Below are 112,157 nucleotides of genomic sequence, written 5' to 3' on the forward strand. Positions count from 1 at the left end.
GAGGCTATATTCCTGACTCCACACCCTGGCTCTCCATCCACCACCACCTGCTGCCTTAACAGTGTGCTTCTTGGAGAAGACTGCCTTGTGTCTGGAGGCCTACAGCCTCATGCCACGGGCAAGAAGTGGGGACCTTGTCAATCCTGCTCTCGCTATGAGTTGTTCTGAGAGTTGACTGGGGAGTATTTGTTTAGTAACCCCTGACCTTCAGTATAAAGAGCCAGTTCTCCCACAGTGTTGACAACGACGTGTGTGCTTAGTTGTGATTCCCCAAACAAAGGACCCTGTGCTCTGAGCAGAACAAGCTGGAGGACCAGGGATGTCCCGCAGGAATCTGTTTTGTTTGTGCATGTCTGTTACAAGGGCTGTGTTTTTCTTTAGGAAAAAAAATAATAAACTAACATTTATATAGCGCTTTAAGGTTTACAAAACTCTCCAAATATTTTCTCATTTGACCCTCACAACAACCCTGTGAGCTAGGTACTCTTGTTATCCTCATTTTATAGATGAGGAAATTGAAGTTAATCGACTTGCCCAGGGTTACACAGCTAGAAGTGTCTGTGACTGGATCTGAACTCAGGTCTTCCTGCCTCTAGGTCTATTCACTAAGACAGCTAGCTGCCCCTTTTTTAAAAGATGGGGAAGAAGTGAGAGGGAAACAAAATAGATTTTTATTAATTTTTAAAAATCAAATAAAATCTAAATGAACTACTGATTCTTACCAGGAGACACTCTCATGTAGAGTTTAACCAGGATATCAGAAACTGATCAAAGCAAGTTAAAAATTAGTGCACCCAGAACAAGATCTATATTGTTTGGACATGGCCAAGGTGGAATTTTATTTTTCTTGACTCTACATATTTGCTAAAAGGGTTTTGTTTTTCTTTATTTCTTTTCTTTTTCTCCATAGGGTGGGTTAGGAGGGAGAGAAAGTGGATTTTTATTGTGAAAAAAATAAAATTTAATTAAAATTTAATAAAAAATTTAAAATGACCCCACTCCCTGAGTTTCATAGGCCATGAGCTTCCTTCAGTAGTCTCAAAAATCTCCCCACGATCAGGTAAGACAGAAGGCTGGAAATTCAGTGACCCTGTTTGCTCCCAGCAGGGAGGCAGAAAGGGCATTTATTTTATAAAGACAAACCTCCTAGGACAATGCCCAGAGTGCCCTTTGAGTCTCTCCCGATTATACAGGCAGGACCCCACCCAGCCTGGTCTGGCGTCCAGGTTACCAAACTTTCTCACCTTTCCCCACTCTTCTTCCACCCCTCCCATATGCTTTTCTATTACATGCCTGTAGTCAATTTGAATCTTTGCTTCAATAGCACAGGGCAACCTCAACTGCCATCTAGTGCAGCCCCCTCTTTGATGAGAAAATAAGATAAGGAAACTGAAGCCTAGGGTGGTGGGGCTAGAGGTGGAGGTGGTGCTGTGATGTGTCCAAGGTCCCACTGGTAGGAAGGTAAGATTTGAACCCAGATCCTATCATTCTGGAGCCAGCAATCATTCCACTGTTATCACAAATAGTATTTGAATCCAAACCCAAGCACAGAGTGTGCTCTTCTTACCACTGACCACTAAGGTCATGAATTCTTTTCATAAAATAAATTAATGTAAAATGATCTGCCGTCCAGTGTTACCTCTTCCTATTTCTCCAAGGAAGATCCTAAGTGGACAGGACAGCAGATAATCAAAAGAACTAGATGATTTTTAGGTCCCTTGGAGACATTACTCAATTACTAGTTCTCTGAATGTAAGATCTTTCTCCAATGACCAAAACAAGTTAAAATACTGCAGGAGAAAACAAATCATATATCAACATGGAAATCCTCTTTATAAATGAATCTAAAAGGCATAAAGAAGTTGTAGCCAAATGGAAGGATGCCTTACAATTTCTCCTTGGGGAGGCAAAATTGGCAGGACTGATCTTTCCCTGTCCTTGAACCAGTAAGAAACATTTCTTTTTTAAAAAAAAATTTTTGTTGAACTTGTATTGGTATCTTTTGTTTTCACATCAGCCATTTTGGGATATATCCTCTCCCCATCCTCCAATCAGTGAGCCGTCCCATTTAACAAAGAAAAGTAGTTAAGCAAAACCAGTACAGATACACCTAACATTTTGTGCAACATTCATACTCACAGTACCCTAATTCAAGGAAAGAAGAGAAAGGTATTTATGGCTTGTTCAATTTCACTTGATAAGACTGAGTTATTTAAAGCTACCTATTTCTTATTTCGTGTGTTTTATATATTTGTAGGGTAATCACATTTTTGTTAAAAATTGTAACATCTCAATTTGATTAAAACCCTACAAATTCTTATCTGCAATCATTTACCCACTGCTCTGCTTAGCTGCCAATCTCTTGTTTCTTTCTTCAGCAGTTGTAAGGCAGATACCCTTTCCTTAGGGAAGAGAGATCAAGCCTTATTACCTTTACCAATAACAAAAATGTTGGAGAGCCTAGTGGCAAAACTATTGCCATTGGCATCTTTTACACAGACAACATCAAAAAAGCCAGGATGTTTCTCCCTGTTTGTGATCACACCAATTTGACCCAAATTAGCCCCACTGGTCACCATACATAGGTCACCGGTATCAAACTTGATAAAATCTTGCCAGCTTCTAAATCAATCTGAACTGTACCCTTCACTTTGATGAGAGGATCTGGGTATCAGATAGTATGGGCACCATGGGTGACAAGAGGGGGAATACCTTTTGTACCCACAAAGATTTTTCTCACTGCACAATTTATATTTAGCCTCCTCAGCTGTAATACAATGAACAGCAAAACACCCTTTTGTGTCATAAATCAGATGGAAATGTTCGCTGTCTTCTCAATGACATCCATAAAGCCAGCAGGGTATGTAACATCAGTGCGGACCTTGCCATCAATCTTGATGAATCATTGCAGGCAGGTCTTCTTGACTTCATCTCCAGTCAGGGCATACTTGAGTGTGTTTCTCAGGAAGATGATGAGCAGCAGACATTCCCTCAGCTTGTGGGGGACCTGTGGATGGTCTTGGCGCAAAAACTCCTGTTAATTTATCCAGCATCCAATGCTTTGGAGCTGCTACACACTTCAGATGATTCTTGGGACCACGAGCCACGGTTACACCACACCTGAGATAAAGTGGGAAATTTACTCGGCTTTAGGGTCAGAGGCTCCGTCTACTTACAAGCTGTGTGCGTTTGGCCAAGTCACCTTACTCTTTTGGGACTCGGCGTCTTTACCAGCAGCATGACTAGCCCATCCCAAGGCAAGAGATCAGAAACATTTCATAGGACATTTGGCAACTAGGTGGTGTAACAATAAATCCGTGGACTTGGAGTCAGGGAGACCTGCATTTCAATCCTGCCTCAGACTGATACTAGCTGTCTGTTTCCACACAAGTCACTTAACCTCTGACTACCTTAGTTTTCTCATCTCTAGAGTAGAGATAATAATAGCACCTCCTGGGGAAAATGCTTAACAACCTGCTGGAGGATAGAAGGGGCAGGGCGTGATGTGCAACAGTTTGCACTTGTAGATTTAATCTGCATTATTAACATTTTCTCCATCACTTTTCCCCATCACATCCAGTTTGTAGCAAAAATTTCAAAGTATAAATATTTACACTGAAAATTTAACAATCAGCTCAGTTCAAGTTGGCTCTTTCACACAAGGTTGTGGTGAGAATCAGATGAGACAAAATGTTTAATGTGCTTTGCCACCTCAACATTCCAGTTAAATACTAGCTATTATATTGCTTCATACCATACCCACTTACTAGTGAGATTCCAAGAGCCTGGCTATTATATTCTCCCATGGCTCAAGAGATGTAGCCCTGAGTTGTTTCAAGGGCATCTTTTGTAGTCCTAGAAAGCTCCTGAGTCCCCATCAGTGTGCTTCCTGACATGATTATGGACTGGTTATCCTTAGTCAGTGCTTAGCATTCTGCCTAGCACATAAAACGTACTTAATCAATGTTTATTTACTGATTGATTTTTGAATAGTTTAGTTATCCAAACATTAAATTTTAGAAAGGGATATTTAGCGAGGTGGTAAAATTGGTACAAAACATTCCCCACAAAAGTCTGTGACACATTCTTCCACCAGGACATACAGAATAGAGGGGAAAGTGGGCTCAAGCTTAGAAGGCAGGTGCAGCAAAGGGAAAAAATCATATTCTAAGTGTTGAGAGCCCTTTTCTCCCTTTTGTGGTGCACGTAAGAAGAACCTTTAAGGCATGCTATAGCTTCTTTATTGGGATCTTCACAGATCTGTAAAGCCACAACCAGTCCATCCTTTGTAACCAATGGATACACTATTGACATTCATTGCTACGAGAGCAGGGGAAGGGAAAAACAATGCTAGGATGCTGAGGGAATATCTAAAATCCTCTGAACCCCTGAACCCTTTAAAGCTTGCAAGGTTTTCCTTTGGCCAGGGAGTGGGAAGGAAAAGGAGACCAAGGCCAAAGCTGAAGTGCTCTCCTCCCTCCAAATCACCGTTTCTTATAGGGCTTGGCTAGAATGCTCTCTCTAAATCTCTGTTTCACAATGTTCTTTTATTTTACAGGTAACTTAATAGAGCATGACTAAATTGCTTTAGTCAGTCCAAACACTGTTCTTGTTAACATCATTCCAATTCATCCAGTGGCTCACCAGAGACATCTAAATTGATCGTGCCTTTTCCACACTTAGAATTCCTTCACGTTGATTTTATTCAAGGAAACGCTGATCGAGGTATCAGGGCAATGCGTTTTACCACTTACTTTAAGTGAGGTAGCTTGACCGATTTGCTCAGTTGGAACCTACTCTTACACATTCTGCAAAACAGAACAGGCACCCTGAGCTAGGAAGATGTGAGTTCAAATAAAGCCTCAGAAATCTACTAGCTATGTGATCCTAGGCAAGCCACTAAGCCTATCTGCTTCACTTTCCTCATGTGTAGAACGGGGATCATTCTTCACCTTCCTGCCAGAGCTGTGGTGATGATAAAGTGAAGTGCTATTTGCAAAGTACTACGTACATGGTAGCTGTTACCATTGTTACTTCACACCCCTAGCACGCAGCACAACTCCTGGTACCAGTAAGGACTTAGTATGTACTTATCATCACATCCTTATTCCTGCAAACTATGGCCCTCTTCATTCACCCCAAGGTCACATTTGCTCGATAGCTGTGACATCACCTGTTCACTTACATTGAGCTTGTGGTCCACTAACTGCCCGCACCCCCAGATCTTTTTCAGACAAATTGCTCTCTAACCACCAACTCCTTCATCTTATATTTGTGAAGCTGATCTATTTGTTCCCAAGTGAAAGACTGGACATTTTGTGTCCATCTTGATAGGTCTGAGGTGACCTAACTCCCTGACCCATGTACGTACTTTCTCATTTCTACAAAATGTTTAGTCGCATGTTCTTCGTGAAAAAGGGAAAACACAGACTTTCAAAAATTATTTGATGCAGTAAATGCCATTTTCACTGTCATACAACTGTAATGAAAAACTTCAGAGATTGCAAGATTGCCACCTTCTGCAGGAGACCTTAACCATTAAAGTCTTCCCCGTTAAGGTCACATTCTAGCTACTTAGTGTATATAACTTGTATATACCTACTTATGTACTGCTTATATACAACATTGTTTCCTCAATGAGAATGTAAGTGCCTTGAAGGTAGAAATTTTTATCTTTTCTTTATCCCTGCCACTTAGCACAATGCTTGGCACATACTAAGCACTTGATAAATGAATGAGGTTGCTGCATCAGTCAGGCAAAATTCAGCCTTAAAAGCTCTCCACCAAGCATCTCTCACACAAATGTTAAAGTCATACGAGACCAACCACAAAGAAAATCTGATTTCAGTTCTTTGATTAGGGTTCTGATTATCAATATCAAGGGAGGGTGGCAACTTAGCTGAGCTGTAGAGGAAGCAACAGATATTTAGAGGAAAGGGAGGAAGAATCCTTTTCCAGGCATAAAGAATGGTCTAAGCAAAGACAAAAGGGCCGAGAGTGGAAAAGTCAAGCTTGAGGAACAACAAGTTGGCCATTTTGACTGAACAGAGTACATGAAGGACAGTAATGTGAAGTAAGTCTCAAAATGTATAATGAAGTCAGATTGTGAAGGACTTTACATGTCAAACTGAGAATGCAATTTTCCCCTTGCACAAATAGGGACCCACAAAAATTTCTGGCCATGGAGTGATGTGATCAGACCTGTGCTATAGGATAATGATCTTAGCAGTGGAATAACTGGAAAGGGGGATACACTGAAAGCAGGGAAACCAATTTATACATTTTTCTAAATAGAACTGGCTAGTGTGATAATCCAGGTAAGAATGATGCCATTCAAAGAATTGAAAATTGAGGGGATGCCCATAAGTTGGGGAATGGGTTGAACAAGTCCTGGTACATGATTGTGATGAAATACTATAGTGATGGAAGAAATTATGAGGAGGATGGTTTCAGAAAAACCTGGAAAGACTTACACGATCCAAAGCAAAGTGAAGTGATCAGAACCAGAGCACTGTAAACAATAACAACAATGTTGTGTGATGATCATCTGTGAATGACTTGGCTATTCTCAGCAATACAATGAATCAAGACAATTCTGAAGGGCTTATGATGAAAAAATGCTATTCACCCCCTGAGAAAGAACTGATCGAGTCTGAATGCAGATCAAAGCACAACATTTTTTACACTTTTTTATTTTTAATTTTGGTCTGTATTTTCTTTCACAACATAATATGGAAATGTTTTGCACATGTATAACTTATGTCAAACTGCTTATCTTCTCAGGGAGGGAGGAGGGGATGGAGAAGAGAAAACTGGGAACTAAAATTGAAAAAAAAACAAATGTAAAAATTGTTTTTACATGTAATTAGAAAAAAATATTTAAAGTAATGTTGCCATTATTCTGAGTATTGGTGAGGGGAGTCCTGTTCAGGAACAAATTGAAATCAGTGAACTCAGAGGTCTCTTTCTGCTCTGAGATACTGTCTATGCCTTGGTCTATGGTCTGTCCTGTCTTCCAATACCTACCTGTGTGACTTTGAGCAAGTCATTTTCTCTCCAAGGGCCTTTGTTTCCCTCTCTGTAAAATGAGGGGGTTGGCTTAGATCTTAGCCTGGATCCATCAACTTGTTCTTTTAACATTTTGAGAACAGGGTAGTTAGGTGGTGAAATGGATAGAGTGCTGGGCCTGGAGTCAGGAAGATCTGAGTTTAAATCTGGACTCAGACATTTACTATCTGGGTGACCCTGGGCAAGTTACCTAGCCCTGTTTGCCTCAGTTTCTTCATCTATAAAAATCAGCTGGACCATTCCAGTATTTTTGCCAAGAATACCCCAAAATGAGATCACTAAGAGTTGGGAAGGCTTCAACAACAAACTGTATTTCAATATAATTAATTTCCTTTCTAATCCTGAGTATTTTATTTTATGCATTTAGAAACATTCTTCTGAGAAGAGGTTCATAGGCTTCATGAGAGTCCCTGGGGTCCATGATACCAAAAAAAGTTCAGAACCCCTAGTCTCAATGACCTCCAAGAACTTTCCTAAGCTCTGAGTTCAATGATCTGAACTGGGGACCTGTTTGACCTTTATAAATGAGTCTTTCCTCCCACTAAAGGAATCAAAAGAAGCACAAATTAATTATCCAGAAACTTGCTAAGTGCAATTAAGTTGAAAATTCATTGACATAATTAATTAGACAGGTAAATAGCTCCCTGTCAACCTCAATAAATCCATTTTACATAAAATCAACTCAGCTCCAACAGGTAGAGAGTGCTTCAGTGGGGAAGTGAGGAGAAGATAGGGCTAGGCACCTCATTGGAATACCTTTTAAAAGCTTTAGAGAAATCTCTGAAATAAGCTCCCCATTGCTGTAGGGTTTCCTAGTTACAGGGGCTAGGGAGCTTGACGGGAGAGAAATGAATGGGGGTGGGAGGTACCCATTCATTTTCTTGTACTCTTCTTTTTTTCTAACCCCAAGTACATAGATAGCCCTAGGAAGGAGTGCATTCCAGGTGCGGTCTGTGGATTGTGGGAAGGGAGAGGCCTGTTAAGTTCACTGAATGACCAATCATCCAGTTTGCATGGAATATTGAATACATGAAAAGAAATGAGAAATGAGAATGGAAAATTGATAAGTCAGATTTGGGAGTTTCTTAAAAGCCAAGTTAAGGAGATCAGAGTTTATCCAAGAGGCAACAGAAAGATGCTGAAGATTTCTGAACAGAGGAGTCATATGGTTAGATCTGTGCCTTAGGAAAGATTATTATTATTGGCTATATAGAGGACAGTGGGTTGGAAAGCATCAGGGAAGTTGAATAAAGCTTTTAATGACTTTAGATTTTCCCCTGAAACAAAAGTACATTTTTTCAACATTAATATTCTTCCAGGGATGTTGTATGACTATAAAATATCAGTCTCTGAAGTGACAATTCAGAGATCACCCAAATGGCAGTGGTGTGGTGCTTGCAAGACAAAGTCATAGAAAAGGCATAAGATATATCTAAAAAATTTACCCCTTGAAGAGGAGAATGGTTGATCCTGTAGAGCAAGCAAGGACTAATTCATTAACAGTTTGCGAGCTTCACTGTGGTATCCAAACAATGTCAAGAGAGCAAGAGGGAGGCTCTCTCTAGCACTTTGGTTAGAATCCCTCTGGAGAATCTAGGGAAGGAAATGGATAGGACAGATGTGGATGGGAAGCTGTGGCTTGTGAGCTGTCTGACTGGAAGAAGTACCTTCATCAGTGAGATGTACAGAAGCATTAGAAAAGGGAGAAAACAGAGGTGGGGAAGCCAAGTAAGAGGCTATTACAATAGTCCAGGGAGGAAGTGAGCAGACATTGACCTAAGTCGGAGGCCAGTGGCGGTCAGTTCATAAACATTTATTAAATGCCTTATCTTATGTGGCAGGCAAGCACTGTGCTAAGTGCTGTGGATACAGAAAGAAGCAAAAGACATTGCCTACCTAGGAGCTCAAGGAGCTCACAATCCAATGGGGGAGACAACAGGCAAACAAATATGTACAAACAAGCTATAATCAGAATAAACAGGAAATGATTAATGGAATGAAGGCACTAAAATCAAGTGTGAATGGGGAGCCAGAGAAGAGAGATCAGATGGCAAAACTAGGACCAAAGGGCACAATTTAAGGGGAGGAAGAACTTCCTAAAAGAGGAGGCTGGATGACCGTCTGTCAAAAATGTGGTAGAGGGGATTACTTCCTAGGATGGGAGATTAAGGGAGGCTGCCTTCCTCCTATTAACATCATCTGATGCTGAGAGTCCATTCTAACTTGTACAACCTGGAGAAAGTTTCTAACCATGAATCCTAGTGAAATTTTCTCCAAGATTGAACTGGGAGTGGAGGCGAAATTGGCCATTACCTCATGTGAAAAATGAGGAGGTTGGACTGAACAGCTTCTGAAGTCCCTTTCTGGTCTCCATCCAAGCCTGGGGTGGGTAGGTGGGTGGGGCCGGCTCGTTTACATTCCAGCAGCCCCCACTTGGAGGAGCAGCAGCCCCAGCAGGCTGTCTCAGCGTTTGGCTGATGCCCCTGTGCTGACAGGAGAAGGGAGGGTGGACAGAGCAGCTGCGCAGGTGGGGAGGGGGCAGGCAGAGGGCACAGGCACTAACATGCACAGTCTGACCGTGAGATATCAGATGCCTCCCTCCCACCCAGCACGTACGAGAGGGCTCTGAAGAGTTGAGGCTAACACCCTACTTTGGTTACAGTGGCCCAGCTGTTCTGAGGAATTGATGAATCAGCTAAAAACCTTCCAATCTGCAACTTCCTTTTAACTAGTGGACCTCTGTGTGGGGTGGGGGAGGGGAGGGTGTTGGAAAAAGTGAGAGGAGAAAGAGGGGACCAAAAGAATGGTTTGGGGTATGTGAAATGGGAGCAAGGTCCCATATCCCCAAAAGATATGGGAAGAAATCAAGACCAACCCTGCAAGACTGGGTCAGGGTCAGGAGACCTGAGGTCCACTATCAGTAAGGATGGCTCTCATTTCTAAAGCCCTTAACATACTTTGCTCACAACTACTCAGGACCAACTCAGGATCACAGAATATCATAGATGGAAAGACCCCAGAACTAACCCAACCCAGTGCCTTTTTATGAAGAAAGGAATGAAGGTCTATATCAGTAAGCACCCCAACATACCCAGGGGAGGGGGCTGCTACCACATGTTCTGTGATCTGCTTCTCTAAAAGGAAAGGCAACTTTTGAGGGGTTAACAATCACTTTAATCAAGCACAGCTATCAGAGAAAATAAAAATAAAAATTTCAGAGAAGTCAAAAATCAACAGACAGTGCTTCCAAACTGCCTCACCATTAACATGCATACATCTTTACAAGAGAGGGAAGCACCAACATTTGGGTTTTCAAAGCCAGGGGGCTCATTAGCAGCTTCCCAGAGTCTCATCTGGCATAAGGACCTTATACCAAAAACTGAGCCCCAAAGTAAAACCTCATCTCAGAGTAGTATACACTTTTCAGAGCCAGAGGGCATGACCCTCTGACCCAGTGCCTCAATAGAAAAAAAAAAAGGTACTTGGAACTTTCCTATAAAACAACTCCCCTAATCAAGCTTTCCTCAATGGGCAGGCCCATCAATGGGTGGGAAAGATCTTCTTTAATCATATTCAAATAGAGGCATTATACTTCTTGATTATACTAAAACAGAACCAGCAAAAGATCCTACTTTGCTTGGCCTCACAAGGCCCAAGTGATGTGCCCAATGAAATATAAGTAGAAAGAAGAGTCAGCATTTGAACCCCAGCCCTGACCCTTTCCACTACAATTTAGCAGCCTCTATTCTGGCTTTGATTCTGTTGCTAATTCACTGTATGACTTTGGACAAGAATTTTCCAGTCTCTAAGGCCCAGGTTACTCCTTTATAAATTGAGAGGGTCCAACTTCATGACCTCTGAGCTGGAAAGGTCAAAGATTCAATTCCTTCTTATCTGAATGCAGAAGAAGGTGCAGGTCACTGAAGAGTTAAAATTCTCTTTGTCTGTCTTCCCTCTCTTTGCCAACTGCTCACAAAGGATTCTTTGCTAAGTCCAAGAACAACAATTTGACTCATGGCCATGCAAGCCCTGCTGAGTCAGAAATCAGAAAGGGGAGGGTGGCTCTTGGAGTCCTTGTATATCTCCCTCACCACAGGTGTTTGCAGGGGTCAGGGCCCAGGGAGAAATGGGACATCCCAGTAAACAAGTGTCTTGTCCTCTGGGGCTCTGCTGAGACTGGCACCCCACTTCCCCCAAGGATCTGGGATTTGGATAGGAAGTGTATCCCTAAAGTGGTGCTGCCAAATCCGAGTTGTTAATGCTATAAACATGGCCTCTTTGCTAATGTCCAGAGCCTCCCTTCCTTGGCTCCTCACAGCAGAAGTAATGACTTTAGACACCTCAGCCCCTCCCACCCCCTCTGAGACCAAGGGTTGGTAAAAAATGCTGAAGTTTTTACATATTTATACATGAAATGGGAAAATCTGCTTGACAGTGTGATGAAGTGGAAAGAATGCTGGAATTAGGAATGAGCAGATCCGGGTTCAATTTCCAGTTGTGCTACCAATACTCTGTGACCTTGAGCAATTCATGTGTGTTCTCAAGACCTTGGATTCTTCCCCTAAAAAAACCAGATCTGACCAGAACATCTCAAAGGCTTCTTTGAGCTCTAAATCTTGTGACAAAAATCCTTTCCTCCCTCACTAGGCAAAATAAAGCAGTTCAGGCTTTAAGGGGATATTTGCAAGTACTTTTCTGAGTTATCTTTCTCATTTTCCAAGAAACTAGGGTTGGGAAGAGACCTTGAAAGTGGGCTACTTGAATGCTTGTCATTTGACAGCAAAAGAAACAGGTCATTGAGTCCTCCTTATTTTACAGAGGACACAGACACCCAGAAACTAGCCAAGTGACTACCCAGGGCCACATACCAGTTTAATGGTAGAGCTGGGTTAGGAGACTGGATCTTATGATTCCTATCCCAGTGTGCTTTGCACAGCCTGCAATTTTCTTCCCTATTCTAGAGGTTCTTAACCTGTGCCCCATGGATAGATTTCAAGGGGTACCTGAACTTGGATGGGAAAAATATTTATTTTCATTAACCTATTAATGAAATTTAGCATTTCTCTTGATTATGAGTTCTAAAAAATTATTCTGAGGAGTCCATAAGCTTTACAAGGTTGCAAAGAGGTCCATGATGCAAAAAAAAGTTGAAAGTCACCTAATTGGAGTTTGTTTTCTCTCGAACCCCAAACTCATGGGTAGTAACCTGGAAAAAAGCAATGAGGAGCTGAGTTCAAATTCTATCTCTGAGGCTTACTAGTTTCATAGACTTCTGTAGCAGCAAGCCGTGTGGGATTTGTTTGTTTGGAGTTGTTTTCCAGGCTCAGGCTAGGTTGTGAGCACCTGAGGGTTCAGTCCCCTTTGAGCCCTGATGGCTCACAGCTGCATTGAGTCATGTGGATTTTGTGCCAATCAGAAGCCAAGTCTTCATTACATACACTGGGAGGTTAGTATTTTACTTTGGGGGTTCACTTATGAGAAGGATCTTGTGATGACCTGGTTGAGATTCTAAGTGGCTGTATGTTCAGAGCCCCAACTGCTCAGATGTAAAGGGATGTATGCAAATTATATGGCAACATTGCTCTGATTCAGGCAGTGGAGCCCTTGGTTTTGATAAAGATTAAAAAGGTTGTTTGTTGGATAGATAGAAGGCTTGGTAACTTTGGGAATGTAAAAGATAAAAAGGTGTCTGGAAGCATGTTTGATCTGATTACAGTGACTGTTGATCCCTCAGGTTGCCTTTCCTTTTATAATGCAGATTTAAGAACCTGTGATACTAGACCCCCCTGTGTATGTTGGGATGCTTGCTGATACACCTTGAAGAAATTGTTTAGCCTGTCTGAGCCTCAGTTTCCTCATTTGAAAAGGCCTCTGAGGTCTCTTCTTGCTCTTGATCCATGATAATCTTAATTTTCAATTTCCTTAGAAGGAAGGAGAAAACAATCAACCAATTTTCTTCCATATCGAAGCAAATTACCAAACTGTCCTGGAAAGGAATGTTAACAGACCCAGTCCCTCCCTGTCTCTTTTCCATTTGGTGAGGTGATTGGAGAGCACTGTTGTTAGAAACAGCAAGGGTTGCACATGTGGCCAGATCAGATGGGACCTACTCACACTGTCCTAGTTTTGAACATCAAAAATCTGGTTTTAATATGTACAAATATGTACAGAGAAGTGAGCTATGGGTGGGATGGAAGAGCAGGCAGAGGTCAGAGGTGAAAAAAGAGAAGACATAGCTGGTAAAGTGAAAAGAGAACTGGGGATGTTTATAAAACTTAAAAGTGACATATAAACTCCTTAGTTTGACACTCAAGGCTCCTCCATTTTTCTTCTCTGTGTACATGCTGTACCCCACCCCCAGGAGAATGGAAGCCCCCCACCCCCACCCCAAGCATATGAGCTGTTTTAATTTTGTCTGTAAATCAAATGGGATAATATTCGTAAAGCACTTAGCATAGTGCCTGGCACCACTTAAATACTTCTCCTCCTCCCCTTCCCCCTCCCCTCCCCCTCCCCTCCCCCTCCCCTCCCCCTCCCCTCCCCCTCCCCTCCCCCTCCCCTCCCCCTCCCCTCTCCTCTTCCCTTCGCCCTCCTCTCTTCCCTCCCCTCCCCCCTCCCCCTCTCTGCTCAGGGCACTGTTGGCCTTCCATAGTCCTCCTCATCGCCCCACAAGTAATGCTCTCCTCCCTCCCCTCCCTTCCCCCTCTCCCTCTCCTCTCCTCCCCTTCGCCCTCCCCCTCATCCTCCCGTCCCCTCTCTTCCCTCCCTCCCTCCTCCCCTCCCTTCCCCCCTCCCCCTCTCTGCTCAGGGCACTGTTGGCCTTCCATAGTACCCCCCATCGCCCCACAAGTAACGCTCTCCCTCCTCCCACTCTCCTCTCATTCCCCTCCCCCTTCCCCTCCCCTCCCCTCCCTCCTCCCCTCCCCTTCCCCCTCCCTCTCCTCTCCTCTCCCCTTCCCCTCCCCTCCCCTCCCCTTCCCCCTCCCTCTCCTCTCCTCTCCCCTTCCCCTCCCCTCCCCTCCCCTTCGCCCTCCCCCTCATCCTCCCATTCCCTCCCTTCCCCCTCCCTCCTCCCCTCCCCTCCCCTCCCCTTCGCCCTCCCCCTCATCCTCCCGTCCCCTCTCTTCCCTCCCTCCCTCTCCCCTCCCCTCCCTCCTCCCCTCCCCTTCCCCCTCCCTCTCCTCTCCTCTTCCCCTCCCCTCCCCTCCCCTTCGCCCTCCCCCTCATCCTCCCATCCCCTCCCTTCCCCCTCCCTCCTCCCCTCCCCTCCCCTCCCCTTCGCCCTCCCCCTCATCCTCCCGTCCCCTCTCTTCCCTCCCTCCCCCTCCCCTCCCCTCCCCTTCCCCCTTCCTCCCCTCTCCCCTTCCCCTCCCCTCCCCTCCCCTTCGCCCTCCCCCTCATCCTCCCGTCCCCTCTCTTCCCTCCCTCCCCCTCCCCTCCCCTCCCCCTCCCCTCCCTTCCCCCTCCCCCTCTCCTCTCCTCCCCTTCGCCCTCCCCCTCATCCTCCCGTCCCCTCTCTTCCCTCCCTCCCTCCTCCCCTCCCTTCCCCCCTCCCCCTCTCTGCTCAGGGCACTGCTGGCCTTCCGTAGTCCTCCCCATCGCCCCACAAGTGACGCTCTGCTCCGCAGCGCGCCCCGCCCAGCACGCCTCTCTGGCCGGCTGCCCTGCCTTTTCCCTTCGAAGGCCATCAAATATCCGCTCCTCCAGGCCGCCTTCCGTGACTGTCCTCCCCCAGCGCCTCCCCCTGCCGCCTCCCTCGCCCTTCTGGGGGCCTGGCCGTCTCCGGGTCTCTCTGCGGGGTCGCGCTCTTGAACCCCGGTACCGGACCATAAGCCTCGAGGTGTCAAAGGCAGCACGCGCACGGGCCGCGGCTGCGCATGCGCCCGGCCCCGAAGGGGCAGAATCCGCTGGTTCCGATCCCGGAGGCGGGGAGAAGAGCGGTTAGAGCGAAGAGGCCAAAGCGCCTCCTCCTGACTGAGCATGCGCCAGAGCCGTAGTTCCCGTTCAATACCCTCAAGCCGGAAGGGGCCGTCAGGTGCCTCGTTAGCGCAGTAGGTAGCGCGTCAGTCTCATAATCTGAAGGTCGTGAGTTCGATCCTCACACGGGGCACGATACTTTTGTCCTGGGACGCTGGCTGTCTCGATTCCGAGGACGGTAGTTTTTACGCTTCTGTCTGCTGTGCAGATCCTGCAGACGGAGGCCGAGATTCCGGCCCGGTTCGGCTATGGACATGGAGCGGACGGCGCTGGCTCGGGGAGTCCATGCTCCCTCGCCCCCGGGCCATGTCCTGAATCTCCTTCCTCCCTCCAGAAAATCCCGGTTCTGAAGCTGGAAGAGACTTACAGCCCAGGCGACAGCCACGCACGGGGTCTTACAGGGGAGGAAACTGAGGGCCTGAGCTAAGTCCCGTAAGGGGCGCCGGGGGACCGGACCGTACTGAAATGCTTGCTGAACGTAGGCAGCATGAGGAAGAAGCGGGAGGGGCCTCCTGGGAGCCAGCCAGGTGAAAGCGAGGAGGGAGAGCCGTCCGGCCAAAGGCTCGGAGGCAGGAGATTCCTCGAGTTGATGCACATATAGTAAGTCCAGAAATATGTTTTTCATGGCTTCACATGTCTAACGGGTATCGCCATATCGCCCGCCTCATGGGCCTGGAAGAAGGGGGAGGATTTGAAACTCAATAAAAAAAGAATGTTAAAAAGGAAGAAAGGGAAGAAGGGAGGGACAAGGGAGAGAGAAAGGAAGGCAGGCGGGAAGGAGGGAGAGAGGGCAAACAGGGCGTGCCACGCACGGTCAGCCACGGGGTCCCGAGCCTCCAGGAGGCTGTCCCGGGAGGGGTGCGGGAATAAAGATGTTGGCGGGAAAGTAAAGACGGGACAGGTGCACAGAGCTCCTAAATGTGTGCGTGTGTGTGCGTGTGCGACAGGTGGGGGCACACCCGCGGGGGCTGCGGGCCCGTCCGCGGACAGGGTCGGGGTCCGAGCGCCCGAGGCCGGCTCCCTCCGCCCGGCCTCTCACCCCGCACCTCACAGCGATGTTTCAGGGGAGCGCTGCGGGAATGCGGATTCCAACTTTACAGACGAGGAAACTGAGGCCCAGGCATGTTCCCGCAGCCGGAGCCCGGAGCGGGTCTGGCCTTAGGGGCGGGCGATGCGGGGAGCCCAGCCGAGGAGGTGGCACTGAAGTCGGGTTACATCCAGGATCATGTTCGCAAGGAAAGGAAGGAAGCCTGCTGCTCAGTTTTGGAACAGATCTCAGGGCGCTCCCGGCAGGAGGCCTTCTGATTCTTTAAAAAGCATTTCCACGTTAGTCATGTTGTGAAAGAAGAACTAGAACAAAAGGGAAAAATAACGGGGGGGGTGGGGGGGAGAGACAGACAGAGAGAGAGGGAGACCGACAGAGAGACAGAGACAGAGAGACAGAGAGACAGAGAGAGAGACAGACAGAGAGAGATAGAGACAGAGAGACAGCGTGCTTTCGCCTGCATTCAGACCCCCCAGCTCTCTCTGCGTGCGGACACCATTCCCCCTCCCGCCTCTCGGAATGGCCTGGATCCTGGCACCGCCGAGAAGAGCCGAGTCCACCGGTGCCTCCTCGCACGGTGTCACTGTCACAGGGCAGCGCTCTCACTCAGCATGGGTTCATGGAAGCCTTTCCAGGTTTTTCTGAAGTCAGCCTGCTCCTCATGTCTTGTGGAACAGTAGCGTTCCCTTCATCCATACTCGTTCAGCCATTCCCCACTGCTTGGTGATTTGTTTCTAACCTCACCTCCCTCTCTTCCTCCACCCTTCACCTGCTGAGCGCACCCCCTTCACCTGCTGAGCGCACCCCCATCACCTGCTGAGCGCACCCCCATCACCTGCTGAGCGCACCCCCATCACCTGCTGAGCGCACCCCCTTCACCTGCTGAGCGCACCCCCATCACCTGCTGAGCGCACCCCCATCACCTGCTGAGCACACCCCCATCACGCCTCCAGTCACCCAGGTCCCCAGCCTAGGGGTCCTCCCTCGCTCATCCTTTTCCCTCATCCCCCACAGCCAATCAGTTTCCAGGTTTTGTAGGTGGCTCCTACCACTGTGCCTCGGTTCATCTCTACACTGTTTTCTTCTCTTGGGTCCCCTACCTCTTTACCAATCACTGATTGTGCCTGGTCAAGCCTCAGCCTTGGACTGTTCCCACCACGATGCTTTTGCTTCTACACGGAAGCTGCTGAAATGAAGGTGGAGAAATTCATGCCCCTGCTCTTATGGGCTCCTCTATGATTTTTTGTTTTTTGTCTCAACTGGGCCCTCACTGCTGCTAGGCAATCCTATGTCAACTCACTGTCCCACTCTCTGCAGGGCTTCTTCCAAGATTCCCCATTCTCTCAACCAAGAGGCTGGCCTTACATTTTACAGAAAAAATTGAGGACATTGCCTGGGATCTCCCTTTTCCTTTCTTATCTCATATCACTCTGATACCTTCTGCCCTCCTCTCCTCCTTCATCCCTGTCTTGCATAAAGATGTGACTCTTTTCCTTGCTGAGACAAACCCTCTACTCTCACAAATGATCCCATTCCATTCCTTCTCCTCTAACAGATCGCCCCCCACCTCATCCCACCCCACCCCAATCATCTCCACTCTCCCATGTATCTTCAATCTCTCCCTCTCTACTGACTCATTTCCTGCTTCTTACAAACATGCCTGTCTCCATCATCCTCAAAAATCCTCACTTGTTCCACCCATCTTCACTAACTGTCATCCCATGGAAAGACTTGTATGAACCGGTACAGAGTGAAGTGAGCTGTATAAGAACAATTTATGCTCTAACATCAATATTAAAAAATGAAAAAATCTATGGACTTTTATAAATAAAAAGGGGCAATCTGCAAATTCTGTTATGTAAAAATGAAACATCATAATTTTTAAAAATCTGTGTTGTATCCCCCTCCCAACAGAATGTAAGCTTCTTAAACCAGAGACTTTTACTTTGGGTCTTTGTATCTAGCCCATGGCATAGAGCCTTGCACATAGTAGGTGCCCCATAAATATTTTTTAAAATGTCTTTGAATTATTAGTGCCTGTGCTTTTGGCAGTGAGATCTCTTAGTAAAAGTCCTGACAATTCAAATTCCTCATAACTGCACTATTATATTTTTCTGTCAGCTGGTCTGTGGTATGCTACTATGGGGGGGGCAGGAAGGGGTATGACTGGGGGTGGTAAGGCACGGAGCCAGTAGCAACAGAATAGTACAGCTGGTTCTGGTGTCAGGGGAAGTAAGATTTCAATTCTGCTTCTGAAACTTACTATTGCTGCGACCTTAAGCAAGTTGCTTAACCTCTGTAGACCTCAGTTTCTTCCTCTGTAAAATGGGAGGTCAGACCAGATGATTACTGAAATTCTTTACTCAACTGTTCTCCACCATCCTTCTCTCCTCAAGCACCTATATTTTCTCACAAGAGTGGACCTTCTCATTGAGAACCAATCCAACCATACTGGAGAGTAATTTGGAACTATGCCCAGAGGGCTATAAAACTGCACATACCCCTTTGACCCAGCAATATCGTTACTAGTTCTGTATCCCAAAGAGATCATAGAAAAGGAAAAAGTACTCACACATACAAAAACATTGATAACAGCTCTTTTTGTGGTGCCAAAGAATTGAAAAATGAGGGGATACCCACCATGTGGGGAAATGTCTGAACAAGTTGTGGTATATAATTGTAATGGAATACCATTGTGCTATAAGAAATGACAAGCAGGATGCTCTCAGAAAAACCTTGAAAGACTTTCATGAACTGATGCAAAGTGGTGTGAGCAGAACCAGGAGAATGTTGTATGCAGTAACAGCACTATTGTATTATGATCAATTGGGAAAGACTTAGCAATTCTCAGCAACATAATGATCCTAGACAATTCTGAAGGACTCATGATAAAAAATGCTATCTACCTCCAGAGAAAGAAATGATAAGAGTCTGAATGCAGATTGAAGCATTCTTTTTTATTTTTCTTGTCTTTTTTTGTTTGTGCTTTCTTTTACAACAGGACTAATATGGAAATATGTTTTGTATGACTGCACATGTATAATCTTTATCAGACTGCTTGCCTTAGAACAAAGAAGAGGAGAGGAGGGAGAGAGGAAGAGAATTTGGGACTCAAAATTTTAAAAAATGAATGTAAAAGTATTTTTACATATAATTAGAAAATGTAAAATATAATACATGGTGAAAAAAAGAGGACCTTCTTGTTATACAATGCTATTTTCCCCTGCTTCTGATCTATACTCACCTTTCTCTTTTAATATTTTGTTTTTTCCAATTATATGTAAAGATAATTTTTTAAGATTAATTTTTTAAAAATTTTGAGTTTTAATTTTTTCTCCCTCCCTCTCCACTTGTAGATTGTATATGTGTGATCATGTAAAACATATCTCCATATTAGTCATGTTGTGAAAGAAGAAAACAGACCAAAAGGAAAAAAACACAAAAAAGTGAAAAAAATAGTAGGATTCAATCTTCATTCAGACTCTGTAGTTCTTTCTCTGGATGTGGATAGCATTTTCCATCATAAGTCCTTTGGAATTGTTTTGGATCACTATCATTGGGAAGAGCTAAGTCATTCACAGTTGATCATCATACAATGTTGCTGTGTACAATGATCTACTGGTTCTGCTCATTTCATTTTGCATCATCTCATGTAAGTCTTTCTAGATTTTTCTGAAATCTGCCTGCTCATAATTTCTTATGTATTCCATTAGTATTCCCTCATATCTATATACTACAACTTGTACAGCCATTACCCAATTGATGGGCATCCTCTCAATTTCCAATTTTTTGCCACTACAAAAAGGGCTGCTATAAATATTTTACATACATGTGTATCCTTCGCTTTTTCTTTTATGTCTTTGGGATACAGACCTAGCAGTGGATACCAACCTTTCTGATTAATGCACACTCTTCCAGAGCCTCATTGACTAATCTCAGCCGATACCTAGGAAGCCAAATTCAGTGTGTTCCATTAGGATCTCTAATTCACCATGCTTGCTACCTGTAGTTAGTACCTTTGGAGATAGAAATCTGAAGCCACAGGTTTCAGTGCTGGGGCCTTGGATTTTTGCCTCCTTTGATTTTTGGGAGGCCTCTACAGTTGTTCTTCCTACATTCTAATTATTCTTTATGGCATTGAATATGGTAAATATACATACCTCAGCAATTTTCTCTGTGTCTTTCTTTTCAATTTAAAAACCTTTTAATTAGATTTGCAAGGCTCCAGGCTGATCCGTTTTTTAAAAAAAATCAACTCTTCTTAGGTGCAATCACTCCCTGGCCAGGATCCCACTGTCCCTACATTTAAGCTAGAGTATAGCAAATCCATTCTCATTCATCACTTTATTGCATTTATTAAACACTTTCTGTGGCTCAAGTTCTGAGGTGCAGTGGATAGAGCTCTGGAGTTAGAGACAGGAAGACTCAGTTAAAATCTGGCCTCAAAGTGACTTAGCCCTGTTTCCTTTAGTTTCTTCATCTGTAAAATGAGCTGGAGAAGGAAGCGGCAAACCACTCCAGTATCTTTGCCAAGAAAACCCCAAATGTAGGTCATGAAGAGTAGACACCACTGGCCAACAACTGTGCTACATGTTAGGTATTTCACCAAACTGCCTTTCTTTTCTTAAGTTCCTTCCTTTGACTGGGAATAGTGATGAAAATATCACATTTTGCCACTAAGTTTTTAGTTTCTTCATTAATTGACTTTATTAGAAGACTTCATTATCTTTAGTAAAGTTTTCTAAGACATGTTCTGGTAACATCAATTGTACCCACATGAATCATCAGAAGTTGGAGGAGTTATCAGCTTCCATATACTTTGGGAAGTTCTTCTCTGTTGTATAATCCTGTAAGGTCAATACAATAAGAAGACAGTAGCCCTCTTCACTGATGACAATAATAACAGCTAGCACTTATGTCGTTGGATTTGAACTCAGGACTTTCTGACTCTAGATTGAGCATTTATCCTCTGGGCCACCTAGGAGCCTTACTGAATAATAATATTTATACTGCCTATGCTTTCAGGGGTTGTGGTGAAAGTGGTTTATACAACAGAAAGTGCTATTCAAATGGGAACTGTTATTGTCTCATGAGGAATCGTGGGTGGATAGAGACTGGATAGAGGGTTGAACTTGAGTTTAAATTCTGCTTCAGACATTGAATAGCTGTGTGACTCGGTGCCAGTCATGTAACGTCTCTTGCCTTCTTTTCCTCAGCTATAAAACGTAGATAATAATAGCATCTGCCTCCCAAGGTTATTGCCAGGATCAAATGAGATAGTATTTGTAAAGCATTTTTGCAAATCTTAATGTGTTATATAAATGATATTTCTATTACCTTATTCCATATTTGGATGGTTCCGTTAGGAAGTGCTTCATGGGTGGGGTCAACAGTCAATAAGCATTTACTAAAGTGCTTACTATGTGCCTGGCAATGTTGCTGGGCAAGGAAGCTGGAAAAGGGTGGGATGGGAAAGAAGACAGAAAATGGAATTATTGTCAGTCATCTTTCATTTTCAAAGAGGCTCAGTGACGTCATGGGTGATGCCTTGACTCCTGTGAGAACTGGATTTTAGTGAGGCAGAGTGGCGCAAAGTCATCAGCCTTACTCTCTGTTCCAAAGTCACTGAAGTCCAGTGGCAAGATAAAGTCAGGACAACTGGAGACGACCCAGAATGCAGTGGATGACCTTGGTGTCTCTGATGTCTGACCAAACTCTAAGCACTCCATAGTGTCTGCTTCATGGTCACTGGAATGATTTGTTCCCATCCCCCCATTCTACCATGGTGAGCCTTCATATGCTTGGGGTAGGTACCCCTCTACCTCACCAATGGTTTTGAGGCCCGTTGGTTACCCCCAACATTGTTTGGCCTATCTGCTGAGACGGTTTTTACCAGGGTGTGGCTTCTGTGCATGCTACAGCTTCTTGGAGCCACAGGTGAGAGTTAGGTGAAGGTGAACACCAAAGGTGGATGAGCACCCTTGGAATAGGGCTCATTAAGCGATCACACCAGAGGTACTAGTTCTCCCTGAACACCTCACACACCCTGGAATTGGATTTAAATGAGGGAGGGCTGTGCAAAGTCACCAGCCTGACTTTTTCCTCTGGAGTCATCTGGGTCCAGTGGCCAGGATGGAAGAACCAAGGACAAAGAACCACTACAACATCCTGGAAGATGGAATATCAAGTACAAGGTAGAGCAAGTAGATCAATTTAGCTGGAATACAGAATGGGGGAGGGTATTATATAACAAGCCTGCAAAAGTGGGCTGGCTGGAGCCAGACTATGAAGGGCTTTATCGGCCAAATACAGGCCTTTGCATTTTATCCTAGAGGTCACCAATTAGGAGGATACTAAAATAACCTAGGATAGAGTGAAGGAGGGCCTGGCTGTGATGCAGAGGTAGAATCAACAAACCTTGGTGACTGGATCTGAGGGGAATGAGGATGAGAGTCAAGGATGACTTCTAGAGATTAAAAGGAATCTTTGAGTTTTGGGTAATTTGGAAGGATGGTGGAGCCCTCAACTTTTCCCTTCAATTGTCACTATGATTGACCAAAAGTCAGTTGCTATCTGTGTGACCTTGGACAAAGCACTTAATCTCTCTGAAACCTATCTCCTCATCTACCAAAATGAGAATAATACCTGCTGGCTCTGCCTCACAGGGTTGTTAGGAGACTCAAACTACACAACTGCTGATTATTATTGTTTCAAAATCTTGTCTCTGTTAAAGAAAACTTTCATAATTAAAAAAAAACCCACAGATCATTAAGGACATTTAGAAATACCCCATTACTGAGATGGGGAAAAGCCTCTAGGTTCCCTTCTAGTTCTGAAATGGGCAGGCAAAAACACCAGATGATGCTCCTGGAAGTCTGAGAAAATCATAATTACAATAAGGCAGGACATCATGCAGATGTTTAAAAAGTACATGAAACAGAGTTATAGCCACAGAAGTTTGAGATATAAAAGAAGTTGTTTCCCTGCAGTCAAGATAGATTGTCTCAGCTGAAACCGGTATTCATTTTTGTTCTCTTCACTCAAAACTGTCGGACTGAATTCTCCAACAAAAAATAAAAACAAAACAAAACAAACAAACATAACCCAAGGAAAGATGTTTGCCCTTCTCTCCACCAAATGTCAGCGAGTAATCATATCTGCCAGTTCTTTGAGCTCCCAACTGTAGTTTATCTGGGTCTGGTGACCTGAACTAATTAAGATTCAGTTCAATAAACATTTATAAAATTGTCAGGTGCTAAGAGCAGTGACACAAATAGACAGTCCCTGCCCTCAAGGAGCTTAGAATCTCACAGATGAAGACAATTCAAAAAGTTGGAATCACCAGGAGAAACCACCAGAGGGTACTCAGTGAGGGGGGTATGATGTTCAGTGGAATGGAGAACAAGCCAAGAAGAGAGTTAGTTACATGGAAACCTTTGGAAGGAGTTTAATGCTCCCAGCCCTCCCTCCAGAGGGGAGAGACAACTTAGCGTGAGTTGAGATACTGAGTATTAAAAACTGAGTTAGTCAGTGTAGTGATGAGATTTCAGGTGACCAGCTTATCCTGGAAGGCATGATGGAGACGTCCCCTGGAGTAGGAACGCTGATGGAAAGTGGTGAGAGTAACTAATTCTCTCTCTTTCTTTGTCTCCTTACATATTTAGGTATTAATTCTCTATAAGTCATTTTTGTCCATTCCAGTCCAAAGACCATTCTCCTTGGCAGAGCAAAGAGAAGCAAAATAAAAAAAAAATACTTAGAATAGCTGTCTTCAAGTATTCAAAGGGCTGTCAAGAGAAAGAGGGATTAGATTCATTCTGCTGGGCCCCAGAGGATGAAACTGGGAACAATGGTTGGAGTTTGTAGGGATTTGACCTCAGTAGAAGAAAAAAGTCCTTCCTAACAAGGAGAGCTGCCCCAAGGGTTGTTTCCTCCTCGATGGAGGGCTTCAAGCAAAGTGACTTGATGCTGATGACTTGTCAAGTGTGACTGTAGAGGAGAAAATGATTGTTCAGGTGGAGTTGGCTTAAATAGACTCCCATGATCCCTTTACAACTCAGAACCTGTGATTCTGAAACAAGACAAAGTCTACAGAAAAGCAACAAGATCCCCAAAGGATGGAAAATGAGGAATAAAAACAAAAGTTAAGGATATTAAAATAAATTAGTCCAGGGTAGATATTATTCTTAACTTTTTTTGTGTGTTGAGAAGATCTTTGGCAGTCTGGTGGTCTACAGACTCCTTCACAGATTCATTTAAGATTCGTTCATTCACAGATTCATTCATAATGAATTAGATTCATTATTGAAGGAAATCTTACATTTTTAGTTCGTTAATGAGGCTGCTTATTTTTTTCTAAGTTCACAGACCGTGCCCCTCCCACCAAATCCAATCCAGGACCACAGGTTAAGAATCCTTGTTCAAGGAGAAAGAAGGTTAATTCATGAGCAACACAACTGTAGTCAAGTACCATTTCCAAAGATAGAAGTGAAAAGAACTGAAACTGCAGTTGCAGAGAATTAATTAAAAAAAAACACACACACACTTTTATCAGCCAAGATCCACCTTCTTACCCACCTACTCTAATCTTACCTTCCCCCTCTCCTCAATTCAGAACAAGAGATAAATAAAACCCATTACAAATATATAGGTGTGTGTATATATAATATATGTTTATATATATGTCAGTCAAAACTAATTTCCACATGACCATGTTTCTTTTTTCATTTTGAGTCAAAAAATTATTTGTCTCCTTTGCATTTTCAGGAGGTAGACAGCATGGTTCACCTTTAGTTCTCTGGAATCCTCATTGGTCTTTATGCTGATAAAGATCTCAGTACAATAATATTCCATCACCTTTACATACCATAACCTGTTCATCCATTCCTCAATTTATGAGCACTACTTCAGATTCCTATCCTTTGTCATCTCAAAAAGGGCTATAAATATTTTTATGCAGCCTTAGAGTTTGTTTGCTTAGGATGAATCCCTCCCTTAATCTATCCCCCCTCTCAATTCCAACCTCTCCTTTCTTTCCTATTTTCCTTTTGAGAGAAATGAATTTCTTTCACATTACTCTGATGATGAGTTAGGGAGGTCAAATTCATTTTGAAAGTAAGATGCTCTCACTTGTGAGGTATCAACCTCCAGAGTTCGGTCTAAGAAAGACAAACGGTATTAGGCTGTTTATGGGTTTATTTCTCTCCAAGCCAATGGGCATGCATGCATGCACGCATGCACAGCTATAGTCAGACCTGGGGTCGCTTTGGGGTTAGGCTGCACAGATTATAAAGTCATGAAGTAAGGAAGTGCCCCTGACTCAGGATGTCTGTGCAAGCTTAATCTGGTCTTGTGATTGTTGATACACAGGAGGATTTGGGGTTCACTTGGACAGCATCACGTAATATTATTGATATGCCAGTCCACAAGGACTCAAATTGTCTTCTAGATTGGCTAGTTCAGGTTTCTGCCTTTTTTAGGTGATGAAGGACTCAAGCAGGTCTCACAGAAATCAGTTAATTTTTGTAAGACATCAATTAGAAACATAAACTATTGAGCGAAATGGATTTTTGTTCTTCCGTCTTTTGATCAGTTTGACTGAGAGGGAGGTTCAAGTGTCAGCCAGTCAGTTCCACCTTCTTCTTGTTTGTACCAGTATCTACTTGTGAACTCTGATAATGTGAGATCATGTTCCCTAAACTTCCTTTCCCTTCTCCCACCCTCTCTGTGTATTCCTCTTCCTTTCTCTTTCCATTCTTAAGATCAAAACGTAACAGAACTACTCGTAGACCTTGCCTAATTGGATTCTCACTATGAACCCTGATGATAGGGCGCAGAAGGGACGCATCTGTCATTTCCCCATACTTGAATGTAAGTAGTTCATTCTTACTTAGTCCTTTATCACTGTTCATTCATATTTACCTTTGTATACTTCTCTTCGCTGTGTTTGAACTTCAAAGTTTCTCCACATATTTGGTCTTTTTATCAGGAATGCTTAGATATCTTCTTTTTCATTAAAGGTCCATATCCCCTCTGTAACATTATACTTAGTTTTGCTGGGTCAATCATTCTTGGTTATAAGTCCATATCCTTTGTCTTCTAGAAAATTGTATTCCTAGTTCTCTGTTCCCTCATGGTGGTGACTGCTAAATCCTGTGTGATCCAGACCGTAGTTCCTCGGTAATTGAATTCTTTCTTTCTGGATGCTTGCAAAATTTTTTTCTTTGGAAAAAAACCGAAGGTCTGAATTTTGGTTATGATGTTCTTGGGAGTTTTCATTTGAAGATTTCTTTCAGGGGGTGCCCAGTAGGTTCTATTTCCACTTTGCTCTTTGGTTCTAAGAAATATGGATTTCTTGAAAAACAATGTCTAGGCTCTTTTTTTGGTAATGATATTCAGATAATTCAATAATTTTTTTGAAAACTTTGTTTTTTTGGTTACATTTTAAGTTCTGAACTACTTCCCTCCCCACCCTGCATTAGAGAAGGCCACCACTTCACACACATACACGCACGCACTCACACACACACACATGCACACACACGCACATATACACACACATGCACATATACACACACATGCACACACACACACATGCACACGTAAAACCATACTACGCATACCTCTATTTCAAGCAGTTCTTTCTCTGGAAGTGGATAGCATCTTTCTTTGTAAGTCCTTTGTAGTTGACTTGAGTATTATAATACTCTGAATAACTTAGTTGTTCACAGTTATTCTTTAAACAATATTGCTGCTACTGTACACAATGTTCTCTTCACTGCTCACCAATTCTTACAGCACAGTAGTATTCCATAACAATCATATACCATAAGTGAGGGGCATCCTCTCAATTTCCAGTTCTTTGGCATCACAAAGAGAGCTGCTATAGATATTTTAAAACATATATATTTTTTCCTTTTTCCCTGTTCATCTTGAGAAACAGCCCTAATAGTGTTATTACTGGGTCAAAGGATATACATAGTTTCCAGGCATAGTTCCAAATTGCTCTCCAAAATGTTTTTTTTCAATCCCCTCCATCAACTTCTCCAATCCCTCCTATCATTTTAGCCAATCTGATAGGTATGAGATATCTCAAAGTTGTCTTAATTTGCATTTCTCTAATCAATAATTATTTAGATCATTTTTGTATGACTATATCTATAGCTTTGGTTTCATTTTTAATACTGTTTATATCCTTTGACCATTTATCAATTAAGGAATAACATATTCTAATAATTTGACAACGTTCTCTACATATTTGAGATATGAGATTTTTATCATGAAGCTGTTTATAAATTTTTCTACCAATTTTCTGCTTTCTTTCTATTCTTGGCTACATTCTATTCTTGGTTTTATTTGTACAAAATTTTCAATTTAATATAATCAAAATTATCCATTTTACATCTCACAGTGTTATTACTTGTTTATTCATAAATTCTTCTCCTGTCCATAAATCTAAGTAATATGTTCCATGTTATTCTAAATTACTTATGATATCTCCCTTTATATCTAGGTCATGTATTCGTTTTGACCTTATCTTGGTAAACTGTTGTAAGGATCCTGGAAGGGTGGAGTGAAAGGCCAAGCAAAGTAGAAATCTTATGCTGTTTTTGTTTTACTAAACTTGCCTCTGAACAACGTGATTAAGGAGGTTCTTTCCCATCCACTGTGGGGCCTGGGAAGATTTGTAGGAAGGTCCATGCCTTTTGTTAATGAAGCACTGATTCTCAAGGGTGATGCCCTCTGGCTCTAAAAAGTGTATAAAGACTCTGAGGTGCAGTTTTATTTGGGGGCATACTGACTGGAAGTGTTTGGCCAGGAAAAGACTCTGGGAAGCCACTAAGGAGCCCCCCCAGTTTTGAAAATCTGGATGTTGGTGCTTCCCTCTCTGGTAACTATGGTCAGACAGTTGGACCTGTCTGTTGAACTGTGATTTATGTATTGATTATGGTCAGGCAGAGGAAGCCATGTCTGTTGATCTTTGATTTCTCTGTATTTTCTTTGAAGTTCAGGGTGCTGACTCCCCTGAACAAGGTGAATGATATATGTACTTGGTTAAAGGAATTATGCATGCGCTTGATTAAAGTATTGTTAACCCCTCAAAAGTTGCCTTTCCTTTTATGAATGCAGATCTAAGAACCTGTGCAGGACTCCCCGTGCATGCTGGAATGCTTACTGATACAACTGTGTAAGATATTGGTCTATATTCAATTTCTGCCAGACTGCTTTCCAGTTTTGCCAACAATTTTTACCAGTGAATTCATATCTCACAAGCTGAAATCTTCACATTTGTCAAACATAAAGTTACTATAATCATTGGTCCAATGTTCTTAAATTTGTTCTTGATGTGTTTTCAGGTCAGTTGCTTTTTCTATGAAATACTTTACATTTTCTTCCCTTTTTTTTAGTCTTTTGATGTTGTTTTGCTATTTTTTTGTTACCTCATGGAGTCACTGGTTTCTAATTTTCAGGGAGTTGGGCAAGGATTTGCACCTCTGTACCAAGCTGTTAATTCTCTTTCCAATTCTTTTCTTCATAGCTCTCATTTCTTTTCCAGTTTTTTCCTCAAGTGTTCTCATTCCATTTATAAAACAAACAACAACAACAAAGAACACCTCTAACTCCTTTGAAAATTCTTGTTTCATCTTTTCCAGGAAATTCAGTGGAGTTTGTATCCAAGCTGTATTCTCCTCTGAAGCTTTGCTTGTCGATGTTTTGGAGATGTTTTCTTGTTCATGTTCACCGTCCCTGCCACCATTATGGCTCCTTACGGTGAAGTTCTTTTTGGTTTATTGGTTCTTTCAGCCTCCTCTTGACCTCAGGCTTTTTGCCACATTTCTGAAGGAAGGGTCTGGAGCTGATCCCACTGCTGTCTTCTTGGGGTGTTGAGTGGTTCAGGATCTCAGGGACAGGCTGGAGACCTGCACACTTGCATGACTCCCAGAGTGGTGTGATGATGCAGGGTAAAATGTGATTGGTCCTGGCCTTATCTGACTACTGCAAGTTCCTGACTGGGTTTGAGTTTGGGTTGAGCAAAAGTAGACTGACCTCATTAGCCAGCTGAAAACCTCTATTGGTTCTAAGTGGCACGACTGTAGGCTCCTTTTTGGTCTGGGATTCCTGCCTTGGTTATTCCTTTGCAGACTGGGTTAGAAGCTGGAAATCAGGCCTTGCTTTTGGCCTGAGGTATGAGCCATACTATTGCTGTTGCTACTAGCTTTTGAACTTCCTCATTTCTTGGTACATAGTCCAGGCCTCCCTACCCCAAATTGCTTTTGTTGTGTATAGGTCCCCACAGATCTGGGATTGGGTAGTGGGTGACAAAGCTGCCTATTGGCATTACCCCAGTCTCAGTACCGTGAGGGCATCCCAGGATGGGTTTCTGCTAGTGCGCAGAAACTCTGTGGGTTTCTGTGGGTACTGGAGGGCTCCATGTACCACATGCTTTTGCTTGGACTGTGTGTGCAGACCCGTCTCCCATGTCAACCTGGGCTGGACAAAGGACTCACCCTGAATTTTTCTGAGTTTTTCCATCAGGATTTGGTCTGGTGCATTTACTACTTGTTTGGCAGTGGTAGACAGGAACTGAGGTGCATCGCTTCCTTCTACTCTGTTATCTTGGCTCTGCCCTCAAAGAATCATATTTCATGGGAAGAAAAGTCCCTTTCACCAACAGAAAGCTCATACTGAAATAGATTCCTTATCACCAGAGTTCAAGAAGATTTGAAATGTTTGATGATAGTCCTGCTTGGAGAGATCGTTTGATATTCCTTCTAGCCCTTAGATTTTATGAAGCTATGCCCAGGTGTGCAAACCTCTCTATAACTCACAGATTCTTAACAACCAAAAAAGGTTCTGTTTTTCCCTTAGGAAGATGATGATATACAGATCCACCCCAAGAAGATCCTGAAATTTGAGTTGGCTTTCTAGGGCAAAACAGAAGGAAATGCCTACTGGGGGAAAAATTTCAATTCTAAAAATTTGAGCCCTTAACCTGCAATGATCCATGAAAAGCAAAACATTCTCAACAAATAGGTTAATTAGTTTGATCATTAAGAAATTCACTCTTTTGATGCAGAAGAATAATAATGAGGGTATTCTTTTGTTTATGTTGCTAATTGGTATCTTATCAAAATTAACTGCCTTCACAAGGGAGAGCATCTGACTTTCAAAATGAATTTGACCTCACTGATTCACCATCAGACCAGGTCCTGTGAGGATGGGTAAAAAAGCAAAGTAAAAGAAACAGAAGAACTTATTAATAAAGCCAAGTTTTAGCTCATCTAAAAAGAGCCCAGGTGGGGAGGTATGCAGTGGAGTGGGAAGCAGCAAGCTCTGGAATTAGGAACCTGGGTTTCTTTCCTGGCTCTGACAAGGAGCTATTAGACACATGTGACCTTTGGCACCTTGATCAAGTCCCAAAACTTTACCGGGCTTCCAGGTATATGGCTAAGAGGTCCCTTCCAGGTCCTGATCCAAGATCTTAAAGATTATTATTACAATATAATATATATGTGTGTGTGTGTGTGTGTGTGTGTGTGTGTGTGTGTGTGTATATATATATATATAATATAATATATAAAGATTAAATTTTCTTTTGTTAGAGATTTTTAAAAAGTAAAATAATTTAAACCAAAGGCAACTTAAATGATTTCAAAATAAAAAAAGATGATTTTATTTCAAAAAGCACAAGAAACTATTTACAAATAAACTGTCAGATTACATAAAGCATACATTATTTTTCTTTGATACCCTATCTCTATATACAAAAAAGTTGATTTAGGCAGAATTTAAAATGATCTAAAATCAGTTTCTTTGATTGCAAAATAAGCAGGTATCTGATCCGTTTCAGGTAATTAGAAGATCTGTACCATGATGTTGGTGGGAAGGAGGGATGTGGTATCTCTGACAAGCCTGCTGGGCATGCTTATATCGAAGTTTCCTTATTTCTGACATTAGTTCATGTTCTTTCTTTTCCAGCTCTCCTCGTTTTCGATCCAAAGAAACTTGCAAACAAAAGTTTAAAATGAAAAATCAGGTTGATTCACACGTACAAGCAATACGGGCACCTTTACTTTCAGACTGATGTGCTGTAAAATCAGTGAGGTAAAGCAGATTTATTAAAAAGCACCTTTTCCCTGAACATTCAAGGATTTCAAGGATACTGATTTTCCATTCTACAAATTGGCAATCAGGTCTGTTGAGGAAAGGTTTTAGGTTCATCTGTAAATGTCTACATTCTGTACAGTAGGAGGATTCTTCAGCCTCCCCATTTTGTCCTCAAGTATAGAGGAGGAGGTGGTCTTTTTTCTTGCTATAGCTAACACATCCACACTGACCCTGTGCAGTGGGAATGGCATGGTGGGAAGAACTGCCAGTGGGGGAACCCTTCTCCTTTATCTTTCCCCTATCCCCAGACCCCTTCCAGGGCAGCTGGGCAGGAAAAGCAACATGGTTACCCACACCACTTGAATGAGTGGGAAGTCATCAATTACAAACCTACCAATGAATTAGAGGCCCACCAGGCCTTCTTTTCTCCCCTGCTATGATGCACTTCAGATCCCTGGGGACTGTCACCTATACCCATGGTCCCCTGGGCCTTGTAACCCACCCCCTGAGAGAGCAGCTGAACCCTTATTCTATGTATGTCTCCTCTAATTAGAATATGAACTCCTTGAAGGCATGCACTGTCTTATTTTCTTGCTATCTGTGTCCCAAGACCTCTGCAAAATATTAAATATATAGTAAATGTGTAACCATTTTTTATTCCTTCCCCTTTGGCTATAACTGTACTTAAGGCACCCCTATCTCCTCATCCTTGCTCCAGCTACCATTTTTCTTCTCTCCTTTATTGTTTAACTTCTAGAAAGAACAGTGTACATTCTATTCTCAATATACTGCAATCTGGCTTCTAGCCTCATCACAGGGTACTCTTTCTACCATTACCAGGGAGGATTTCCAAATCAAATGGCCTTTCCCTCCCCTCCCAATCATCACCCACCCAATTCATTCCTTTGTAAAAATAAGTTAGATTCCCTGAGTCTGGACCAGCTCCCTCTCTGCCATGAACACCAGCTACAAGTGTTTTGCTGCCAATGATGAGTGTATTTTTGTGAGTGTACTTCTTAAAAATTCCAAATAGTTGGGTGGGAGGGAGGACACAAATATTCAAAGAATTTGGGGGCAGCACTGCAAGTTGTAAGAATCCCAAAAATTCAGCCCCTCATAGCCTGTCTCCCTTACATAGACAGCTATATCTGAAACTTAAGAGCCTTTGGGTACCACCACAGGACAAACTCTCATTGCCTGTTTGCTGCTTCTGAGTGGACTCAATGGATGTGTGACTGCTTATGGGGGGAAGACAGTGTGACATAGTGGAGACAATTTTGGATTTGGAATCAGGAGACATGGAATTAAATCCTAGGTCTGCCACCAAGTGCCAGTGCAAGTGCCTATTTTGGGCAGGGCATCCTTCTCCTCCAATTACTCACAGCACTATGCCTGGGTCCCTCCTATGCATTTATCACATTTCCTGTCTAACACTTCAAGTTTTATTCCTTCTGCTTATATAGAGACAGGTAGGTGATGTGGTGGAGATAACACTGGGCCTGGAGTCAGGATCTGTGTTCAAATACAACCTTAGATACTTCCTAGCTCTGTGACCTTGGGCAAGTCACTTAATCCTGTTTGCCTCAATTCCTCATCTGTAAAATGGAGACACACTGGAGAAGGAAATTGCAAACCATTCCAGTATTTTTGCCAAGAAAACTCAACGGACAAAGTCCATGGGGTCACGTTAAAATCAGCAGGACTGACAACTGAACAACAAAAAATCACATATAATTGCCTTGAGCCTGAGATTGTGCTGCTCTGAATTCTTGTAGATTCTCAAACCTCTTTGGGTCTCCATTCCCTCATCTGTAAATCAAAGGGGCAGGACTAGGTGACCATTCCATCACATTTGCTAATGATAGGAAATCTTTATACAGCAATTTACTTTGTGCCACTGTGTTAGGCACTTTATAGAGAGCCCTGCCTGCATCTCCGTCTTGGCCTAGACGGCCTGTCAATGGCACCCCACATTCACCATGCCCACATCTGAACTTAAATCTCTGAGCATCACAGAAACATTTCTACCTGATTGATTGCAGAGGCTGTGAAGGGGCTGGTTCTAGGCCAGGGATGTATTCCCTCCTCCTGCCTGGCACTGTAAACTACCTGACATTTATTTTGTTTGCACATATCTATGTTCTCTCCTCCAACAGCAAATAAGACCCTTGGGAGCAAACAAGATCCAGGATTATTCACTGTTGTAACTCCGAGGCGGAGCACGTTGACTGGCACAGATAAGCACTGGACGACTGGTTGTGGCAAGTTCTGCAAAGTGCTCCTCATTCATGCATCTCTCAGGCCCACAGAGGCAGCTAAGAGGAAGATGTCCAGAAAGATTTTGATCTATTTTGCCCATCAGAAAGCAGCAGGGTAGGGGAACCAGCCGTCCCTTTCTTGGGCTCCTACTTTTCCCCTCCATGACCACATAAAGCTGCTTCCTCCATTCAACAACAACAACAAAACAAATAGAAGTGCTTCTCTCCAGGGAATAGTCAATGGATCAAATGTCAGCCAATCAGCAGAAAGCTGCTTCCCTTTCAGAAGGCCATCTTTGCTGTCCCAATGATCCATCAGAGAGTTAAGAGCAAACAAAGGGGGGCTGGAGTGCCCAGTGCAGACAGACAGATTAAGAAAACAAAATAGAGGAAGGAGAAATCATAACAGGTTGGAAAAGCAATGGTGAGGCTATTTTCCACCAAGCAGATGAAACACTTTCATTAACATCCAACCATAATTTTGATAAACTGCAAGTTTGTGATAGATTGAAGGACTGGCTGGCCAGAGGAACAGACAGTGAGGCTGGGGAATAACGTAATTAGTATTTGGCAAACAGTTTTTCCTCCAGCTCTGAAGGCTAAACAAGTTTGTGGACATTTCAGAGCATACTATTGTCTCCATTTTAGAACTTCTGCCCTTCAGATCAGCAGCTAATGTGGTACAAATTCAAAGTCTTGAGCGAACACCAATCCAGTAATGATACTTACACTAAGTACTGCAAAATTAAAACTCATGAGAAGACAACTCTCCTCCATGTAGCAACTTACAATATGTTTCAGGATCAATCCCAGGAATATAGTTGAGATGGTCTTCAGGAAGGATCACTGAAGAAACGGGTTTCAGTGGACTCTTGGCCTTTAACTCCTGAAGCCTCTCTGCTACAAAAAGGCGAGGGGGGAAAAGGGCTGAGTTTGTGTGGGTACAAATGGTACATGTGTGGTTACATGACGAGAGTCATAAAACACAGTCTTGTGGATTTCAAGGAGAAGGCTGACACCTTCCTGGAGGCAAGAAAAGGACAGTCCAAAGGAATGCAACTTAGTCTTAAAAACTAGACTGAAAATGCATATCGAAGCATTTTTTTTTCCACTTTACTCTTTCTCCTGGTATTTTTTTTGATCAGTTTCTTCTTTCACAACTGTGACTAACATGGAAATATTTCTTATATGATAGCACATGTATAAAGTATATCAAACTGCCTACCACTTTAGGAAGGCAGGATGGAGGGAGAAAAATCTGGAACTCAAAATCTTGTAAAATGAATGTTAAAAATTTTCTTGACATGTAACTGGGGAAAAAATAAAATATTAAAAAAAAAATTCAAATGGGACTGACACCGCTCCACTGGGCTTGGCGCCTCAAGCTATTGTGACAGATTTTAAACCCTGTAAATGGATGGCCACACAAACAAGCCGCAAGCTTCAGAAGTTCCATTACAGGCTGGCTGTTTGCTTCTATTTTGAAAACGGGGACTGAGCACCAATGCTCTCAATTGTGGCTTGTTTCCCAGACTGGCCTACAAGGTGCATATACCTGACAATATAATACAGTAAGCCTCAGATCCTGGGGGGTAGGGTGGAGGGGCTCTGAAGAAGGGGGAGAGAAGGAAAGCATACATCCTCAAAGGCTGGAGGTAAAATTTCAAACTAGGGTTTTGGTTTCTGGAAGCGTTCCATCTCCCTTTCTGTATCTCTCACTGCCTGATTACTCTTGCTCCAGGTCTCGAGGGCCCTCTTGTTGTCCACTGAAGCATGCCTATTCTGAAAAATTAGACCACAGTATGGAAAATAACATACTGAATTTATTATATATTTGAAAAGCAAACTGTATGCAACAGATATTTGCTGGTTCTCATGACTTTTCCTGTTCTACTTTGCTGATTTTCTTTGTTGTTAAGTGCAGAATAAAACAAATTAGGGGGAAAAAGGCCTGTCCAGTGCCTCAAAGGGCAACATGAATTAAATTAAATTTCCCATTCACCCCAAACTCCCTTTGGGGTGGAGTAAGAGGAACAAGATGGGTAGAGAAGGGGGCATGTGGGCAGAAGAGAGTAAGTTCAGGCCAGGAATAAGAACATAGTTGGCCCACTTCCCCAGAGGAAATAGGAGGACACTTTGACAGAAACAGCAGTGATTAGTGAATCCAGAAATGTAAAAACCATCCTACGGTGAACCTCCAAAGAGTATGACAAACATATGTAGCAGGCTTACTCTTGAACAATGCTCCAGGTTAGTTAGTGCATGGGGGGATTTTCTTACCCTTGACTGATGCATTTGTAAAGGGCACTAGCTACTTGTTTACATCTGATTATAAAAGCAGCACAAGTTCGAAAGTTCAAGGGTCATTTGTGGTTCGTCTGCAGTGTCGGCAGAACTGGCCAACTCCAGACTGAACCATGCATGGACTGTGGCAAGGGAAAGACCTCTCTCCACATTCTCCACAAGGCTATGACACAGGCTGGGACAGGGCCCTCACCCCAGGCTTTGTTTTAATACCAGTAAAATAGAACTAGGAAAGCTGCCTGGGAGTGTGAGCTGCTTCTCTCTCCCATGAAGCAGAACTGAACGAACTGGCCAGAGGTTCTGGCCCGGGTGACTTTGTTCTGTCTTCCTCCCCTGCTGAGCCCACAGAGTCCATACATGTACTAAGTTTTCTTCTTCCTCTAAGGAAGCATCAAAATGGGCTCTGGATGGGGAGGGGCAATAAAAACTGAACATGGAAGAGGAACCTATTTCTAAATATTGGTCATTTCCAAGTCTGGGAGCTGCTGCTTTACAGGAGGAAAGAACTTTCAATGTTCAGCTGTTACAATCTGTCTTGGGGCCTTTTGCTGGTTTTGTTTCACTTACTAATAAAATGGTGGTGTAAACAAGTAAGGCTATTCTGATGCTGCTGGGAATGGCAGCAAGCTGAAAGGAGGCTCCTAGGGGGCTAGGCTTCATCGGGCCAGGGAGCAGCAGTCCTGGGCTGTGCAGAGAACAGAGAGGAGGTGTGCTCACCAAAGCGTTCATCCTGCTTTTGCTGGTAATCATCTGTGTCAAAATTAAAACATTTCCTTCTGATGCGATTACGTAAAGCAGCAACTGAAGGTGGTGACTGCAAAGCATGCCCTTCATCTCCTTTCCCCTAAAGAGAAATGAAAGGACCAAGAAGAACCACGTCCAGGTGAGCAGAAGTTATGACCAGTGTCCAGCTGGGTTTAAAACAAACTAATAATACTTGCTCCTATGGGCATTATAAGCTCTCTATCTCTGCTATCGTAAAATACATTTCAGAAAGAGGTTATCCTCCGTGATCTAGGAACATTTTAGAAGTGGCGGGTAGGATTCTAGAACTGGAAGAGACCTCTGAGGTTATCTGTCTCAGCCTCTTCATTTTCTAGATAAGGAATCTGAAAACCTGAGCACTGAAGTGATGAGAAGGCCACAAGACTGAGACTACAACTCAGGGCCTGCTTTCAAAATTCTGCACATCTTATGAAGAACAAATATTTTGAGAGTTAACAATAGTACCACCATCATTATATAAAAAATTAATATTCTGGAATATATGATACCACAGACCTGATTGTTTTGTGAAAACAAATTATTTTTTAAAATTTGTGCCTGGATGGATATAAGGAACAGACTTTCTACAATACTTGGGGACAGGCCTCTGATTTCACTGATATTTCAATGGATTCTAAGATGAGGAAACTTCCTCTACCAATGTAGGTCAGCACCTTTTCCAAAATCTTTGGTCTGAGAGGGCTGGCTGGGGGGTCTAAAAGGTTAAGCGACTTGCTCTAGGTTATACAGTGCCAGAATCTGTCCCAGGTCATGTATGAGTCTTTCTGTCTCCAAGGCCAGCTTTACCCATGACTCCTCATTGCCTCTAGGCAAGCTATTCCACTTAACATTTGGATCAGGGTTTAGAAGAAATTTCACCTTAATAAGTGTCTTAAGTACTTAATAAATCTCTAGTATGTTATACTTTCAATATATGTTACTGTCACATACAAAATGGAAATAAACCGTGCTGAGTTTAGAGTTGATATTTATTGCTTGGGATTACCGTACATAAAGAAAATTATAAATATGTAAGAAAATACCTTTGTTTAACCAATATGCAAAAACAGCTATGAACTAGGGCTATATATAAACTATATTTTCCCCACAGGCCTTCCAAAAGTGACAATCAAAAAATGTTAATTATGTAGGAGGTCAGATGTAAAAAAAAAATCATGTGTTTCAAGTGAAATTTAACAAAAAGGTAAACTGTGCCAATTCTCCATACAAGATATCATTTATTAACAGGGGCATGTGACCTGATAATAAAGGATGGTTCAAATGGCACTGTCTCTGGCCAGAAGACCCCAAATTGAAGATGCAACTCATTTTTATAATTATAGAAATCACATCATTGGATTACAGACTGGGGAATCATAGCCTCCATGAGGGATGAAGACTACCTCTCTCTATATTTAAGGAATGCTTTTAGGAATTTATGGGTCTTAGCTGTAGCCTGGGATTACTTATAGGGACTGAGGTTCACAGCCTGGGCAATCAGAATTAGTTAAGACCACCTTAATTGCTAAAGATGGGATACGGTCAGTCAGTCGTAGCTTCTCAAGAACATCACACAAACCTTGCAGGAAATGTTGAGATAATGTTTTATGAGCCTATTGAGAACAGAGACTTTCTTTAACACCAATTGTGGGAAAGCTTAGTGTAGGAAGGAACTTCAGAGAGGGGGAGGCTGACCTTAGCACATATGAGCTTCTTCAGCAGAGACAGAGAAGAGGAATACGGTTACAGAATAAAGTCACTTACAGAGTAAAATCAAATATAAAATACAGGAGCAAAAATTAGCTAAACTTCTAAATTTCAGCCAAGTATGATGTCCTGGACGGAATTTGGTTAAGAACTGGACTATTTTTGGAAAAGCACAGAACTTGGGAGTTAGAAAACCTAAACCTGAATCCCAGTGGACTTGGGCAAGTCACCTGATCTCTCTAGGTGTGTTTCCTCATCAATAAAATGGACACACAAATGCCCTACACCCATCTCAAGGAGCTGTAGGGAAGAAAGTGCTTTTTATTGGTACAGGGGACTATTAAATAGATCTTTCTTTACCCCTACGGATAGGAAGACCCTGAAAATACAAACTTTATCATAACAAGTAAAATTACAAGTGTTACAGGATATCTGAGTTGGAAGAGATCTCGGATGCCATCTAATCTCACCCAAATCTGAATGGAGATCCCTTCTGTAACAGGTCTTAAAAGATGCTCCAGAAAGTGAAAAGAGCAGAACCAGGAAAACATTGTAACACAGTATCAGAAACACTGTGAGATGATCAACTAAGAATGATGGGCTCTTCTCAGCAACACAATGATCCAAGACAAGACAAAGAACAATGCTATCCACATCTAGATAAAAACAAAACTGATGGACTCGGAATGCAGATTGAAGCACATTTTTCATTATTTTATTCTTTTTCGAGGTTTTTATCCTTTTGATATGTTTCTTCTTTCACAACTGTGACTAATATGAAAATATGTTTTACATGATAGCACATGTATAACCTAAGTCAAATTCCTTACCATTTTTCTAAGAGGGGAGGAGAAGGAGGAAGAAAAATGTGGAACTCAAAATCTTGTAAAGATGAATGCTAAAAATTGTCTTGATATGTAATTAGGATGAAAAATAAAATGCTATTTAAAAAAAAAAAAAGATCCTCCAGCCTCCACTTGAGGACATCTAATAGTAGGGTTACTGACATGTGGCAGCTCATTCCATTTCTGGAGGACAGATTTGTCAGAAGATTTTTATTTGTTGCAAGCCAAAATCTGCCCCTGCAAGTCTGCATGTTGCTCTTAATTCATCTTGCCCACCATTTATTATTGCACAATAATATTCCACTGCATCTACATATCACAGTTTTCTTACCATTCTTGTATCGATGGACATCCACTCTGCTTTCTAGTACCACAAAGAATGCTAGGGATAATTTGGGATATATTGGTCCTTTATGGTCTTGGACTTCCCTTACGTGTCCAGACTGGAATTGCTAAATCAAAAGGTATGGCCAATTGAGTTACTTTTCTTGTATAATCACACAAAGGAAAAACCAGAAGAGTCGGGCCACTTCACAGTTTTGCCAACAGAGCATCAAGGTACCTGCCCATGGCTTCTCCATCACTGGCTGTTCTTGTTTTCTGCCAAACTACACAATGTAAAATAAAACCTCAGAACTGTATTAATTTGTCTCTCATACTATATGTAATTCACATGTTTTCATGTGAGTCATTTCTAGTTTGCAATTTTTCTGAACATTGTTCATATCCTTTGACCATTTAAAAAGTCTTTTTTTTAGAAGTATATTAGGAGAGAGAGGAGATTCCAAGAGAGAGTGTGCTCCAAGTGGGTAAGGGTCTGACAGTGGATAAAAGATCTGAGGGGGGCGGAGCCAAGATGGCGGAGTAGAAAGACGCACATACACATAGCTCCAAACCCACAACCCACAGAACGGCTAGAGGGGACCAACTCATGGTGAATTCTGCACCCAGAGGCCACGGAGTATTGGAGCGAGGGAGATTTCTGTTCCGGAGAGACCTGCAAACCTCTCGCGGGGGGTCCTTCACGCTGCGGACTGGGCACTGGGACTGGGAGCAGAGGGCAGCCCTGCAGCGGCCGTGACACCGTGAGGAAAAGATCCGAGTGGGCTACGGGGACGGGATCTCCAGCGGCCACGCAGGTCCCTCCACCCACAGAGGGACCTGCAAACCTCTCGCAAAAGGTCCGTCGCGCTGCAGACGCGGAGCCCAGCCCAGACCTGCGGCGGCCACTGCTCCAAGAGGTACAGATCCGAGCAGGCTTCACAGACGGGATCTCTAGCGGCAGCACAAGCCCCTCCACCCACAGGTGACAAGAGTCGGTGAGAGAGTCTCTTTGGCGGGTCGAGAGGGGAGTGGGGTGCCCCCATGGCTCGGGCCGCCCTGGGAGATAGAAGCTGAGAGGCGGCTGCAGGCAGGGGCTCCCCAAGAGGGCGGGAGCCTGGATCCATTGTGGAAGGTCTGTGCATAAACCCCCTGAGGGAACTGAGCCTGAGAGGCGGCCCTGCCCAGACCTGACCATCTGAACTTAATTCTCACACTGAATAGCAGCCCTGCCCCCGCCAAAAGCCCTAAGGCGGGAAGCAGCATTTGAATCTCAGTCCCCAAATGCTGGCTGGGAGGACCAGGAGGTGAGGTGGGTGTGAGGAGAATATTCAGAGGTCAAGTCACTGGCTGGGGAGAATGCCCAGAAAAGGGAAAAGAAATAAAACTATTGAAGGCTACTTTCTTGGAGAACAGACATTTCCTCCCTTCCTTTCTGATGAGGAAAAACAATGCTTACCATCAGGCAAAGACACAGAAGTCAAGGATTCTGTGTCCCAGCCCACACAATGGGCTCAGGCCATGGAAGAGCTCAAAAAAAATTTTGAAAATCAAGTTAGAGAGGTGGAGGAAAAACTGGGAAGAGAAATGAGAGGGATGAAAGAGAAGCATGAAAAGCAGATCAGCTCCCTGCTAAAGGAGAACCAAAAAAATGTTGAAGAAATTAACACCTTGAAAACTAGCCTAACTCAATTGGCAAAAGAGGTTCAAAAAGCCAATGAGGAGAAGAATGCTTTCAAAAGCAGAATTAGCCGAATGGAAAAGGAGATTCAAAAGCTCACTGAAGAAAACAGTTCTTTCAAAACTAGAATGGCACAGATGGACGCTAAGGACTTTGTGAGAAAGACAGATATCACAGAACATAGTGAGAAGATTGGAAAAATGGAAGATAATGTGAAATATCTTATTGGAAAAACAACTGACCTGGAAAATAGATTCAGGAGAGACAATGTAAAAATTCTGGGACTACCTGAAAACCATGATCAAAAGAAGAGCCTAGACATCATCTTCCATGAAATTATCAAGGAAAACTGCCCTGAGATTCTAGAACCACAGGGCAAAATAAATATTCAAGGAATCCACAGAACACCGCCTGAAAGAGATCCAAAAAGAGAAACTCCTAGGAACATTGTGGCCAAATTCCAGAATTCCCAGGTGAAAGAGAAAATATTGCAAGCAGCTAGAAAGAAACAATTCAAGTATTGTGGAAATACAATCAGGATAACACAAGATCTAGCACCCTCTACATTAAGGGATCGAAGGGAATGGAATAGGATATTCCAGAAGTCAAAGGAACTAGGACTAAAACCAAGAATCACCTACCCAGCAAAACTGAGTATAATACTTCAGGAGAAAAAATGGTCTTTCAATGAAATAGAGGATTTTCAAATTTTCTTGATGAAAAGACGAGAGCTGAAAAGAAAATTTGACTTTCAAACACAAGAATGAAGAGAACCATGAAAAGGTGAACAGCAAAGAGAAGTCATAAGGGACTTACTAAAGTTGAACTGTTTACATTCCTACATGGAAAGACAATATTTGTAACTCTTGAAACATTTCAGTATCTGGGTACTGGGTGGGAGTACACACACACACATGGCACACACGCACACATACATAGAGACAGAGTGCACAGAGTGAATTGAAGAGGATGGGATCATATCTTAAAAAAAAAAATGAAATCAAGCAGTGAGAGAGAAATATTGGGAGGAGAAAGGGAGAAGTTGAATGGGGCAAATTATCTCTCATAAAAGAGGCAAGCAAAAGACTTATTAGTGGAGGGATAAAGAGGGGAGGTGAGAGAAAAACATGAGGTCTACTCTCATCACATTCCACTAAAGGAAAGAATAAAATGCACACTCATTTTGATAGGAAAACCTATCTCACAATACAGGAGAGTGGGGGACAAGGGCACAAGCAGGGTGGGGGGGAGGATAGAGGGGAGGGCATGGGGAGGAGAATGCAATCCGAGGTCGACACTCATGGGGAGGGAAAGGATCATAAGAGAATAGAAGTAAGGGGGGACAGGATAGGATGGAGGGAAATATAGTTAGTCCTATACAACACAACTAGTATGGAAATCATTTGCAAAACTACACAGATTTGGCCTATATTGAATTGCTTGTCTTTCAAAGGGAAGGGGTGGAGAGGGAGGGAGCTAAAGAAGTTGGAACTCAAAGTGTTAGGATCAACTGTAATGTTCTTACCACTAGGAAATAAGAAATACAGGTTAAGGGGTAAAGAAAGCTATCTGGCCCTACAGGACAAAAGAGAAGACGGAGACAAGGGCAGAGAGGGAGGATAGAAGAGAGAGTAGATTGGTCACAGGGGCAATTAGAATGCTTGGGTTTGGGGGGGGGAGGGGATAAAAGGGGAGAAAATTTGTAACCCAAAATTTTGTGAAAATAAATGTTAAAAGTTAAATTAAAAAAAAAAAAGATCTGAGAAAAAGTGAAGCTGATCTCTGCTTACTCTGCGTCTGTGTTTTTTGCTAGCTTTTTTTTGTTTGCTTGTTTGCCAAGGAAAATGGTCTTAGGATGGAAAAGGATGGAACAAAAATGGCTAATAGGGATTCTGTACGCAAGACAACTAAGTTGAGATATACCCTAGGTTCCCTTGATGAATCCAAGGTATTGAACTCGATGAACTATATCCTCAGGTACTCAAAGAATCAGCAGATGTAACTGCTGAGCCAAAGATATTTGAAAGCCTATGACTAATGGTGAGGTTACCCCAAGGCTCTGTCCTGGGCCCTCTCTTCTCTTCTCATGCTATGCACTTTCTATTAACCCTCATGTTGCAATATGTCTCTCTCCAGTCTGGCTCCAGTGAATGTTCCATTGGCATCTCAAATTCAACAAGCTCAATTACACTTCTCTAAAAGCCATCCCTCTTCTAAACATCTTTGTTTCTGTGGAGGTGTTCCTTCCAGTTACTCAGGTTCATTCCTTGACTCCAAATTCCCCTTTCATTCCACATATATCTAAACAGCTGCCAAGTCTTGTTTTTTCCTCCACTTTCTCACATCTGTCCCCTTTTCTCCACTCACACAGATACCTGCTTAGTTCAGGCCTTTATAACCTCTAGCCTTCTAATGTCATAGATTGTTGCAACAACGTCTGAATCACTCTCTCTACCACCTGAAGTGTCTTTCCTTTTCTGTTTACCTCCCACATAGCTGCTAAAATTATTTCCCTAAAACACAGGTCTGATCAAGTCACCATCCCCTCACCCGCTCACCCTACCTCCAGTGGCTTCCTATGGCCTCTAAGACCATAGTGCAAACTCCTCTGTCTCACATTTGAAGTCCTTTCTGACTTGGCTCCAACCTACCCTTCCAATCTTACTGCATTTCGCTCTCTTTTACACTCTACAAACCAACCTAACAAACCTGCTGGCTGTTCCTCACAAAGAACATTAACCTGCATAGGCTGGGGGCAGCTAGGTGACAGAGTGGATACAGTGTGGATACAGGGAAGAGTCCGGATTTTCCTGAGGGAAATCTAGCCTCAGACACTTACTAGCTGTGTGACCCGAGGCAAGTCACATAAACCTGTCTGCCTCAGTTTCCTTATCTGTAAAAGGAGCTGAAGAAGAAAATGGAAAACCATTTCAGTATCTGTTAAGAAAACCCCAAAAAGGGTCACGAAGAGTTGGCCATGACTGAACAACAAAACTGCTCAGGTTGTCCCCCCGTGCCTAGAAGGCACTCCCTCTTTAGCTTTGTCTCTTAGAATCCCTAGTTTCCTTCTATGGTCAGTTCAAGGGCTACCTCTTACATGAAGTACCAACTGCACGTAAAGCACTAAAGCACTGCTTCTAAAGCAGCACATAAATGTGAACTGCTGTTATAAATTGGAGGAAAGGATACTTTTCAAATCTCCTGGACAAGGCTGACGAGGCTGAGGCAAGTGGGGAGACAGTGCCGACGAAGAACGTGGGGCCTAACCCTAACCCCCCGACTTCCCCTTCTTCCCCCTCCCACACCCCCGACCTCCTCCATTTATTGCTAGCAGCTTCACTGCTGACCGTTGCTCCTAAACTACCTTGTACCTAGTTTTTATATGCTAAGGACCATAAGACCGTAGATTTTGAGCAGGAAAAGACCTTAGTGGCCATACGTGGTACGGCCAGTCCACCTTACAGATGGAGACCCTTAGGCCTGGACACGTAAGGTGATCCGTTCAGTGTCAAACAGGTTCGAACCCAGCAGGGCTCAGACTCCGAATCCCAGTACGCTTCCCACCATATACCAGGTTTTCCATGTTGATCTTCCCCGAAAGAATGTAAACTGCTTAAGAGAAACAAGTGTATCATTTCTGTCTTTATATCCCCAGTTCAGCCACGTGGGAAATGAGTAGGTCTTTAATAAATGCTTACTGACTGCCAGGGTACAACAATTTAGAAAACACAATTACAAGCCGCAGAGTATGAGAAGTCAGGCAGCATGGTGAAGAGCTTTTAGTCAATGTCATCTGAGAAATGGCTAAAAGAATCAAGGATGTTTAGCCTCAGAAAAGACTGGAGGGGCTGACACCTGGAAGAGGGATGAGACTTACTGCATCTGGCTCCAGAGGGCAAAACCAGGAGCGAGGTGGCGAAACTGCACTTATCACAAAGTGGAATGGGCTACCTCAGATAGTTGTGAGCCTTTAAGGAAAGGTTGTACAACCACTTGCTGAGTTAACAACTGTGTGGGGTACAGACTGGCTGCTGAGATCCCTCCCAACATGAAGACCCTACGATTCTCTGACATCACTGCAATGCGCAACTCAGTCAGACATACTGTCATAGCTCGAGACATGGAAGGGAGCTCAGAGCACTTCGTTCTGCTCCCGGGTTAGACAGGGAGCCAATATGAGGGAAGGGGGGGGGAGCGATGTAAACCAGAGCCAGAGACCTTCCTTCCTATTATTTTGAGGTGCCTCTGCTCAATTTCATTCCCAAAGGCACAGGGGAGTTGTATGGCCTTTTCTATGGCCACAAAGTCACCTGGGAGCCTGGATACACTGAAGCTAATGAGAAAAAGGCTTATGAAATAAATAAGGAATACCAGTTAACTGTTAAGCACTATTGCAAAACTTAAATCATTTTAGGAAAACATATAACAACATTTAACAAATCCAGTCCTTACCTTTTTTGTTTCCAACCCCTTCAATGCATTTAATGCATCCAGTTCTTTGGCTCTGCTGTTCCGAAGAAGTCTGGCCATCTCTTCATAATGCTCTTTGCGCTCTGCCTCATCAAATTTTCGTTTAAGTAAAACCTGGATTTGCCAGTCAGTGTCAATGCATGCTTGTTCAGCATTTGCCAACGTTTCTTCAACCAACTACAAGGACGAATTACAGAAACACAGTTAATATTTTGAACTAAGCAGAAATCCATAATGAGAGGAAGCTGCAGCCAAGTTAAGTTGTTTTCAAAATATTTTATGAATAACTTACATCAACATACAAAGAGAATTATGTGAAGCGTTTTGCAGAACTTCAAGTACTATGTAAACGTTATTATGAAGAGTTTTAAGGTTTACAAGTTGTGATGTTCCTCATAACAACCCTATAAGATAAATAACGGTAATTGTTCCCATTTTACAAATGAGAAACTGAGGCTCAGAATAACTTGTAATTAGTCATGAAGCTATTTCAGAAACATTATAATAGTGACATCAATTTTGTAATTTTTTGTGATCTTTTTTATGTTACATTTTAAGTTCCATACTGTCTCTCTCCCCACTAGAGAAGGCCACTATTTCTCACACACACACACACACACACACACACACACACACACACACACACACACTGTTTAATGATGACACTAGTTATTGTACATTCTTACCTTGTGTGTTTTCAGGTTGTGACACTTATCCATTTCTACAGCTTTATGAAACCTGCGCTCTTCCAGGTCAATTTTTCTTCTGTAGTTATTGAGATCGTCTTTCATTTCTTGTATAGCAATTTCCTCATTTTTAGCAAGTTGCTGCAAAGAGTTTGAATAATCAATCTTTTTTACATTTGGTAACAAACTCACTTATATGACTTTTATTGTACTGATATGACTTCAATATACATGGTAGAATAAAAAAATGTGCCCCCAGCTATCGCCACTTATCCTTCAGTGAATCTGTGGGCTGAGTGATGTGGCTAGTCCTTCTCCCCTGGGATGTCACAGTTCATCCCTCCCTACTTTCTTATCCTATGCAGTTCTTCCTCATTTTCTCCCAGAGATCCTCTACTTAGGTTCTATGTGCTAGAGACCTTCCATCCAGGTCTTTTTACATTTTGAAAGTATTGGAGCATCATTAAGGCTGTCCATCTGTTGTCCCTTGAAATAGATACATGACTGACCCACCTCCTTATCTAATCATACATTTGATTGCTGACAAGTTGTCAGTAGTGCCAAACTCAAGCAGAACTGGATCCCTGTTGGCCTTATATTGACTTAGAAAACCTCAAATTAACACAATCAATGTTGTACTGTGTTTTTAAAAATTTTGTTAAACATTTCCCAATTACCTTTAAATCTGGTTCAAGTGGCCCTCTGCACTGGGAGTTTTGCCATTTCTTGAGAATAGGTGATTGCTAGAAAAATGCTTCTGTGTACCTTTCCAGTGCCCTTTGGGTTGCCCACAATTTCAATTACTTTGGAATCTGTAGTATTCCAAATCTTACAAGTGTAATACATTATGGGAAGAATATGTTAAAAAGACGAATTTTATGTGCCAGGGAGCAGTGCCTAGGTTAAAGCCTAAAACAGTCTGTCAACAAGCTTGTTAAATGCCTCCTCTCTTCCAGGCACTCAAGGATTCTTGCTGATTGACCAGGATTGTTGAAAGCACTGCACAATTTCCCAAATGCAATGCAGCACCCTCAATTCCTTATTCCTATTCAATTACAAGTTCAATTCATTGTCCATTAAGCAGTTTCTGTTCCAGATAAATGTAATGATATACTGCATGGTACCTCTTGCATAGTAAACACTTAATAAATGTTTGTTGACTATTAATTCAATGGAAAGGTCATGCAATTGGATATCAAAGTCATTTCATTCATAGGAACCAACGGAACTTTTCATTCATTTAGTTTTTCTTGATTAAATAACTGTTGGTCCAGCCTCTTGAATGTTCATGATCACACTGAGGAGGCATCATTCTAAGATGATGTAATGAGCAGAATATTTATTATCCATGAAAAAGATAATCTGGAGAATCTCACCCTAAATGGGGAAAAGTTCCTCTCTTCCATTCAGACCCTGCATAGGACACCCTTCCTGGAAGTGGTAAACACTTTTAGTGAGTATACACCTCCATCTTGTGCCTCATTTGACGTTAATGACTGGAAAGCCACTGAGCAGTTATTTCTGTGATCCACTCACCAAGTAATTTTGTATGAACTTAACATACACACAAGATCCTTAGAAAGCCTTCCAGTTGCAATTTGCTCTAAGTAAAATGCATCTTTGTCATCAATAAAATAATAAAACTCCAGGGATCTTCTATTCTTCACCTGTCAGTCAACTGTGTGTGTGCAAAACTGTGGGCTATGGCAGAAAACGATGTGCGCTACACGGCGGACACCTCCATGAGACTTTTGTCTACCATGTCCCAGAAACCTCTTCTCTGTGAAAGCTCTCTTGGCCCTTGGACTACCTCTCACACTCTAAGTACCCTCTGCCTTCCAGAATGTCTAATTTAAGGAGGGATCTGTCCCAGGCCAATAATGTCTTCATTTCTTCTTAGGCTTCATTTCTCTCCTCCTGGACTTTTGCCACCATGTCACCCTGTCAGGTACCTCCACCACTGTTCTTCTCTCCCTTTTCAGCTTCTTTTATGTGCTGTCTTCCCTCTATAGAATATAAGCAACTTGAGGGCAGGGGGAATCTTTCTTTCCACTTGTATTGTATTCCCAGCACTTAGCACAGTGCATGTTTAACAAATACTTGCTGACTGCTTGTCCTCTTTTCTCTTGACTTCATTCAGAATACCTTCAATACATGTGAGTCCTTCTCAGAGATTTTAATAAAAATGACAATGCAGCCACCTCAGTGAGCAATGAGGCATTTTCAGATGCTTTTGTTGTTGTTAAAATCAGTCATGCTTTCTTCTATTCCCTCAGCTATCTCAGAAAATTAATCCTCAATTTTTTCAATATCACACTATCTCTGGGACAGTTTCCTCCAACTGTACTTATTTGGGTTCAGCCTCTTTTCCAGAATTCAGCACATCAGGAATTGAGATACGAGGTCCAAAAGTCATAAATAAAATAGATTTGTTGTAGAAATGTAAACATATTTTTTCCATTTTCTTTGTTATTTTCCGGCCAGTTTCATTTTGAGATGTTGTTGGGATGATGTGGCTTAGTTCAATTCAATCTAACAAGCAGGGACTGCACTAGACACTTAGTCTTGTGCCAAGCTTTTGGGGTAATTCTGTTCAAAATCTTCTTACCATCTTCCTCCAGCGCTCTTTATGGACGCACAGGAAACCTAAACCAGAGTTGCCATATCTCTCTACTGGCCAGGAGAACAAGTATTTGGTGGCTCTGACAATTTCTGGGCTCTTTTTGCCTCAGGGTCACAACTGCTTCATGTTGGTTAAACTTTTGCCACAAACAGCGACAATCAAGGTCCATGCCTTTGTTTTTCATTTCCCATTTTCCCAGCATCAATGACTCACTGGACTAAGTGATGATTAAAGCTGCTGTGACTGAATACAGGGCTGTCTTCTCACCTTACTTTTTTTGTTGCGTCCTGATTTTGACCTTGGATCTACCTAGTCACAGACTATGTAGACAGTCAATGTTGTTTTGTGACATTATTTGGTACTTGCTGTGTCCAGCACCTTCTCATTCTCTTCAGGAAAAAATATTTGGGATATGCAGATGTGAAACTTCTGAATAACTGAACTGAATGAAGCCTCTGGATACTTGAGTCATATCTTCCAACATGCTTTTCAACATCCTTCCTTGTGTCAACCTTCACATTATAGTCATTCAGTGTCAAAGTCTGTGTTAAATGGTAGAGATTTGAAGAATCTCTTCCAAGTACTTTGCAGAATTTCTTGAACCCTCTATCTGTGACAGAGGTTGGTGTATTAACTGCAGCTATATTCATGGAGGCTTTTTTGCTTATGCAAGATGAAAAGATTAAGTGTTTCACGAATTATGGGCCCATAATAGCCTACCAATTTTTTTGTTTTTCTCTCCAAGGAAAGCATGGGAAACACCCTTCTTGTTAGCTGCAATTTCCTTTTGTCTTCTGATTTTATGTCAAGAATAAAATCATTTATCACCATTCAGTTCTTCTAACAATTATGCCAATTTGTTGGTCACAGGACAAAGCTCTCACACTTGGAATACAGTTAACAGTATCTACAGACCACTAAAAACTTTGTGTTTTTGTACCCTCTGTTCCCTTTTCACCACTTTGCTGCCATCTTTGTGGAAGGAGAAAGAGGTCAGCTACAAAAAACAAAATGCTGGTTTTTATTTTTCTTTGTTTTCTGGGTAGTTATGAGCAAAAAATTCATAAGACTTCACTGCCAATTTACTAGTGATAAGATTCTGAATTTAGTTAGACTGGTCCTCAGAAGACTGTCAGAAATGTACTTTTTGAAATAAAAACTTGTTTTTTTAAGGGAAAATTCAGGTAAAGATTTAGATCAATGAAGACAAAAAATATAATAAGAATTTGTAAAAGCATGATACCTAACTCTTGTTAAAGGGGACACAGAGAATGTATGCACCTTAGGCTTGATTATGCTGATTTGTTACATGGATGATCCTTTATTATGTGAGTGAGAACAAGGGTAACTAATGCTGATGATAATGTCAAAAACAAAAGAAGATAAATACAAGAAGCAATAAACATCTTTAGAAACAGGCAGACGAAAACAAAAGGGAATTCAGAGGAGAACAAGTTAGGACAGCTTTGAAAGTAACATTTTGAATTTATAACACACTTTAAAAAAAGAATAAAGCTGTATGTGATGGAAATTCATGGGTTCATGTATAATCTGTTTTCTACTTTGTGTATGTAAATGTTCCCCTTTTTTAGTGTTCATTAAATTTATGAAAAAAAATTAAATGAAAATACAACAAAATCAAAAACAAAACCACCCTTACTTTCCATTCATTAATCTGAATTAGAATGGTTTTATTGTATTCATGTCTAATAAGCAGACTACTTTGTCAGCTTCATTTGCATGAAATTCATGTGTTAAACTCCTAAAAAATGAGCTCTCTCAATAATCATACTGTTAATTTTCTCATAATATACTCTTCTTTCATGGAAAGCATAAAAGTAAACTTCAGGCCAGCTTCCATTACCATGAATTCCAAATCAATGGACTAAAAATCTAAGTAACCACACACCCACTGTCCCAACATGAATTAAAAATTCAACTTAACGGTCAGGATGGAATTAAAACGCTGCAACCAATGGTGGACCGATCTAGACTAATATATAAGATTTCTCAAAAACAGATTTTCTCCTATTTGCAAGAGTTAATTTATACCTGTTCTAAGAGTCTTCTCTGAGTTTCAATTTCCAACCTCTGTAATCCTACTTCTTTGGCCGTTGCCACAACTTCTTCACCCCTCAAAGATGCCTACAGCAGAACAACACACAGTGTTACATGACAAATTTGTAAGATGCTTTCATCTGAGGGGTAAGCATTCTGAAATAATTTGATAAACACACTATGAAAATGGGTGCAATGACAGTAAACAGGTGCCTGAGTGAGACATTTAAAATATTACTCCTAGATTTCATTGTAAATAATCTTTCATTTAAAGTTGTCTCCTAAATTAAAAGAGAAAACACTATTACCATATGTTCATTTCTGATGCTCACAAGAACAGATGGTAATTCCTACCATTTCTGGAACTATCGTTACAAATTGGGGCAAGTCGAACAGTCTAAAATCATAGCTGCTATAACCTAAGTTGTCTAATCTTACTGATTAAATGTAACAGTTATTTAATGGTCTTGTCTATGACAACTTTTAAAATCAGCATATCGTAATGTTTGGCAACATATAACTAAAAGTTTGAATTTCTTGTACCCAATCATAATCATTTCACCAGCATTTATAGTTATGTTTACCAAATTAACCAAAAGTTTTCAGCATTGCTCATGTTACTACAGATGCCATTTTTCCCAGAAGTCCGAGTATATATAGTTTTAAGCTTTAAATTTCAGAAGTACAAGTGCTACAAACTTAGCAACAACATTTGAAAGTTTAATCATTTAATTTTAATGTTTAATTTTGAAAAGTATATATTTTTTAAATTTTAACAAGACAGGGCATTGTTATGCACTGTGTACAGTGGTTTCTAGATGACACTTTTTGAGACTGATGGGTCAGTAGAGGAGGTCTCTTGTTTGCCTACCTTGGTCACCTGATCTCTCTCTACTAGACTATTTCTTGTGGGGTCATGTCAAAACTGTACTATACTGTAGGGTATCAAAATCTTATTCTTGGAATGATCTTAAGGCTTAGACTATAAATGCAATCTTTTCAGTCACTGGGAAGTAGTTGTTAAGTTCTTACAAGGTTTGAAAATAGACTAGAGTGCCATATAGCAAAAGATGGTGGTTATGCTGAATTTTTATAAGAAAAATCAATATTCTAAAATTTAAAGTAATTACTCCGTCAAACTTGTTTGGTAAGTTTGTGGTATTTATACTTCTGAAGTGACTAAAGCTAAAAACTGCATGAAGACTATTAGGGCACTCTATCCTATTCTATCTGTCAGTCAACAAACATAAGCACCTACTGTATTCTAGGCACTGTCCTAAGCACAAAAGATACAATGAAAGGCAAAGGATAGTCCTCGTTCTCAAGGAGCTCACGGTATGATGGGGAATATAACACGCAAACTACTATGTACAAACCAGATACATCAAGATAAATTGGAAATAATCAACAGAGGTAAGACATTAGTATTAAGGGGAATTAGGAAAGGTTTCTTGTAGAAAGTGAAATTTTAGCTTAAACTTGAAGAAAGCCAGGGAAATGACATGGCAAAGACGAGGAAGGAGATCTGGGCATGTGGGACAGCCAGTAACTGTCCCATATAGGGAGATGGAAAACCTCATGGGAGGAAAAGCAAAGCAGTCAGTGTCACTTGATCACAAAGTACACAGCAAGCGAAGGGTGGGGTGGATTTACGGGGAAGATTATAAAGAGGAAGCAGCCAGGTTAGAGGGGGCTTTAAAAGTAAAAGTATATTATATCTGATCCCAGGGGCCAATAGAGTTCACAGAATCAGGGGAAGACATAATTAAACTTGTCTTTTAAAAGGAAAATCAATTTGAAAGCTGAACTCAGTATGGATTGGAGAAAGGAAGGCTAACAGACTACTTCATTAGTCCAGGTGTGAGGAGATGAGGGCCTGAGCTAGGCTGGTGGGAGAATTGCTACAAAGGTAAAACTGACAAGGGCCAGCAACAGACTGGATGGGAGGGGGAAGTCTCAGGAGTGACCGTAAGGTACTGAGGATGACATCTAGGTTGGGAACTTGGGTGACTGGGAGGATGGTGGGAAACAATAAATTCATCTGGACATGCTGACTTTAAATGTCTACAAAACATTTTATAAGTTCTACAAGTTACTTTATAAGTTCAAGATGTCCAACAGACATTTGAAGAAGGGAGACAGGAGGTCAAGAAAGGTCAGGAATTAGCTCACACACTAGATTCCTGAAATTAAATCAAGAATTAAGTCCTTATAATTGTTCCCCATACGAGCACATTGAAGAGCAAAGATAGGACATTCTATGCAGTACTTTGAGGATTGCTTTATATCCTCTGCATCCCTAAAAGACCTATGGCCTGGCCTTGAGCACACAGTACAAGATGCAACTTTTCTATATGGCTTATATAGGATAGCAGAATGTTTTCTTGTTAGAGGGCTATTTGGAAATCTGTCAGTTTGTTCCTACATTTTCCCCAAAACAAGAAATTGGTTTATTTCTTTTCTCTTGCAACAACTAATTGTGGATAAGAAAAATCAAGACCTAAATTCTCAGTCTGCAAGTTATTAATATCAGAGAGGATACACAATATTACACACTTCAAAAAAATGGGAAATAAAATTAGTTTTAAAACTTACAAAATAATTTGAATAAATTAATAATTAATCTAATGATTTACTCTTCATATTAATGTAAATGATATCCAAGTACACTGGGTATTGAAATGGAACTTCTTTTGCCTTAGAAAATATTCAAAGACGATCAAGATAAAAGGAGTTAGAAAATAAAGGTTACTGTCTGGCTGTATGAGGTATCCCAGTAGAGATGGACATTTTCCATGCATAATTTTTAAAAAAAGAAATGATTGTCTTACTTCAATTCTCTTAAGAAAACGCGTCAGTCATCTGATTCATATAACAATTTCTCATAAAAATGTACTTAAACAAGAATAACAAACCTTTCTTTCAATTTCATCATCTAGTCTTCTCAATTCCATTTCACGTTGGTCCAGCTGATTCCGCAGAAAACGCTTTCTCGAAGCATTAAGGAGCTGTATTTCTTTTAATTTCAGATCTCTTTTCACTGCAACTAGTCTTTAAACCCAAAAGGCAACAAGAACAAATAAAACCTTTCCCAATATAGCTCTAAATTGAAAAATATTAAGTTTTGCAACAACAGCTGGCCTTCACCTCTTCTCATCTACTTTCTGTTTAATGGGTCCCATTGTCTCCCAGCTGTGTTTACAATAGGGAAATGAAAGCTTCACAATGACAAAACGAGCCTGAATTCACCATGACTAGAAAAATTGCCTATGTGCCATTGGCTATCTCTTTCATACTCAAAAGTTCCTCTGTTAAGTCTGTTATTCTAATTGTTTTTATCAAATAAAAACCTATTTCTAACTTTTGTTCAAAAGAAGAATGTGACATTTTGTGCTGGGCTAGATTCAACAGCATTTGGGTTTTGTTTTTAGCATTTATTAAAAGGAAGCCAATGGCTCAACTCAACGGTTATTTTTTTTTTTAATTCATATTGCAAATAAACTTCTTAAGCCACCACTACAGAATAGGAATCAAAGCATACTTCACAACTCCAATTAATCCACTCTCAACAATTTTAATTAGCAGATATTTTGAATTTCAAATTTGTGTGTACAAAGAGGCAGTTTACTAAAAGGAGGCCTTTTTCAAAAGGCAAGTTCTGAATAGTATAATAGAAGGGATTACATAGTCAAGAAAAAAATTTTAAGACACATATGTGCTATTATAAAACATAATTAACAAGATGGTGTGACACAGAATTTGAATGAAATAAAACCAGCAAAAGCTGGTTTATCTAGAATTCTATTAACCAGAACTTCTGTGATTTGTCCATAAAGCCACAGATGTTCATGATGATGGATGGCTCTGTGGTCACACAAAAAAACTGTGCTGTCTTTCAAATAATCAAAGAAAAATTAATTTCTATTCAGAGTAGTTCTAGTATAAAGTGGGCTTTATTACATCCTCCTTATTTGACACTTGGCCAAACTCTGCATGGTATAAAGGTATATGGAAATCAAATACTCAATCAGAATTCGCCTAAGCTAAGTTGAATTTCTAGTTCAAGAGTAAAACAAGTAAAAGACAATGAAACCTGCTGTTGTGACAGATAATGAGAAGCGGTGTCCTGTGGGGTACCTGTCTCTTTGTTCCACCAGTTTCTTCTCCTCTTCCAGAAGAATGTCCCTCCTTTTGTCCTCAGCCTCACGCAGCAGCTCCTGTTTCTGGTACCAAACATCATCTTCATCTTTCTGTCTCATTATTTCGGCTTCCATTTCGTGAACTACCTGCCTGAGTTAAAACAATTCCATATACCGTTATGAAAACTGAAATCAAAAGATCAAGATCAATCAAAAGGCCCTTTGCTTTTAAACATTTTTATAATGAATGTAAAAATTTGCAATTCTATCATAAGAGGACACTAAGGTTTTGTTCAGAACAAAATAAAAATTTAAAAACGCTTCAGAAAATACTTCTCAAAGCATTAAGAAGTAGGGTATTTTTACATTTTCAGATCTCTTTTCACTGCAAGTAGTCTTTAGTAGTAGTCTTTAAATCCAAAGTGCAACAAGAACAAATAAAAACCTTTCCTGATATAGTTCTAAAAAGAAAAATATTTTTTCCATTTAATAGTATTTTATTTTTTCCAATTACATGTAAGGATAGTTTTCAACATTCACTTTCATAGGATTTTGAGTTCTAAATTTTTCCTCCCTCCATCCCCTCTGTAAGACAGCAAGCAATTTGATATAGATTATACATGTACGATCAGATTAAACATATTTGTTTCCACATTAGTCATGTTGTGACAGAAGAATCAGAACAAAAAGGAAAAATCACAAGAAAAAAAGTAAAAATAACATGCTTCAATCTGCATTCAGACACTATAGTTCTTTCTCCAGATACGGATAGCATTTTCCATCATAAGTCTTTTGGAATTGTCTTAGATCACTGTATGGCTGACAAGACTTAAGTCTACTATAGTCAATCATCGTACAACACTGCTGTTCCTGTGTACAATGCTTTCCTGGTTCTGCTCACTTCATTCAGCATCAGTTCATCTAAGTCTTTCCAGGGTTTTCTGAAATCTGCTTGTTCATCATTTCTTATGGAACAATAGTATTTTATTACATTCACATACCATAACTTGTTCAGCCATTCCCAAATTGATGCCCATTCCCTCACTTTCCAATTCTTTGCCACAACAAAAACTGCTATAAATATTTGTGCACATGTGAGTTGTTTTCCATTTTTGATGAGCTCTTTGAGACCTACTAGTAATATTGCTAGATCAAAGGGTATGCAGTTTTATATAGCCCTCTGGGCATTAAACTGAAAAATATCAAGATTTGCCACAATAAATGATCTTCACCAGCTTTAAAAAAGTTAAAAAATCCATTTTGAAATGTGTTCTTATGAATAACCCCTGTTTATTTTCATAACATATTCAATTTACAAAAGACAAGCTACCATGATTTTCACTTCACAACAAATAACATGTCTAATGAAGAACTCTGCGAACCTTAAAAGGTCTATTACAATGTCTTCTATTATTATTATTATTATTACTGTTGGCATCATTCCATGATTACCTCTCTTTCAAGTATTCCAGTTCGTCATTCCTTATCCTTTCTAGCTCTTGAGTCTGATAGTCCACGATGAATTTAGGATACTTATTGAAGACTGGGTATTGGCTTTTTGTCAGAGGGACAAAGTCATCAAGCATGGTCTCCGGATGAATATCAGCAGGAGTGCAAAGCATGAGGCGATAGGCTTCTTGAATTACAACAGCTATATCCAGGTTATTACGATGGTGGAAAAAGTACTGTAAGAAAAATTTCTTTTAAATATAAGGTTCTATTGTGAATGTAGTTTTAGAATATGATATAAACTATTGTTTAAAAAAGTCAAAAATGAACAAAGTAAAAAGTGCACAGCAGAGAACAAAAGAAAATAGGAAGCAAATAAAAGATGGAGAGCTCGGAACACAATGTGTAGTATTTATTATGTAGGCTTTCTTGAAATGAAAATTTATTGCTATATATTATGAATCCTCTCCTGCACATAGCAATGCTTTTATTCTTTTATTTTGTATTTAAGTTTATCGTTTTTTTCTTTTCTTATTGTGTATTTAAGCTTAAAATAAATTAATTTAAAAAACCCAAACAATAAGCTTATTTTCAATAGGGAATTTTTCCAGGAAGGACAATGCTTTTCTTAATATCTATACGGGTCCCAAACTTAAAACTGTACATATATTTCCACAAGGTAAGACCATAACTTACCAAAAATATGTGCTTGAGGAAGAGAATTTTTATGATTAAAATGAAAAGACTTCTTGTACCCAGACAGAATGACCTGACAGCAATGATAATCTTTCCTGCCCACATAAAAGTACCTATTGCTTTTGAGACATATTTACTTAATTCTTTAAAGGTGGCAGAATTCTTTCCCCATTTTGCTAGTCTTTCTACTAGCAGAAAACCTTCTGTTTTAATTCCCTAAGTGTGACTGACATAAAGGCCCAGAACAGATCATCACATTTTGTCATGGAAACTTCATTCAGGCAGTCTAACCAACAACTTTGTTGTAAACTTCAGACAACAATCTCTACAGCTTTCAAGCCATTTCTTCACACAGTGAAATGAGCAGAACCAGGAAAAAAAATTATATAAGAACGCTGTAAAACGAACAATCCTGAAAGACTGAAAAACTCTGATCAATGCAATGATCACCCATGATTCTACATGACTGAAGAGGAAACACATCCTCCACTTCCTGATAAAGAGGTAATGCATCCAGAGTACTGAATGATATATACCTTCTTCGGAATTGGCCAATGTGGAATTTGTTTTACTTGACTATAAGTATTTATTACAAGTGTTCTTTTTTCTTTTTCTTTTTCTGGGGTGGGGGAAGGTAGGGGAGCAAGAAAATAAATGTTTGTTATATGGGGGAAAAAATTTAATTAAAAAAGAATATTAGAAAGTGAAAAGAGAGACATTTCTTGAGGCTATTTCTCTGACATGCCTTCAGGCGTTACATACTACGCTCAGTTGGGTTACAAGCACTTTTAATTAAAAAAATACAAAAAAATAATCAAGAGATAGGGTGAGTTTCTATTAGGATAAATAGCATAAGATATTCAATTATAAAAAAGTGAAAACCACAAAAACCAATGCTATTGTGCCTCTTTTTGGCAAGTGGTGCACACATATGAAAAGCTACAATTTACAAACCACAGATTTGTACCTCAAAGTCATCCTTAAGATTACAGTTGAGTAAAGGGGCCTTGCAGCAGATGTTGTAGGACACAACGATCATGAGGAGGAACGAAGGGTGATTAGAAAAGACATTGTCGAATACTCTAAGCCATTCTTCTCTTGTAAGAACCTCCGAGAACACAGTTTCTAGGAGGGGCCATGCATATAACTAAAATAAACAAGAAAAAGCTTATCAGTTTGACAGGTGCCTTTCAAAATGAACGTACTGGTAATGCTGAGTAATTCTGGTTTGACACTCAAATTATTACACTGAACAGTCCTCAAAAGAATTTCTGTAATTTTTACCCTTTACTACTTTATACGTTTTGGAAACAGACAGGATTTTTGATGTCCTGGGACAAATGTGGGAAAAAAAGGTATTTGACATGTGCGTAAGGTTTGCAATGTGTTTTATGCAAGTGCCCCACAATTTGCACTGATCTCTAAACAAAGGTCAACTACAAAGGGCGGCTTTGGTCCCAAGAGAGCATCCTACCTGCGCAGTCACTCCACAGTTCATATAGTGCTGCAGCAGCTCCTTGTCATGATGGGCCAAAAGATTTTCTATCATACTGAGGATGTTGATAGGAGGATTAGGAAAATATTCAAACCAATGTTGACACCAATTAACTATGAAGGAAGAAAAGGACAATGATCACATTCATGTAGCTGTGAGAACACTCTGCAATTGTGGGGTAGCATGTGATAGTGGAGAGAGGATGGGGCCTGGAGTCAGGAAGGTCTGGGTCCAACTCTAAGCTATGGATTGTGATCTGCTTGATGGAAAACATTCCTCACACCAATGAAATTCCAGTCCCTTCATGTGCAGGGTGATCCTAGCTGACTAAAACATGTCCATCTGTGGTGGGCACAGAGAGCAGAAGACAGAGACTTCTGCATTAGAACAATGGACTAAACAGCTTCTTGCTCTTCAGAAATTTTGCACATTCACTAAACTTCTAAAAGACAAAGAGGAGCAAAAAATATGATACGACAGCACTTATAACTCTAGGCAAAAAATACAAGCCTCCAAATGCTATTTGATTAAAAAAAAAAAACCTTTATGATAATTAAAAAATGAAGGAAAAAATTCTAAACCACTCCCTCATGCTGACAGTGCTGGTCACAGGCAGGTACTACTCTGAAGACTCCCCCTGATAGGGAAGGGGGTGCCTGATTCCTGAAAGGCCTATGTCATTGATCACATCCCGCCCCAATGGGAAGGCTCCTGATGTGGATATGTATGATTTTCCAAGGATCAATTGAGCAAAGTTCCCAGAGGCTCATCACCAACTTGGTTGCAAGGTGACGAAAGTTTTGGACAAAGTCACTACTGAGGACGAAGGGACGGAAGGGCTTGCAAACAGTATTGGTGGAAAGAATACCCACACTGAAAAAAATAATAAAAAAAGAATTAAACTGAAAAACAAAAGGGTTCTGAAGTACTGAATTAAGAAGTAATCAAAATCATAGAATCATAGCATCCCAAAGCTGGAAGGCCCCTCAGAGATCGTCTAGTCCAAGCCACACCTGAAGCACAAATTCCTGCATCCACAAAAGCCCTAGTTAAACTGTTATTTAGCCCCTAATTCAAGACCTTCTGTGATGAGCAGCTCTACTAGACAAAGAAGACAAAATCTAAGTAGGGAAAAGTTCCCAAATACGGAACTTAAATCTGGCTCTCTGTAATTTCCACTCACTAGTCCTACCAAACCAAGGTAAATCAAATTTCTCTTGCATATGACAGTCCATTAAATCAATAAATCATTCTACAGGCATTTTTTAATGCTTACCATGTATCACGCACTGACTAAATGCTGGGAATACAAAGACAAAAATGAAATATTTCCTGCCTTCACAGAGCTTGCATCCTAAAGGAGGTGATAGCATGCATATAAAATAGTCACATGTATCAATCAGATACAGAGCAGATACAAAGTCATCTTGGAGGAAAAAGCACTGGCAGGTGGGCAACCTGGAAAAGGCCTTTTGCAGAAAGTGGCATTTGAATGGAAGTCTTAAAAAAAAAGCCAGGGATTCTAAAAAGCAAAGGTGAGGAGAGAGTTCATTCAATGTAAGGGGGACAGAACATGAAAAGGCACAGAAACAGAAGACTGAGTGTCTTCTATTACAAGAGGTGGTGTGTGCAGAGGGGATGCCTGTATTAAGAAGACAAGAGGAAAGAGCCAGGTTGCGAAGGCCTTTAAACAACAAAACAGAGTTTATATTTGATCCTAGAGGTAGAAGCATGGAAACAACCAACATGATCATGAACAGAGATAGTGGCAGCTAGAAGGGCCTGGTGTGCTACAGTCCACGGAGCCACGAAGAGTCAGACAGGACTGAATGACTGAACCACAGAGGTAAGAGAGCACTGGAGGAGACATGGTTAGGTCTACACTTTAGGAAAATCACTTTGGCAACACTGCAAAGGATGTATTGGGGGGAGTGCAAAACTAGAGGCAGGGAGACCAATTAAGAGGCTATTGCAATAGTCCAGGTGAGAACTAAGAAGGTCTGAGCTATGATGTGGCTAGGCAAGTGGAAAGAAAGGGGTGTACATGAGATGTTGTGGGAAAAGAAATGACAAGCTTTGGCAAATGACTGGATATGGGGGTGGAAGTGAGAATAAGGGGCTGAAGATAACACCAAGATTTTGAACCTGGATGTCTGGAAGGACTGTGGTGCCCTTGACAGTAATAGGGAAGTTTAGAATTGGGAAGGATATGTTTGTACATATATGTGCATGTGTGTGGGTAGGAACAGAAGGGATTATGAAATCTGTTTTGGATATGTTGTTTTGAGATGTCTATGTGGCATCTTGCTGAAAATGTCCAATGGAAGTTGGGGATGTGAGTCTAGAGCTCAGAAGAACTAAGGTTGGATAGATGTCATCTGCATAGAAAACTGAACCCATGGAAGCTCATGACATCACCAAATGAAAGTATAGAAATGATTTCTTTTAAAAAGGGCCCAGGGCACAGTAAGTGTGACATGGATGAAAATCAAGCAAAGAGAACCAAAGAGGTGTCAAGACAGGTGGAAAAAGGACTGAGAGAACAGGGAGATGAAAACTTAGAGAGGAGAAAATATTCAGGAGGAAGCAGTCAACAGTGTTAAATGATGCCAGGAGGTCAAGATGGATGAAGATTAAGAAAATGTCTTTAAATTAGGCAATGAAGAGATCCTTTGGAGCAACAGGTTACGCTGGATAATGAGGGCTAAAGGCAGGGGTTTAAAAGAGAGCAAGGGGAGTAGAGGCACCATGTGTAGATGGTTTTGTCAAGGACTTTAGCAGAAAAGGGAAGAGGGATATAGGATGATAGCTAGCTGGGAAATAGGATCTAGTGAGGGTTTTTCAAAGATGAGAGAGATCTGAGTATGTTTATGGGCAGCAGGGAAGAAACAAAGGCAGCTAGGGAGAGAATGAAGATGAGAGAGAGATAGAGGGAGAGAAAGAAAGAGAGGTGACAATAGCTTGGACAATTTTCTGGAGAAGATGCAATGGGATGAGATCAAAGGTAGATGCAGAAGAGCTGGCCTTAGCAAGAAGGAACCTAACTTCATCAGAGAAGGTGGAGAAGAGAGTGGGAGATGAATAAAGGGGGATATGAGAGGAAGAGAAGTAGAGAAGAAGGAGGTGTAGCAAATGGCCTCAATATTTTCCAGGGATATATGAGAAATCCTCAGCTGAAAGGATGGGGACAGGGAGTGCTGTAGAGGGCTTGAGGACAGAAGAGGAGGTCTGGAATAGGTGCTATGGTAAGTGGGGCACAGAACCAATTAGACACTAGTGGAAGGACTGTCCTGCTACAGTGAGGCCTCAGGTGAAATCAGATAACATACACTGTAATGGACCCTCTGAGCACAGTTGCATGACTTCTTCCAGTTCCATTCAGCAGATGGTGAGAACAATCCAGAGTTAAGGTTTGACAAGGTATGATTCAAGTGGAGGGTTGAGCTAGGGACTGGAGGTCACAGTGAAGTCAAAGAACATGTTTAGGAATAATACAGCACAGAGAAAGGACAAAAGATGTTTCAAGCTAACTTTCACATCATTTCCTCCCAACACCTTAATAAGCTCCTTCTTCTACAACCTAAATATCCCCAATTCTTCAGACAATTCTCACATGACATGGTCTTAAGTCTTTATGCCGTTCTGGATGCTGCCCCGCCTCAGCACACCATGAAGTCAGTGCCCTAATATCTAGTGGTCAGAACCAAACAAAATAATCTCAAGATGGCAGTCTAAGATTTTAAATTAAAATAGGCAGCTTTGAAAACCACCTATTTCTTCAAAACTTTTAGTTCTGTTATACTAATGATTAATAAAAAACACCAAAGCTATCTTTAATTAGATTTTTTTCCTTTTGTTATATACAGAGTGGTTCATTTAAAATAGTTCCTATTTAAAGCCTGTACTAAATTGGACTGGTAGATCAACATGTCAATAGGCCTACTAAATTTTATGGATGGTCCAAAACAGAAGAAAAAATAAAGGGACACAATTTTGGCAAGTTCTCAAAACTGCATAACCAAATAAATAAGCATATACTTATTACTTTCCACTTTTTAAAAGAGAAAAAAGGGAGTTTGGGTAGTGCTTTGGGATAAAATATACTTGCTGAGACAAGGAGATACTGAAGGCATTTAGATCAGCTCTTTAAAAAACACATTAACTTTGAAAGGAAAATCCATTTGAATCATGGGTTCTTCACCCTTTTCTGTGTATGTCTTGGAAGTCAATCTGGTGAAGTCTATGAATCCTTTTTCAGACTCATGCTTTTAAACACATAAAAATGCATAAGATTACAAAGGAAAATAATTAGATTGAAATACAGTTATCTAAATATTAAAAAAACAAGTTTAGAGATGTCAGGTCATGCACCCCTGGCTAAATAAATGTTTAACTAAAAGAGAACCCTGACCCACACAGAGTTAATTTTCCATGATTTCAGGTAAGCTGTGGTTTGTGTAGTGACCCTGAAAGTCTGGGCCAGGAATCCCTTCTCTAAATTTATTGGAACATTTTTTTCTTCTGCTCTGATTATAATGGTTGTAGTAGAAGTCAGAGCTCAACAGAGGGAAGGAAGACCTGTGAGCAGAAAGGGCTAACAGGTAGAAAAAGGAATAGAAGACTGTGTAGGAGCCATAACATCACTGTCTACCCCTCTCCCTCACCTCCCCACCCACACAGAGATAGATGGGCTTTTCCTCTTGGCAGTCATACGTACTGCGAAGATGGTTAGGAGGAGGACACTTAGCTAGGAGGAGGACACTTAGCTGACAACCTATTCCAGGGGGCCCCCCTTGCTCTTGAGGGTGACTACAAAGTAATGAAATTAAATAAAGGTCAACACGGGGAAGAGGGATACTGGAGGACTTTACCATGAATATAAACAGACATTCAAATGAGTGTTGTCCTTCAAAGCTGCCACCTGGGGGACTAGACATTTATCCCTGATACCAGATGTTCAAAAGATCTTGGAAACTCCTCTTTGGGAACTTCTTTCTGTGTCAGTTTACAAGCTACATGTAAGATAGTCTTACTATGTAATAGTAAGGGGCAGCTAAGTTGTGCAGTGGATAGAGCACCAGGTCTGGAGTCAGGAAGACCTGAGCTAAAATATACCTTCAGACACTCACTCTGTGATCTTGGGAACGTCATTAGTTGTTTGCCTTAGTTTCCTCATATGTAAAATGAGTTGGAGAAAGAAATACCAAACCACTCTAGGATCTGTCAAGGAAATTCCATATGAGGACACAAAGAATCAGATATGACTGAAATGCCTGAACAAAATGTACTAGTCACATCTTGCTTTCATCCAAAGGGACTCTCACAATAACTTAATCAAATTTGGCTTTGGAAATAACTAAAAATCATATCCATCCTCAAAGGATAACAATTTCCCATCAATTAAGATAGTAAACTTCCTAAGACAAAAAAGAAAGGTACCAACTTGCATGAGGAATGGTGTTTCCACTCAAGAGAATGAAATCAGCTCTGGAGGCAACCATAGATCAGCTCTGCAGTTCCCAAAATATTCTGAGCAATTGGCAACATCAATGAGCTAAGGGTCTGACATCCCAGAGTGAGAATAGTCATGTGGGTATGTAAGCTTTTTTTCATTCATAGAATCACACTCACACAGCAGTTCTACTACATGTGGAAATCACATTTTTCATTTGTACCAAAAATCTATAAATCATAATCTCAATTTTGTAAGTAAAATCCACTATCACCAATGACTTGATCAGTAATTCAGATCAGATCTGGCTGATCTGATTCTGCTGGTGGGAAAGAAAATGCTCTTATTAGAGATGTATTACTTAAGGTCATAGAGATTTCATGCCATGAAGGACAATTTAATTTCGTATTTGAAAAAGCAAAGAGCTCGTGCAACTTGAGGGGTAAGTAATGTAGGCCTACTCTTTATACTCAGCCATATGCATCCATCCAGACTGTTAAGATTTGTTTCTCCCTGCAAACAGACTTCAGATGTCCACAGTTAAACTCTCAAAGTCATTCATTCTCTACATACTCAAACTAATCAGACTGAAAGTTTACAGATCTAATTGCTAGAGCAGTCTTTTTCTTCTACCTTCATTGTTAGTATCTGCATTGCTGTGGGAAAAGGCACTTCAAAAAAAGCACAAAAATTCACCCTTTAATTGTAATTACTTGATAAATTTTTACTTACTTATGAGAGTGGCAATAACTTCAAAACAGACGAGTTGGTTGTTCTGGAATAATTTTACGAATGGAAATGCTAACAGAGGAAGATATGGCGTGTCACCAAAGATAGCAGACCAGTGAGCTAACGCAGACATGGTCCTGTAAATGAAATAATGCCCAAGAGGCTAGAAAATATTTACAAGAGTTTAAAAAAAAAAAAGCATGCTTGACATTGGTTGAAGTAGATACTTTTTTTAAGGAAAAAATTTAGTGTGGAAGTATTCTCCCAAATGTAGACTAAAACCCGAAGATTCATAGACATACTTATGACTTAGCACTTTCAGAGGAGAAGCTAAGGTTTTGCTGTATTTCCAACAGGCTGCTGGGTCCTGAATAAAGTTTAACATATTACAAAACTGTTACAAATTAGAAAGATGTGGATTGATCCAGCTGCATTAGAATAATTTAATGATAAACTAGTCTTAAGACCCACTAATAGTATCTTAACTGGAAGAACAGCTTTAGTCCCCGGATTCTAAGCTTTAAATCATTCACTGCTTCTTTTGATAAAAAAAAAAAAAAAATGTGGTAGCACAGCAATTCAGTATTTAATCTTCCCACAAAAGTACGGACGTATGAAAATGAGTCTAAGAGATGACAATCTTTTAGCTTCCCTTCCAGCTCTAGACCCCTGACCCTATTTTGGATGGCACTTCTGTTCATGGAAAAGCAGCAATGCTGCTCATTGTTGAGCTTACAATTGGAGAGATTTAAAATAAGTTTCATAAAACTTCAAAAAGAACAAACCAAAAGAATGGTAAAATAAGGTCTTTTGCTACAAATGTTTTGATTATTAATTTTTGCCTATGATTTTGTGCTTATTACAGCAGTCAGCTTGGTTACCCAACTGTGAGGTGGATCATTCATAAGAGCCCTCTCCACTGACCAACTGGACCTAGGACACTGCTAATAGAATGCTTCTGCAAAAGGCCACGATTTAGGAGGAGGCCAGAGGCAGTGGGTGTCAGTAAGTCTGTACTCCAAAGGCCAACATTCTACATCAGTGCAACTCTTCTCCCCTCTACTAATGTGGTTCCTGAGAAGTGAACAGACTACAGGTGGGGAATCTGTGGCCCTCGAGGTCTGTAAGTGCAGGACTCTGACTGAATAAACACTTCACTGAACAGACTTTAGTCCTCTGCTGTACGCTGGTCATGTTCTATTGCTCTAAAGAGAGGGATAAGGATAAAGTCTGAAGCTGTGATTTTCACTGATGAAGAAACTCCCTCCATCAATGCAGGCTGGCACCTTCTCTGCAATGTCTAGTCTTAAGGGCGCTGCCTAGGACAAGGACAGGTTCAGTAATCTGTCCAGAGTCACACAGCCAAAATGTGTCGGAGGTGGGACTTGAACCCAGGTCTTCCTGGCTCCAAGACCAGCTCTCTATTCATAACATAATACTATCACTTCATTTTAATATAACTTTAAGCTATTAACAAAATACAAGGAAACTTCAGCTTTAAAAATAAGTGGAAAAACAGTTTCCTATTTTGTCTTTTACTTTCCATGTAACCCAATGTGTAATTAGGACTTTTTCAAACCAAATCACTTTAATTCAAAGTATGAACAACAAATTCAGAGACAACACACAGAACAATACGGACTGGCATTCTGCCAACATGGATGAAATGTGATGAGTTCTAATCATGGGATATCATGGGGCATCGGAGCAAGGTTCTAGCTCCTCCTGAATTACATCTTAAGTGCAGTCTGATTAGCTTGTTTGAAGTATCCTGGGCTCCTACAACGTTAGATACATCAATATTTTAAAATGATTATGAAAACCTTCCCAAGTCAGATATACATTATTCCTAGATTAAACATATCATCCCACTAGCATGGATAATTGAGAACTGACTGATTAAAGGCACACTTTATCAATTAATCAACATTTATTATAACAATGGATTTTCAAAAATATAGTATCTGTTCATTACAGTCTTTATAGAATACTAACTATTGTACATACCTTTGTAAAATTCTCAGTAATTTTCTACTCTTGATGGGATATTTTTCATGAATGTTGAGAAATGCACAGTGAGTACCCTTATCTAGTAGGCTATTAAATGCTGAATAATTTTCCGGCAATCGCAGTAGAGAGCGCCAAATGAACATCCTGAAATTAAGACATAATTTTACAAAAACGTTTCTCTCCATAAACAGAGAATGGCATTAAGGAACTGTTTTTCCTTCTTACCTATACTTTGTTGGATATTCTCCATAGCCTCTCAATAAGGTTTGTAGGCTTTTTTTGCATAATCCTTTGGGCAGGTCATTCTACAAAAAGGAAGATGGAAACTCAGATTAATTATCTATGTGATGTGACCTATTCCTTACAACTTGACTTTCTTTTCTTTTTTGCATTAACCTGTATCTATCTTTTAAGTAACATTTGTTTCACTGACCTATTTCTACGAATATTTTTAGCACTTTAAAAAATAATGTTTCTGTTGGGCCTTTACTACCCTGTAACATTCAAATTTTAATTAAATATTGGGCAAGGAAAAGTTATTTGTGGAAGCCACACTCCAGGGTCATCTCTTAGGAATGTCTTTGGCAAAACTATAGTAAATAAAGTTTATATCTTACCTCTTTATTTTCAAGGTCAGTGTCCATTATGTTTCTTAATATTTTAGTTCTTGTTCTGCAATCCTTTGCTTTCCGTGGTCGCTGTACCTTTCCTCCTATCACTCTTACTTTGAGGTGACTTGGTCCTGTCTTCTTGGACAAGTCTTCAATTACTTTCACTAGAGGAGGAGGTGGCTAAAAGAGAAGAAATCTAGTGGTTACCTTGGAAGAAATGAGACTGCTCGGCTAATTCAGTTTTACTGTCTATGATCATTATTTAGGCAAAAGTCTATGAGAAATTTCTAAACAAAAAAACTATACAGGACAAAATTTATTTTCCTTCCTTCCTTTCCCCTCAACTTGCTTCCTTTCTTCCTCCCTCCCTTCCTCTTCTAAACCTGGGTCTCCCTATCTTTCCCAGGCAGACTGGCACAAGAGTTCTTATCTGCTCAGTTTCTAACCTAGCATGGGTCCTGCCTCTCTGGGCAGCCTGGTGGGCCCTTGCTTCTCAAGGCTCATAATTAATGCCATATATAATATGGATACTTGACTCTCTTAGTTCATTGTGGTGCACAATCCCCAGGCTCATCTGCCTGCCTCAGCCTCCTTAGGAGTAGGGATTTCAGGCATGTGTCACCACACTTAGCCTTTTCTTTTTGAGTAATATTTCAAAATACCTTTCTGCTGAACCATTAAAATATACAAGGTATTTGAATCAAATGGTAATTATAAATGCTGTGAACAGCAATTCATTATCTCTTGAGGATGCGCCTTAAATCAGATAACAATGAGGCAATGGCCAGTAGCAGCCGTGGCAGAAGTATCGGCTTATTGGGCCAGAACTTGAGGTTTTCTGGACAAAAGCATGATTTGTGAGGAGTCGTGGTCATCTGGCTGGACGGAGCTTACAAACAGCAATCAGGCGAGCAAGGCAAGATTCCAAAGGGAAGAAAAAGGTAAGAAGGACGAGGAGGCTGATAAGTCTTTGATGATTTAGTGTGCTTCATATCTTACCTTATTTATTTCTTGGGTTAAAACCTGAACAGAATATACATTTAGGCTTCCATTTTCCATTACTGATGTAATATATCGCCCATTTGGACTAATTACCGATGTGCTGATTCCTTCATCAAGGGTCCCAATATCAAAAAGAAGTTTACAGTTTTGTATATTGATAAACCTCATAATGCCATCTTGACCCAACACTCCAAGAATCTAAAAACAAAGACATAATATCTAAATATAGAAATACGATTTTAAACATTTCTCAGAAGAGTAAATATTTTTGTGAAAATATTTTACTGTGAAAACCCTAAGTATGAGTATTAATACAGGTTCTTAAAACAATAAGTAAGTAAATAAGAGCAACACAGGGATTGGGATAGGGATAGGACCTGTGATTTCACTAGCACATGAGGAAACTCCCTCTTACCAATGCAGGTTGGCAGCTTCTAGTCCTAAGACAGTAGCTCAGAGACCTGAGAAGTTAAAGGGATTTGCCCAGGGTCACAGAGCCAGTACAAATGAGATTCAAGACTTGGATCCAAGTATTCCTGGCTTTGAGGTCAGCTCTCAATTCTTATCTCCACTGCCTCAAAAATAAGACCAACTATTAATCAGTCACCAACACAGAGTATGTAATGTGACCTAAAAATTATAGCATTCAATCAGTCTCTTCAGCAAATATTATATAGTTCAGAAAATATATGTACTCTTTTTAAAAAACTTGTATTTGACTTTAAAGGTACAAAACTCACCTGATTAGAACCAGCATCAAAACTGTCAGGAATAAATTCTATATGGCGAATAGATCGGATTTTTGTAGGCAACTGGATTATTCTAAATAACTGTTGAGTCTCCAAACACCACAAGTGAAGATGGTTCGATTTACCTCCAGCAGCCAAGATTCGACCATCCCTACATAAGACAGAGGTTAGAAATTTTTCTCTATCAGCTAAATCAGGGTGAAAATTTTATCTAGAATGACTATCATGAGTTACTATTGCATTACTTCTTGAAAAAATATTTCCTATTTAGAGAAAATAATAATGTTTATAATTATAAAACTATATGTTCACATATAACATTTTATATTTACACATATGTGATATTCACACATACGCATATATGTATGTAGATATATATGATTAGAAAGTAGCTGTCGTGATATACAGAAGAAAACAGGAATAGGTTGTGTGCTCCAGGATAGTGAGAGATGAAGAGTACTGCCTCTCCCCTACTCATTTTTGTTTTGAGGGATGGTTCACTGAGAAATGTAAGTGATATAAAAATAAGACACCAATAAAATTTATTTAAAAAAAAAACACACCACTGCAACATACCTGGTAACAGCAAAATAAAATTTATTTAAAAAAAAAACACACCACTGCAACATACCTGGTAACAGCAAAAACTTTGTACTTCAAATCAGATCCAGCAGGTGGTAGAGGCAATTGATATTTACAAACAAGGGTATCACATTCCCAGGCAAAGATGGAATTGTCTTTAAAACAGCTAAGGATAGTGTTGCTGAATGGAAGAAAGAATACCTGAATAGAAAGAACACACATGTTTTTTTCAATAAGAAAAATAAACAAAATTCTTTAACCACAACATTTTGCATCAGGGTCAGTTTTTTTTAAATTTAATTATTAAAAACAAACAAGCAACCACTATTTTCAACAGTATTCTTTACTTACCATACTTACTCTAAAAGTTTCCATAATTCTAAAGTTAAGTCAAAGTTAATACAAAATGCAACCATTCTAGTTAGTTCTCAGAAGAAAAACACTTAATTTTATCAGTATTTTTCAAGTAAAAAAATGCGCTATTTGAAAATATCTATAAAATGTTATATTTTACTACACTCATTCTTTATGCGTGTGAACAAATGAGAATAGAAGATTAACTTAATAATATTTCATCAATACACTCCACATTGGCCTTACTGGAAAGGTCTCAAATTGCTTCCTCCATTTTAATGATGAGCCAATGGAGACACTAAAGACAACCAGTGGCAACATTAAAAATACTCACATAATTTCCATTTTTCTACTATGTAAACACTAATCAGTGCTTTCACTTGAAAACATAGTAGTGTTTCCAACAGTTTGACTTAACTTTTTTTTTAAAAAGCACTTATTAAACACCTACAATTTACCAGGCACTGTGCTAGGAGCTATCAATACTGATAGAGTACTGACTGAATGTACTCACTTACAAAGAGCACTTAATTGGAAGTCAAAGGATGATCTCTGTTTGAATCCTGGCTCTTCCACTTACTACCCGTAGGACCCTGGACCAGCGATGACCCCTCTGGGGCTCAGGTTCCTTATTTTTAAAATGAAGGCATTGAACTACATGATTAAATAGGGTTTGTTTTTTTTTTTTACTCTAAATTTATGATCTTGTGATCACAATGTCATTAACAAGGTCTACATACAATAAACATACCAAAAATACAATATGGCATATGTTGGCTAATTAAAGCAAGTTCTGTATTTGTAGGAATACTAACTCAACTGCAGGCTGATGAAGCTGAATTAAAATTGACTAGGGATAGAATAGTGCCCTCCTTGCCTTTTGCCTTTTCCCTTTGGCCCCTTAGTCCCAAAGACAGGCTCTGGTAAGGCTATATATTAACTGGTTTGTTGTGTAAAAAATATTTTTAATATGAAGGTCTACAATAGGATCCATCTGACAGCAGATGTTTTAAAACATATCAAGGGGTTCACTTCTTAAGAAAGAAATCTGAGAGGATCCTTGTTAAAAAAGAAGTTATATCCAAAAGACTCGTGATGGAAAATGCTATCCACATACAGAGAAAGAACTATGGAGTATGAATGCAGATTGAAGCATACTACTTGCTCTCCTTTTCTTTTGTTGTTTTATTTTGTTTCTTCTCTCTCGTGGTACCTTCAATTCCTTCTAATTCTTCTTTACAACATGACTAATGTGAAAATGTTTAATAAGAATGTATATGTAGAGCTTATATCAGATTGCACACCATCTTGGGGAGAAGGGAGGTAGTTGGAGAAAATTTAAAACTCAAAAGCTTATGGAAGTGAATGTTGAAAAGTAAAGAAATCAATTAATAAAAAAATTTGAAAAAAAGAAGTTATTTTTTTCTAGAAAAGTAAGAAAGGTTATTCCTGCTCATGAAAGTAAAAGCTTATAAATAAATGAGCAGAAACTATCTTACAGGGTTAGCTTTGATACACTAGGGGCTAGATGATTGCTCACTGGTAGGATTAAGATTTTAACAGAGATTATCATCAATGGGAGCACTTATCACTTGCTTCAACAGCTTAAGGAATCCTGAACCAAATTCTCTTCTGAGCTACAACTTCTTTATAAACAATAACGGAAAAGGGGCTCCATGGGAAGGGCAGACTGGTCTTTTGGGGGAGCTGGCTTTGCCTTATTTATCTCTTTCAGGACTCTGAAGTTCCAGTCACTAATAATGGCAAGTTAAGGGAAAATGTTCAATTCAAGAATCGTTTATTGAACACCTGAGTCCTGCTCAGCGGTACTTGTTTCAGAATCCCTGTGGTGCAATATATTCTTTCACACGCATCACGGTGACTTTTCAGAATATGAGAGTGATTTCCCAGGGATTCCAGTCATTGGAGGCGCAGAGATCGCAATGCCAGCATTGCTCCCTACAGAGACTAGCAGGAGTGACAATAACAACTCTAAGTGCTAACATTTATCTGCACTTGATAGTTTCCTAAATGCTTAACACACATTATCTCATTCAGTCTTTACCGAAACCCTAAGAGGCAAGCGCCAGAGGTATTATTCTCATTGTAAGGAGGAGGAAAAGCAAGGCGGAGACAGGTTAAGTGACTTCCCCATGTTTGTACTAATATGTGAATAGGCAGGACTTGAACTCAGGTCTGCTCTAACTCTCGTTCTATTGATCTCTGCACATACCTTGATGTTTCGCATCCATATATCACTCTAGAACTCTACCTTCCACAAAAGACATAGAGTTAAAATGAGATTTCTGCCTCTACGGAAGTTAGTCGCTGCCCCTGTTGCTGTTGGGCACAACAACTTCTGAATGCTCAGAGAGAAGGGTTTGTGCTGCTGAGGCGATTTTTGAAAGCATAATGTAATTCAAAGGAAAGATAATTTAACTCACAACTTTTCAGGAAAGCATTCAATTGCATACAGCAAGTCAGTTCAACACATATGAGAATTAAGGATAAAAGGGGATCAGAGAGCTGAACCAGAACCTCAAAGTAACCCCCCTTATTCTCCAGGGTGTAAGGACTCATTCTAGACTCCTCACACTCTCTCACTCTCCTATTCAAGCTATTGCCAACGCCTGTTGATTTTTACTTTCAATAACATCTTGCAATAGCTGCTGGCGGGAGTGCCTACTGCAAGTCTCTCCTCATTCCAATCCATCCTCTATTCAGTTGTCAAAATGATTTTCATAAAGCATAGGTTTGACCATGTCACTCCCCTACTCAGTCAACTGCAGTGGCTCCCTATTGCCTCCAGGAGCAAGCCCTTTGTAACCTAGGCCCTCCTACCTTTCCAGTCTTCTTGTACCTTATTCCCCAACACGTTGTCTTTGATCCAGTGAAACCAGCCTCCTCTCTATTCCACAAACAAAACACTCTATCTCGTGGCTCTGGCTATTTTCTCTACTTGTCCCCTATTACTGGAATATTCTCCCTCCTCCACTCCAACTGCTGACCTCCTTGGCTTCCTTTAAGTCCTAACTAAAATTCCATCTTTTACTGGAAGATTCCCCAACTCCTCTTAAGTCTAGTACCCCTCTCTTAATTACTTCCCATTTATCAGTATATAGCTTGTTTGTATTTTTGTTTACGTGCTGTCTCCCCCATCATATTTAAGGTCCTTAAGAGCAGGGAAGGTCTTTTCTCTCTTCCTCTTTTTTTATCTTCAGCACTTAGCACAGTGCCTGGCACATAATAGGAACTTGATAAATGTTAACTGGTTGCCTATAAAACAGAATTCAGAATGAAACAAGCTCTATTCTGCAACCTGTGCAAAGGAGAAATGCAGAAAACTGACAGAACTAATGCAAATCGAAGTCAGCAGAACTAGGAAAACTATACACAACGACTAGAGCAATGCAAACAGAAACAGCGAAATGAAAGTCAACCCTGAGAGGACAAAATGCACCTCCTGTTCTTGGTGAGAAAACACAAACACTGTCAGGTCCAGATGATATGATGATTGGCTTTGTGGACCTGCTGACTTTCCCTGTTCTTTCTTTAAAGAATCATAAAGCCACATGGGACGGCTCTCTGGAGAGAGGATGAAGGAAAGATACATTTGGAAACAAAGTGACTTTATAATTATATATTAATAAAAATGCTTTCAATAAACCATCAGAACTATCAGGGCTACAAAACCATCTAATACTGTCCCTAAACTTTCTACACAAGAAACTGAAAACTGGAGAGATTAATTCACTAAAAGACCTTGTTACACGGTGGTCCCAGGAAAACAGTCCCCGAGAATAATGTCACCAGGAGGGACTCTAGTAAAATAGTTTCCCACCAATAAAAATCATGAAAGTAATACTCAAAATCATCAGATAGGAGCCAATATACTTGTTGGGATAGCATCCTGAAATCCTAAAAGAATTAAACTTTTATTTTAAGATTGAGTTACTACGACTTCCTCTTTCCTTCCTATACTAGGTTTATTTTATTTTATTTTTTTATAAAACTCTGCTCCTTTCACTACTTTAAAACATTACACCTTGATTCCAATATACCAAAGGTGCCTGAAATTTCTGTATCTAATTCTCATTCATAAGCCACAGAGCCTTAGCATATGGAATCCTATAAATTAGGTATGTATTTTTATCATTTAAATGTCCACAAAGGTTAGAATTGGCAGCTCTCCAGCACTGGTAGCCCATGTATAAACCTGGCTCCAGTCCCATGGACACTGACTACAATCCTGTGGCAGGGAGAACAGATGGTTTCTGTGACTTTGTTTTATAATGCTGGTTCTGCGGCAGAATCAAATCCCAATGGAGACAGAGAATAGTCTCTTCTCTTGGATTAAAAATTCAATTTAAAAGCTAAGGCAATTAGAGAAGGAAAAGACTAACTAGGTAGTTGGTTCAAATCTCTAATGAATAATCTTGCTAGAACTTTTATCTCTTTAATTATTTAAATGAAAGGACCCTGGGACTTCTGTTGAAATGAATTTTAGTTATTAACATGAAATAGTCACATATAACAAAAATGAAAAGTAATATCACTTATACATTGTAACATATGAAAATATGAATTTGACTTAGGTAGATGTAAAAAAAATTATGTAAACTGCTACCTACTCTTTTGAAAAAAACTATATAGTCCCATGGTTATATTAAGAAAATGCACACTAAAATATAGTCTGTGGCCATGGATGGCACCTGAAACTCTGCTAGTTATTTTACTTAGCTGTCTAAGTTAGAAGAACACATACGATCAGATGGTACAATGCCAAGAGTCACTTTGATAAACAAAGGCAGAGTCTAACATTGACCAGAAAATCCTTGAAAAACACAATTATAGAAACGCATTCATCAGAGTCTAGAATTGAAGTGAGTGATTCCTTAACACGAATTCCCTCTCTTTACCGACCTTTTGTATGCCCACAGATTGGCTGATATTCAGCTTTCTTTTTCTCTGAAAAGTATCCAGGTCCCAGAGCTGGGCCGTATCAGAAGATGTGGTGATGGCATACCTTCCCGATGCATGGACAGAGATGGAAAATACTGAAGATTCATGTCCGCTCATCCAGCTAACCAGCTCCTTGGTGACTGTAACACAAACTTTAAATCTTAAGAGCTCTATTTGAAATCTGCTGAATTTTTAGTGTATCAGGCTAGGTTTTATAACAAAGAACTATCTTTACAACAGACTCAGAATTGTAATTGTATGATGAGTTCACTAAAGGCATTAAGACATTCTGGAACAACCCATTCCTCTAGTAGAACTAGGACAACTGCTTGTTACAAGAACCTATCTAAAGCAGAAACCACAACTAGGCAAGAGGTTTTTAAGTCTAAGAAAATGTTTCATGTTATTTCTAAGTTCTGCATAAATGGGCATCTTACATAACTTGCTTCTTTGATGACAGAAATTCAAAGTTCAAGTAAATGTCTTGAGATCATTCAATCTCCCAGTCTATTATTGTGAACACTGTTTAAAAAGTGTATTCAGTATTATTCAAAACATCAAAATTCTTCAAGTATCCAGCTTTGCTTGTAATTAAAAGGCTTAATACTAGCGGTAGTTATGCCCACGGAAATTTTAAAAAGGTAAAGAAAAACAGGAAAATATGCTCCTTGAGTCTGAAGAGAATAAGATTATTTTTGACTCAACTGTGATATCTGCTTGAATTGGTAGTGACTTGTTTATTTCCTCTACAATGTTTGAAAAGGTTAATAGTTTTACCAGATATGATCTATTCAATTTAGAAATCAGATTCATAATTCATGACTCAGTGACCACATTGAAACTAAATCATGGCCAAGAAGTCTTTAAATGGTAGCCCATAAAGTCTCAGAGGGAGCTAGGTTGTTTGGAACATAGTGCGCTAGGTCTGGAGTCAGTAAGACCATAGTTGAAATCTGTCTTCAGACACTTACTAATTGTGTGATTCTAGGCAAGTCACTTAATCCTGGTTTGCCTCAGTTTTCTCAAACTTAAATTGGGGATAAAAACAGTACCTGCCTCCCACAATTGTAGAAAGGATCAAGTAAGATAATATTTGTAAAGCACTTTGCAAACCTTAGAGTGCTTTATATATGCTATTATTCAGGTGGGGTAGATCTTTATTAAGTAAGTATAAATAAAATATCATAAAGGTATGTATCTAAGTTAAAAGTCCATAGATTTAGAATCAGAAGAGGCCTTAGAGGTCCACAGGTTCTAAACCTCTAATTTTATAGATGAGAAAACTAAGACCCTACAGGTAAAGAGACTTGCCCCTGTCACACAGATAGTGAGTGACAGAATTGAACTCAGGTCCTCTGACTTTAAATTCATTGCTTTTTCATAGCAAGCTGCCTCCCCTTCCTGAAAGGCAAATTTCTTTTAAGGAAAACTAATCCAATCCATATTCTCAAAAGAAAAATAATAAAAGATATCCTGCATAATGAGTTCACTTGTTCACACTGGTCACTTTGAAATATGTGTCAATGTGTGATTGTACTAAATGAGGTCTATATTTCTCAGGACCATTCAACTCAGAAAAGTCTGATAGATAACCTTTCACCTTCTCTTTCCCAGAACCAGGTCACCACCCCATTTCTGGGCCAGTTTCAATCCATGCCAACAAGCACATACAGTCTTTTTCACATGTACATGCTTGGATGCCCTGTAAAAAAGTAAATTTAGGTGTATGCTCCTAGTAACCAAAACAACATCGTGGGGTCACTAAATCATCTGATTAACGTGCTCATGCTAAGAGAGCTAAAATGCTTTAACTATATCCATGAAGTCACCAACATTAGATTTTTATATTTAAAAATCATTACATATCATAGGGCAGCTAAATAGTACAGCTGATAGAGTGCTGGGCCTGGAAAGAGAAAGAGTCATCTTTCTGACTACAAATCCATCCTCAGACACACACTAGGTCTGTGACCTGGGCAAGTCACTGAACCCTGTCTGGCTCAGTTTTTGCATCTGTAAAATGAGCTGAAGAAGGAAATGGCAAACTACACTAGGATCTCTGCCAAGAAAACCTCAAATGGGGTCACGAAGAGTTACGCATGATGGAAAAATGACTGAACAACAACATAGGTTGTGGCACAGGTGAGGAAGGAGATGATAAATTGCTAAATATAGGCTTCAAGCAAGACTGTTTTTTCAGTACAACATCTAAGTCAATGGTTCTGGGGCCATCTTTTTGGCATTACAAAAATCATGAAACATGCAGAGTAGTCTCGGAACTTTGATCTCATATAGGATTGGATAATTAATCTACTTAATTATAGTTCTTATAGTTCTTAATTGTGGAATGTGCTAAAGATAACATCACTGGGTCTGCCACAGTGTTAAATACCAGAGCTGCACTTAAACACTGGAGCAATAATAAGTACAGTTTGGTATGACTTGCTCAACTAGCACAGTGGGATAGATGTTACAAGTGGCAAAGGATCTTACACAAGCCACAATCCTGGAATAAACAGTAATAGCATGTAAATTCTGTATATTTTGAATTAACGTTAACAGTATTTATTGAGTGCCAACCATAAAGCAGGTTGTCTTCAGTGTTTGGAACACAAAAATCAAGAGGGGAACAATCCCTACTCCATCTAGGGCTGGAGTGAAATAAGAACTTGGGAAATGATGCACAGGATGACTGCCACCATAGAAATGGAACAATAAAATGGTGCTAAGTGCTGAAAGGTCACAATGAGCAAGCTTAGTCTTGGAGAAAAGTAGAGAAAACATGCCTCCTCTTCGTTGAAAAGGTAGGCCAATATAGGTGCACAGCAGTATATATACACCTTCAATTATAGGCGATATATTGATTGATTTTGGGAACGGATTTTTTTTCTCTACTTTCTTGTTTTAATATTTTTGAGTAATGGAGGGGGAAGAGAGGAAGTAAGGGAATAAGCAGTTACCTATCAGCTACTGTACGCCAATCACTGTGCTAAGCACTTTAAAATGATCTCATCTGATCCTCACAATAACCCTGAGAAGTAGATGCATTATGCCCATTTTTCAGTTGAGGAAACTGAGGCAAAGAGACTTGCCCAAGTTCATACAGCTAGGAAGTGTTGGAGGCCAGATGTGAACTCAGTTCTTCCTGACTCTAGTCCTGGCACTGTGTCCACCTCAGTGCTACCAGCTCTATCCACTGTGCCAGCAGTAGCTGGGATATGTTTGCCAATAAATGTGACGTAACAAGAAAAAATATCAACTAAAAACAAAAGGGAAAAACTTCTCATGCTGATCATCTAATCCAAGGATTTCCAATGAGTCAATTACAATTGCCCAACTCATCTTTATGATCGACTCCACTGCTTACCCATGGGCCTGCAGCTACCACCATGCTTTCTTTCCATATATGATTCTTTTGGTGGGGATGGGGAAGTAGCTGACCTAGTCCCTTGGTCAGTTAGGCTAACAGGTCAAATGTCTGCTGACACCATCCCTGGCACCTCAAGAATTGTTTCAACTCAGGAAAATAAAAACTAGATGTTTCACAGAAAATACACAGAAGCTTTGGTCTACTGAATACTATTTCCTTTGTCAGTATACCTCATTTTTACAGTAGGTCTATTGCTGAAATGGCATGAGGTTTAAGAAATTATACTAAATTAAACTGCATTTAAATTTATTAGGAGAGCTTAACCTTCAAGGAAATACCAAGGTGAATCTTCTATAAATAGAATAATTACAGCTTAGTTGATCTTTTACATAAATCTGGATTTACATATTCATTTCCTTAAAAGCTTATGCAGAAGTATCCTTTACTTCCACTACAGATGTGTGTGTGTGTGTGTGTGTGTGTGTGTGTGTGTGTGTGTGTTCGTCCTTCATTGCTGAAGAAGACCACGCCATCAGAGAAATGATGATATGACTTGCACCTGACTTTGTTTTGACTGAGGGAGGGCTGTGCAGGTCACCAGCCTCACTTCTCCTCCTGAGCCATCTGAATCCAGTGACCAGATATTCATCAGGATGACTGAAGATGACCCAGGATGAGGCAATTGGGGTTAAGTGACTTGCCCAAGGTCACACATCCAGTGAGTGTCAAGTGCTTGAGGTGAGATTTGAACTCAGGTCCTCCCGACTCCTGCATTGGTGCTCTATCCACTGCACCACCTAGCTGCCCTTTCCACTACAGATAAAAAGGCTAAGGAGTGGTGCAGACCCCCCAGGAAAGATTCTAGAATCTCTTACCAAGTACGACGCAGTTCTAAATCTACAGAGTAGAACAAAGGACAGTATTTGCATGTCTTGCTTCTGAATCATCAATTATATCTTACCATATTGCAAAAAGATGGACAGGAAAGATTTTTACCTGTATCAAAACACTTAATGGAATAATCTGCTAAAGCCACAAGGAATTCAGACTTCCTGTGAAGATTAAAGGCCAGAGCTGTAGAAGCTTGATTTGTTCGCTGAACAAGGGTAAACCTATTTAAAAAAAATAATCAATTAGTAAAAGAGACTACTCAGTTCATTTGATTTGCATTAAGATAATCAGCCCTTCACAACCTACACCCATCTTAACTTTCCAGTCTATTATCCATCCCTCCCTTCCATGCTTTCCATGTTCCAGGAGATGGGCCTTCTGGATATCCCTCATGAATGATCCTTCTCTCCTTGCTGGCCTTTGCACTGGCGCCCCCTCCTGGGAGAGATGCTCTCCCTCCTCCCTGCTGCCTCTCAGAATCCATCCTTCCAGACTCAGTTCAGCCATTGTCTTGGACAAAAAGCTCTTCCTGGTCCCTCTAGTGGCCAGGGCTCTCCCCTCCTCCTTCCCAGACTACTCTGCATATAATCTGTGTATTTTGTATATATACATGTGTGATGTCACTCCTTTTAGAATGGAATGCCCTTGAAGGCAGGAACTGTTTCACTGTTGTCTTTGTATCTACCACAGTACTTGGCACCCTCAATAAATGCTTGAGGTTCAATGATAGTTAATTAATCAACCTAGAAGCAAAATAAATATTCTTTCTAATGCCTATGTCATTTCCTGGAAAAACCTCCCTTCAAAATGCACTACTGACAGCAAGAAAGCTTTGGCTGCTCTGTTTCTTACCTGGACCATCAGTCCCTCTTTAAGCAGTGTGATGTGCCCTCTGCACTAACTCAATGTAGCTCAGAACTCCTGAGCTCAGAAACTTGCCCCACCTCTTTGAATCTGATGCTGCCAAATGAAGAATCTGCTTGCTCACCTGTTTCCATTCAGGTCAAAAACATAGATATTTCCTTGGTGGTCTCCAGCAATGAAGGCATCTCCAGTAGAATCAAAAGCCACGTTCAAAAACCTCAGAGACTTCGGCTGGTACTCTGCAGCAGTGTGAACAATGTTCACTATGAGTCTGTTTTGAATGAAAAACAACATTCATCAAAGCACATGTCAGGCATTGCTGAACACTGAAAAAATATAGCTTTGGTGCCCTTTTTAATGTTGAAGAAATGGTGTTTACAAAATAAATTAAATACTCCCCTACACTTCAAGAATCAATTTTAAAATAATTTCTGAGAGAAAACATAGTAATAAGTTTAGGGATCAATTTCTTGGGGGAAGTGGGGTGCTGGCCTAGAGCTGTGATTTTACTGATTTGGGAAACTCCCAAGGAGGAAACTCCCATTATCAATGGAGCTCAGCACCTCTTATGCAACTTAGGCAACTGCCTGGGGCAGTGAGGAGGGACCCAGGGTCACACAGCCAGTACAAGCCAAGGTCACACTTGCTCCTGGTTCCAAACCTGCTCTCTACCCACTCCATCATGCATTCAGCCAGTCACTGCTAAAGAGGCAATTAATGTAAGAGATATTGTAATGACACTTGGTGAAAATAACTAACTTATGAAAAGTAGAGATTCTATTCATTAGAAATTATCGGGGGTGGAGCCAAGATGGCAGAGTAGAAAGACGCACATACACATAGCTCCGAACCCACAACCCACAGAACGGCTAGAGGAGACCAACTCATGGTGAATTCTGCACCCAGAGGCCACGGAATATTGGAGCGAGGGAGATTTCTGTTCCAGAGAGACCTGCAAACCTCTCGCGGGGGGTCCTTCGCGCTGTGGACTGGGCGCTGGGACTGGGAGCTGAGTGCAGCCCTGCAGCGGCCGCGACACCGTGAGGAAAACATCCGAGCAGGCTACGGAGACGGGATATCCTGCGGCCACGCGGGTCCCTCCACCCACAGAGGGACCTGCAAACCTCTCGCAAAAGGTCCGTCGCGCTGCAGACGCGGAGCCCAGCCCAGACCTGCGGCGGCCACTGCTCCAAGAGGTACAGATCCGAGCAGGCTTCACAGACGGGATCTCTAGCGGCAGCACAAGCCCCTCCACCCACAGGTGACAAGAGTCGGTGAGAGAGTCTCTTTGGCGGGTCGAGAGGGGAGTGGGGTGCCCCCATGGCTCGGCCCCCCCCCCCCCCGGGAGATAGAAGCTGAGAGGCGCTGCAGACAGGGGCTCCCCAAGAGGGCGGGAGCCTGGATCCATTGTGGAAGGTCTGTGCATAAACCCCCTGAGGGAACTGGGCCTGAGAGGCGGCCCTGCCCAGACCTGACCATCTGAACTTAATTCTCACACTGAATAGCAGCCCTGCCCCCGCCAAAAGCCCTAAGGCGGGAAGCAGCATTTGAATCTCAGTCCCCAAACGCTGGCTGGGAGGATCAGGAGGTGAGGTGGGTGTGAGGAGAATATTCAGAGGTCAAGCCACTGGCTGGGGAGAATGCCCAGAAAAGGGAAAAGAAATAAAACTATTGAAGGGTACTTTCTCGGAGAAAAGACACTTCCTCCCTTCCTTTCTGATGAGGAAGAACAATGCTTACCATCAGGCAAAGACACAGAAATCAAGGATTCTGTGTCCCAGCCCACCCAATGGGCTCAGGCCATGGAAGAACTCGAAAAGAATTTTGAAAGTCAAGTTGGAGAGGTGGAGGAAAAACTGGGAAGAGAAATGAGAGGGATGAAAGAGAAACATGAAAGGCAGATCAGCTCCCTGCTAAAGGAGAACCAAAAAAATGTTGAAGAAATTAACACCTTGAAAACTAGCCTAACTCAACTGGCAAAAGAGGTTCAAAAGGCCAATGAGGAGAAGAATGCTTTCAAAAGCAGAATTAGCCAAATGGAAAAGGAGATTCAAAAGCTCACTGAAGAAAATAGTTCTTTCAAAACTAGAATGGCACAGATGGACGCTAAGGACTTTGTGAGAAAGACAGATATCACAGAACATAGCGAGAAGATTGGAAAAATGGAAGATAATGTGAAATATCTTATTGGAAAAACAACTGACCTGGAAAATAGATTCAGGAGAGACAATTTAAAAATTCTGGGACTACCTGAAAACCATGATCAAAAGAAGACCCTAGACATCATCTTCCATGAAATTATCAAGGAAAACTGCCCTGAGATTCTAGAACCAGAGGGCAAAATAAATATTCAAGGAATTCACAGAACACCGCATGAAAGAGATCCAAAAAGAGAAACTCCTAGGAACATTGTGGCCAAATTCCAGAATTCCCAGGTGAAAGAGAAAATATTGCAAGCAGCTAGAAAGAAACAATTCAAGTATTGTGGAAATACAATCAGGATAACACAAGATCTAGCACCCTCTACATTAAGGGATCGAAGGGAATAGAATAGGATATTCCAGAAGTCAAAGGAACTAGGACTAAAACCAAGAATCACCTACCCAGCAAAACTGAGTATAATACTTCAGGAGAAAAAATGGTCTTTCAATGAAATAGAGGATTTTCAAATTTTCTTGATGAAAAGACCAGAGCTGGAAAAAAAATTTGACTTTCTAACACAAGAATGAAGAGAACCATGAAAAGGTGAACAGCAAAGAGAAGTCATAAGGGACTTACTAAAGTTGAACTGTTTACATTCCTACATGGAAAGACAATATTTGTAACTCTTGAAACATTTCAGTATCTGGGTACTGGGTGGGAGTACACACACACACACACACACACACACACACACATGCACACACGCACACATACATAGAGACAGAGTGCACAGAGTGAATTGAAGAGGATGGGATCATATCTTAAAAAAAAAAATGAAATCAAGCAGTGAGAGAGAAATATTGGGAGGAGAAAGGGAGAAGTTGAATGGGGCAAATTATCTCTCATAAAAGAGGCAAGCAAAAGACTTATTAGTGGAGAGATAAAGAGGGGAGGTGAGAGAAAAACATGAGGTCTATCTCATCACATTCCACTAAAGGAAAGAATAAAATGCACACTCATTTTGATAGGAAAACCTATCTCATAATCCAGGAGAGTGGGGGACAGGGGCACAAGCAGGGTGGGGGGGAGGATGGAGGGGAGGGCATGGGGAGGAGAATGCAATCTGAGGTTGACACTCATGGGGAGGGAAAGGATCATAAGAGAATAGAAGTAAGGGGGGACAGGATAGGATAGAGGGAAATATAGTTAGTCCTATACAACACAACTAGTATGGAAATCATTTGCAAAACTACACAGATTTGGCCTATATTGAATTGCTTGTCTTCCAAAGGGAAGGGGTGGAGAGGGAGGGAGCTAAAGAAGTTGGAACTCAAAAGTGTTAGGATCAAATGTAATGTTCTTATCACTGGGAAATAAGAAATACAGGTTAAGGGGTAAAGAAAGCTATCTGGCCCTACAGGACAAAAGAGAAGATGGAGACAAGGGCAGGGAGGGAGGATAGAGGAGAGAGCAGATTGGTCACAAGGGCAGTAAGATTGCTTGGGTTTGGGGGGGGGGGGATAAAAGGGGAGAAAATTTGTAATCCAAAATTTTGTGAAAATAAATGTTAAAAGTTAAATAAAAAAAAAAAAAAGAAATTATCAATAAGTGAGAACTACCCAACTTCAAACAGCAGTTACAATGGGCAGATGAAGCTCCTCCACTGGCATGTAACTGCATTCTGCAAGGCATAGTAACTATGAAAGATTTCTTTTAATTTCTATCTTGTTTAATATAACACTGATACTCATAACATTTGAAGCCTTTTAAACTCATAGTTAACACATTTTTATTTAATGTTTTTTAAAAAGCTGATATTTAAATATTTCACTCTCATATAAAGCAGTTAGACATGCATAGGGGTAAACAATGACAGGTCAAATATTATTATACCCTTCAAATTTCAAGTAGATATTTTTCTAGGGTTACTTCTGTGACAAGAACAACAAATACTGACTGTTTACTAAAATTTCCAATGAAACTGAACTGCAAAAGAATGTACAAAAGCCTGCACAAGGGAACAATATCACTGCTGGCTTAGCATGGTCCACAGTGGTTTCCAACCTGTGGACGGAGGACCCCTGGAGGGCTGTGTCCTGACTGCAAGGAATCAACTCCAGTGTAGAATGTTGCATTTTGTTCCTTATTTAGTGCCAACAAAATATGCAGTGTGATTCAGTCTTTTCTAGACTGAATGAATATCTCATATGTATGTACTTGCTATTTTTAAAACCATTACCAATTTGATGGCAGTTTTCTCATTATCTATTTTCTCAGATATTATCAGTACAAATACTATTATCATATGATAGTATGTGAATTTTTTTAATGTCAAGAGGTACTCATCCTTGAAAAAGTTGCTCAAATAAAGAAAAAAACTACTGGTCTTAAGAATAATGCTATTGGGAGGCAGCATGGTACATTTAAAAAAACAATGGCTTTAGAGTAAGAGGACCTGGGTTCAAATTCTGCCTGTGTGACTTTGGGCAAGTCACTTAATCTGTTTGACCCATAGTTTTCTCATAAGAAGTTAGACTTGATGCCCTCTAAGGTTCTTTGCAATTCTAAATCCATGATCTAAAGAAATCACAGGTGAAGCCTTAATGATGATGATAACAGCTAACCTTTCTATAGAGCTTTAGGGTTTCCACTGTGTCACTGGATTCTAATACCCACCTATGGGCTTGGTATCAACCCTTGTTTTCTGAAGAGATGGTCACCCATATTTAAGTATAAGGAACAGATTCAAGCCCAAGCTTCTCCCAACTCCATATTCAGTACTCTTCCCACTTAAAAGATGTAGCAAGCACACCATAGTGGAAAGCATTCTTGACCTAGACTCAAGAAGCCTTAGACAGTTACTGTGCATGACCACAGGAAAGTCCACTTAACTTCTCTAACCCTCAGTTTCCTCATCTGAAAAATGGGGATCATTTTTTTACTTCAGTCTTAAGAGTGAGGAAAGTGTTATGGAAACAGTTAAGCTGGGGTTGTTGTTTTTCGTGTATGTGCGTGTATGTGTGTGTCTACACTTGTGATTTCTAGGGCACGGGGTACTCATAGGGAGACTACATTCACCCATGGAGACCAGAAACCATTCTGTAACTTAGAGTCCTAAGAGCTGCATGGGATGCTGAAGGTTCAGGGCCACAGAGCCAATGTGTCAGAGGCAGGGCCTGAACCTAGACCTTCTTGACCTGAAGGTCAGCTCTTGTATCTATTCCTTCACTAATTCTATTCTGACAGTCTTCATCTCTAATGTATTTCATTCTTTTTTTAGATCTTAATTTAACTGAATTTGTGTGACTTTCTAAATCATTTAACTAGAAACATTTTCTTTATTCTTATTTTTCACTAATGCCCAGTAAATCCAGTTAGGGGACAACATCATGTTATTCTGGATCACTCTGAGTAACAGCAAAATTCATATAAACTATTAATTCCCAAGAGAAGGAAAACAATTTGAAGCCAAAGGTCTTGGGATGGCAAATAAACAGCTTAGAAATCTGCCTCTGAGTAACAGTTATGGATAAATACTTTGTACAATTATTGCTATTAGCACCTACTACATAACGCAGTTAATTTCAAAGGGACTGCGCAAAACTCAGAGCAAATGTAGGCTGCCTAATGTCAGGAACAAACCCTAGGTTGTATGAACAGAAAGTCTGTCTTTTCACCTCCTGAACCATGTCTACTCTGCTTTCTGATATTCTGTACTGTAAAGAGAACATGAGTTCTTATATTCTGGGGTGTGGGGGGAGAGGAAGAAGATGACACCTAGATGTATTATCACACCTCTAGAGGAAAATGAGCTTTCATAACAGTTAGGTACAGAGCGCTGCTTGTTCCATAGTGCTGTGTTGGAGGTTGATGATAGCAGGATAACAGCAGACTAGAAAAAATTCACATACCAGCTCATCACAATGACCTTGCATGTAGCAAGTGCTCAAGAAACATGCAATGCTGCTCCAGATGAACAACAATCAAGCTCAGAACGGATAATGATAATAATAGCCAACGTTTATATGGTGCCCACTATGTGCCAGATACTTTACCATTATCTTCTTTCATTCTCACAAAAACCTTGGGAGCTAAGTGCTATTATGACTCTCATTTTACAGATCAGGAAATTGAGGCAAATAGAGGCGAAGTGATTTACTCACAGTCACAGCTAATAAATTTCTGAGCCTGGATTAGGAGTCAGGTCTTTCTGACTCCAGGCCCAGCGCTTTATCCCCTGTGCCACCCAGCTGTCTATGATCAGACTAGATCATAGTGAGAATACTACTGTTAAAGAGCCTAATATGCTAAATGCTGTAGAAGTTATTAAAAAGAAAGAAAAAAACCAATATTCTCTCAGTGATACTACTGGATAGCTTTTGATTATGGAATACCAAGAAAAAAGCTGCAAGAGACCTGAAAGGCACGGGAAAACTTCACAGTGAGTGTAAGGAAGTGACAGTATGGTACCAATTATGATGGCAAATGAGGTAGACAGGCCATGCAGTCAGATTGCAGAGTGAGAAACGGAGCTGTTGGGCCACACTGGGAACCACAAAATATTAAAAGAACCAGAGGAAGGTCTACGGTGCACCAGGTGGGGCACCTCCCCAAAACAGAAATGGAACAGAGATGCTAATGGATTTATGAAGGGGCATACCCAGAGAGGAAACATGCTGCTACAGCAACAGGACTTCCAGGAAAACAGCAGAGTGGAGAAATGCTAGGGAAACAGTAGCAGTCAGACCCACGAGGCCACATTTTTAGCAAAGGCATTGCATAGCCCTTGAAGTGTGGTAGTAGACGCTGCTCATCTAGCAGTTACAGTGGCAAAGACTATGCTCATGTACACAGGCACTATCTTGTCTCTCTGACCTTGTGGCATCCATAAACTGAAAATCCTTATCAATGGGAAATGCTCATGATCCAACTTTCCATTTCTGCTTCCAACATACAACATGTCATTCAATCCAACAAGTTATTAAACACCAAAGCAAACAATTAAGGTAAGGGTGGAGAACAAAGTAAATCTGAGGTAAAAATGTAGATCCTAAATCAGATCACAGATTTAAGAGCTGGAAGGCACCTTAGGTATCATCAAGGCCAACATCCTTAATTTTAAAAATAAGAAAACTTGGGCTCAGAGGGGTTATGTGACTTGCTTAAGGTCACCTGGGTACTAGTTTTGAACTCAGGTCCTTAGATTAGGAAATGGCACTAAGTAAGATGATAAGGATTCCAAGAAGTAAAAGAGAGGAGAGAACACATTCTAGGCTCAGAAATAGGCTATGAGAAATAGATATCTATTCCATAAAAGATAAATGATCAAAGGATATGAATGGATAATTCTCAAAAGAACTCCAAGCTATCAATAATCATATGAAAGTATGTACCAAATAACTAATAAGAATTCAAATTAAAACAGCTCTGTTATTCCATGCTTACTAAAAAATTTTTAATAAAAGGAAAATGACAGTTTCTGGAGGGGCTATGGAAGGACAGGCACACTCATGAACAAGAGGTAGAGCTATATGGTGGTTCAATAATTTTGAAAAACAAATTTTTAAAGTCTATTCCAAAAGTCACTAAATTGTATCTTTAACTCAGCAATGCCACTATCAAGCTTTTAACCCCACAGAGATAAAAGGACTAAGGCAGAAAAAAATTCATAGCAGCTCTGGCCAAGCAAATGATGGTAAATTAATGTAAAGGAATATTACAATAAGAAATAGTGAAAGGGATGGATTCAGAAAATCCTGAGAAGACTTAATATAAACTGGTATAGGAAGGACCAAGTAGAACCAGGAAAAATACATACAATAACTATAACAGTGTAGAAGAAAACAACTTTGAAAGATGATCAATCATAATTTTTTCCTCAACAGAGGAGTGACAGACTAGAGGTAAAGAATGAGATACATTTTCTTAGATGGCCAATGTATAGATCTGTTTTACTTGATTATACCTGCTACGAGGGATTTTTTGGGGGGGGATTAGGATGGGGAGAATAAAAATAGTGATGTAAAAAAACTAACTTTAATGAAACATTGATAAAATACACAGAATAGAGTAGAAATTCAAAAAAGACAAAAACAGGATGGTAATGGAATTGTCATATTGAAATGATTATATACTTTTAACATAACACCCCAAACTATACATAACCGAGACACACAGTTTCATGTACATATTTTTTTTGTACAGGAAAATGATTATGTTTGTTGATATCTATCCAATTTTTTTTTTAAACACACAGACAGAAGGGGGGGACTGCCAAATTCAGACAGCAAGCTTGTAGACCAGTGTGGATATAAAGTGGTTTTGAATCAGTGAGTCAACTAGCATTTACCAAGAACTAATTTTAGGTACTGTGTTAAAAGGCGGGGATAATAAAAATCAAACATGTAATAGCCCTGGCAGTTAAGGAACATACATTTTATTGGGGGAAATAAGATATACAGTACATATATACAAAGTATATACAAGGTAAATACAATGTAATTTTGGTAAAAAGTAGCTGGGGAAACAGGACAGGCAATATTGTACTCAAAGAGTTAGGTGAGAATGTGGAGTCAAGGATAACGCCAAGGTCACAAACGTAAGTGACCAGAAGGTTGGTAGTGCCCTCACCAATAATACTGAGGAGTGGAAGAAGAGGTGGACCTGAGGGAGGAGAAAAGAAAAGAGTCCTGTTTTGGATGTGCTGTCACATCCCTACTCTGTCTCCTCTTCTCTAAGTTAAACATACCCAGTTCCTTCAATTGATCTTGAAGCCCATCACACTATCCTTGTAATCCTTCCCTGGATGATTTCCAATTTGTCAATGTTTTTACTAAAACATGTCATCCTGAAATGATATTGTCTAGCTGGGGCAGGAGAGAGACGACACTCCCCAGTCCTGGATATTATGCTTTCTTGGCTATCTTATCATACTGTTAATGCCTATTGAACCGGTGGCCTACTAAAACCCTCTGGATATTTTTCAGATCTAATACTGTCTGGACAAGGTTTTCTAAATCTTTTATTTAGGAAGTTGACTTTTAAAAACCCAAATATATATTTGTGCTTTTTAAAAATGAATCTGCTCTTTTCATTCCCTGTGCTACCATCTTTGCATAATCTCTCATTACCACCTGACTGGCCAATTGCAACATCCTTCCACTCTCCCTTTTTTGCAGCTTAACCATACTGATGCCAGAACAATTCCTTATGCAGAGACGTAAACATTGCTCAGCTCAAAAATCTTTAAGGACTCCCCACTGCATAATGACTGTTCAAACTCCTTTGCCTAGCAATTCAAATGCCAGGTCCCACCTCATGGAGTTCAGACAAGCTGTCCTACTCTCTGTGTCTTGGCTCACATGAGATTTTTTTAAGGCTGAACTATCCTCCCACCATTCTTTGCCTATTGAATTCCTACCCAGTTTTTAGGGCCCAACTCAAATGCTACCCCTTTCATGATTATGCCTTTCTTGATCCACCCTTCATAATGACCTTGCCCTCAGACTTCACATAGCTGTTTCACAACTTTTGACACACTTATCAAATATGCACTAGCTATCTGTGTTTATTATTATCCTTCTATTAGACTGTAAGCAAAATAAAGGCAGGAAATTCGCCTTCTCTAAATCTCTGCTTCTTCTGAACTAGTGTAATGCTCTATGTCCTTTAATGTTTGTTAGGGGGATGAATGAGCATTGTCCTCTGGGCCTTTCACAATCACCAATCTGACCATGGATTATGTGGCTAAATAGCCCTGAAGACCACAGCAATAGGTAAATTAATTTAATCTTAGGAGGAATGAGGTGTATAAATTCTTTCAGGCCAGAGCACAATTTCATATTCTGGATGAGGGAGTTAACTATATAAAAGCTAAGCATTTTGCTTTTTTCAACTGAGTATTTAGCTTACTCAAAAATAAGGAATTGTGCATCTCTGGGTTGGACACAGCTATGTGCCATAACATCAGAATCAGCATTATGAAGTAAATGGACCAGAATTAGACCCACTAAATCAGGTGTTCTTCACCTGGATCTGTAAACTTTTAAAAAACTATTTGATAACATTAACTCAATATAAATAGCTTTCTTTTTAATCTGTGTATCTGTTTTATACATTTAAAAACTTATTCTGAAAAGTGATTCGTAGGTATACCCACTCTGCAAAAGGGGTCCAAGCCAAAAGGTTCATGACTCCTGCTCTACATTAAGGTGACACTCAATAACCAATAGTTTGCTGCTTTGAACCAAGAGAATATCACTGTGAACTGCAGCAGTAGCCATCAATTTATATATCATTTATCTGAATATCTTCTACATATATATGTATATATACATGATATATATACACATATGTATCATCTTTTCAAAATGAAGGTTTGCTATTTTTATACAAATCACAAATGAGAAATTGTTCTACAAGATACAGCTACAATTTGTAAAATTTTATGAAGTTTATTTTGATCCTCAGATAGAAGGCGACTTCATTCTAATCATAGGTTATTTTTAAGAACAGAAGAAGCCCAAATAAATTCCTCTCTTCTCAAACAAGTTAATTACTTCTTAGTTACAGGAAGAACCTGTATTACATCATATGTACATTCTGTAGAGTTCTGCATTAGTATTGATTTGTTTTTAAGTGCTATCAATGGGAGCACTTGGGAACTTCCTACAAATGACTCAGCAACACTTTACACTCGTTGCTGGTTCAAAATCATATTAGGTGGCCTACTGGACAGAACTGTTTCTTTAGTTTACATCTGTTTTCTGTTTAGTAACAAATTTACTGAAGACCCTGAACTTCATCCCTTAGTCTACTGATGGAATCTTCTTAGCAATATTCAATGGACAGGCATACTGGGGATCTTGTACCCCAACACGATAAACAAAAGGTTGACAGACCATTATGGATAGAAGGAATCTTAAGAGACAATCTACTTACAATGTCTTAGTCTACATATAAAGACTCTGAGGTCCAGAGAAGTTCACTAATTTGCCTAAATACAAATACTTTTTAGCAGACTCAGTCCTAGAATCCAGGACTCCAGAGTCTGAGTCATGTGCTCTTTCACCTTATTAGGATAAATGTCTGTGAGCATATTTCTCTGGTAAAAGTCTCATTTCTCAAATAAATAAGGAACTGTGACAAATCTGTAAGAACAAGAGCCATTTCTCAGCTGACAAATAGTCAAAGGATATGAACATGAAGTTTTCAGAAGAAATCAAAGCTTCCAAGAGTCACATAAAAAATGCTCTAAATTATTGATTAGAAAAACACAAATTGAAACAATTCTAAGACTCCAACTCACACCTATTAGATTGGCTAACATGACAGAAAAGGAAAAGAACAAATGCTGGAAGGGATGTGGAAAAATTGGGACATTTATTCATTGATGGTAGAGTTGTGAACTAGTCCACCCATTTGGAGAGCAATTTGGAACTGTGCCCAAAGGGCTACAAACTGTGACCCTTTGACCCAGCAATATCACTACTAGAGGGGCAGCTAGGTGGTGCAGCAGATAGAGTACCAGTGCAGAAGTCAAGAGGACCTGGGTTCCAATCTCACCTCAGACACTTGACACTCACTAGCTGCGTGACCTTGGGCAAGTCACTTAAGCCCAATTGCCTCATCCTGGGTCATCTCCAGTCATCCTGATCAATATCTGGTCACTGGATTCAGATGGCTCTGGAGGAGAAGTGAGGCTGGTGACCTGCACAGCCCTCCCTCAGTCAAAACAAAGTCAAGTGCAAGTCATGTCATCATTTCTCTGATGGCATGGTCTTCTTTGGCAATGAAGGACGAACACACACCACTACTAGATCTGTATTCCAAAGAGATCAAAGAAAAAGGAAAATGACCTATTTATACAAATGATATTTATTGTAGCTCTTTTTGCGGTGGCAAAGAATTGGAAATTAAGGGGATGTTCATCAAATGGGGAATGATTGAACAAAGTGTGATATGTGATTATGATGAAATGCTACTGTACTATATGAAATGATGAGCAGGACAGCTTCAGAAAAATCTGGAAGATTTATACAAACTGATGCAAAATGAAGTGAGAGCATCAGAAGCACACTGTACACAGTAACAGCAATGTTGGAAGGATGATTAACTGTGCGAGACTCAGCTATTGTAATCAATACAATGATCCAAGACAATTCCAAAGGACCCAAGATGTAAAATGCTATCCACTTCCAGAGGGAGAATTGGTGAATTCCAAATGCAAATTGAAGCATCTCTTTTTTAAAACTTTATTTTTATTTTATTTTGCAGGGCTTTTTTTACAACATGGGCAATATGGAAATGTTTTGCATGACTTTACATATATCAGCAATATCAAACGGCTTGCTTTCTCAAGATGGGGGGAGAATTTGGAACCCAAAATTTTTACCATGTAAATTGGAAATATATAACAAAATAAATAAAGATGTTTTTTAAAAAAATAAATGCCTGTGAGTTGATAGATTCAATTTGCAGGACATTACATATATTTTTGAATACGCACAGTTAATGTGAGAATTTGATTTTTTTGACTATGCATAAATTTTTTACAAGAGTTTCGTAAGGAGGAGAAAAGGTAGAAGGGAAGGAAAATAATTATTAATTAAAATAAATTTGATTTTGTTAAATCCATCTTACCTAAAACAAAAAAAATTTTAAGTGAGAATAATAAATACTTATTCTTAGACCACAGCAAAGGTTACCTCATGAGAGAACACCCAGTTTTCCCACATCAAAGGTTTGTTTTCATCTCCTAACCTCCCCTTCACATATTCTCTCTCTCCTTTCTTCTTAACCTACCTATCCTCTCCACATTCTTTCCACTTCTAATCTATGGCTAATTGCCCATTTGGGGCAGCTATGTGGCACAGTAGATAGAATGTGCTAGGTCTGAAGTCAAGAAGACTCATTTTCCTGAGTTCAAATCTGTCCTCAGACTACCTACATGACCTGGGCAAGTCACTTAACACTCTCTGCCTCAGTTTCCTCATCTGGAAAATGAGTTGGAGAAGGCAACGGCCAATACTCTAGTGTCTTTGCAAGAAAACCCCAAATGGGGTCACGAAAAATTAGAGGAGACTAAACAACAACAAATGTCCATTTACTCAGCAAACACTTATCGAGCACCCCCTGAGCACAGAGCCAGGCGCTAAGAGCTGGAGGCGCTCCGGCACAAAAATGGACAAACATGGTCTCTACCTACCTCAGACTATTTTCAGGACCAGGCCTCTGGTCTACAGCTTCTCCTCCCCTCGTATCACCACTCAGCCAGACACAACGGAGGAGAAGGTGGGACTCCACTTGAACAAGTGGACAGGCTCTGGATGGGCCAAGAAGACAGTCTCCTTCCCATCCCACAGCAGGCTCTTAATAAATGTTTACTGATTGACATGCAAGAGTGTGCATGCATGCATGGCCTATGCATCATGAAAAACAAAAAATGCCCATGCACCTGGGAAAGCTGCACAGGTACTGGAAAAAAAAAAAGCTTCCTTAAATAAAAAGAAAGAGGCAGTATAGCAAAGCCAGCCGGAGTCCAAGCCTTGGGTTCAGCTGCTGACTCTGACCCTCACTGATCTCCCCACTGTAAAATAGCACGAGGGTCCTCAGCCTGGAGCTGGAAGGCACCGCAGGTGCCAAGAAGGAAACTGATGCCAGAGGGAACACAGAACCCATGGGATCCAACAGGGGAAACGGACGCCGAAAGGAGAGGCTGAGGCTAGAAGGGGGAAACTGATGCCCAGGCACCACCAAAGCCAGGCCCCGCGTAAGAAACACACGCCCTCGTTTCTACAAGCGGGCATCGATGCCAAGGATGCGGAGGCCACTTAATCCAACCTCCTGTTTTGTTTTTACAAAGAGGGAAACTGAGGATCTCGTGTTCACAAAAAGAAAACTGATGTCAGCAGGAGCACGCAGAGGCCAACGAGTCCTAGTCTTTGTGCTTTCACGGACGCCTAGAGGCCATCGAACTCCACGCCCCCCATCCAAGTGGTTTTTTTTTGCCCCTCTAAGTTCCTTACGTAACTCGCTCAAGGTCACACCGGGATTCGAACCCGGGTTCCTACCGGTCCTAAACCTGCGTTCTCGCCACTGCTCCAGCAGGCCGCTGGCCGCGCGGCCTCTATGATCCAAAGGGATGTCTGAACATCCCGGCTGCTCCTCCTCCCCTTCCCCTCCCCCACGCCCGCCGCCTTTACCCGTCCCGCGTCGCCGGGCAGGGCTTCCGGAGCCAGATCTTGCCGGACTCCTTGTTGCCCACGTCGGATTTCTGCATGGTGGTAGTGGCAGCGGCGGCGGCGTCTTGCAGCCGTCAGTTCCGGCCCTCAGGAGCTGCGGTTGATTAACCGACCCCGCACCTTTCCCAGACGCCACCGCGCTCAGTCAGCCCGCTCCGCGGGAGGCTCAAGTCAGGGCCGCAGGTCTAAGAAACCCGGCTGCTGCGGGCCGAACCAACATAGGCGGGGTGTCCGCTCAAGTTTGGACTGGATGGCCGCGGTGGCTTCTTCCAACTCTGAGATTCTGAGATTCTGGTCTATCTGCGTAAGAAAAACGAAATTTTATTTTTAGCTGTTCACATTGGTTTTCCCTTAAAACCGCCAAACCCCAGCAGCCGAGCGGGCCGTCCTCCCCTATCGATCTCAAGAATGGAAAGTTCAAGATTATGAACTCCTTGGGCCCCGCCTCTCTTCCAGGGCTTGTCCTGGGAGAACGCTGAGGCTTCTGGGAATAGTAGTTTACTAGCGCTCTCCGGCTGTTAAGGTATCGGGTTGGAGGGGCCTTCGAGGCTCATAGGATCTATGGATTTGGAGCTGGAAGAACCCGTTAGAGGTCTTGGAGCCCAGCCTCTCGTTGTGCAGAGGAGAACACTGAGGCCCCGAAGAATTAAGGACTTGCCTACGGTGCCATTGGAAGGAGAATCTCCGCCGGTGACGCACGGGACAAGTGGTGGCCCCCCCTTGAAGACCCTAATATCTCCATCCTGCTTTTGGAGAACGCTAATTGGTGTGTGTGCGTGTGTGTGTGTTTTGGACGGGGAAGGCAGGGCATTTGGGGTTAAGTGACTCGCCTAAGGTCACACAGCTAGTAAGTGTCAAGTGTCCCAGGCTGAATTTGAATTCCGGTCCTCCTGACTCCAGGGCCGCTGCTCTATTCCTTGCGCCACCTAGCGGCCGGGAGAGCTCTAAATGTTAGCTAATCTCTCAGCAGGCATTTCTGCTAAGCCTTGAGGTTAAAAATCAAGTCAAGAACCATTTATTAATCGCCTACTGTATTCCAGGCACTGGACACAAAGGAGGGCAAACACCAGCCTTTTTTCTCCAGGGGCTTCTCAGTTTATTGGGAGGGACAACACGCAGATAGCCACACACACAAAGTACGAATGCAGAGGTGAGACAGCTCTTGCCCTCAGGGAGCTTACAGTCTAAAAGAGGCCCAGGGCAGGGAGTTTTGCTCTAGACGGTAATAATGTTCATATTGATCTGATTCTGATTCCCCCAGTGGAGACAAGAGGTGGAAATGGGGGTGAGGGTGGGGTGGCAGAGAGGAGGGTATGTGGCAGAATGCCCCTGGGTTATAGGCACTGCCATCCTGGCGGATGGCTGGAAGGGGACCGTGACCAGGGGGTGCTAGTGCTAGGTATAAGGTGTTTGAATTTTCATTCATTCACAAATCTGGAATTCAGTTCCAAGGAGGGTGTCTCCCTGGGGTGGGCAGGGCATAATTTCTCAAAATCCTGCAGGGACCTAATGGGGAAGGGGGTGCAGGCAGGGGAAGGGCAACACCAGGTTAAATGATAAGATGCCCGTGCCTGATTAGCCCTCATGGAAGGCAGGAGAGGGATGTGAAGCCAGGTTTGGGGCCAACTAGCTCCCATAGTTACCTAAACCTGGAAGGGAGGGACCTTAAAGGTCATTTAATCTAACTTCCTCATTTTATAGATAAGAAAATGACGCAGAAGGAAGTTAATTGATTTGCCTAAGGTTTCACAAGTAGTAAATATAGGTGGGAGTTGAACCCAGAACCTCTGACTCCAGAGCTAGTCCCCTTTCTACTGCATGGAACTGTTTTCTATATATTATGTATGCTATGTGAGTTTTCACTCTGACACTTAGTCAGAACAAAAAAATGTCATTTACTTCCTTCAGCCTAAATCTGCCTTTTTAGCTGTTTCTTCCTACTATTCCAAATTCTGCCCTCTAGAGCAGAAATTCTAAGCCTTAATTTTATCATGGCCCGCTTTGGCAGTCTGGTGGATTCTATAGATCCCTGTTCAGAATGAGGTTCTTAAATTCATAAAATATGTAAGATTTCAAAGAAAACAAATTATATTGAAATATAAGATGCCCATCAATTGGGGAATGACTGAACAAGTCATGTTATATGATTGTAATGGAATATTTTTGTGCTATAAGAAATGACAGGCCAGATGATTTCAGATAAACCTGAAAAGACTTACATGAACTGATACAAAGTGAAGTAAGCAGAACCAGGAGAACCTTGTACACAGTAACAGCAATATTGTTCAATGATCTGCTATGAATAACATCTTCTCAGCAATACCATGATACCAGGATACCAATCCCTAAGAACTCATGATGAAAAATGCTGTCCACCTCCAGAGAAAGAACTGATTTTGTCAGAATATAGACTGAATCATACTATTTTTTCACTTTTTTCCTTTTTTGTTCCAGTCTTCTTGCACAAAATGACTAATATGGAAATATTTTACATGATTGCTTACATTCTCAGGGACGGGGGAGGGGAAGAAGGGAGGGATGGAATTAGGAACTCAGAACTTCAAACAAAACCCAATAAATGTTAAAAACTCCTTTTACATGTAACTGGGGAAAAAATAAAATATTATTAGAAAAAAAGAAGCAAAAAAGAGTAATCTTAAGGATCTCAATAAAGTTAAACTGCTTACATTCTTAGATGGAAAGATGATACATGTGACTCCTAAACTTTTACCATTATTAGGATAGTTAAAAGGAGTCTATATAGATAGAGTGCATGGATGTGAGTCAATTATGTTAGACTGATCTCCAAAAAAAAGGAGTGAGAAAGAGGGATGCACTGAAAGAAAGGGCAAGAGAAAGGTAGAATGGGAAAATTTTTTTCACATAAAAGAGGCATTCAAAGTAGAGCTTTTTACAGTGGAGGGGGAAATGGAGTGTGGGGTGGCAGGCAATGCTTGAACCCTTAACAAAGACATAAACTACAGGTAGACAGGTATAGCAGCAAAGAGCCATGCTGGGAGTAAGGATACCCCAGAACCTGGGCAGACTACAGGCAGCCCACACAGAATCCACAGAAGAAGACAGGGCTAACCCAGCACTAAGGAAGTACAAGGCCCAGGCCATCCACATCTAAGCCACAGCAGGAGACAAGGCTAGATCAGCTAGATCAGCATTCAGGTAGCTTCTGACAGCCCACCCAAGCCATGACAGTGACACACCAGAAGCTAGGCAGACCAGCATCTAGAAAGCCTATATCCAAGCCATAAAAGCAGAAATGGCCAGACCTAGGATGCAAAGCACTTGGAGTCTTGTAGGAAACATGCTACCAGCCCAATTAAGAACATCTGATTGGGGCCTGTCAGGCACCGCATGGAAAGGATCCAAATTTAGGGTCAAGAATGTGCAAGGAGAAGGAGATAGAGTTATTTTTGCTAAGGCAAAACCTTAAATCAAACTAGCAGGAAACTGAGCTAAAAACCATGAATTCCTACAGAAGATGGGATTTGGTCTTAGCCACTACATCCAGGAATAAAAATGACCAGTCCATTCCTTCCAAGATCCTTCTGAATCAAGCACAAAGTCTCCATTCAGAAACTGAGGCTGGAGATATAAGTAAATGGAACAAAACACCAAACAAGGAAGCAATGCTATGGACTGAGTAGAGACCAAGAGGTAAGCCTAGAAGACAGTAACACCGTAAGTCCAAATAAAGCCTCAGAGAAAAGAATGGCTTGGCCATAACTACCATTAGACTTGTTGTTTAGTCATTTCCAACCCTTTGTGATCCTGTTTGGGATTTTCTTGGCAGAGATACTGGCATTGTCATTTCCTTCTCCATCTCATTTTACAGATGAGGAAACAGAGTCAAAGAGGCTCAAGTAACTTGCCCAGGGTCATATAAGCTAGTAAGTGTCTGAGACCAGATTTGAACTCAGGAAGGTGAGTCCTCCTGACTTCAGGTCCAGCATTTTATCTCCTGTGCCACCTACCTGTCCTTATCATAAGACTATCTGGAAGAACTGAAATCAAGGCTGTGGAGGAAAAAATGGTTCTAATAACTTAGAATAGAAAATAGTAAATTTTATCTAAAAAATGTACTCTTTAAAATTTGAATGGGCTAAAGAGAAAGCAATGATTCTATGTGACAAGAAATATTAAAATGAAGTCAAAAGATTTTTTTTTTGCAAAGTCTGACTCAGTTCCCCAGCTCCTATAGAGCATCATTCAAGTAATAAATGTATCACATATGGGGTCAGCTTTTCTTTCATTTGACTTTGATGGAAGTCAATCTATAATTTACTGCGTAAGTCTTAGAAAGTTGCATGAGGCTCTCTAGAATGTTAAGTAACTTGTCCACAACCATACAACTAGTAAGTGGGAAAGGTAAGTTTTGAACCTAAGTTCCTGACTCTGACTCCAACAGTCCATCCAGTATGCTCTGCTGCTTTTTCTCAATCAGGAGAAAACTGATATTAAAAAGATGGGGCTTTAAAATAGAGGGGAATATTTCCCTTGCCTACCCATGTTTTCAAGCCCAGTTCACATGTGTATCACCTTTAACCCCAAATGAAGCGCTGTCAGTTTGTATGAACTAGGGAAAAGAGGAACTCTCACAAATGTTCCTGCTTTGGCTCATGCCCCCATTCAAGAGAGTGGAAAAAATATTGGATTTGGAATAATGAAGTTTGGGTTTAGGTCCTGCCTCTGACACATACTAGCTGTGCCATTTTAACTTCCTAGTGCCACAAACAACTCTCAAGATTAGAAGTTGCAGAACAATTAATTAGTTGGTTTATTGATCGATTGAGTTTTAGTTTTCAAAATTCACTTTTATAAGATTTTGAGTCCCTCCTCCCTAAGACAGCATGCAATCTGACATAAATGTAACAACAAGGACCCTGGCATACACAGGAGGGGTCTGCTGTACAGGTTCTTAGATCTACTTTTCTAAAAGGAAAGCAACTTCTGAGGGGTCAGTAATCTTCTTTAATTACATTCACCAACAGAAAAAAATACAAGCAGAGGAAATAAAGACCGACAGGTCTTCCAACTGTCTGACTGTAAGCAATACATACATCACAGATCAACAGACAGATCCAACTGTCTGACCATTACATACATACATAGTTACCAGAGAGAAAAGCACCAACATCTCGGTTTTCAAAGCCAGGGTGGGGGTTCCTTAGTGGCAACCCAGAGTCTCATCTGGCCAAACAAGCACTTTCAATGAGTAAGCCCCAAAATAAAACCTCACCTCAGAGTATTTGTACACTTTTCAGAGCCAGAGGGCATGGTCCTCTGACCCAGTGTCTCAATAGAAATTAACAAAAGGTATTGAGGCCTTTTAATGGGCTGGCAATGCCTTCAACTCTTCCCCCACCCTCCATTAACTTTACATTATTACAATAGGTTATACATGTACAATCATGTTAAATATATTTCCACATTAGTCATATTGTGAAAGAAGAATCAGAACAAAAGGGAATCATAAGAAAGAAAAAAAGAAGGAAAATAGTAAGCTTTGATCTGCATTAAGATACCACTGTTCTTTTTCTGGATATAGATAGCATTTTCCATCATGGGTCTTTTGTAATTGTCTCAGATTACTGTATTACTGAGAAGAGCTAAGTCTATCAAAGATGGTCATCACACAATGTTGCTCTTACTGTGTACAATGCTACTGGTTCGTTGCAAAACAATTTTTGACATGCATTGGGAAGGGGAACTTTCTCACCAGAAACATCAGAAATTGAAACATTTTGGCACTACCCAGGGTTTTCTTGGTAACATCAGAACTTGGTTCATGCCTAGGTAGCTACAGAGAAGATAAAGGACTGACAGTTACCAGCTAAGCACTCAAGCTAACAATACATTGTTGAGGAATGTAAATAGTCCTTCAGACTTATGGTTCTACCCTAAATTTATGATTGTTCTGCTAGAGGAAAGAAATCAAGGTCTCTAGAGAATTGACTCCCTTCTTTGGGACCTGTATAGTCCACATAACTCATAGTGGTAGATAAGAAGAAGGTCCGGGTTTGCTTTTCCACATTTTGTTCCTATTCTTGTTATTCCTCACCACAAGCTCTTGTTTGTTCCTGAAATTCCTCCCCTTGAATCTAGGAATTCAACATCATTTGGGAAATCTTCTTTCCAATAATTCCTCTGTTGTTTCATTGTTGTGGGCTTGTGACCTGTAATTCACAGGTTTGCTCATGGACACCTGTGTACTATGCTATGTACAGCCTCTATCTCCCACCATCTTTGGGGCCATGGAATTCCCTTTTCTCCTAGGACTTCTTGCTTCTCCTTTCCTTGGGCCCAATGGTTTCATGAAGGAGCTTTTTGGATGCACAGGTTTCCACTACAGGGAACCAAATCTGATCCTTTCCATGTAACCCTTCAGCTTCCCTTTTTGAAGACCTAGCCCAGGTACTATGAAACCAAGCCCTGAATTAGTCAATGATTCTTAATATGGAATTAATTTCAACAATTTAGAGTACTCAGGTTCAAATCTCCCCTTCCCAATGCTGGAAGGAGGGAACTGCTTTAGCCACCCCTCTCCAGGTATCTAGGTACTCTAGATTTTGGCCTCTCAATGCTATTATTTTTATGCTCATTGCTCTCTTTTACAAGGGACAGCTATGTTGTGAAGTGCATAGAGTGCTGGGCCTGAAGTCAGGAAGACTCATCTTCCTGGGTTCAAATCTGACCTCAAACACTTAACCAAGTGAGGGACCTGGACAAATCTCTTAACCCTGTCTGCCTTAGTTTCTCATCTAAAAAGTGAACTGGAGAAAGAAATGGCAAACCACTCCAGCATCTCTGCAAAGAAAACCCTCAAATGGGGCCATGAAGAAGTGACTGAGCAACAAGTCTTTTGTGTCAGCAAGAAGAAAGGCATTACTGGCTCTTGGCCCCTCCCAATAGCTTGTGGAAACAAGATAGGAGCTCAGCATCATGATCTCCATTTCTCCTCCTTTCTTGCTCATTCTCTCCAAATATTCAGACTGGCTCCATCCTAGTTCACAGCTTTCCCATTCCAATTCAAACTCTCTTCCATCCCCTAATTTATTATACCGGCAGATACTAGGCAGCTAGGTGGTGGAGAGGGTAGAGCTTTGGTTCTGGAATCAAGAAGACATAAATCCAAATCTGGCCTGAGACACTTCCTGTGTAACTCTGGGCAAGTCATATTATAATTATTATAATTATTATTTGTCAATGCTTGGTGGGCATGCCACTTTTCCTTTTCTTTGAAGCTTTATGGATGAGGCCACCCTGCCACATCATCCAACGGCTCCTCATTTGGTTCATCACTAGTTCCCCTCCCCTTATTCACAATGAAAGAGTTGGACCAGAAGACCTTCCTCATTTCTTTCTAGCACTAAATTTATGATCTTATAACTTCTGCAAGTACATGGGTAAATTACCAAAGTGTCAGGCTACTGAGCTTAATTTCCAGAGGCAATAGGATGTTGCTACTTCCTTCCTCCAAGGAAAAAAAGTTAAGAAAATATTAGTTTCTCCATAGGCTGTTGGGCAAATGCTTGCTATCTTTTTTTTTTTTTTAACTTTTAACATTTATTTTCACAAAATTTTGGGTTACAAATTTTCTCCCCTTTTATCCTCTCCCCGCCCCAAACCCAAGCATTCTAATTGCCCCTCTGACCAATCTGCTCTCTCTTCTATCCTCCCTCTCTGCCCTTGTCTCCGTCTTCTCTTTTGTCCTGTAGGGCCAGAAAGCTTTCTTTACCCCTTAACCTGTATTTCTTATTTCCTAGTGGTAAGAACATTACAGTTGATCCTAACACTTTGAGTTCCAACTTCTTTAGCTCCCTCCCTCTCCACCCCTTCCCTTTGAAAGACAAGCAATTCAATATAGGCCAAATCTGTGTAGTTTTGCAAATGATTTCCATACTAGTTGTGTTGTATAGGACTAACTATATTTCCCTCCATCCTATCCTGTCCCCCCTTACTTCTATTCTCTTATGATCCTTTCCCTCCCCATGAGTGTCGACCTCGGATTGCATTCTCCTCCCCATGCCCTCCCCTCTATCCTCCCCCCCACCCTGCTTGTGGCCTTGTCCCCACTCTCCTGTATTGTGAGATAGGTTTTCCTATCAAAATGAGTGTGCATTTTATTCTTTCCTTTAGTGGAATGTGATGAGAGTAGACCTCATGTTTTTCTCTCACCTCCCCTCTTTATCCCTCCACTAATAAGTCTTTTGCTTGCCTCTTTTATGAGAGATAATTTGCCCCATTCAGTCTCTCCCTTTCTCCTCCCAATATTTCTCTCTCACTGCTTGATTTCATTTTTTTTTTTAAGATATGATCCCATCCTCTTCAATTCACTCTGTGCACTCTGTCTCTGTGTGTGTGTGCGTGTGTGCATGTGTGTGTGTGTACTCCCACCCAGTACCCAGATACTGAAATGTTTCAAGAGTTACAAATATTGTCTTTCCATGTAGGAATGTAAACAGTTCAACTTCAGTAAGTCCCTTATGACTTCTCTTTGCTGTTCACCTTTTCATGGTTCTCTTCATTCTTGTGTTTGAAAGTCAAATTTTCTTTTCAGCTCTGGTCTTTTCATCAAGAATGCTTGAAAGTCCTCTATTTCATTGAAAGACCATTTTTTCTCCTGAAGTATTATACTCAGTTTTGCTGGGTAGGTGATTCTTGGTTTTAGTCCTAGTTCCTTTGACTTCTGGAATATCCTATTCTATTCCCTTCGATCCCTTAATGTAGAGGGTGCTAGATCTTGTGTTATCCTGATTGTATTTCCACAATACTTGAATTGTTTCTTTCTAGCTGCTTGCAATATTTTCTCTTTCACCTGGGAACTCTGGAATTTGGCCACAATGTTCCTAGGAGTTTCTCTTTTTGGATCTCTTTCAGGCGGTGTTCTGTGGATTCCTTGAATATTTATTTTGCCCTGTGGTTCTAGAATCTCAGGGCAGTTTTCCTTGATAATTTCATGGAAGATGATGTCTAGGCTCTTCTTTTGATCATGGTTTTCAGGTAGTCCCAGAATTTTTAAATTGTCTCTCCTGAATCTATTTTCCAGGTCAGTTGTTTTTCCAATAAGATATTTCACATTATCTTCCATTTTTCCAATCTTCTCGCTATGTTCTGTGATATCTGTCTTTCTCACAAAGTCCTTAGCGTCCATCTGTGCCATTCTAGTTTTGAAAGAACTATTTTCTTCAGTGAGCTTTTGAATCTCCTTTTCCATTTGGCTAATTCTGCTTTTGAAAGCATTCTTCTCCTCATTGGCTTTTTGAACCTCTTTTGCCAATTGAGTTAGGCTAGTTTTCAAGGTGTTAATTTCTTCAACATTTTTTTGGTTCTCCTTTAGCAGGGAGCTGATCTGCTTTTCATGCTTCTCTTTCATCCCTCTCATTTCTCTTCCCAGTTTTTCCTCCACCTCTCTAACTTGATTTTCAAAATTCTTTTTGAGCTCTTCCATGGCCTGAGCCCATTGGGTGGGCTGGGACACAGAATCCTTGATTTCTGTGTCTTTGCCTGATGGTAAGCATTGTTCTTCCTCATCAGAAAGGAAGGGAGGAAATGTCTGTTCTCCAAGAAAGTAGCCTTCAATAGTTTTATTTCTTTTCCCTTTTCTGGGCATTCTCCCCAGCCAGTGACTTGACCTCTGAATATTCTCCTCACACCCACCTCACCTCCTGGTCCTCCCAGCCAGCATTTGGGGACTGAGATTCAAATGCTGCTTCCAGCCTTAGGGCTTTTGGCGGGGGCAGGGCTGCTATTCAGTGTGAGAATTAAGTTCAGATGGTCAGGTCTGGGCAGGGCCGCCTCTCAGGCTCAGTTCCCTCAGGGGGTTTATGTACAGACCTTCCACAATGGATCCAGGCTCCCGCCCTCTTGGGGAGCCCCTGTCTGCAGCGCCTCTCAGCTTCTATCTCCCAGGGCGGCCCGAGCCATGGGGGCACCCCACTCCCCTCTCGACCCGCCAAAGAGACTCTCTCACCGACCCCCGTCACCTGTGGGTGGAGGGGCTGGTGCTGCCGCTGGAGATCCCGTCCCTGAAGCCTGCTTGGATCTGTACCTCTCAGAGCTGCGGCCGCCGCAGGTCTGGGCTGGGCTCCGCGTCTGCAGCACGACAGACCTTTTGCGAGAGGTTTGCAGGTCCCTCTGTGGGTGGAGGGACCTGCGTGGCCGCTGGAGATCCCGTCCCCGTAGCCCGCTCGGATCTTTTCCTGACGGTGTCGCAGCCGCTGCAGGGCTGCCCTCTGCTCCCAGTCCCGGCGCCCAGTCGGAAGCGCGAAGGACCCCCCGCGAGAGGTTTGCAGGTCTCTCCGGAACAGAAATCTCCCTCGCTCCAATACTCTGTGGCCTCTGGGTGCAGAATTCACTGTGAGTTGGTCCCCTCTAGCCGTTCTGTGGGTTGTGGGTTCGGAGCTATTTGTATGTGCGTCTTTCTACTCCGCCATCTTGGCTCCGCCCCTCCTTGCTATCTTTTTAATGTGGTACAACCTTGACTCCATTCATCTATCCATTAACTCAGTAATAATAATGATTAACATTTATATAGTATATTACAAAAATAATCTCATTTGATCTACAACAACCCTGGCAAGGCATATGCTATTATTATTCCCATTTCACAGATGAGGAGAGCGAGGCAGGTAGAGGTGAAATGAGGAACACACAGTTAGTAAGTGTCCAAGGCTAGAGTTGAAATCAGGTCTTTTTGACTCCAAACCCAGTGCTCTATCCACTATATCACTTTACTGAGTACTTGGCACGACAAGCACTCCACTAAGTACTGAAAGAGAGACAAAAATAGTCCCTGTCCTCTTATAGACTACAATCACTCCATTTACGAATGCTTTTCCATTCATTCTCTTATGCATTGTCTCTCTTGGGTCTAGTGCAGGGGTGGGGAACCAGCGGTCTTGAGGTTGCAGGTTCCCTCTCCCCGTATATAGCATCTTCTCCTATGACTGCTGTCTCCAGGCTGACATAAAAAAGAAGGGCTTAAGACTTGTGCAGGCCTTTAAAGAGGAAACAGAACTGGGATAGCTAGAAATGAAGGAGAGCAAGAATCCTTTTCCCATCTCATCCAGAGGCCATATGCTGCTGCTATACATGAAAAGGAGAAAAGCATTCTAATCGTAGGAAAGTCGACCATGTAAAGGAAATTGTCACATTTACTTAAATAAGAGGAGATATTTGTAATGCTACTAATAAATCCAAAAGCAATCAAAGCTCTCACATTCACTACAGAACCCAGCTTTTCAAGCCTGAAAACTTAAGTGAGGTGAGGGAAGGTATGACAGGTGAAATGTGACAGAGGAGATTCCTTTTTTTCTCTAGTGTGAGTTAAGAAAGGGAAAAAGGAAATCAAAGAAATGTGCTGCTAGCCTGTTAAATAAATATTCATGGCTAGGTGTTCTCATAAAACATACATGAAAGCCACTGGGGGCAGCAGTTCATGTATAATCAAAAGGAATCCCTGCTTCCAACAGAAACAGTACAGCATTTGACTGGAGAAAAGTTTGAATGTTAAACCTGACAGGAAGGCACAGAAATGATTCCCATATACAAGAAGATAAATGCTAAGATGAATGATGCATATGTATAGGCATCACCAGAGACCTCAGGTAGAGGGAGATCATGGAGGTGGAGGCTTTACAGATGGGACTAAGATTGGACAGGCTCCAAGTTTCCAGGGTTCCAATCAGCTACAGTTCTCCTCCAAGGGGTGGAAAGAATAGCAGGAGCAACCTAGCTCTTAGCTGCTTGCACAGGAACCTGTATGAACCACCTGGTTACCTAGAGCCCCTGATACTTTCAGCTAATGCATTCCTAATGCTCTGCTTCACCTAAGGATCTGTTTTTCTCTTCTTTCTCCTGTAAGGGGGGTGCCCAGTTGTGTCCAATGGTATCAAACTCAAATAGAAATAAGGATCTCTCTGAGTCACGCATTAACTACATTTTATTGTATTATTTATTTATTTAATTTTTGTTTGTTTATTTTGATTTAGTTTGGGCCCACTTGAGAATTGTAGTGGGCCAGCCTGCAAGCAGCCACAGGCAAAAGTGTCTGACACCTCTGATGGAGTACAACAGACTTTTATTAAGTACCTAATGTGGCCGAGGCAGTGAGGTATCAAAATGGATAGTACTGGGCCTGGAGTCAAGAGTCATCTTACTGAGTTGAAATCTGACCTTAGACATTTACTAAACTGTGAAACCTTGAATAAGCCACTTAACCCTGTTTGACTCAATTTCCTCATCTGTAAAATGAGCCGGAAAAAGAAATGGCCAACCACTCCTGTATCTTTGCCAAGAAAATGCCCAAACGGGTCATGAAGAATTGAACAAGACTGAACAACAACAAAAATCGTGGTCAGAGCCCTCACAGTGTTAGGTGCTGAGGGAAACTCAAATATAATACGGTCCTTTGCAATAAGAATTGGCATTTATGTAGCAATTTAATGTATCTTCACAACAATCCTCTGGTAGATAGTATAGGCATTATAATACCCACACTTTGCTGAAAAGGAAACAGGCACCAAGAGATTAGGTAATCTGTCTATGTGCACACAGCTAATAAATAAATCTAAGCAGTGGAGAAGACCTTACAACTTTTTTTTTTTTAAATTAAATTTATTTATTTAACTTTTAACATTCATTTTCACAAAATTTTGGGTTACAAATTTTCTCCCCTTTTATCCCCTCCCCCCCCCAAACACCAAGCATTCTAATTGCCCCTATGACCAATCTGTTCTCTCTTCTATCATCCCTCTCTGCCCTTGTCTCCGTCTTCTCTTTTGTCCTGTAGGGCCAGATAGCTTTCTATACCCCTTTACCTGTATTTCTTATTTCCTAGTGGCAAGAACATTACTCGACAGTTGATCCTAACACTTTGAGTTCCAACTTCTTTACCTCCCTCCCTCTCCACCCCTTCCCTTTGGAAGGCAAGCAATTCAATATAGGCCAAATCTGTGTAGTTTTGCAAATGATTTCCATAATAGTCGTGTTATATAAGACTAACTATATTTCCCTCCATCCTATCCTGTCCCCCATTACTTCTATTCTCTTTTGATCCTATCCCTCCCCATGAGTGTCGACCTCAAATTGCACCCTCCTCCCCATGCCTTCCCTTCTATCATCCCCCCCACCCTGCTTATCCCCTTATCCCCCACTTTCCTGTATTGTAAGATAGGTTTTCATACCAAAATGAGTGTGCATTTTGTTCTTTCCTTTAGTGGAATGTGATGAGAGTAGACTTCATGTTTTTCTCTCACCTCCCCTCTTTATCCCTCCACTGATGAGTCTTTTGCTTGCCTCTTTTATGAGAGATAATTTGCCCCATTCAATTTCTCCCTTTCTCCTCCCAATATATTTCTCTCTCACTGCTTGATTTCATTTTTTTTTTTAAGATATGATCCCATCCTCTTCAATTCACTCTGTGCACTCTGTCTCTGTGTGTGTGTGCGTGTGTGCATGTGCGTGTGTGTAATCCCACCCAGTACCCAGATACTGAAAAGTTTCAAGAGTTACAAATATTGTCTTTCCATGTAGGAATGTAAACAGTTCAACTTTAGTAAGTCCCTTATGACTTCTCTTTGCTGTTCACCTTTTCATGGTTCTCTTCATTCTTGTGTTTGAAAGTCAAATTTTCTTTTTAGCTCTGGTCTTTTCATCAAGAATGCTTGAAAATCCTCTATTTCATTGAAAGACCAATTTTTCCCCTGAAGTATTATACTCAGCTTTGCTGGGTAGGTGATTCTTGGTTTTAGTCCTAGTTCCTTTGACTTCTGGAATATCCTATTCCATGCCCTTTGATCCCTTAATGTAGAGGCTGCTAGATCTTGTGTTATCCTGATTGTATTTCCACAGTACTTGAATTGTTTCTTTCTAGCTGCTTGCAATATTTTCTCTTTCACCTGGGAACTCTGGAATTTGGCCACAATGTTCCTAGGAGTTTCTCTTTTTGGATCTCTTTCAGGCGGTGTTCTGTGGATTCCTTGAATATTTATTTTGCCCTGTGGTTCTAGAATCTCAGGGCAGTTTTCCTTGATAATTTCATGGAAGATGATGTCTAGGCTCTTCTTTTGATCATGGTTTTCAGGTAGTACCATAATTTTTAAATTGTCTCTCCTGGATCTATATTCCAGGTCAGTTGTTTTTCCAATGAGATATTTCACATTATCTTCCATTTTTCCATTCTTTTGGTTTTGTTTTGTGATTTCTTGGTTTCTCATAACATCATTAGCCTCCATCTGTTCCATTCTAATTTTGAAAGAACTATTTTCTTCAGTGAGCTTTTGAATCTCCTTTTCCATTTGGCTAATTCTGCTTTTGAAAGCATTCTTCTCCTCATTGGCTTCTTGAACCTCTTTTGCCAATTGAGTTAGCCTATTTTTCAAGGTGTTATTTTCTTCAACTTTTTTTTGGGTCTCCTTTAGCAGGGTGCTGACCTGCTGTTCATGCTTTGACTTCATGTCTCTCATTTCTCTTCCCAGCTTTTCCTCCACCTGTCTAACTTGATTTTCAAAATCCTTTTTGAGCTCTTCCATGGCCTGAGCCCATTGTGTGGGCTGGGACACAGAAGCCTTGACTTCTGTGTCTTTGCCTGATGGTAAGCATTGTTCTTCTTCATCAGAAAGGAAGGGAGGAAATGCCTGTTCACCAAGAAAGTAACCTTCTATAGTCTTATTTCTTTTCCCTTTTCTGGGCATTTTCCCAGCCAGTGACGACCTCTGAATATTCTCCTCACACCCACCTCGCCTCCTGATCCTCCCAGCCAGCGTTTGGGGTCTGAGATTCAAATGCTGCTTCCAGCCTCAGGGCTTTTGGCGGGGGCAGGGCTGCTATTCAGTGTGAGAATTAAGTTCAGATGGTCAGGTCTGGGCAGGGCTGCCTCTCAGGCTCAGTTCCCTCAGGGGGTTTATGCACAGACCTTCAACAGTGGATCCAGGCTCCTGCCTGCTTGGGGAGACCTGGTCTGCTGCTGCCTCTCAGCTTCTGCCTCCCGAGGGGGCCTGAGTTATGGGGGCACCCCACTCCCCTCTCGACCCGCCAAAGAGATTCTCTCACCGACCCCCGTCACCTGTGGGTGGAGGGACCCGCACGGCCACTGCAGATCCCGTCCCTGAAGCCTGCTCGGATCTGTTCCTCTCAGTGCTGCAGCTGCGGCAGGTCTAGGCTGGGTTCCGCGTCTGCAGCACGACGGACCTTTTGCGAGAGGTTTGCAGGTCCCTCTGGAACAGAAATCTCCTTCGCTCCACTATTCTGTGCCCTCACTGCTCCAGAATTCACCGCGAGTTACTTTATACAGATGTTCTATGGGTTGTGGGTTCGGAGCTATGTGTATTTGCATCTTTCTACTCCGCCATCTTGGCTCCACCCTCCACCCTTACAACTTTTAAAAAATACTTAAAAATACTTTTGCCCCTCCTTCAGGGGCAACTCAGGGTCCATAGGGATAGTGTTTATATTAAAACTAAGAGATGTGCCTTATACAGCTGCTTGGGATGTTATAACTATGCAAACCACCAATTCACTTCTCTTGAGACTTCGAAAATAACTTCCTAGCATTTCCCAACCTCTATAAAGTCCTACATTTCTGTCTAGGGCCAGTGAATAGAGCACCAACCTTGAAGTTACGAAGACCTGAGTTCAAATCCTATTTTAGATTGAGTCTAGGCATACAAACTATTTGTATGACCTTGGGCAAGTCACTTAACCTCTATTTGCCTCAGATTAATAGGGTTCTTGTGATAACTAAATGAGATAATAATTGTAAAGCACTTAGCACAGTGTCTGGCACATGGTAACCATTATATAAATGTCAGGTATCATCATCATCATTGTTTTGGGGAACCTGGAATAATTCCAGTAACTTATAACTCTTGATTCATGTGTTCTTACCCACTTGGATTCCTACCCTTCTCAGAATAGCCCTCAAATAATTTGCTCAATTGGCACACAGGTTAAAATGCATTATGGATATTCATTATTGAAAAGGATAATGTAAGCTCCAAGTTCTAAGCCATAACTTCTGGTAAAGTTGAATTTATAACAATCACCCCTCATCCTTTTTTCTATCATGCCTCTTTGTTCAAACACAGAAGGAGAGAAAGATGCACCCAAAGGCCTTCATAGAAAAATTCTACCAAGCATTTTCTATTTCAAAATCACAGGGGAAAGAGGAAGGTATTGTACCATCTGGTAGCTTGCATGGCTGGCAGACACTGTCAGTTGATGATGTAAGGCTAATAGATAGAAGAAACCTGCTGCCTAATATTTTAGCCCTGGAAAATCTCCCTGGGCTATCCATTAAACCCAGGAACAACCAGAGCATTCAAGAGAGTGTAAATAGCCAGAAAGAGTGAAGCTAGAAAAAAGGAGGTCCACAAGACAACCAAGTCCCTTTTTATAAAAGTCTCACCAGATTGAAACACCTAAGAACCCTATGCAATAAGCAACTATGATTCCAGAGGACCAAGGATAAAGCATGCTACCCACCTCCTGACAGAGAAGAGAAGGACTGGATAGGCAGAATGTGACACCTTTTGGAAAGGAATTTGTTTTGCTTGATTATATATATTTGTTATGAAGTTTGCTTCCTCTCCCCCCTCCCCCCATCACTGCCTCACTGGGGTGGGGAGGAGATGGGAGAAGAAATATATGCATGTGAATTTCTAAAAATTAATCTGTAAAAGTCCCACCAGAAAATGAGACTAGCATGAGTTCTGACCCCTAACTTTTATGGCAATCCTCCCTACTGCCCAGTGGTCAGAGCCATTTAGCTCTACCCTTTTGACTCTCTTTACCCCTTAAAACGCATGAAAACAGTCAGAGGAAGAAGAGATATAGGTTGAAGCAGAAAGATGTTTCAGACTGGGATTTTACCTTTTCAAAAGTTATGAAAAGATGAAAGTGCTTTATGAGCCGACATCTCTGCTCCATGAGCTAGTAAGAGAAAGCATCTTTGAGTAGAGTTTTGTTAGTCACTGAGAGGACAGATCCACGCTGCTAGTGGCCCAACCATCACATTAGAGTCCATCTCCCAAGGGGCAAAGTTCTGTTCTGGTAGGGTTCACTCAGGGCATGACTGAGGCAGATCATTTTCCCATGCTTAAGCCCTTGTCTCATCTTGAATCTAAGCATCATCATTGATAATAGCCTGGGAAATGAATGACCTGGAGCCAAGATTGCCCCATGAGTCATAACTATAGTAATCATATTTTCCAAACCAAAAATTGGGATATATGGTCATAGGGTCATAGTATTAACCATTTTAGAGTTGAAAGAGATCTTTGAGGCCATCTAGTCCAAAGTCTTAATTTTACAGATAAGGAAACTGAGGCTCAGAGAGGTTAAGTACCATGCCTAAAATCACACAAAAAGTGGAAAATATTGAAGCACAAGAAGTCTGACTAGAGCCAATGCTCTTCCTACTACATCATTCTGCCTCCTGAAACAAAAATTGGGACACATGGTTCATCATTTTTCCCTGTTATTACA

At 41.0% G+C, this 112,157-nt stretch overlaps 1 protein-coding gene, 1 non-coding gene and 1 pseudogene across 6 annotated transcripts; 1 reads left to right on the forward strand and 2 right to left on the reverse strand.

Annotated features, from left to right (window-relative positions):
- Positions 1-2,268: 2,268 nt before the first annotated feature.
- LOC140500531 (small ribosomal subunit protein eS4-like) lies at positions 2,269-3,148 on the reverse strand (annotated as a pseudogene).
- Positions 3,149-15,105: 11,957 nt separating this feature from the next.
- Positions 15,106-15,178, forward strand: TRNAM-CAU (transfer RNA methionine (anticodon CAU)). The gene has a single exon. It is a non-coding gene; the product is annotated as a tRNA-Met (tRNA).
- A 5,593-nt stretch (positions 15,179-20,771) lies between these two features.
- TBC1D31 (TBC1 domain family member 31) lies at positions 20,772-94,812 on the reverse strand. 5 transcript variants are annotated; one of them, XM_072603156.1, is made up of 22 exons: positions 94,617-94,811; positions 80,396-80,542; positions 79,513-79,628; positions 75,108-75,286; positions 69,880-70,031; positions 69,240-69,399; positions 68,497-68,697; positions 67,504-67,677; positions 67,112-67,191; positions 66,884-67,030; positions 64,880-65,013; positions 58,675-58,808; positions 58,168-58,347; positions 56,508-56,740; positions 55,054-55,206; positions 53,832-53,967; positions 50,911-51,003; positions 46,236-46,376; positions 45,532-45,726; positions 36,478-36,604; positions 34,246-34,353; positions 30,738-31,095 (listed from the first exon to the last, which is right to left on the reverse strand). In XM_072603156.1, exons 1-22 carry the CDS (start codon positions 94,691-94,693, stop codon positions 30,938-30,940), a joined length of 3,225 nt encoding a protein of 1,074 aa, XP_072459257.1. In that variant the 5' UTR covers positions 94,694-94,811; the 3' UTR covers positions 30,738-30,937. The 5 variants fall into 5 exon arrangements, with proteins under 5 accessions (XP_072459259.1, XP_072459257.1, XP_072459256.1 ...); XM_072603155.1 differs by having other exon boundaries at positions 34,246-34,356; positions 94,617-94,810; XM_072603157.1 differs by having other exon boundaries at positions 30,987-31,179; positions 34,246-34,356.
- Between the last annotated feature and the right edge of the window lie 17,345 nt (positions 94,813-112,157).

This window comes from Notamacropus eugenii, chromosome 4 (genome assembly GCF_028372415.1).
Source record: "Notamacropus eugenii isolate mMacEug1 chromosome 4, mMacEug1.pri_v2, whole genome shotgun sequence".
Taxonomy (NCBI): domain Eukaryota; kingdom Metazoa; phylum Chordata; class Mammalia; order Diprotodontia; family Macropodidae; genus Notamacropus; species Notamacropus eugenii.

What these genes read in the sequence shown, in the direction of transcription:
- TBC1D31 (XM_072603155.1), bottom strand. Translation starts at nt 94,693, where the DNA reads ATGCAGAAATCCGACGTGGGCAACAAGGAGTCCGGCAAGATCTGGCTC. An exon ending in TGCCCGGCGACGCGGGACGG is followed by an intron (nt 80,543 to 94,616) that starts GTAAAGGCGGCG and finishes CATTCAAAACAG; the next exon opens with ACTCATAGTGAACATTGTTC. An exon ending in TTACTGAGAATTTTACAAAG is followed by an intron (nt 65,014 to 66,883) that starts GTATGTACAATA and finishes TTTCATTTACAG; the next exon opens with GACCATGTCTGCGTTAGCTC.